We start from the raw sequence: 121,896 nt of genomic DNA on the forward strand, positions 1-121,896 counted from the left end.
ATCTTTGTCATAGAAACTTGAAAAAGAACTCATTCGATTGGAAATTCCAAGGGCTAGTGCCCTTTTGAATAATCGAAAGTGATTTGTGGGCAAATAACCCCCCTCTCACGCCCATCTTTTTCCCACACACCTCCTATTAGTATATTTAAAGAACAATTTAGTTAAACGCAGTTAAAAGTCTTAAACATTAGGTCTAAAATGACGATAACTCCCCCCCCCTCACAACCCTTAGGGCAAGGGTTGTAAGTTATGCCCTGGGGGCATGTAAGGTTTTATAGAAAGCGATGTTGTAAAAACATCTAAAAGGGCTCATTCAATTGGAAATTGAAAGGACTAGTGCCTTTTTAATGGTGGCAGGTATTTGAGGGACAACAAACCCCCCTCTCATGTCCACCATTGCTCCAAAAACATCCCACGAAAATTTTGAGATACTCGTTTTGTTCAACGTAGTCGAAAGTTCTGGAAAATTAGGTCTTTTAGGATGATAACCCACTCACAGCCCTCAGTGCAAGGGTTTTCAGTTATGCCCTCAAACTCAAAACCAGCAGAAACTAACATAAGTTGGGCTTAAAACTCCTATGCCTTCCCAAGGCCAGTACATAATTTGCACTTTACGGAAAAAAATACAAATGAATGTGCATTGTCAGTTTAACATAAATATACTGATATTTAGTAATCAAAATGTTAATATTATTTGATTTATTAAAGTTATAAAGGTAAGAACATTTATATTTTTTTCAGTAAAGTGCAAATTATGTTCTGGCCTTGGGAATGCATAGGGGTTTTTAGCCCAACTTATGTTAATTTTTGCTCGTTTTGAGTATGACTCGGTTATTTATTGTAGTTTCTGTTCGTTTTGGGTTTCATTTATTTATCGATGCTGATTTGCGGTAATTTCACGCTTCGTAGATTATTTGATTTATTTTTGCTCATTTTTTGTTTAATGGAGTTCTTTACTTTTCTTTGAAAAACTTATTTTGTGGAAAAAGTTTTTAAATTAATTGAACTACAAGACCCGCCTAATGCAGATTGCAGTATTTATAGCAAATTTTAGTTAAAAGAGGGAGACACGGCATGAAAGATCTAATTCCCTTACTAGATAAACTAAGATTAACTGGTATAAAAATACATTTGCTAGAGATAGAAGAGCAACCCGTTGGTGGCGCATACAACCCATACAAGCTGCTAAAACGTCTTTTGGAAGTTGAATATGACTACAAAAAATCATGTTCTTTGCATTATCGGCTTCTTTGCTAATCGAAAATTATTTCTAAATTTTCTCGCGGTCGTATATCTTTCTAGCCACACATTTCTCAGTTCTTTATTTTCATTCTGATCCTCCCTGTCGCATGTCTTGTAACCGCATATTTTTGTTTTGGTCTTCACTTTCGTTTTCGAGTCGTTATGATCCTCGCTACCACTTTGCATTTTCTATATTCTTCAATTTCGTTTTCGACTGTTCTAGTTGCTGGTTTCGCTAAGATTTTAACTACATATCTCTTTGATCTTTATTTTCGTTTATCATTGCTTTAGACATTTTCCAGTGGTTTTTGCCTTAGTTGCTTGGATTAGTCTTGTCACTTTTGATGGTATGGGATGTCCATTATCACCCGTTGTACATTTACGTTTCTCAGGTCGTTTTCTTGATCTTGTCTCACTGGATGGTCCATTTTGTTCATTTTGAGCTTACGTTTATGTCCTCTTTTGTACTCATTTTGAGCTAACACTAATTTACGTTAGTGTCCCCTAGATATTATGAAACTGCTGAAAATTCCTTTTGAAATTTATATCATCAAATATGGGCACAAGAGTTTACATAATTCTAAATTTTTGTCTATTTAGTCTATCCTGATTTATTGTTGATATTACATAGTTTTTTTATTGGTTTTAGCCTGGAAAGTGATATCTCTCCAGAAGCAAAGCTTACTGGAATTGTTAAGAGCATATCAAAATTTCGAAAATCAATTGTTCCATTTTGATGGCGGCACGGGGCCAATTCAAACGTGTGGCCCGATTGGGCCCAGTCATTCCAATCGCCCTTTTTCCGGTCCTGCACCTGATGAATCTTTTCGTTACCCAACGTCACCTTTTCACCTTCACTTATTCCTAGCCTTAGTGACTTAGTCTTCTTAATATTTATTTTCAAGCCTATTCTAGCACCTTGAACTCACAAAACCTATAAATGTTCATTCATTTTGCTCACACTTTCATCTAGGATGCTTAAACCGTCAGCATAATCTAAGTCCAGGAGAGTGTTTCCTCTCCATTTGATTCCGTGGTCTCCCATAGCCTTTCCTGTGCTTCTTAAGACAAAATCCATCAAAATGATCCACATAATAGGGGTTAGAACAAAGCCCACCTTAACTCATTATTTAATATGAAACTAGATGCTAGCCTCATTTCCTACCTTAACTGCAGCAGTGTTATTCCCTTACATAGCACTAATCACTTTAAGGTGTTGGTCTGGTATACTATAAAAGGTTAAGACCTTTGCTAAAGCTCTTCTATCAACAGAATCGAACACTTGCTCATAATCTATAAAACTGAGGACCAAAGGTGTTTGATAGCTCAGGCACTTCTCAATTATTAAGCTAAGAGTAAAAATTTTATCGTCACATCATCTACCTTTTCTAAAACCTCTCTGTTCGTTTTTGGAAGGTTTGTCTAAGGCGTCTTTCAATTAATCAAGCGCCTCATTGCTTTAGGATTTGCGACAAGTTGAGAACAAGGAGTAATTTTGGTAATATCCGAGCACCATGCCGTCGCCTTTCTCTAGCTCTGGAATGGCTAGGGCTTTTTTAGCACCATTAGGTACTTCTCCTTTTTCAAAAATCATATTCATTATCTTCAGTAGAGAATTTCTAACCTCAGAGCCGCTATATTTAAGAAACTCATTTACCACGCTATCACCACCTGGAGCCTTATTATTTTTTAATCCTTTTAGTGCTGTCACTAATTCTTCCTCGCAAAACAAATGTTCCTCCACATCTAAGGTATCACAAGCTTTTTCATTTTCCTCTATATCTTTTCCTGCAACTCTATCTCGGTTTAGCATATTCCCAAAATGTTCATTATGCCGTCTAGCTGCATCTTCCAGATCCTCGGTAATTTTATCCATGGCCTCCATCTCATACCTTCTTAGTCCATATTTTAATGCTTTCTCCATTTTCTTTACGTTCCTTTTATTTTCACATGACCAACTCCTAAGGCAGATCCTGTAATAGCCTATTACCCTGACTTTTAAGTATAAAGCTTTTTCATTAATATTGCCTATTGCGGCCTTCACTTTCTTACCTAGGGCATCATCAGCAACTTGACGAATTGTTTTCCATAAATTATTTCATCCATCTTCCAAGTTGTCGAATTTTCAACTCTCCAATTTAGTATTCAAGTTTTCCTGGAAGGTTTCTCTCAAGTTCTCATCCTCGAGTCTACCAACATCAAAACTTCCCGGGAGAGAGTTACCTTTCCGAAATATCCGCTTTAAATTAACCCTAGACACTACCAGATCATAACTTTTAACATCAATAACAGCACTTCTATATACCCTAGTATCTTGTATTGGTCCTGCCACTCTTCGGTTTGCAATAACAAAATCAATAAGGTTTGCTGTTTTATCATCACGTGAATACCATGTTGTTGGTTATAATTAAATTGTTATACTATAAAATTGCAACAGTCTGTAGCCATTACTGTTTTCTTTTCCTACACCAAATTTACCTAGGCTAGGATACCATCTATCCCTATTTCTACTGACCTGGGCGTTAAAATTCCCTAAAAAACACCATATTTCTACATGGGACCCTGTCTATTTGCTTCTGTAACTGTAAGCAAAATTCATCTGTCACTAGTATCTCCGTCAGTCGCTTCTACAGGGGCATATACTACTATAACTGATACCCTGAACTTTTTAGTCATAAAATGATCGATTAGTATTCTATTATCAATACCTTCCCAGCCTAAACAAGACTTAGCAGCTTCCTTATTCATCGTGGGCCCTACTCCCTGTCTATGTACCCCATCCTTCCTGCCTGAGTAAACAAATTCTTTATCACCTAATTTCACGCTTACTACCCCTGGGATATGAGTTTCTGAAACTCCTAACAAGTCCAGTTTGAATCGTCTGAATTCGTCAGTCAAAATGTCAATATGATAGCTATTTTTCAGCGTTACAATATTCCACATTCCAATTTTCATGTTCTTTAAATCATCGAAATTATTTTGGCCTCAGGAAAAGCAAAATCCTGGGTACCAGTACAGGATGGGGACCAACACATCTTCTCAAGTCTACACCGAAGCGCTTAAGCCAGCTTCGAACCGGACAGCAAGAAGTCCCTGGGACCTCCAGAATGAAGGGAGGCTTTGTGCAATCCTAGGTCCATCTTGGTCACAACATGGTTTTCAGTACTTGGCGATGCTCTTCTATCAACAAGAATCGAAATCCTGTACAGACGGTCTCAAGCCTATTACCTCAACCTCATTATATATCCATACCTAAAGATATTATACTACAACGGGGAGGCAACTTATAGTAGATAAATTAGCTAGGAAGAGGTTTTTCAGCCTGAAAACGCCCACCAAAACAGACCAAGCCCAAAAGAATTATCCTTTAATCAGAATCCTGTGCGAATGCTGTGTCGTTTATTAGGCTATAATTCCCTCGAGGGGCGCCAATCCTCAAGAGGGAATAGAGTTGGCGGCAAGGTCCCCAGTCTTGCAGGTATCCTGAAAGGGTCGAGGCAGCCCTTTGCAGAGACCGTTGTCCATAGATCTGGATCTTACGCCCTGCCGCAGTTATCCTCCTATAAAGGATCCTCCCACGAAGGTGTTCTGCATCACCATGCAATTTAACCCATTACTGGGAGAAGGTTTGCAACTCACGAGACGCGAGCAAACGCCGGTGGGCCGCGTTGAGTGTACATAAGAGGGGCCTTCTTCCTCCTCCATCTGTATTTATGGCCAAAAATTTCCTTCCTACAAGAAGGAAAAACAATGGTAATGTTTAAATAAACATAGATTTTCTGAGTATTAATATGAAGGGAAGAGACCTCAAGGGATTGCCACACAGGCATAGGATATTCCAAGAAGTGGAGTACTTTATACAAGACAAGGCAATTCAGACATAGAATAAGGTTTAGTCCAAGGATTCCCTTGAGGTTTTATCAAGTAGCCATGGAGATATGGTGCAAGGAAATTTATTTTAATTCTCAGTTTTGTCGAATATATTAAATTCTCACACTGTTTAAGGTCTCAGTGTCGATCATTCAGATTAAAAGAATAATTTGGAGTAATTAAGCTTGATCCTTATTCTGTGTCATTTTCATTTTGCCGAAGGTTTTTAAAACAGATTTCCGAAGAGAAATCGGCTATTGAATTTCCGGAATGCAAATGCCAATCGATCGACGGCGTGCCACCATTAGTTTTCAACGACGTGCCGCCATAAGATTTTCAGCACAGTGGTGACTTGCTGTCGTTTCTCCTAATTGCGTCCGCCGCAGCCAAATTGAAATTCCGCACAGCTTTGGTGACTAATGTGTAGTTTCATATATGCTACGCTCAGCTCATTCCCCTTCTCTCGGGAGTGGCAATTCCCAAAAGTATGGAGGGTGGGGGCAAAATTCATTTTTCAAATCTAAGACGGGGGGGGGGGGGTTATTTCGTTGCTTTTTGACTTTTTTTTCAGTGAAAATACCAAAGAAAGCTTTTTTCAGTGGAAACGACTAAAATGTATTTTGAAATTCAAGGGAGAGAGAGCTGAGGGGTTCAGATAGGGACTCGCATGCTCCCCTCCCAACTGGTGCTCCTTCCCTTCTCTCTGGACACAATTTAAAGATTTTTTAGGCTGATTAGATAAAATAATGAAAAACGAAAATGAAGGTAAATTTAAAAAAGGTTTTCAGCCAGTGAACAAATGATTAAAGAAAAGAAAATCCAAAGACAAACCTCAGCAGTTGTAATATTTCAACACACTTGGCGTGACTTCTTTGAATAAACGGGGATCCGTTGCCTACATTGTTTTTTAACTAGACAAGTTCTATTAATTTTTTCTTATTATAATTTGTTTACTTTTTGCCTCAAAACAGTGATATTTTGTTTAATTCCTGATATATCAAATAAACCCATACAAGATAAGGTGTGTAAACTTATATCGGGAGGAATTATCTAGCCGTAGAAAGGGGTAACTTTCAATAAAATCAGTAACGAACAATCAGTGTTCTCTTTCAGACAACACTGGAACGCCTCGAATGAACTTATTACTAGTCTATCAAGACCAGACGAAATATTATCTTATTATGGGCAAGAAAATTTGAGCTGTCCAAAATTGCGAAAAAGTAAAAAAGACACCTTTTTTTTTACTTAGATAAACTAAACTAAGACTTTAGCTTGATATTTTCCATAGATGAGGAGCTGAATGGTTAGGTTTTCAGGTGGAATCATTTCCTAATTCAAAATATTCAAGATGGCAGGAGCGTTCAATATTTTCCCATGAGTATTTTTTTCTTTGAGGGATAAAATTGAACATTTGTTCAACGTTACGCTTGCCTTTTTTCACTCTGGATTCCAATGTTCTGTACTGGCCAATTGTTAAAATTTGCACTGAATTCATGTTTGTTATGCTGTTTACTTTAGACCTCTAGGAAACCACTGTGAACCTGTTGATCGCAGGAAGGTGCAAATTAAGCTCATCGGTTTTGCTAAGCTTTTACTACTGTAAGCATTTTAGACCATTTTCCATTTTTTTAGGCCTACTTTTATTTCCTCTTTGGATGGAAGTGACTTAGGACTTAATGGGATAGAAAAAGGATTATAGTCAGATATTAAGGAAAAAACGAAAGAAGAAAACTTCTTTGCTTTTTATTAATTAGTCTAAGATGTTTCTAGGAATATTTATGTAGGTTCTTTTTTATTGGATACCTCTAGGAATGTTTATGTAGTTAATCGCTACGCGCTAGCAAAATTTAAATTTTTCCCTAGCGTGGTGTATAATATCTGTAATAGTTTATATTTGTATTTATTATGTTAATAAAAGTCAAAGTCAAGTCAAAATTTGATTTATTTTATTGAATTTATGCTGGTTTTTATGTAGTAGAAGAAAAAGAACGGAAACAGTAAATATGGATATTCAAAAACTTTCTAGATAAGGAAGTAAAAATTGTGGTGATAAATTTGAGAAACATTTTGAAAAAAATATTTTGAATTGTTGTTCAGCTAATGTCTTTTAATTTTCACATTTTTTTCCTTCAGTGAAAAGAGCATAGTGGAAAATTCACAATAAATACAAAATTGAGAACCGAAAAGAAACCACCCTAGGGAAAGAGTTCCCCAGATCTAAAGCTACTCGTGGGAAGCCTTGCAACAAATAGAAAACAAAATCTCAATAATGGCTTTGTCGAGTGCTTATCATGTTTAGAATCCTCCAAAACCACCCGCTTCCGGGCTAGCAAACTCTGCAAGATGTTGCAGACAGCATCAGTGAATATTTATTGGATGTCAGCAAACCCACAGATTTAACCAATCTGTGAGAAACGTCACATGCTAACGTCTTAGCATCACACAAAGCATTGGAGGTATGGAGGGTTCATGTTTAAAGTCCGACATAAATGAAATATCAGGATGCGAGAATGACTTTGAAATGGATTGATGCAGGTACTATACCACGCACTCTGCCCTTCTAAAGACAACACAGGTGCTATAGAACTTTGAAAGGATAGTTACGTGGAATATTGTCCAAATACATGGATGGAAAACCCGCATAATCATTGGGCTTCTGTAGGACAGAAGCCATTCTGACCACCATCACGTCACAACCTTGACTACAGACAAGTATTAATCGACTATCCTCCTCAGAAGGCTCTGGAAATCTCAATTCCCTTAGCCGTTACTGAGATATCCCATATACATACTCTGACAACCTTGGATGCGCATAGTGCCTTTTGACTCAGTTCAGCATACCCTTTAACATGCCTGATGCCCTTAGGACGTGCCTTCAACTTAATACCCTTAGCCATCTTTAAGATATTGCAGATATACCGTTTTGAGTATGTCTACCATTTTGACAACCTAAATGCGCTTAAAATATTTTGGTTTAGCTCAATAGTAGTAGTAGCAGTAGTACTAGTCACGGTAGCCAGTAGTCGCAGTCGCACATAGTTGCAGTTGCAATCACAAATGGTCTCAATTGCAAGTAGTTGCAGTAACAATCTTAAGTGGTCACATTCGTAATTAGCCACTGTCGTAGTCGAGAGTAATCATAAGCTTAAGTAGTTTCAGCCGCAGTCGCAAGAAGTTGCAGTCATAACTAGTTGCAGTTACAAGTGGTCGCAATCACAAGTGGTTGCATTCACAATAGCAAATAGTCGCAGTCACAAGTGGCAGCAGTCGCAAGTTTTTGTAGTCGCAGTCACAGTCAAAAGTAGTCGCGATCACAGTCACAAGTGGTCGCAATCGTAGTTTGTTGCAGATACAGTCTCAGTCGCAAGTATTAGCAGACACAGTCACAAGTAATCGCAATAGCAAGTGGAAAAGTCACAGTCGCAAGAGTTCACACGCTTAAATAGCTGGAATCACAAGTACTTACAGTTGCAGCCGCAAGTAGTTGGAGTCACAAGCAGTCGCGGTCGCAAGTATTCACAGGCTTAGTTAGTTGCAATTACCATCGCAAGTAGCCGCAGTCATAATGAGTGGTAGTAGCAAGTAGTCAAGGTTGCAGTACACATATTATATTCGGCAGCTAAAGTAGTTGCAGCCGCAGCCGCAAGTGATTGCGCTAGCAGTTTCAAGTAGTCACAGTCACAAGAGGTTGCAGTCACAGTTAGTTACTGTCAGTCACCAGTAGTCGTAGTCGTAAGTAGCTGCAGTTGCAACGAGCTGCAAGTAGTTGCTGTCACAAGTAGTCACCATTGCAAATAGTTATGTTCCCAGTTTGCAGTTGCAGTAGTGGTAGTAATAGTTTTAGCATTAATTACAGTGGAAGTAGTTGTAGTAGCATGCACAGAGTGTCTTTTGATTAGTTCAATATCTCCCTCAACATGCTTTGAAAGTTTGTCAGAGAATCTCTCAAACTTGTCAGCCCCCCCCCCCCACCAACTTTGGTCAACCCAAGATGCGCGCCCCCATCATAAAAATTATTTTTAAAGTCAAAATAGCAAAAACTTAAATATAAACAACAATTACAGGCTAATATCGATATTCACATTACAAATTTATTTTAAAATAAAATATATTTATTATAAAAGCTTTTAATCAATCGGCTACTTTTAATGTGATGGGTGGGCTTACTTTTTTTCATCTCAAAGTTTGGTGAAACGATGAAAGGTATTTGATAAAGCTATGGGCTAATATTGATATTCACATTACAAATTCATTTTAAAATAAATGTATTTATTAAAAAAGGCTTGAATCAATCGTTTGATCAAATCAAACGGTATTTTATCTCGACGTTTGGTGAAACGAAGAAAGATATTTGATAAGGCTACTTTCAATTCTTCGTTGACATCTAGTCGTCCATGATACTTAGACTTCATTGATGCTGGGGCAGAAAATCCTGTTTCACATAAATACGTAGTTACGAATTAGACTAATATTCTCATGTCTTTTTCAAACAATATCGGGCAGAATATTATGGTCTAAGCCGCTCCTGCAATATTGCTGATACAGCCTTTTGACAACTTGCATTTGCAAAATGTATTTTGACTTAGTTCAACACCCCCTCAACATTCCCTTCAAGTCTCACCATTATACACTTAGCCTCTTTGGAGTTCCCAGGTTTGCCTCTCAACATTTGCCTCTCAATTACTTGGACTATCTGTCTTGGCTTTTCTCTGTCTACAATTACCCAGCCCAGTCTTGATGCAACCGATTGCCCAAAATACTTGATAAATTCAATTCAAGGCTCTAGGCAGGCATGCCTTTCCAAAAACTAACCTGACAAGTATGTGTCCAATAAGAGAGTCATTCATACTCCTGCCATTTACCCGTGCCCCAGCCATTTAAACATTTGCCTCTCAATTACTTGGACTATCTGTCTTGGCTTTTCTCTGTCTACAATTTCTCTTTTACAATTTTCTCTGTCCCATTAGCAAAACCTATATGTAAAGAATGGGCAACTTGCATAATTTACAGCCCTGCCCCAAGAGCTATGGGGGAACAAGTCAGCCCCAGAGGCAGCTATCGGACCATTCAACTATTGTGACAAAATGGCTATCACAAAATCTTGATCGGATATCTCTGGGGGGAGGCCAGCAAAAAGGGGTTTGAGAGGGGGGCTAGATGATCTCCGATCACTTTTGAATGTTAAAAAACCCTAGAAATTTCAATTTCAAAAAGAATGAGCCATCCCTGAAGTTTTACGACAACTCTGTCCGTACCAAGTGGCCTGGGAAAAAACAACACTACTACTTTGAAGCCTTGTCACTCTTTACTTAGGCAGCGCTATTGCACCGCCTCTGATACTGTCGTCAAGAAAATTTAAGGTTACATTATGTAGCTTAGCGAGTACCTTACTGTTTCGAAATCTTTTTCTTTCCTTGTTCATCTTGCTGATGCATTTTCTGGGTTTTTTGCTTTGTTCCTAAATTATTGAACACTATAGTATCTTTGCCCGTCTTTTCTTCTCTTCTCTTCTCTTCTCTCTCTCTCTCTCTCTCTCTCTCTCTCTCTCTCTCTCTCTCTCTCTCTCTCTCTCTCTCTCTCTCTCTCTCACTGTCTCACTTGACCCCATACAAGCTTATCTTCTTGGTTTAGTGTTTATACATTGTTGTCTCTTTATTATATTTTTAACAAACAAGTAATTTAATTTAAATAGACAAAAAGGGCTCAAGAGCTTGAAAATAATAAGATAAAGTTAATAAGGGAATATTGGTTAGTCAACTGGATGTTTAGGTCTGGTCCATAAAACAAAATAATCTTCAAAATTTGCTCATTTTCCGAATTGTACTTAAAATAAAATAAATACAAAGAATGACAACGTAACACAAAAAAAGCAACAATAATTATAATAAAAAAAACTTGACCACCGTAAAAGAAACCCTTTGAGAAAGCATAATTAAGGCGATTGAAGAGAAGAAGAGGAACATCTCCGGATTCGTTTGGCGCATTCTCGGCATGTGGGAACAGGAGAAAAGCTGGCGTGACCAGGCAAGGGCATTTTCCCAAATAAACAACGTTGGCAGATCACTTCACCACAGCTCCAGCAATGATGCTAAAATATTATTATTAATCAATAGAATTGCTCAATTAATTTTTTTGACTTTTATTAATTAATTCAATTTTAATTTAATTTGACTTAACTTAATAAAAATGTGATGAACGCTTATATACTGAATTAGTTAGCTCCAACAATTTTAAAAACTTGAACAAATTGAATAGTGGGGGAGGTTGAAATACTGGAAGCGTTTCAGATTCCAGTTATTTTGTAAAATTTACTAAATAAATGTGGTGTCTAACTATACAGAAGCAAATATTAGCTTATTGGGTCACAGGCTATTAATTTAGTGATGATATGGCATACAGTCCATTTAGTAAGCCACAATTAGGGATATTCTGATAGGTTCAGAATTCTTTGATTCAATACAATTAATCCTTTTGTACACTCTTTTAAAAGTTCTTTACTTGAACTGCTGAGATGCCAAATTATAAAATCATGTTTTTTTATTAGTTTTAGCGTCAAAGCTGTAATTTCTTGTATTTGTTTTTTTTTATAAGAAGCCTTTTGAAATAAGAATTTATTCAGAAGCCAGTTTGACCGAAATGTACTAAAGCACATTCTGCATACATAATAGAAATTTGATTGACTATTAACTTGAAACAATAATAAAGGTACTTTCTCAAAATAAAAATAATTTAATCCATCCTAAAACATCCTTAAAACTCATGCCATCGGGAAATTCTAAAATGCTTTTAAAAGCTTCATCCTTGAACCTATAGATTGTTTGACCAAATTCACACTAATACGCTTAACCAACCACATTTTGCATGCTCAAATGCATTAAAACAACAATAAATAAATAATAATAAAAATAGAATTTTTCAGTTGCTTCTTTTATGGGCTTGATCAGGGTCGCAGCACCAGCTGCAATCTAGTAGAGATCGAACTTCAGTCCATAGTAGCCCAAAGTTCTAAAACACGCTTTGAAAAAAAAAAATGTCAAGTGGAAAAAAACATTTAAAGAAAATTTAGGACTGATAACATAGTTTAATCTTAGTTGTAAAAACCTATTGCAAAAACAATCTTCGAAAATTTTGGAAAAGAACCTTTAACTCCTGAAGCTCGTCGATGCCAAGCTGAGTGTCGTGAGCCACTATGAGTCAATCCCTAAGAAGAAGTCGACGGTAGTTAGATTCCTCCATAGGACATTCAAGTTTCTCGATAAAGAAGTATTATGTACGCTGTACAATGCCTTGGTAAGGCCAATCCTGCAGAATGGACATTGTGCGATCCGCCATTTTTGCGATTAAATAAAAAAACAAGTTTTTTCAACTGAAAGTCGGGAGCAACATTAAAACTCAAAACGAACAGAAATTATTTTGTGTATGAAGGGGTTGCCCCCTTCTCGATACTTTTATAAAAGCTTCTTATTCTAATTAAACGGCTCTTGTGTTTCAGGAGTCCTTCTTAAAAAATCGGGACAAACAGCCAAACTTTAGCGCAAAGAGCAAGTTTTTGAAGAGGGCAACCCCTTCACATACCTAATAACTTCTGTTCTTGTGACTTTTAATCTAGCTCCTTACTTCCCGTTGAAAAACTCGTTGTTTTTTTACTGATCATTTTTCAAATAATACCGGTAAATCTAGCTCACCCTCCATGAAAAATTCCCTCCCCTCACAGGAGTCCACCACGGAAAGTTCCCCCCACGTAAAATACACCCCTTGGTTAATACTGGGCCAATTTGCTCCTTACTTACATTCTGTTACCTCGAAATGTTTAAAAAGGCTTGTAACAAAAATAAAACTTTTTTCGACAATATATGCCGAAGGAAACGCCAACAAAAGCGTATTGCAATTACCCATGGTCCAAGATATTTTTGGGGTATTACCATTGAGCCGATTTGCTCCTTACTTACAGTTCGTCACCATGAACTGTTTGTTATGGAGTTTTGCAGAATTTGGAAATGGCTAGTTTAGAGACAAGATACAGTAAACAATTTTGATTTACATGATAATAGAAAAACAGGGAAACCTTAACGAAAAGGGACGAGTTCTCAATAATATTATATAAATTACAAGATGTAAATACAACACGGCCAGGGATACCACGCGTAATCTAGTTAAAAAATGATCTTTGTTTTTACTTTCATCAAAATGAACTAAAAAGTCAATATTTTTGTTCCAAAAGTTACATGCAAATTTCTCCCTGTTTATAGATGAACATCCAAGTTACACAACAATGCATAAATAGAAAGAATCGAATTGACATAGCGGTTGCAAAAGAGAGCAAGAACATGGCGCAAAAGGAGCAATCAAACACACATGGGGGTGCAATAAGAGACATAACTAAAACTTGAGGGAACAATTGCTTCTTCAATTATTTTTGTTTTTTCGCCCTCCAATTCACTAAACTAGCTTTAATTCAGAACTTGACATCCCTGCTCACTCACCAAAAATTGTCCAAGAGCCCCAAGGGAAACAAGACACAAACTCCCGAAAATAGAAAATTCCAACTGTTTTTTTCAAGCATCACGTTAGGCTATATCCTCTCATTATATAGGTTAGGTAATCTTATTAGATTAGGCTAAATCCTCTTTCAGTATCCATATCCTCTCATTAAGCTAGAAACATTTGCGTATCCCCTTCTACCAACTGAAAGTTGGGAGACTTTTTAGCATTTAGGCTCCTCCTCCCCAGACTCAGAGCAGAATTGTGAGCATTTATTAATGCCCCAAAGGATGATTCTTCGAATGGCTGATGAAACATGTAGATATTGCTGAAGCTTTTCAGAATAGATTTCAGAGTCGGAGTTAGGTTTTTTCTCAGGGGGGAGGGGCAAATGTCACCCCCTACCGCACCATCAAGACTGTAAATATTACAGTTTTTGTCAAAAAAAAAAAAAATACAATTTAAGATTGTTTTGCCACCCCTCGGGCGTGCCGCCCAGGGGACTTGCCCCCCCCCAAAGACCCAGCCCTGATATATTTATAAATCAAATTAACAAATAGATAAATAAAAATATAATGAGTACAGAAAAAATATATGTCTATGGATTCAGTAAATTCAAAAGGCGAACTATGAATTTTCGAACAAATGACTCCCATTCCTAACAATTAGTTCAGTAACAGTAAAGCCCCACTTTAAGAATTTTCAGAAGAGCGTCTCCCGTTTCTAAAATTCAAAGTGCTATGTAAATAAATCCCCCTTACTACCAAGCAGTCACCAGGAATAGCCGTGAGCCAACTACAGCCCATGGGCCACTTGCGGTACACCAGTGCAAATTGTGCACCCACTGACAAATATCTATTGTGTGTACCAATTTTATGCTAATCTTTTTTTTGCAATTGGATTGTATTTGTCGATATATTTCTCCCTAATAATTCCGAACTAACTGAATTTTAACTCAACCTGATGCACAAAATAACAAAAAGCTTGGGTTTAGTTTTATAACTAAATAGTTTCATATATAATACAGAAGTGAATCTAGGTAGATGCAGAAATAAGAAGACAGCTCCCAAAGAAAAAGAAAATTAAAGATGAACAACGCGTATTTAATGAGAAATAGACAGCTAAATACTATTTTACTAATGTTGGAGGTAAAGCAGTGTGGTTGTAATTTTTAATTGAAGCATTGGTAATATAGCACCTAGGGACGCTTAGGCTGGCAGCCCTCCTCATAAATTCATTGTAATGGAACTGGGAATATCCCACCTATTATCCCAAAGGCCAAAAATATCCCCTCTATTATCCCCAAGGCCTGCCCATAGACATACCAACGTAGTATCAATGTCACCACCTAGAATTTTAATATACTGAGCGAGCCAGGTTCTAATCTTCTTTTAGCAACACAATTAAACCCTTAAAAACGGCTAGCAACGTACTCGATTGAGGCCACGCACCACATGGGCTGATGCAATGAACCAATGCCCTAAGCCACCATATCAACCTAAGTGAGGCCCCATCCCTAGCCCTTGAAAGCACCAATTGGAGAAGACTATTAGTGCTGTCACCTAGTTCCCTCGTCCCTAGCGACCCCTCTGAACAAGAGCGTTAAGTCAAATAAATCATTAAATGCAGCCCCTGTTACCAATTAAGTTTACGAAGTGAAAACAATAGCACATCCTCGATATATAATATTCTTGCACGTTTTTTGAAGAACTATTCACAGCCGAATAATAAATTGATAGATATAAAATCAATAAAAAAGGAGAGAAAACGAAACAGACATGGAAGCAGAAGCGTTTGAAGAAGTATTACCACTGAAAATATCCATTTCTTAGTCAGTCGAACTCACTTTTGTGACACTTTGACTAAACGGCGTCTGACACGAGGGACATTCCGTCGTCTCGCCAATATTTTTCCACGTAACAGCAACAGAGTTCAATTCAGTTTCCAGTTGAGATTTTGAAAATGGGTCACATTCAGTGTGAAAAACTGAATCAATATCCAATTGTTTTGTGTCTTCTTTGACTGATAGCTTCGATAAACGCATAACTGAAGAGGATACCTGTTGAAAAATAATAGAAAAAATTAAGTTTCATTCACAATAATTTTTCTCTGGGATAGAGCCAATATTCATTATTGGAATCAGCTGAATCCAAACCTCTTCAATGTTCACAGGATCTAGCTAGCAACTAGGGTTAAATTTATCCAGAACCGAAGTTTAACTGGTCTTAACTAAATTAATGCTAGCCAATGAAAACATCATCTGATCATTCCGATCTTTGATATTACAGGGAATATTAAATGAATACTAAATTATGATTATTGGCTTAGATGAAATAGGGTCTTAAACCAAACTGAATCTCAAGTGGCACTGAAATTACATTTTGAATGAACGTTAAGGTCAGCTGGAATAAAACACATAATCTACAAAGAAAAAGAGAAAAAATATCACTATAAAGCAAGGCTGTATCCAGGGAGGTTATGGGGTTTGACGCCCCTCCCTGAAATGTTTGTTCGACTTGTGAAAATGTACAAAAATGAGTATAAACAAATTTTGATGTTTTTGTACCCCCCTCCCCGCCTCCATGAAAAAAATCAGGATACGTTCTTGCAGGGCATTTGATCAAATCTTCGAAAACGTCAGAAAACATAAGAAATTAGATGCAAATTTTAAAGTTCGGAAGAATAAGAAGAAAAGTCTACGAAGTAAGATTAGAATATTGGAAGCAACGGTAACGACGGTGGCACAGCGTGGTTCTAAGATTTGGGTGGTCAACCATGGGCTCCAAAAGGCTGAGGACGATTTACTAAATGTCGTGCCAGGAAACATTTTAATGATAATTTTAGGGTAGTCTGACTAATCGCTTATCAAAAAATAAGCCGTACCGTACGAAGAACGTAGTTTGATCCCACTTTCTAGGGCTAAAGTGATAGGAACTCGAGATGGCTAGCACATGTTTTGCGGATGAAGGATAACAAATTGCCAAAGATTGTGGATTTTGATCATTCATCTAGGGTGAAACAAAAAGCAAATCGCCCCCAAATGGGACTGGAAGGGGTCATAAGAAAGGATTAAAAGGAAGTTGGAGCTTCATGGGGGGAGGTAGAGATTAAAGCTTTGGACAGATTGGGAGGAGGAGCATGGGCGGCTGTGTTGATCTCAGGCGGCTTGGTGCTGCAGTGAGGTGTTACTAGCAGTAGCAGTATAGCAGGGATACAGCAATAACCAAAGACAATAAATATCATAGCCATCGAATACCACTTTCTTAAGGAATTGCCCTTTTTTCTATGAGCAAAGGATGCACTCTATATATCTAGTATCGACTTTATATTTATAAGTTTATTTAGGCTTTGTGAAAAAAAATAAATCAATATTGCGAATCATGTAGATTTTGCCCACGAGAGACTGTTGTTGCAACTAATAAGGAAACAAATAAATTGAATCTTGTTATATTATTAACATAATAAATATCTATTAATTATACTATTAACTGACATTTCTTATTCAATAATTACTTGACAGTAAAACCAATGATAAGCTATTTAAAACGATAAGTAAAGGATCTACCGAAGGCAGAAACATCATCCCTTGCAAAATAGTGATTTAAGAAAATCAATAGAGAAAGTTCAATTGTTCCTAACTTTTTTTTACAACAACGGATAGATTTTCTCACCGGTATTCAAGTCTTATCTAGGATTCAATTAGAACTAAGATTAAAATTTTTTTCAACATGAAAGCAAAGAGCAGCGTTGAAACTTAAATAAAGAGAAACTTTACTACATAGAGTGACAGCAACATACTTCAGAAAACAAAAACTTTTCTACTGAATTTGCAGAGCAAGTTTAATTACAACATAAAGAATGGAATTTCTTTTCTTTGCAACATTTCTTCATGATCTTTATTGGATGTTTCCCGTAATTTCTTTACGAAGTTGTTTAATTGGTCGGGCATGATGAAGGATACATAAGGAAGATCCAAAAAAGAAACATTCAGGAAGATTACAAATAAGATAAGGATAAGAATGCATCTTTATTGAAGGTGCATTTCTAACGGAAAGGGAATGGATTTAATTTTTCTTTTTCAATACTGAAATAAACGATGCAGAAATGAAAAAAAGACAAGAAAAAGGCGAAGAAGGAAAAAATAACACAAAGAGACTTGTACAATTAAAACAAACTCTCTTCATGGAAACCTAGCTAAAAGATCAATATTGCGACTTCAAATTCGGACAAGCGTTAAACTATATACCACTGATACTGATAATTTAAAGTATAGAGAATGGTGCAGCATGTGAGCACTTGAAGATCAAAAACAATACGCTGGCCTTTATTCCATATAAAATCTAACGCTTGCGTGGAAAATATGTCAATGCTGTGAGAACGATTCATTTGTGTCGGATCAACCTCTCAGAATTACTGATCAAGCGCGGGAAATGTGTGAAATACGCTACACAATTCTAAAGTTAAAAACTGATCTTATAATGCCCGAAAATGAAGTTGTTTTGTCACACAAACAAGCTACTTCCGTAAACCTTTAAAAAATCCAGGAAATATTAAGAGAAACACCAATATCCCACCATTTAATTCCATTTTAACTTAGTCACTGTAAGTAACCATGAGTAAGAGGAAGTAGCAGCCGACGAAAACCAAAAACCAACGAAAATAAGTCTGTGACTTTTATTTTCGAAAACCGAAAATAAAATAAAAAAAAACGAGTTTTTTCAACTGAAAGCAAGGAGCAACATCAAAACATAAAACGAACAGAAATTATTACGTATATGAGGGGGTTCGCCCTCTCGTCAATACCTCGCTCTATACGCTAAATTTCAAATTGTGTTCCAATTCTTTAAGAATGACCCCTGAATCACAAAGGCCGTTTAATTAGAATAAATGGCTCTTTTGAAAGTATTAAAAGTTCAGTTAAAGAGCGAGGTATTGACGAGGGGGCGAACCCCCTCATATACGTAATAATTTCTGTTCGTTTTAAGTTTTTATGTTGCTCCTTATTTTCAGTTGAAAAAAAACGATTTTTTAATTTAACTTTTGATTGTTTTTTAAACAACGCTGAAAAATCTGGCATCCCCTTCATGGAAAATTCCTTTCCCCATGACAAATTCCTCCCACATAACCCCCTCTCCCCCCCACCACCAGAAAAAATCTCTCCTGAAAGCGTCTGTATACTTTCCAATAACCAATACTAAATGTAAACAATCGGCAAAGTCCGTAACTTGCAGCCCTTCCCCAGGGAACTGTGGGGGATTGAGTTATCCTCAAAGAAATAGTTATTAGCTTTTTCGACTATGCTGAACAAAAAATGGCTATCTCAAAATTTTGAAAATGTGACTTTGGGAAAAAAATGAGCGTAGGAGAGGGCCTAGTTGCCGTCAAATTTTTTGAGTGACTTAGAGAGGGCACTAGAACTTTTAATTTCCATTTGAATGAGCCATCTCGCGATGTTCTAGGCCCATGGGTCGATACGATCACCCCTTGGAAAAAACAAATAAACACGCATCCGTGAAATTTCTTTTGGCAAAAAAATCAAAATTCCACACTCTTTAAGATATGAGCTTGAAACCTCTACAGTAGGGTTCTCTGGTACGCTAAATCTGATGGTGTGATTTTCATTAAGATTCTATGAATTTTAGGGGATATTTTCCCGTTTGTTCAAAAACAAGGCAAATTTTCTCAGGCTTTTTCCTGGTAACTTTTGATGGGTACAACTAAACTTGATGGGTATGTATGATGACTTATACCGATAGGTATCGAAATTCCGGTTTTTAGAGTTTCGGTTACTATTGATCCAGGTCGCTCCTTACTTAAAGTTCGTTATACCACGAACTGTTTGAAAGACGAAAATTATAACGCAGAATACATTTGATGAATTATGAGAAAAAACGTCTACATTATACTTTTCTTCTTTTAGGACTGTTGACAGTTGAGCGGAGTTGTCGGCCGAATTTATGCATCAATTTTTAGCTTTCTTTGGCTGAAAATCATTCCTCGTTTATCGTTCCTATCTTCTTTTTTTTTTGGGGGGGGGGGGCAAAATAGTTTGATCCAATAAACTTGCGTTAGGAGCAAGTTTAATTAACGCAAACTTGAGTTAATTAAGTAAATTACACTACTTTAGAGTACACTAGGGGGGGGCGTCTCCCTGGATCCGCCACTGCCTCTGATTTCAAAAACATCTTCTATGTGCAAGAATTTATACAAACAAAATTAGCCGAAAAGAGACTGGTCAATGAGCCGGTCTTTGCTAGCTCTACGGTTTATTGAACTTAATCAAAAAAAGCTTATTAAGAATGAAGTACTATCGAAGAATAAATGAAAGCCGAAACGAAAAGGAATTAAAATAAATTATCAAACATAACGATAACAGATAAATCCATTCCTTGATTTATTCAACCTGAAAATCATTCTTTGTTTATATTTTCTTACACAACACATTCCTCTCTTGCACAAGAAAACGAACATGAAGCGTTATTTCTGGAAACGTAATTCCTGGAAAACGTTGAGATTCCAAAAACGTTTTCTTCTTTTCTTTTTCAACGCTAACTTTCGCTACCGATTTGTTCAATAGCTTATTTAAGCGTTAAATAATTGGTAGCAACAGAATGAAGCGGTAAAAGGAGTTCATTATTAGATTTTTTTAACGGTTATTTGAGATAGTCTTGCTTTAGCAGGAAGAAAAACTGAAATGTTGACTTCAGTTGAAGGAGAAAAAATGATTTTAATGGATTCTAATTAATACTGGTATAAATTGGCCGATGCTAATTGGAACGTAAATAGCTAATCATTCTGAACATTTGAGCAATTTATGAATAAGTTATGAATGTTTCAATTTGAAAAAGCTATCAAGAAGTCTCAAAACTGGGCTTTTGCAATATTTAAGCGCAGAATAACTTATAGCAAAAAATAAGCGAGACAAAAATGTCTTGTTTCCAGGTTGTTTTTTTTCTAGCAGTTCCTTGTGACAATGAAATGTCTCCTTAGCACATCATATTAAATGTCTCCTTACTACTTCATATAAACTGATTGATTATAACGATAAAAAATACAACACACTTTAACGATACAAATGAGAATAAGCAAATGAGAGGCTTAAATTAACTCAACTCAATATAAATAGGGTGTTAATTAAGTACAATTTGTTTATATTTCAGCAACTTACGGGTGAATAGGATATAATAAATTAAATCAGATTGCATCTAGTTAATACGTAAAGCTAATTAAAGTGTTCTAACTAAGATCTAATTGAGATTTTGACTAAGGTGCCGATAAGATGTCCATTTATTTATTAGTTACTGTTTTATCTTATTACCAGTCCTGGTACTCTGGCTTTTTTTTGCCTTAAATATTAGTAAACTTAAGGGGATTTGATAGCTTTAAGGACCGACCCATCTCGTCCACTATATACTTTTTTAGCTTGTGTGGCTAAATTATTTAGAACTGATCAACTGACAGGAAACTAAAAGCTGATACCTACTTTACTGAAAATCTTATGAAAATCATTTAGTTCCTCCCGTTTGTACCGAGGATAGAGATTCAGTTTTAATGAAACTTGCATAATTAAAAGGGTGAATTTAGTTTTTTCAATTGGACGGTGCAGAATTGTCTTTTTACAAGTTCAGAAAAGGGCAGTTCCTAAAAATGTTCTAGCATACCTGCTCGGAAAACGTTAATATTATTTGAGCAATTTGGCAGCTTTGGGAGTTGCCTGTAGTACTATCCACTTTGATTGAAAACCTTGCCAACACAGGTGACGTAAATTTTTCATTGTCTTTCAATCTAATTTCATAGCCAAACAGCAGATTCTCAAAAGCTTTCGATGGTGACTAGTCCTTGGGGAGAATTCAATAACGGATGCTTTGTCTTTGAGATGGTTCGCCAATGTTGAGGCTCATAAAACGATTTTAAAGTGTCAAACTCCCTTAACCAGGATTCCAGATGATTTTAATGAATATTTTTGCGGTACGCTTTTTTTGACATCATTACTTGCGAAACTTGTATTTCTTCATTGATCTGAGAACCTTAATTTGAAAACTATTACGATGTTTCAAATTTGAGCTTTTACAAAAATCAACATGATAGATCAGCAAAGTAATTTGAATATTTAACTACATATTTCTGCTCGAAAGAAATTCAATTAGACAGAATTACAAGAAAAGTTTGGAAAGAAATACCAAGATAAACATTTTCTGACTAGACAAACTAAACTCTCATAAATTTAGAAAAATTACTCCATTTTGCTCAGGAACAACGCCCTCTTCCTTTTTGCTTCCAAGCATTCCAGCGAGTGAGATAATCCTCTTCTTCAAGAACTTAACATGGTCTTGTAAAGAAGCAGTTTGATCTTGAAGAGATAACGCTATATCATTCACAGGTTCCATGCCCTCTATCCCACTATCAAAACGACAGTAGAGCCCTCTCCAAAATTGAATATTTGAAGGACTTAAATCTGGTCTAAGGATTTGATTTTCTTTGTCATTCAAATAGAAAGGATTTAAGAAGTCATTAATGTTAGCAGAAACAAATCCCCATAGTGAGTACGTTCTCTCTGATACACGTAAGTCAACCCGGTCTTTTTCACAGTTGCCAATAAAAGTTCCGTACTGGCAGCTATATAAATAATCATGTAGCATAATTAAATATTTTTCACTAAATTGGAATGCAGTTGGAAACTGTCGGGTTAGCTGCCAAATACAATCAAGAAATTGTCCAAATACAGGGGATATTTCTTTACTGTCTGAAGTCTGAAGAAAACCACATCTGTCAGTGAATTTGTGTCCGAACGCAAGCCATTCCTTCTCTATTAAGGCCTGAAAAGAAAGAAAATTAAGATACTAGCAATAAAACAATTTGGTCAAGAACTATTTGGGAAATGGGTGACCCTAAAGTTCTAAGGACAGTGTTGTAACAGGTGTCAATTTTAAACAAAAGAAATGCGAGTGAAAAAACCAGTAAAAACGCTAAAAATATATAGGGCCAAACAGCTTAAGAATGTGCAGCTTCCCTTTGGAGGTCTTTGAGAATCAACATTTGAAAAATGCTTGAATTTTTACGGACGAAGAGCTTTCAAATTTATTAGTTTTACTTGTTCGTTTTCAGGATCCAATGTGGCAACACTGACAAAAGTGTAGTACTGTCCTAAAAACTTTATAAATATGATAACACCGAAGTTCGGTCAATACAAATTATTAAAAGGTAGGGTCAAATTACCAAATAGAGTAGACACCCCGCACTGAGTAATTGAAGAACAAGTTTGCAAGAGGCTGTACATCCACTTGGAGTAGTACCACGAGAGAGTATCCAATAGCTGAGACTTTTAAAGGAAGTTCAAATTGGAAAAAAATTCCGGAAAATTGACAGGGGTTGCTCTTTACTTACGGTTCGTCCTACGAACTGTCTGAAATTATTGCTACCTTCATAATTTTGGTTTTGCTTATGAAGCTCCCTGAGTGCTCCCTTTGAAGCTCCCTGAGTGCTCTTTAAATTTAATTTTCATATAAATTTAACATACTCTGCAAGATACCATTAGTTTACAAAGAGAACTAGGTCTTTGACGAGTTGGAATAGTGAATCCTTGGGAGCAATGAAAAATTAAAACACACAAATGTTAAAATGCATTTGATTTTTTTGCATATTGTTGCTTTTATAGAAAAAATCGTCGACTCATTTTAAAATTATTTTTATACAAGACTTTAGGACTGGGGAAAAGTGCACTGAGTCTGTGGAGCAAGAAAAGTCTTGTATTCAAAACAAGGGAGTAGATTTAATGGTAAGCGCGTTTTACCATTTGACTGCTAAAGTCAGTCGATAAGACAATTTTGGAGAATCAAAACTTAAACAGTCAACTGCTAGCCCTTTCCATCGTATAATTTGGCAAGGGGTAATGAATAAAGCACGTATATGTTCTTCGCGTATACCATTGAAGTATATCCATATATGCATACTAATTTATTAGTTTATTTAACCTGCTTTTAGTTCCTGCTTTTGTAAATAATATTCAATCAAGTGCCCTCTTCTATCTTTGCAGAAACTTTACGCATACATAAATAATAAAGTAACCAGTTAGTCATAAGAAATGAACATACTGGTCAATACTTAACGACTTAAAATCAAAACACATTAAGTAGACTAAGACTTCTCAAGATACTGACATATAAGGAATCCAATTTTTTTCTACCCATTTTTTTTTTCAAACCTTAATAAATATTTTACAACATTACTCAGCTACTAAAGTGCTCTTAGAATTAACACCTTGCGCAGTGAGTAGCAACACCATTCACTAGCAGAGGCGTCACTAGCTAAAGCGTTCGTTGGAGAGGGGAGGGATTGAATGGGTTTAGAGACTGGCTGGTGATTTTATCGACTGATTTGGGTGATATTGCCATTAAAATTACTTCATTTTTTTCTACAATTTGTTTAACCTATTCCATTTAATGTTTAGTATTGATTTAGTACATGATTGTTTGCGGAACAGATTAATAGATGAGAAGAAATCTGATAAAATGACTTATCTCAATAAAATATAAATATATAAAAAATGTAATAATAAAATATAATATTATTAAAAAAATATAATATATATTATAAAAATATAATATAAAGTATAATAAAATATAAATATAAATGTATATATAGGTGCTGAAATAATCACAGTGAAAACATTGAAAAACTTACTGCTGATCAGCAATGTCAATCTGATGAATCTAAATCAATCTGATCGTCAGCAAAGTCAACAAGATGATCCAAACGGTCAACGTTCATTGTTGCACGCAAGTGCATCATGACGAACTTCGGCTTATTAAAAGTTCTTTCTGCCGCGGCTGCAGTTGGCGATGCTATCGCAACCCATCGGTAAACCAACCAGGGAGTTAGAAATACAGAGCTGACAGGACAAATTTCTTTAAATAGAGCCTCAAAGCGGATCAGACACTTTTTTTTTTTTTTTTTTTTTTTTTTTAGTTTCAACCTCTGTTCTGGTCAAACGGAACTTGAAGGTCTTTCGCTTCAACATCAGCTCCATGGGACCTAGACCTCTTTCTAGAAACAGCTTTGTTACTTCAAAAAGAGTTTCAAGGTTTCCAGCCATTTTCCCCACTAGACTTTGGTATCCTGGCTCCAGAAAAGATGAGATGTGTTGGATTACATCAACCACACCGTTCAAAAGGACTCTGCGAAGGGCTCCGAGTCCCTTAACATAAAGTGATTTGCAGTCATCAGATGAGTCTGCTCAGGAATTGATATTGCTTCTGAAAAACGAGGAGGAGGCGGACGCCTAGGATGGTGCTTTAGTCATCACTCATCTTTTGCTACTGTGAATATATTCTGGGACTATAATTGAACATATCTAATTGTGAATATGTGAATATGAAGTTTTTTTTAAGAGAACAGTTGTTGTTGCCGATCGGTAAAAATCAAAGTATTTACTGACCTAGATCGAAATTTCAGCAGATGCTATGGCAGCAAATAAATCTTCTTTAATGAATCATTTTATCTTATTGATTTTATTCATCATTTATATTCAATTGGAAAATAGACTCGATAAAATCATTGTATTTGGCCACCGAGACCGAAATTTCTTCTTCTTCCTTCTTTAGTACCTTTTCGAAATCTTCTTTCTTCCTTAGTACTTTCATCTTCTTTCAATGATTTTTTTTTATTTCATTTGTTTTCTTTAGTTCATCTAATTAATTTGAAAAGAAAGTTGTGTAAATGTTCCATTTTCCGGCTGAGACGGATCTTCTGCCTTTTATTTTACGTCATTTATTTCCATCAGCCTGTTTACCTGATAGAAAAAAAATCGAGCCAGTAAAATAATGCCGCTTCGCGCCACTATTTTACCAACCGGCGGAAAACATTTGGGAGGGGGGGAGACGTTGCAACCTCCCCTTACCCGACGCTCCTGCTCACTAGAAGTGCTTCTACAAAAACTACTAGAATTGTTCGAAACCAAAAGCAGGGATAAACCAGGGATGCAAGAGGGAAGATAAACTAAGAAAAAAAATTTATAAATTTGTGAATTACTGAAAATAAACGAGACTATGGGGATGATCTTCAGATGTTTTGGGAGGTGGGGGGGTGGGGAGACGGAGGGAGGAAGAGGAAGGAAACTGTCAGTTTCAGAAAAACAAAACAAAAGAGGTTCATTAATTTTTCATTTAACTGTATCAGAAATTTATAGTTGAGAGCCAGACATTTATTTTATTTAAAATATTTTTAGTTTGTGTCACATTTTGTATATTTGTATATATACGATACTATACTCGCATATTGTTATGTCTGTCCATCTATTTTTTATTTTTCAGTTCTTCATAGCACTCACCTAGGAGTATTCTTATTTTGAAATTATAAATTCACTGCGATTAGAGCACATTATTTTAACATTAGTTATATAGAAAAAAAAATCAATACATTACTAAAATTAACTAATAAATTTTATGATTACTGAGATAAATGCCGTTGATGAATTTAAACACAATATTATCATTTTTAAAGTGAGATTAAAATAGTCAACTCCGACCATTCTATTACAAATACTATCGCCATCTATTTAGTAATTGATGCATAAAAAAAATTTTATTACAGAAAAAAGGAAAGGATCACGAACAATTAGAATGAAAGAAACACCAAAAAAGGCAATCCATCCAATCCAATCTTTATTGAAAGCGTACTTTTGAACATAATTTCCTGTTCATTGGCTTTCGAAATCTCGTAAACATTTCAAAAATAGAAATTAAGCAATTTTGTAATATGCTAATCTGGGGCGTTTCCTGTGAATTTAGAAAAAACTGTTGTCTCAGAAAGAAATATAGAGAGATTTTTTTTTCAACTTTTCTGCAAGTAAAGGTAGTAAAAATCATTTTCAAATGTATTTTTTTTTTGGGGGGGGGGGAGGGGCTTTTTTTGATATGTCAAAATGAAAATACCCAAAAATATTTTTTTCAAAATTCAAGGGGAGGGAGGAATTCAGTGGCGTCAATTTAGGGGAACAGGAGAGGCATTTTTGGTACTTACGTTGACAAAATTGAAAAAAAAATTACAAATTTGCTCTCCACCTCCAAACTAAAAAAAAACAATTTGATCCCCATGAATTTTCGTGCATTGACACAACTGGGAGAATTATGCCCCTCCCCCTAACTGGTGCCCCTGCTTGAGAAACAAGTATCTTAACCAATGAGAAACAAGTTCGTCGGTTATTGTTTAATTCCATTTTGACCTTAAGTGACAATTAGGAAGGAATTAATAGGCTTTTACATAACCTGAGCTTTGATTATTTAAATACTATGAGGAGACATCATCACCATGGCTTTAGAATTGCAACGTCTCACTTTTTAAAAAGACCGTTAAAAGGTCTAATATGTTGCATACAAAGTATAGTGTTCCTCAAGGATGATATTTCGCAAATAATTCAAGTTTTTATGCACAACTTCTCCAAGATATCGATGATAATATATCATTCGGAATTTTTATCTATACGAAAAAGAGCCGACTAGTGATATGTATTGTCCTATTTTGTAGAATTCTAGAAACTTGCGCTTTATTGAAAACGCAGAACTGACGAAAAAACAGGTTGATCTCATAGGAGCAGAAAATCCTCAAATAACATACAGAAAATAGAACAGGTCTACCGATTTATAAAGCTCTCAATGGTCTTTCACCGGCTATGATATCTATAACTTTCTGTATACAATTTAGTTTCCCTATGAAACTCAAACAAGTTTTTCTGAATTAAGGGGAAACATACATCACGAGTCAGTTTATTTGAGCTGGTTTGTAGGTAAATACTACGTAACCTGTGAAACCTTCATAACCTACATAACCTTCGCTACGTTTCTTGTCAAGCAAGTATATTAGCGACTTCCCAGAGTCTGGTAAAGTACCACGTAGCACACCTACACAGCTTAGGCTTATTTAATTAATTTGTTTCTATATTATGGAAAAATACATTTATTCAAGTTTTATATTTGTCTTCATGCGTTTTCAAATATTATTGAATTTCTTCAAGAATCCTCAAAATTACGAGACTTGACATTTTATTCAGCGTAAACAGTATTAAATACTAAATTAGTCCCCGTCTCGAAAAGTTCTACAATCAACTATACTTAATATTCCCTCTATTCATTCTTAATTTTGTTCTTGAGTCCACAGACCTCTCTTCCTATTCCTAGGGTACCAACTCACAAAATGTAGGGAGGAAGGGTAAAAAGTATTTTTTAGATCTAGGGCGAGGAATATCAAGAAGGGGTACCCCCCCCCCCAGCGGACACCCTTGGGGCCTAATTGAAAATAATGGTAAAACACGTTTACTATTATATCCATTAAGAACATAATGTGCAAATACAAAACAATACTTACAACTTGCAGTAAGCAAAGACAAAAGTGTATGCGCGTAGCTTAACCCCAATTCAACTTAGAAATAAAAAAAAATCCTCTAGGGCCATTGCTGGTACATAAGGTGTCCAACTGACGTTTCAGTTTCTGAGCAATCGACATTTCATTCAAATCAACCCCCATCGAACCCAAACCCATTTAAATCAACTCCCATTCAACTTAACGCCATTCAACTTAACGCTATTCAACCTAACCCACTGGGTAGAATTGAATTGTAGTTGGGTTAAATGAGGGTTTGAATTGCAAGGGGGTTGAGTTCAATGAGGGTTAAGTTGAATGGGGGCTAAGTTAAATAGGAAATGAGTTACATTACAACTAAAAACAAGTAAATGCCTTTTACCATTTTTTTGTTTCTTTTTGTCGTTAATCCCCAAAAGTAAATAATTCAAAATATAGTAACAATACAAATTTTAAATATTAGAAATACATTTGATTTTTGTGTTTGTATGTGTATTTCCTTTTATTATTCGCCAATATTATGAAACCATTTATTTCAAACGCAGCATTTTGCTGTTTTCGCTTTTCATATTTCCTTAAAATATGCCTGAATTAATAAGGTTATTGTTCTCTGTTGTTCCTTCCATTTCCCGGACATATGCTTTTGGACAGCTCAAGAGACGAATAATTATTTCTCCCTTCTTTATTTATGGTCCAGATGCGAGAAATTAAAACGATACAATGCTTTCCTAACGTTGCTTCCCTACGAAAAAAAAATACACTGAATGTAGAAATGGACGAATAGACAATTGGGGCAATAAACCTCGATCATAAAAAAAATGAAGTAGTTGAAGCTGCATTAAACGGTCAATTCTTTTATAAGTAGTGTATACACTTTTATGGGTGTATGGGGTATTAGGGATGGACTAAGCAAGGTGCTCAAACATGGCTGTTTTCTATAGATTCATTTTTGGAGGGGGGGGGGGCTCTTTAACCTGTGTGAAGTTTCTGAAAAACATGAATTTGCCGAGCAAAATTAATTCGTAAAAATTATTTAAATAGTATCCGCTCCCAATCTGAAAATCTGCCGGTCAGATTTTCCTCAAGAGCATTCTGAGGGGCAAATTAATTGAATTGAATTAAACATTAGTTTATATTTTTTTCTTCATCTAATTGTTGAATTAGTTAAGAACCAATTAATTCAGTGAACTTAAGTAAGTATATACTAATTGACTTAATATCTCTTTATCCTTACTCAAACTCTGTTTATGAAATTGAGCATTTATCTGGATCTTAGTGTTTTTAAATTCTTGCAACCATAGCAAAATTCAAGACCTACGCCCATATTTAATCTTAGGACAACAAGGTAAGTGAGGTAAGGTAGGTAAGATAGGTGAGGCTAAGGGTATCAAAGACATGGATTCCATTTTGCATCCACTTTTCCTTGAAAAAGTGAGGTTTTCTCCATCGCATTCTTCGTCGGAACAATTAAATGAAACAAAGCTTTAATCTAAATAGTACTGGATAATACCGAGAATATTACTGATTTGACCTATTTTTCATGAAGATATTAATTCCTTAAATTGGTGATCTAAAACTTTCACTCGTTGGAATGTAGTCGCAGTGACAAATATTGCAAGCTGTCCGAGCAGTTTTACGAGGAGGTCAGGATTTCTGTTCAGGTGGAGCTCGATTTTTAGTATTCAAACTGATATCTGCCAAATTCATGTTGTAACCTTGGAAATGTTCAGCTAAATCGTTAAGTTATTTTAGAAAAAATGTTCCTTCCTCTCTGCCGGTTTTCTGCGGTGTCCCGTAAGGAACAATGGTCGGTTCTTTATGCATCGTACTCATGATCGATGGAATAGCTGCTGCACTGGATGATAGATGGAAGTAGGTAGTAGATCCTTCCCTGGCTAGGGTAGTATCTGGAGCGGGTATAAGTCAAACTTCAAATTACTCTGAACAATGTACCTCTGAAGCAGCAAAACTGAATATGGTCATAAATGAAGATAAATGCGCAACAATGACATTTTCATTTCTTACGAAAAACGCTACCTGAATTCAAACCACCTATAGCCCACAGTAATTTTGAAAAGCTGCTTTTTTAAGCTGTGTCATTTATAAAAAAAAACTTGTTGTACCAATATCAAAATAATGCAAGTTTTCGTGCAATATTCTATATTTTTGAGCGACATTTGATAAAACTGAATTAATTCATTTCAAAATTGGGAAAAAAACTTTCATGCAAAAATGACATACAAAATGAAAAACAACACAAATCACCTGAAGCAAAAGCTTGTAGGTCTCCTGATGGAACTAAAACCAAAACGACATCACATTGAATAATTATTTAGACCTTCCTTCCAAAAAAAAAGAAAAAAAAGAGAAAAGGAAGGCGAGTTGACTCACTTGAAAGCCATGGATAGTTCTATAGAACGGATCAAGTAATAAGGCAGCTATAGCACAAACTTGGGCTGTTCTATCCCATCCATCTGAGCAATGGACCAAAACTGTAAATCCTTCTTCCATACTCGTGGCAACCCAATGGGAGGTATCCAAAATCGCTTTTATGTGACGTAGCCACCCACATGACTGTAGACCATTCAAAAACGTGTTGATACTAGGGTCTTTTAATTCACAAGCTGAAAAAGAATTATAAAATCTAAGGACATATAAAATAATTAATTTTATTGCATGTCAGAGTTAACCACATTAATTTAACAATTTAAAGTCAAGTAATTTAAGCAATTTGAATAATCAAATAGATAAGATATAAAAAATCTTTTTGATATATGTGCGGTTTTACTTATATCAAATAACGCGTAATTCTATTAATCTCATTATGTTTTTTGCATTATATTTTATATTTATTGTTTATATTTGGAATATTAGGCAATATTTCTTATGTTATATTTTATTCTGTCACACCTTTATCATATTATGTCTTAATAATTTTATATAGTTCAATTGGAGGTTATTTTCAATAAATTCCTTTTTCCAGGGGGGGGGGGTATTTTAATTATGTTAAGTTCTAGTTGAATTGAAGCGTTAGCGTCACTATGGGTTATTTTCAGCTACATCGATTGGATGTCTGAATATTGGATTTCTAGGTATCAGTAACATCTAGCGATAACATCACTGATGGTAGAAGTGTCATTTTACATCAAAAACGTTCTGATAATCTGCTATTACTAGAAACTCACCACAGCACCAAGCCACCTGAGGTAAACACAGCCGAGCACGCTCCTCCTCCATCCGAATCTATTCAGAACCTCCCTCTTTACACCTTCCCAGGGAGTTCCCATTTCCCTTAAATATTTCCTTACGACATCCTCCCAACCCAACCGACGACAACCTGCTTTCCGTTTAGCCCTAGACGGTTGGCCAAAATGGAGAATCTTTGGCAATCTGTCATACTTCATCCCCAGAACATGCCCTAGACATCCCATTATAGCCCTAGAAAGAGAGATTGAACCACAATTTTTGTACAATCTATTGTTTGAATTACGGTCAGTCAGTCGGGTACCCAAAACAATCCGTAGGCAGTTTCTCTTGAAAATATCTTGATAATCGGGTCTTTTAATTCACAAGCTGGAAAAAGGGGATAAGAACCTAGAAGATTCAACAACAATAGTTCATTCAATGCCTGCTGTAATTTAAAAACAACAACAAATATTAAAGATAATATAGGAATACTCGCATGATAAAAATTAAGATTAACGGTTTGAAGGTCGAGGCGCAGGCGCACTCTAATCCGGTCTTCAGAATTATAATTCACAGGATTTCGCCAAAGTGACGGATCAGGGGTGAAAAAAACAGTGTCTTCCATGTTCAATCCTTTCTGAGGGAAACCTCTTCGAACTCATGCTGCAGCCCCATCCCAAAAATTGCAACTTTTATATGATTTCTACGACTTTAGCAATAGACAAAAGAAGACATAGCTAGAGTGAATTCCCAGCAAGAAACTGAACTGCAATCCAGTGTTTCATGGGACTATAATATAAGATTGTAGTAGGAAGCGACTCCTCTTTTTAAAAAGTGGGATATTTCTAGACCAAAATATTCAGTTTTTTCAAACTTTAAGAGAATTTTCACTAGACATTCCGGGAGGGTGACCACAAGGAGGGGTCTTCAGATAATCGTTAGGAGGTATAAAATAAAGGGTCGGAGGCAGACTGCAGCATCATGGTAGTAAAGCAAAATTTATAGTCTTAAGTCCAAAAATTTAGGGGGAGTAGCCTTAAACAGCGGATTTCTACCAAAAAAGAAAAATTATTGATGCATTAAATTAAAATTACTCAAAGCCAGAACACAAAACCAGGCCATACGCAATAAAGACACAAATCTAAAATGTATCAGCTTCGGGTATAAAATCATTTTTCAGCAGCCACATCAAAAAGGAGGGAGAGAGAGAGAGAGAGAGACACTTATGAGTCAGTGTTCGAGCAATTTGATTCTACTTAAACTATGCTTACCGCTCACCACAAATCAGGTTGTCATTTTCATACAAAATTAAAGTAAAACTAAAAAGGGATGAAAAAAAGAAACGAAAATTTAAACAGCTAAAATTCATACCCTAAGCCCAGGCATAGTGTCAAATTTTTTTAGCCTTATTTCCCCCCCCCCCCTATACATTGAGGACAGTTCTATCAGTGACTCTATAATTTATTTGTACAAGTGTTTGCCATTTTTATATATTGAAAACTTTTTTTAACGTCTCATCAAAAATTAAAAAGCTTTTTAGCGAGCAATACACGCTATAGCACACCTTGGTATAAGTTTTTATTTTTATTTTTACACAGACATAGCCCTGAAGAGAAAAAAACTATTTATGTTAAATTAGAAAGGTGTTTTTGCAGCAAAAGCATCGGGGAGGAGGTAAGTGATATTCATTCAATCCACTAATGAATTTATCGCGTAGAATCGAAAAATTAAATAGCACAACAAAAATTTGCGCCCCAAAATCAAGCTGCCGCAGGGCAAAGTAGGCATAAACAAACAAATCAAGGATTTAAATTTAAAAACAAGAAGAAAAGAAGCTCCTGCAGTTCTAGCGTGCTGAAGAATAGCAGGGCCACTTAGCCTGTCCTTCTAGGCATAAAATTCACATGCCAATACATACCTGCCTTTCTATGCAACAAGTATTTCAATGAAGTCATTAGTTTATTAGTTATTTAGAATATATACAGCTATTTTAGGATAGAGGTTCCACGGGGACATGCCTGTGCAATATTTTTAAGAAGGCGGGGGGGGGGGAGATGGTTAGAAAAAAAGGAGTTCTTTGCCTGAGAACAGAACCATCTTTTAAGCGAAAAGGGGATCCACAAGGAACAGAAAAATCGATATATACCAATTATTTTTTGGTTTTCTAATGGGTTTTCTGGAAAGTGTTGTTGTAGTTGTTTTTTAGGGGTTAGGCCAGCCAAAATTCTTTTTTTTTAATTTTCTCCTTATGAGTGATAAAAGAACTTTTCTTGCTGATTCCGAGTACGAAAATTGTAGTTTCAAAATTATTCAGCAAAAATAATATAATAATACACAAACGCGTCTGAGTCTGCCTTATGGAAAACTGACACTCGGTCTTATTTTTGGTTTTCCAACAACTTTTTGCCTACTCAGTATAAACGTAACCTAGCAGTTATTTAAAAGATTGTCAATATTTTAAAAATATAGCTCCATTTTCCCGATAAAATGAGGAAAAACACGGCTTCACAACTTCACACGGCTTCACAAGCCCACACATAGATTTAAGAGTCATAAAAAGAGATAAATCAAAATAAGGGAACAGGTGCTCACTTTCAGAAAGCTTATTCAAACTGCTCCTCATCACGTGAATGTTTTCTATTCCAAAAAACATAAATTTGATATCACTGTAATGAGCTTCATTTTCATATCCTTTTCCAGCAGCTCTGTTTGCCATTGCATTAATCTAGATAAAGGAAAACACTTGTCTGAGAATTAAAAAGTATTTCCTGATTGAGAATTGTATAGCAGGATAATATCTGTTTATCAACAATGTCTATTCAACTTTTGACAGGTTTAAGCTGCTACGTTAAAATGAAATTTGATTGTATGAATTGGTTAAGTGGAGACTTACACAGCCATGTAGCTTGATTAGGAAAAATCGGGAATTCGAGTTTCAATAAGAATACTTCCGTAAGCAGTTAACCATTTTTCGGTAGTAGCGAGTGCCAAATAATAATATTAAAAAAAATAATAAGAAAATCAGCAACAAATATAAACAACAAATAACAATTAGAATAATAGAGAATTTTTTTCGTAAGGCTGCGGATTTCCAAACTTTTAATGAATACTTCGAGCCTATGTCCAGGTCCTCAGCTTACCACAAATGAAAATACAAAAGAAAAACTTACATTAAAATACGACTTTTAAAAATAAAAAAGTCGTTTTTTGATGTTAATTTCTTCTTTACATTTTCATTTGTTTTGTGCTGAGGACGGCCCATGGACATAGGGTCTAAATATTAATTTAAATTTTGGTTGCATTTAAGCATTTTTTGGTAGCAGGGGGTGCCAAATAAAAAAAAAAAAAAAAAAAAAATCAACAACAAATAACAAGTAGAATAATAGGGATTTTTTTTTTCATAAGCCAGCATAATTCCAAACTTTAAATGAATATTTCAACCCTATGTCCATGGGTTTTCCTCAGCATAACACAAATGAAAATATAAAACAAAAACTTACATTAAAATACGACTTTTAAAACTAAAAAATAATAAAAAGTCGTTTAGTGTTGTAACAAAATGTAGTTTTGTTCTGCAAATTGCATAGTTTTGAAACAATCAAAAGAAAAATGTAAAGATGTTTGTTGTTTCCGGGTATTAATAGACCTAAAATGGGTCCAGGGACAATTTTTTTTTTGGTCTCATTGGTAATTGGTACATAACTTTACAGCTTAAACATGCAACTCAATAGAGATTTCAGGAAGTGATATAGCTCAGACTTTTAAACAGCTGTTTTTTTCAAATTTTTTTTTTGGCGTGTTATGTTAGATTGGAAACGTTTTCTTGTCATAACAGTTACGTCTAAAATGGATAAAAAGTGATAGGCAAGCCTTATCTTTAAATACCACACCCGATGGGACACCTATAGCCAATGTCATATCCGCAGGGAGTACAGGGTTTGAACCCTTCCCCGCCCAAACCTTTTTGTCCGACTTGTAAAAACGCAACAAAAATACACATAAATAAATTTTTATGTGCTTTTTAAAGTTTTTGTAAAAGCCCCAGAAAAATTACCCCCCCCCCCCAACAAAAATCCTGGATATGCCCTTGCCTCCAAGGGCTATATTATTATCTTCCTCATTTTTGGTGTGGAAGTAACAGACCTTCGTGGCCTAAGCCTCGACTCAGGTTTGCGAGATTACCCATAATTATAATAAAAATAACAATAATAATAATGCTTTCCAGCACATGGCAGAAGATATCATTGCGCACAAGAGTTTTTTTTGTGAAGACTACGTAGCATCCATTCAGAAAAGCGCTCAGATAACAAATAAAACAGTAACAGATAGCTGAATCTGTTTTGCTAATAAACTATTGCAAGAAAAGCCATGAATAATCAGCAAAAACTAGAATCGGAAAGAGAACAAGAACCCAAACTAATAAAAATCTGGAACAAAATTTAAGTAATGCGTAACGCTACGTGACTATCGATAGAGTTGGCGTTAGACACGACTAGCATCGACGATTACTGACTGTCGGACGCAGCGACAAAAGAACAAGTAAGAATTGCATCGAAAAGAAGAAAGCCAGAATGATCTGAAGCCCAACCCAAAATGTAGACGTTTTGGACTAGACGATAAAAATCAAACTACGTAATGCTCGGTACCCATGCAATGTATGGTTTTTTGAAGAGCTATATCAACCAAAATACTATTATGCGTTTTTTATTCGACTTTTCATGGTTTAAGATTATAAAATAAATCAATAATAATAATTATAAACACAAAAATAGTAAAATTTATGCAATTTTTTTTATCTTATAAAGGAGCAAATTTATGGCTCCATTAACACGTTTTTGCTTTGCATGGCCAAGATGTTGAGACATGTCTTACATACCCTTGGCCTAGTGTCCACTACATACATGAATCTTGTTCTAGGATTGGCTTGGAGAATAGACGCCATAAGCTGTTCATCTTCTAGGCATCTGGCACTAAAGCCTGACAATGGTTGACTGCAACGACAAAGCGCAGCCTAGAAAATTAATAGAATTTATTCATTAAAAGAAAGAATAGAATTTATTCAAGAAAAGAAGAAAAAAAGTGAAAATAAAAGTAGAATATGAGGATCGTAGAAACGACAAGCAAACAAAAACTAAATCGTAAATCAAATACCTTGACCATGTGTTCTTTGAAACGCGGAGACACACGGACCTCCTTGAACACGGACTGCCTTCCTTCCTTTACAAAAAAAGGTGAAGAATAACACTTACAATGGAAGGTCTCCTTGAAAGTGCTAAATAAATAGATTTGAACACAGAGAAACAGAGAACTCACTTGTAAAGTTTTTTTTACTTATTCCTTTATTTTAAATGTAAGTAGTCGAATAGAACAAAAACTTTTTTGGGCATGCCCAAAAAAGATAGAGTAAAAACAAGAAAAACAAAAAGAAACATCAAAAAGAAAAATTCACTTCGACAGCTATGAACAGAGGACAAACAAAAATAACCACAGATGGGAAGACTCTTGGTATTCCGCAGAAAAATCACGAGTACGCTTCTCAATAATTCCAGGTGAGGGTACTTACCAATACTTTCTCTGCAGGGAGGAGTTACTTGTCCATGTTGGGAGTTCCATGAAATACTCTGTAAATTTAAAATAAAGGCGACAAACTTGTTTCCTCTTACCACAATTAAATAAACCAGACAAGAGCAAGAGCGAGTCGGTGAGCAACTGCTGGGCTATTAAAACGTTAAAAACGTAAAAACGTTGTTTTTTTCTTACTGGAAGAAGTTTCACAGAGGGGAATTAATGAGATGAAAGTTTATTTTCCGTATATTTTACTGGCTCAAAATTTAACCAAGGCTCCAATCTGGCTTTCAAAAGACAGGGTTATTGGCTTTCTCCTCTGGCATACGTCCAGAGAGCAATATTATATGCCTATATAAACAGACCGCAGGCGTAAACCAATGAAAATAAGACACACTTTCTACCACGGTATAACTGGGAAGTAATGTCTCTTTTTCTCTTTGGTTTGAGGTTCAATTCAGCTGCTTGTCGAACCACTTATGAATGTTAAAAAAATATTTGCAGGAGAGAGGGTGCAATTTGAAATGCTGGTTCACAAAAGTGGAAGGGAACTTTTACCATTAGCACTAGGACAAAATTTATACAAGAGAATGACGTAAAAATACGTAAATAAATACGCTAAATAGGATGATAAGTCCACAAAAATTGAAAGGTTGGCAACTTTTAAAATTAATTTCGAGTCTAAAAAAGTTTGGCGGAAAATTCCAGGTTCTTTCATACATTTTAGGTAAAAATATAATTCATACTTTAGTGAAAAAAAATTCTTTTAAGCGTTTTTTCTCTTACAACTTTAAGAAATTACAAATTGATTAATATTTTAAGGACCAAATTTCAGTGCATACGCATTAATCTAATAATACAGATTTTTTTTCTGTAAATTCATTCGAATTTTTTTTCAATAAAGTACAAATTATATTCTGGCTTTTAGAGCACGGGGGTTTAGAACCCTACTCATATTAATTTCTGCTCGTTTTGAGTTTGACTCTGTTATTTATTTTAATTTCTGTTGGTTTGGGATTTCATTTATTTATTGATACCGATTTGTGGTAGTTGTACGCTTGGTTGATTTTTTGATTCTATTTTTGTTCATTTTTAGTTTAATGGAGTTTTTTAATTTTTTTTTAACAATTATTTGTGTGGAAAAAGTTTTTTTTTAATTAATTACAACTAAGCAGGGACAGATAATAGATATAAAATTATGGTTATTTACTTCTTTAAGGAATACATTTAATTATATCATATTTATCCTATTGTTTGTGTTTCACTATGATTAATATATATCTTTGTAAATCCTAACATGTACAATAGGGTTCAAGAAAACTCTTAAGATTCCAGGTAACAGATTTTATTGGTAGCACAGTAAACATTAAAATTTAGATTATACACAACAAAGCCAAAATTTACATCATACACCAACATCTCTGAACAAATCAAGGTAAGCTTTTTTGGTCTGATGAAAAACGTTCTTGAGCCCCGCAATTTCGTCCTCTGTACTTGATTCCTTCGATAAAGTTAATTTCTAGATTGAGATGAAAACTTTTTACAAGCATTATCTCTTCGTTGAGGATGCGATGCTTGAGGTAGGCTTAAAGGTGAACCTTCCTTTGGTGAAACCCAGATTTTATAAACTAATAAAAAGAACAAGGAGTCTAATATTTGTCACATTTATAACTAGACACACAGGGACCTTAATCATCTAATAATGCTGAGAATCTTCCACCACGTATTTGTACTGCCGCTAGAGCCAAGCCCGTCCTTTTACTCCACCGATTGGCTGGTCCCATTTCCTTTACTTGCGGTTCCTTAGTCGTCCTTGGAGCAGGACGGTAAAAAGAAGACTGATCCTGGCCAGTACGTAGGCCTTTCTTCCCTTGGTAAATTTGCCAACCTTCGTCATCAACAGCTGACATAGATTTTTTTCTTTCATCGCCCTGTCCGCCATCTCGTCTTTGCGATGAATAGCCCATCTGACGCTGTTTGATAATACCTTCTTGCAAAAGGACTTCTTTTTCGGGCCTTTCTTTTTGTTCTTTTTTTAATCGTTCTTTTGGCACTTCCCCACGAATTTCAGCCATTGTTTTTGGTCCTTCTTCTTGTCTTCGTGGCACCCATCGATTCCTCTTTAGATCTAAAACGTTCATAATGAGGAATCGAATACACGGTGACAAACCTTCGTTTAGTCTCAAATTTCTCATTTCGTCAAGACATTCATCGAGTTTTGTCTGCTGTATCTGCAATTGCTTTCTCCTACATTTTGATTCAGCCATTGCTCTTTTTTCTTCATATTTTTTACCTATCGTAGAAATCAATTTGCAAAGGCAATTCAGTCCTTCCTCATCACGAGATTTAAGGAGCTTAGAAATACATTCATTCAAGGTTTTTTCGCTCACCATCTCACGAATGAATAATTCACCAATAAATTCGCAATTTCCTCTCACAAAATCTTTTGCTTTAAATTCTTTATCGATCAGGTCTGATTGTAATTTTTTCTTTTTTTCTTCGGTACCAGCTTCTTGAATGGCTTTTTCTATAGAAAGAATTGCTTGTTCTTCCTTCTTCGCCTTTTCTAAATTCTCCAGACATCTGTCGAGAAGAAGCTTCCGAAAACCGATTTTTGCTGTTCCACTGGCCGAGGGCACTTCCTTCTCTACCATCCCTTTACAAAGCTCAGCGTATATGGGAGCATACTTTTGGTCACGAACTACCTTGTCAAAGAAGATTTCAATTATAGCCCTTAATCGTTCCTCTGTATCAACCTCTATAGCCCAAATGTCTTGGGAAACTTTTTCAAAATTTTCAGGCGTCAATCTATTCAGTTTACCTTTCATTGACTTCTTTATATCAATTGTCTTCTGCTCTTCAAGATCAGTGACTTTCTTTTGTTCTTCAAGATCAGTGACTTTCCTCTTGGCAATGCTGCGAGGAACCCAGACTTTATCAAGTTTTTGAGTTGCAGCAACACCGAACTTCAAAGTGGAACAAGACTGAGCAACAGGAATATTTATCACCATAGGGGTTCTACCTTCTTGCATGGGAGAGCAAAGATCTACTCCTGCGGGGTCATGACGATTATGCATCGGATTCTGTCCTTGATTCCGATTACCACGGTCTTTCACGATCTCAGCTGGGATATCAGGAGATATTTTGGCCAACGGGGAATCTTGTATCTTTTTCAAAAATTCTCTATCGTATCTCCTCTTGCCTCCGGGATTTAAAGGACTCCACTGACCTTCTTCATAAGGATACATTAACCTTACAGATAGAGTTTCCTGCTTTTTGATTTCAGGAAGTGGAAGTTTCAGCATGAAGTCATCGGAAAACTTAGATTCTTTCTCTTTTCCTATATCTGGTTCAAGATTCGTATTTTTTGATGCTTCAGGGACTTGAAAGGGCTCAGCGACAACAGTAGGGACTAATATATCAACACTCACGACGCTCACCACCAGATTAGACGAAATTGTTGAGTTTAATACTGGGCTAGAAGGTCCTTCAGTCTCTTCATTTTCTGCTATAGGTGATTTAATATCTTCGACAGACATTGGACAGGGCTCTTCTATATCAATCTCTGAGGCTGGTTCTTCTTTCTTTTCTTCTATATGTGGTTCATCATTAAAACTATGGAGCTTTGAAACTGACTCCTCTGATGCAGCCACAAATATTTCAGGAGCTCGAAAGGGCTCAATCACAACAGCAGGGACAATGTCGACGGGCGTAACTGGATTCGATGGAATATGTGAGATTAATGCTGAGCGAAAAGATACTTCAGCCTCTTCATTTTCTGAAGGTAATGGAACAGTAACATCATTGGCACTGAATCGTCTACATTTTCTGACAGCGAACCAAATTGAGATTCCAGTACACGCAATAGAAGCAGAAATTGCAAAACTTCTAAAAATCATCTTTACTTTTTGAACACTTGTTTTCAACTAACTGATTTCATGGGGAACCACAAGCTTTATTTCTTTGGAAAGTGACGTCATTTTTTTGCTGACGTCACACGCTGCTATGATGTTCATGGAATTTGAAATGTCTTCAAAACTAAAATGACGTCACATTAACACTACTGCCATGCTGTATGCAAACTAAGAATATAATTTGAAAATGCCAAGGTATACCTAAGAGCTACGTCTACGGTTCTCTAATGAAGCTTTTACAAATAATCTAATATTTAAAAAGAGAGAGCCGTGATAATGACTGAAAAAACATTGTTTAAATTTTATAACTTATTTACTTTCAGAAAGACAAATATAGACATTAAATTACGTTACTAGATCTTACTCTCTTATTATGATATGATCTGTTATCCGAATTTTCTCATAAAATACCCAGGCCAGATTTACCAATCGACCCACCAGGCTCAGGCCTAGGGGCACACAATGCCAGGGGGCGCAGTAACTTATCACTGAGGAATTTTTTTCTTAAGGAAAACTGGACTGATGTGATTTATCGTCAAAGTGTCAGTTGCACTCCCCCACCGCGCTGCCTATTTACAAAAAAATAGTATTAAAACAACAAGAGGTCCGTGGTCATTTACAAACTGTCAGATGTCTCCTAGAATGGCAGAGAGTTTTGTATCACCTCTCTCTTTCATTACATTTGACTCATCAGTTGCGGTCTGTTCAGTGTTTCTACTATTTTCAAATTTTCGGAGATTTCACTGAAAATCTCGCAAAAACTGAACGGCAAAAACACTTGGGCCTAGAACCGCCAAAGCTTTAAATCCGGCCCTGACCTTACCCTTCTTTTTTCTACCAAATCTCAATCCTTTTCTTTAATATTTCCATTACTCCTCTAAATTTCCTTTCTAGAGCAAAAATTAAAGAAAACAAGAAAAAAAAAACGAATTCGCTGTTCATGTTTGTTCTAAACTGGACTAGGACTGAGGTTAGGACATACACCAATCAATATTGTCTTATTATTTTCTATCACATCTCCTTTTCCTCAAGTGATCTCTCAAAAAAGCCTTTTTAATTAAGCACTATTTGTCCAATTAAATATTTATCTCTCAAATATCAAGGAGCTACTAGCGAGCACAACTTCTATACTTAAACTTTGTTGGTTCAGTCGTTAATGCGTGGGACCACTATTCGAAGAGTAAGGGTTCAAGTCTTATTAAGCGCGTATTTTTTTAATCAAAGCTGCAATTTAGATAAATCAGGGCTTTTTAAACTTTTCTCATTCACGACCCCATTCATGATGGCGTGTTTCCTGGCATATAAATACAAAAGAAGGAAAAATAAACGTTTTTGATGATTTATTTATTAGGTAACAATATGCATAACAATATGCATATGAAAATATATAGCTTTAGAATTCGTTTAGAAACATACAAAAATCTAAAATAAAAATTCCACAGTTGAAGAATTGTCTTTATTATACTTATAACAATTATATACCCATTTTTCATCAAAATTCCGTTTTTTGCAATAACATAAATAAAAAAGAATCCTGACTGTTTTAGTTCGATCGAATATATTCGAACGCAGTCGTTGGGTGGTAAATATTAAATTAAAACGAAAGGAAAAATATTAGTGAGATGGATGTGCCTGTTTTTTATTGCATAATAAATTAAATCTTGATGGAATGTTTGACAATACTGGACGTAAGACCTCTTTAAAGAAGTCAAGTAAAGTCAAGTAAGTCAAAAGTTATAAAAGCGATAACATTTAAAAGAATTTTTTGAGTAAAGTACAAATTATTTTCTGGCTTTTAGAAAGCATAGGGTTTAGAACCCAACTCATATTAATTTCTGCTCGTTTTGAGTTTGAATCTGTTATTTATTTTAATTTCTGTTCGTTTTGGGTTGCATTTATTTATTGATACTGATTTATGGTAGTTGTATGCTTGATAGATTATTTGATTCTATTTTTGTTCATTTTTGGTTTGATGGAGTTTTTTATTTTTTTTCAAAAAACTTAAATGTCCCCAGGGCATAACTCTCAACCCTTGCCCTGAGGGCTAGGAGGATTTTTTATCCTCAATAACATAATTTCCAGACCTTTCTGATACGCTGGACAAAATGGCTATCTCAAAATTTTGATTGTAAGTGTTTGGGGAAAATGATGGGCTCAAAGTGGGGGGGGGGGGCGGGGGCATTTGATCTCTGATCACTTTCTACTAATAAAAAAGGCACTAGTCCTCTCAATTTCCAATCGAATGAGCTCTTTTTGAAGCTTCTATGACAAAACTTTCTATAAAGACCTCATATGCCCCAAGGGCACAACTTAGGACCCTTGTCAGGAGGGCTATAGGGGAGGGTTGCCATCCTCAAAGAAATCATTTCCAGAACTTTCAACAACGTTGAAAGTTCAACAAACTTTCAACGAACTTTCCTGGGGACAACGAACTTGTCCCCAGGGCATAACTTACAAAACCTTGCCCTGAGGGCTGGGGGGATTTTTTATCCTCAAAAACATAATTTACAGACCTTTCTGATACACTCAACAAAATGACCATCTCAAAATTTTCATTGTAAGTGTTTGGGAAAATGATGGGCATGAAGCGGGGGGGGGGGCATTTGACCTATAATCACTTTCGACTAATAAAAAAAGCACTAGTCCTCTCAATTTCCAATCAAATGACCCCTTTTTGAAGCTTCTGCGAAAAACTTTCTATAAAGACCTCATATGCCCCATGGGCAAAACTCAGGACCCTTGTCCTGAGGGCGATAGGGGAGGGTTGCCATCCTCAAAGACATAATTTCCAGATTTTTCAACTACGTTGAACAGAATGGCCATATCAAAATGTTTGGGAAAATGATGGGCATGGGAGGGGGTGATTCTCCCTCCGATTACTTTCGACTATTAAAAAGGACAATAGCCCTCTCAATTTCCAATCCAATGACCCCTTTTTGAGGTTTTTACGACAACGCTTTCTATAAAAACATTATATGCCCCCAGGGCATAACTTACAATCATAGCCCTTAGGGCTGTGGGGGGATTGTCATACTCAAAAACATAATTTCCGGACCCTTCAACTACGTTAAAAGTGGCTATATTAAAATTTTGATCGGAAGTGTTTAGGGAAATGATGGGCGTGGGGTAGGCATTCACCCTCCGATCGCTTTTGACTAATAATAAAGGCAACAGGTTTCTCAATTCCCAATTGAATGAGCCCTTTTTGAAGTTTCTACGACAACGCATGCTATAAAAACCTTATATGCCCACGGGGCATAACTTACAACCTTAGCCCTGAGCGCTGGGGGGGGGTTGCCATACTCAAAAATATAATTTCCAAAAATTATGTTTTCCATTTTTGGGAAAGTGTTGTTTCTAAGACAACACTGTCTATAAAAACCTCATATGCCCCCAGGGCATAACTTACAATCCTTCCCCTGAGGGCTGTGGGGGAGGTGTTGTCATCCTCAACGACCTAATTTCCAGAACTTTAAACTATATTGAACAAAATGATTATCTCGAAACTTTGATTGGATATGTTTGCGGAAATGGTGGAAGTGAGAATGGGGTTTGTTGCCCTCCAATCACTTTCGACTATTAAAATGAGCACTAGCTCTCTCAATTTCCAATCGAATGAGCCCTTTTTCAAGTTTCAACACCGCTTTCTGTAAAAACGTTATATGCCTCCAGGGGATAATTTACAACCTTTGCCTTAAGGGCTGTGGGGGCGGGGGGGGGGGGTGTCATCCTTAAAGATCTAATTTCTTTAACTCTCAACTACATTGAAAAAATAGTAAAGAGGTAAAGAATATAGCATTGGACTTTACAGTCCCTACCGGCGGTGCTGATCTCCGTTTTTTGGCCCTTCAGTCAGGAAGTGCAATGGGGGGCTGGGGGCCAACCATCCTGTACTTTCACACACCCTTCTTGTTTACATTCCCCAGATTTCTCCAGGATATCTCAATATTTTGATTGGATGTGTTTGGGGAAATGGTGGGCGTGAGAGAAGGGTTTGTTGCCCTCCAATCACTTTCTACTATTAAAAAGGGCACTAGCGCTTTTAGCTTCCAATCTAATGAGCCTTTTTTGAAGTTTCTATGACAACTCTATCTATAAAAACCTCATATGCCCCAAGGGCATAACTTACAACCCTTTCCCTGAGGGGTGTGAGGGGGGGGGGTATCATCCTCAAAGACCTAATTTCCAAAACTTTCAACTGCACTGAACAAAATAGATATTTCAAAATTTTTATTGCATGCATTTGGGGAAAGGGTGGGCGTGAGAGGGGGGTTAGTTGCTCTCCAATCACTTTCGACTATTAAAAAGGGCGCTAGCCCTTTCATTTTTCAATTGAATGAGCCTTTTTTGGAGATTGTACGACAACACTTTCTATAAAAACCTTATATGCCTCAAGGGCATAACTTACAACCCTTGCCCTGAGGGGTGTGGAGGGTTTGTCATCCCCAAAGACATAATTTCCAGGACTTTCAACTACGTTGAACAAAATAGCTGTCTCAAAATTATGATTGGATGTGTTTGGGAACATGGTAGGCGTGGGAGGGGGTTAGCTGCCCTCCAATCACTTTCGACTATTAAAAAGGGCCCTAGCCCTTCCAATTTTCAATCAAATACGTAAGCCCTTTTTGAAGTTTCTACGACAACACTTTCTATAAACACCTTATATCTCTTCAGGGCATAGCTTACAACCCTTCCCCTGAGGGCTCTGAGGGGGTTATAATCCTCAAAGACCTAATTTCCAAAACATTCAACTGCGTTGAACAAAATAGGTATCTCAAAATTTTGATAGCATCTGTTTAGGGAAATGACGAGCGTGAGAGGAGAGCTAGTTGCCCTCCAATCACTTTCAACTATTAAAAAGAGCACTAGTAATTTCAATTTCCAATTGAATGAGCCTTTTTTGAAGTTTTTACGACAACACTTTCTATAAAAACCTTATATGCCCCCAGGATATAGCTTACAACCCTTGCCCTGAGGGCTGTGGGGGTTTGTCATCCTTAATGAATTAATTTCCAGAACTTTCAACCTTGTTGAACAAAATGGCTATCTCAAAATTTTGATTGGATGTGTTTTGGGAAATAGTGGGCGTGAGAGGGGCTTTTTAATAGTCAATCACTTTTGACTATTAAAAAGGACACTAGCCCTTTGAATTTCCAATTAAATGAACCCTTTTTGAAGTTTCTACGACAATGCTTTCAGCAAAAACCTTATATGGCCCCAGGGCATAAACTACAACCCTTGCCCTGAGGATTATGGGGGAAGGGTCATCCTGAAAGACATAATTTCTAGATCTTTCAACTACGTAAAACAAAATGACTATCTCAAAATTTTGATTGGATGTGTTTGGGTAAATGGTGGGCGTGGAATGGGTGTTAGTTGCCCTCCAATCACTTTCGACTATTAAAAAGGGCACAAACCCTCAAATTTCCAATTGAATGAGCTCTTTTTGAAGTTTCTACGACAACACTTTCAGTAAAAAGCTTATAGGCCCCAGGGAATAAACTACAACCCTTACCCTGAGGATTGTGGGGGGAGTGTCCTCCTCAAAGACACAATTTCTAAATCTTTCAACTACGTTGAACAAAATGGCTATCTCAAAATTTTGATTGGATATGTTTGGGTAAATTGTGGGCGTGGAAGGGGTGTTAGTTTCCTTCCAATCCCTTTCGACTGTTAAAAAGTGCACAAGCCCTTCAAATTTCCAATTGAATTAGCTCTTTTTGAAGTTTCTACGACAACACTTTCAGTAAAAACCTTATAGGCCCCAGGGCATAAACTACAACCCTTGCCCAGAGGATTGTGGGGGGAGTGTCCTCCTCAAAGACATAATTTCCAGATCTTTCAACTACGTTAAACAAAATGGCTATCTCAAAATTTTGATTGGATATGTTTGGGGAAATTGTGGGCGTGGAAGGGGTGCTAGTCGCCTTCCAATCACTTCAACTATTAAAAAGGGCACAAGTCATTCCTATTTCCAATCGAATGAGCCCTTTTCGAAGTTTCTACGACAACTACTTCAATACGAAGTACCCTGGTCTAAGAAAAACCGAAAAAAAACATTGTGCCATCATAGCTCTTTACTTATGCAGCGCTATTGCACTTCCTATGATAACACGAAGCTAATTGACAAATTAAAAAGCAAGGAAACTGTCTTTTCAACAATACAATACTTTGACCCCGTCAAATTAGTCTATTCAGAAAAGATTTTGAAAATAACCTTTTTTGGTATTTCCAATGAAAGATGCCTTTTTCATTCAAATAGTTTAGGAAAAAAAATTTACACCGACTCATGATTTTGAGAACATATATTTTATCCTCTCGCTAATTTCGTGAATTGACACCACTGACGGAGCTTGTTCCAAATTAGGATCGACAGTCCTAAAATTGGCTCCGTTTGTCTCATATAGGCTAACCTGTTGATGGAACAGAGAATTTGTGTGTTTGATTCATATTTATAGATACAATATTTAATATATGGAGACAATGAATCAAACGCTTTACCGTCGACAAAAAAAAATTATCAAATAATAAATTTCCTGTTCTATCAACAGTTTACATGAAATTATTGAGATTCTGACGCAAGGAATCACCAACGCAGAGAACCATAAGAAGCTAGATAGATATGATTGAAAGTTGGGGGACAAATTTGAAGAGGGACAGCATAGAAAAAACGGCTATCAATATAACAGGGTGTGACACAGAATTAAAATATACGGAAAAAACACCCACGCACAAAAAAAAAAAAAACGAAATAAATCAAACTTGCCTATCCTAAATAAAATATAATTTTTTTATTTAGACCAAGAAAAACAATGAGTAATCATAATTATAATAATCTTATAGCCAGTAATTATAAATACAATAAACGACAGCACCTATCCCTAATAAGCTGATAAGGAGTTCCAGGAAGCACATGCAAATAATATTAAAGAGATGAAGCAACAACAAAAAAGAACGTTCCTTGTTGCAACAACTTAAGTCCAGCAGTGTCATTTAAGGAGGGGGCATTTGCCCCCATAATTTTGAAAATAGGGTTTTTTGGGGTATTTCCATTGGAAACATCGAGAAAAGCAACAAAAATTTCCCACTAGATTTAAAAAAATATGTTTTGCTTTTCCAATCAAGTTTCGTGAATTGACGAGACTTCGTAACTCTAGTGTTTCTTTCCATTTTTGTTCCAAACTTTAACTATATTAGTTTATTAACTTGTATGTTTAAATTGAACCCCTATCTTATTGAAAAGTAACTTAAAATAGAAAACACAAACGAAATATCGGAACACTATTATGTGTGATAGCAGTTGGTCATCGTAACTTCACAACGAACTTATCGATAGTTAATTACAGTCGAAAGGACCCATCGCTCCGATACCTGGTAAGTCATCTTAGTAGTACTCCCCCCGCAAAAAAAAAAACACCTGAAGTTTCTAAATTTCTTGGTGCATCTTATCCAGATTATCAAAAAATCTTTTTTACCCCCCCCCCCCAAAAAAAACCCCTAAAGATTGCAAATATCTGGGCGCTTCTTATCCAGGTTATCAAATAATCTTATTTATCCCCCCCCCCAAAAAAAAAGAAAACTTAAAGTTTCCAAATTTTTTGGCGGTTCTTATTCAGATTATTAAATAATCTTCTTTACCCCCCCCCCCCCCAAGGAAAAAAACACCCTGTGTACATGCCCGCTCACAACGTATTGCTGCTAAATCAAGGAAAGAAAACTCATTCAGAATGTTCTACAAAGATCTGAAAAACTCAGAAATATCGGATGTATGCTAAGCATACTTCCATGAGCCGCGTGATTTATCTTGAAATAAAATCCGTGTGCCCTGTGATCTACTTTGTAAGTCTGCTCGTGCAGACTCAGTTAATACGCGAGTGAAGCTAAATATATATTATGGCGAATTGATCCATTCTTTGTATATTGCCGAACTTGCGGCTGTTCCTATTAAAGTGTATTAAAAGTTCGCAAACTTGTAATTATTGTGAATAAAATTAACTTCTTCACCTTATGTGGGGATAAAATGGAATGCTAAAATTGTGCACGCTTGAGCTTCGACTTGAAACACTTCTGCAGCCACCCGCGTATTTAAATTAAATTATGCAATTACTGATATTGAAATTTAAAAGACACGAAAAAAACGTTACCTGCTACAGCAACGTAGGTTGCTGTAACAGGTAGGATTTTTTATTTGTTTTTCTTCCAAACCGCTTTTCAGTTGGGTACCTTATCTGCCTTAAAGAAGCGACCCTTAGTAAAGTTGCCACATACAACACTCCTGTAAAGACCCGGCCACAGGGCGGTGTCCTAAAACAGCAACGGCCCCATGGTGGTGTCCTAAAACAGCACCGGCCCCAGGGCGATGTCCTAAAACAGCAATGCAGTTCTTTCTTAGTTAGCTTTCACAGTGGTTCAAAGTGATTTGTTTTGTCTTACATTTATTCGAATATTAGAAGAATGTTGAGTTAAGTTTGTCATTTATTGTTTGTTTGTTTTTTGTTCATTCTATCAGTTCTGGTTGGTGAATCATTCTATCAGTTCTGGTTGGTGAAAAGCATTCATTCATTTCTTGAATATCCAGAACTCGTTTCTAACGAAAAAAAGGAGAGAAGAATAGAAATAGAAAAATAAAGTTTAATTAACAGAAAAATATAAAAAAGACTCTGATATTTTCCTTTTTTTTAACATCTTACTACAATCTTAAACGACTAGTTTACTCTTTTAGTTTCTTTTTTTTGGATTTCATTTCAAAAGAATTCCTGATTTGAATTCAAAATATTTAGCATGCATCTGCAACATAGTTTCCCCTGTCTTTATTAGAAGTTATTTCCCCGTTTTTCCTTTCTTTTGTTTCCATGATAGAAAGTTTTCATTGAATAAGAGAAAGGATGTGCAAGTGGAAATATTATTGAAGGGATTCCAAGCAAAGTTTGAGAGTCAAATGATTTGACTTTGACTTTTAAAGCTGTCAAGTTTGCTTTCGCTGTTCTCAGACATACAAAACAGCGTGAAGATAAGAAAAAGTTCCATGTAAAATATGTCATATGTTATTTCACTATGTCACAAAATCCTAATATCGTAAATATGTTATTTTTGTATACGACTAAACAACTATGGCCCTTGATAACGCTACAGGCTTATAAGGCTATAATAAATATGAATGAAGCAACATAATAATCATTTATTAAAAAAATTAAAAAAAATCAGTTTGCATGAAAACATAGGCTACTAATGACTTCGGCACAAAGAAATTTGAAATATAACAGAACATTCTTACAGTAGTCAATGAAAGTAAATAATAAAAATTTTGAACAAATAGTGCTTCTATTTAGATTAATTAAATCTAAATTAATAAAACGCAGTTAATTGAAATACAAATGAATTTGAATTAATTAAATTAATACTATAAGCTGGATAATATTCATAATTTAACTAGCTTCAGCTTAAAAAACAGAACACCACAGGCGAAGTCCCTAATAAAATATGACACATAAACGTATCCATTCATTTAAGTCTACAGATAGCATGTGTTTTGACGAGTTCCTGGCACCTTTTCTCCCATTTCATTAGAAAGGTATTCGAAAGCGTTTGAAGCAGGCAAAACCGGTTATTTGGGTTTGCTTCTCTATTAACATTTTTGATTTTCAGCATTCCCCTTAGATGACTGGTGGCTGCAAATTGGCTCGCAGAATGAAACGCTTTTTCTATATAATCTGGTAACTATTCATTTAAACTACAAAGGATAGTGTAAATTACAAATGATTCTTTGAGTTAAGCAGAAACTTCAAAAAACACATGCAATGTTGAGAAATTAGGAAAAATTGAGGATTCAATTTTTTCCGAAAAAGACGTTCATATGTAGTTATGAAAAAAAAAAAAAAAACAATGTGAGCGCAAAGTTTGCACAAAATGAGCTAAAAATATTTAGCACCAATAACCTTAAGAAGGCGTAGCTCTCCTTTGAGGGCGTAGTTGTCTTAAGGAACCAATAGAATGTTAATGTCTGATTTTTTTAAATTAAAGCTGTCAAATTCAAGTAACTGGCCTGGCTAATTCATCTTAACGGTTCAACGTAACAACACTGACTAAAATGTGGCACTGCCCTAAAAACGTTATAATCTTGAAACAGCCAAAGGATTTCTTAAGAAATCCCGGTTTTCAGATAAAAGACCTAAGATAGGCCCATAGGGGAAAATATACTTGCATTTCGGGGTCCTTAGCATTTAATAAATCTATGGAAACACCTGGGAACTAAATTGTTGAACAACTTATAACAAATCAATATTGTTAGTCAATCAATTTTGTAGCTCCACCAACTACTTTTCTTAAAAATATTTCCAAGGCAACGTCCCACCTATTTTAGTCCACATTTGGAGAAAGACCTTGTCATAGTTTCGCTTAGGTTTTTTAACTCCTAGCAATTCCCTCTTCAGAATTTAAACAAGGAACTCTGAAGAATGATTTCACGCGTTGAACAAGAAGCTCTAAAGAATCATCTTAACAGCTCTCCAATCCATTCTTTCAAACAAATTGGGCTGGGCCTCTGCTAGAATACGAAACAGAACGAAGGTATTGAATGGATTTATTAAACCATACCAAGAATTTAAGTAAGAGTCTCCCTTGTTTTAGCAAGATGCATGCGTCAGATTTAAATTCAATTTCAGTTAATACATTTGGAACAAATTGTTGAAGAACTAGTAACAATCGAATTGACTGTTGATTTATCAATTTCCTTTTTTGCAAGTAGTTTTTCAAAGTAGTTTTCAGGAAGTTTCTCGAGCTTACTCCATTAGCTTGGTTCTAGACGTATTCCACCGCCCAGCGCAAATTCCCCCCCCCCAAAAAAAAATATCTCCGTGTAAAATTCTCCCCGCATGCAAAATTAAGTGGCCAAAGAGAAAGTATGACTAATTAAAAAAATTAAGAAAAGAAGAAATTTTAGAATATTCTACCTATATTCAAAAACATAGGCAGAATATATGGTGTAGAATTTCATTTTTTTTTTTTTTTTTTTTTTTTTTTTTTTTTTTTTTTTTTTTTTTACAGGTTCATTTATTTTACACTTTTTCCGTGTTTTTGTGGGGTTGACTCTCATAGCAGGGTAAGGTACCACACAAGCAGGGCAAATGTTTTCAAAAATAGTTTGGAAATATAAAATTGATGGCACTTCTAGAATAGTTGCTCTATGATGTAAGTGCTCAGAGATAACAGACTGGGATTATGGAGTACGACTACTTACTACGCGTGGACTTGCTCTGGTACCGACCAGAGGCATTACAAACAAAAATTTTGTGGGAGGGAGAGGGCAATGAAATTGACAGACTCACTGGTCAATTTTTACCGACTGATTTGGGTGATATTGCTATTAAAATTACTTCATATTTTGTTTTTGCCGACTGAGGCTGATCCTCTTTCATTTTCGGAGGGAAAATTTTCGGAGAAGTTGAATTTTTCCCATGGGAGATAAGCCGGACCCCCATAGGCTTAGTCAAATGTATGAGTTTGTATAAAGAATTGTATATGGTTCAACAACAAACACACAAGAACTTCCTTCCAAACCAGAGGTTAAACAAGGGTAGACAATTTGTACTGGATAATTTGGGAATGCATTTACTGATGCATCCATCTTTAGAGAGCAAGAGAGAGAGAGCGAGAGAGAGAGAGAGAGAGAGAGAGAGAGAGAGAGAGAGAGAGAGAGAGAGAGAGAGAGAGAGAGACAGAGAGAGAGAGAGATAGAGAGAGAGAAAGAGAGAGAGCGAAAGAAAACCTAATCAGTTTAGCACTTACTCCATTACTATGAAGATATGACAGGACAGGGAAGCGTCCTTTGCTTCTAAACTTAGATGAACCAATGATCACAGCACTAGAGGCACCGCTGGGAGCATAGAGGTACTTTGGATAAGTGTCACACAACTAGAAACAACAAAGGTTTAAATACATTTTTCAACACATGTTCGCATTTTTGTTAGGCCTATGTAAATCCCCCGAGTCATTTACCTGAAATCCGTTAAGAAAGTTCAGCCCAGTGTTCCTGAACTGGTGGTTTATTCCTAGTTGAGCATTCATTTTTTTCTCACCGACGACGGCTATTGCATATACCTATATTTTAAGGGTCTGTTTTACCAGGCTTGTCGTTTTAATTTACAAGGTCCGGCAATTTTGGTACCTTGTACAAACAGGCGACACATTTTATTATAAAAGCGAGACCATCATAGGGAGGGGAATATGATTTTCCATTATTTCATTAAGTGTAATAAGTCTTTTAAAAGGGATGTTTTCACAAAAAGTAGGGAATTCTACATTATGTCTCACATTACTCCTCCCTTTCCCGGAGATGGGATGTTCATCAGCTTACAACACAAACATGCTTGTTTGAATCTACAAGCGTCTACTTTTCATTAACTGCAAGATAATCGACTCCAATTCTTACTGATATTCTACTATTCTTTTTCAAATTTAGGGGGCAAAGGCCAGAAGGCTCTCTACTTATCACCTATATACCTACACTAAAGCATTTACTGTCTGTTCCAAGTAGCAGAGTAACTTTTAATAAGAGAGGGCATCGGCAAAATATGGGATAATCACCAAATATATTAGAAAAAACATTGTCTATTGTCTTCATTCTATTGTCTTCAGCATTACCATTTTGTCCGAGATGAGTAAAAGGACCCAAAAAGACAGCTGATTCCAAGTCTTTCAAGTTCGTCTTTTATAGTTTGATACTACTCAAAAAGTAATCTTCTTGGAAAAGGGCTTTTGGGATCCTAGGAATACTAAACAACAGAAAGAAACTGTCTCCCGAAAGATAATGGACGCCTCGATCTTGGCATATTGCAAAGGCTTCTCAGTCAGCTTAAATGAAAAGACAGAGTAGACTAACTTCAATAAATCTGATGAACACCATTCTTGTTGGAGAAAAAATACTAAACGTAGCAATTCCAATGAGAAAGCAACGTTAATTTCTCTTCAAGATCCGGTTATATTTACTGGGGTCAAATAGTGTAAAACTATTACACAAGTAATCTCTTCGAAAACTCGTCATTCTTACATTTACTAATAATCAAACCCTCTCTTTAAATTTATACAATAAATAATCTTGGAAAAAAGCTTTCGAGCTCAATGGACTATTAAGCAACAAAGAAAATGGCGTGCCGAAAAGGAAGCCTCAATTCAAGAAACACTTCCTATTTCACAAGAAAAACAAAGCAAAACATTCACGATCAAACAAAAGATAGCTCTGGCCGAGGTCTAGTGATCACCGTTTTTGTCAATTAGGGTATATGACCTGAAAAAACTGTGCTACGGAGTTCTTTAATCAATATTCATTAAGTACCATCAAAGATTCATTCTTTTTCGAAGTTCTCTCATCATACTAGAGTTGGCGAAAATGGGTCTAGAAATTGCTGATTGCCCATCTTTCCGAAAAAGGATAAGGGCTCCAAAGACCAGTCTAAAACTAAAACTGCAATATTAAGTACAAAATCCAATTCCATAGCGGGTAATACTTTTGTCAAGGGTGTAGAGCCAAGGCACTTACTCAGGCGTGAGGCTACTCTAAAACCATCAAAATATGCCACAAACACTTTTAATTGAAAACAAAATTAAGCCCAAAGAATTACTAAAGAATAACAAAGGTAAGAGAGTGTCCAAAGATAATAGACGCATCGACTTGGAAAACTAGAAAGCGTTTCCAAAATAGCATAAAAATGAAATTCAAACTTTAGTGAAAGGTTAAATTAAAAGACATAGTTCTTTATTTTAGTACTTGTTCAATGTTATATATCCCCACCGCTCATAACAAAGAACGATAATTAAGGTCATCCGTTGTCAACCGTAACTGAAAATTTAAAACTAGAAGTTTGTAAATACACGTAGTGGCTGTCTTCCGATCACACATACACTATAAGCAGAGACATGTCCAAAGATCAATTTGTAAGCAGGGGAAATATTCTTTGGAGAAACAGTTTTTTACCTGTATTTTTAAGTCCAATTTACAAGTCAGAGAAATATTTCGGGGGGTGGGGGGGGAGGTGGGGTGAAATCCCATGACCAGCCCCCCCCCGGGATATGAACCTATAAGGATAAACAATATTTTGATATCGTAAACGACGAAGATCGTAATAATACTAGTATTCGCATAGTATCAAAATCAACTTTAATGAACCGATTGGAGAAATAAAAAACAAATCTTTTGTTAAAAGTATGAAAAGCTGACGGCATCAAAAAAGTGAAAATTTGCATGCATGGAATGCAATTTTCCAAGAAGTTCAGTGACAAAACAGTATATTATTTTCTATCGGAAATGCAACTTAAGGTTTATGTTCTCTGTAGTAGAGCTTATTATGACAGAGTAAGTTCTTTTGGCTCCTGCCCCAAGACTACTCGGGGGAAAATGAACTCTTACTTGGCCCATATTAGTTGCATAACGGGCTGCGTTGAGCTGAATTATTGAAGGCCACCACTTGCACACGTATTTAACCGGTTTATTCTGAACTGTGAGATAATAGGTTTCATGTCAACGAATTTTGGCTTTAAAAGCGAGGATTCCTCGTCCACACATACGTTTTTAACCGGTTAATCACGTGTATATGCGGTGACTTTCAATATTTTAGCTCAATGCAACCCGTTATACAACTAATATGGGCCAAGTAAGAGTTCGTTGCTCCCTGAGTGGCCTCGGAGGAGGAGCCAAAGGAACATGCTCTGGCATAAACCATTATAAGCTCTCTGCTCTCTGTCAAACGTGCGACTTTGCGACAATCCTACAGCTATAGCCTGTAGTGACAAGACTCTTGTATAATTGGATTAATTAGTTTTACACATATCTATTTACCTAGCGAGAATAAAGATGATACAGAGACTTTTTTTTATGAGAATGGTCTAAACTTGATTAAAAAATGAGAAATTTTTCCTATCTTCGATTTTTTTGCAGCCTTCTCAACGTATTTTTCAACCTTAAAATGAAATTGAATTAAAAAAATATAATCCGGCAGACGTTGTCAAAATTGTGTAAAATTTCAAAATTGTTGCCTTACTGTAACACATTAATATGTAGAACTGGGGGAAAATAACATACGACAAACTTGCATAAGAAAAATAAACTTTTTCAATATAAGCATAACTGATTCATGTTAACTTAAAAAAGTTTGATCGACTTTTATTAATAAATAACGAAGCTGAGTTGTTTTTTCTTCTTCAACTCCACAGCGAAAAACAGAAATTTTTACCTAAAACAGGTTCTTTGTCTTCGACTCCAGTTTTTTCCCACCCCCTAGCTTTAAAAATGGTTCTATCAAAAGTGTTCAGACATAAGTTTCAGTCAAATCTCTATAATTTTTCAATATATTTGGTAATATAAATTTGGTAATACGTTTATCATAGAACAGTCCACTCAAGATCGTCCCGATCTCATTACTCGAATTACAAAACTGAAATTTGACGACATAATCAATTAATCAATTACTGATAAGGGATAGATATTTGGAAAGGTGGCAGCATATGTGCATACGATTGAATTTCAAAAACGTGGACTACCACATATGCATTTGCTATTGATCATGGGTCCTCAGCATCAAATCCATACTCCAGTTGAAATTGATGATCTTATTTCAGCTGAAATCCAACCTTCCGACGATCCATTATTAAGAGAATTAGTCTTTGTGGATGATTCATAATCGGCGTGGGGATTTAAATTCAAATGCGAGTTGCATGATCAATAAAAATGGAAAATTCTAGTGCCGCTTCGGTTTTCCAAAGTAATAAAATCCAGTCACATCTCTAGCGGATGCTAAAAAACCACAGTATTGGCGTCATTATGATCCCAAATTAGACGAAATGAATAGAGAAGAATTCTCACACGACCGTGCTGTTTATCGAAAAGATTTTAATAATCACTGAATTACTCGTGATATTCGTCATGTCACCACATATAATCCTTATATGCACAAAAACTTTCATTGTCACATAAATGTCGAATATGATGAAGATATAGGTCCTGTCAAGTACTTATATAAATATATCTACAAGGGACATGATTATGCTTCAATTAAGTTTGTCGAAAATAAACGGTGCATGGTTTACAATGAAGCAGAAACCTATGTAGAAGGACGCTGCATTACACCAACTGAAGCATGCTGGTAACTATTTAGCTATGATATCCAAAAAAGAGCCATGTCGTTCAACGTTTGGTAGATATTGGACAACAAGGTTCCATATTGGAAGTGAATTTTCTACACAACAAGGCGTTAAAACAAATGAAAAACCAAGAATTTCACCATTATTGGGAAATGCCTGAACACTATAAATGAAATGGAAAAACAAGTACATGGGAACAAAGAATCCGTCGATTGCGTGTCATTGGACGAATTCACAACGTAAATTTTGTAGCTCATCTCGAGTGCTTCTATTTGCGAGTACTTCTATATCATGAGAAGAATGGAACGATTTTTGAAGATCTGAAACAGTTGAAAACATTGTTTATTCCACATACAAAAAAGCATGCCCGGCTCATGGCCTTGAATTTGACGATAAACAGCGGTTTGATGCCCTAGAAGAATTGGCACTGTCCAAAATGCCTTCTGTAATGCGAATACTCTTTGCAAAGATTCTTGTTTTTGGTAATCCTGCAGATCCAAAAGGTCTTTGGGAAAAATTCCAAAAATCAGTTGGCAGAAGATTTCATTCGGCATGCGCGACGAATTAATTTATGTGAAGATCTTGCAGTAAAGTGTGCTTATTGCATTACTGCATCCAAGCTAAATACGACGGCAATTTCGAGTTTCGACGGCAATCGACGGCAAATTCGAGTAATTCACTTATTTCTATATTAAAAGTCCATAATAAAATATTGTAAACTCATTTTTCTTCCGTATATTTCCTTTCATTAGCACAAATTTTAATTCGTTCAAACAATATTAGTTTAGCCACTTCAATTTGATCTGAGAGATAAGGTGTCCTTCAGTACCTTAAGAGTCATATTTGACTCTTAAAATGGAAAACTAGAACTTTCAATTCCCGATCAAATGATCCTCCTTAAATGTTTATGCGACCATCCCCTTCCATCAAACCTTGTTTGCCTACAATAGGGTGCTACTAGTGGTTTTTCATATCTAAGCCTCAATTTAAGTAAGATTTGTCAATTTCTCGGAGCTTTTGTTCTAAAATTGGTGGATAAGGGTTTTTAGAGGCCGTATAATTTTAAAAGGGTAATAATTTTAAGGTGATAATTTTTTACTTGTTAAAGTTAGAAAATTGAAAACATTTAAAATGTATTTTTTAGAGACATAGATATCCAATATCCCTAGAGACATAGTTACTGGACCGTTCAACTGTGCTGAATCAAATGGCTATCTTCAAATTTTGATTGGATGTGTCCGGAGAATTAATAAGCTTGGAAAGAGGTCTGCTTGCCCTCCAATCACTTTTTGGCTCTTAAAAAAGGGGAAAAAACTTAATTTCTAATCCAATGATCTCCTTTAGAAGTGTCTATGATATTGCTATCTATGATAGCGCTGCGCATATATTGCTTATATGCTCTTTTGAAAACCTATATGCATATTTTTTTTTTCGTTTAACTGAAACTCCCTCTAAACGTTCCCTATTTTCCCATTTAAGCATTCTCTGAAAGCTCCAACTTAATATCCAAATCCATTCTTGAGATACACCCTCTTGACGATCTGAATGCATATAGCGTTTTGATTTAGTCCAATTTTCCTCTTAATACTTCTCTAAAATTTTCACCTTCATACGCTTAGCCTTAATAGTAATAGTAATATAGTTGTAGCGGTAGCCGTAGGAGCAGTAGTAGCAGTAACAGTATTGTATTAATAGTAGTAGTAACAGTGGTAACAGCAGTAGCATGTGCATGTTGTCTTTTGGTCAGTTGAACATCCCTCTCATGATACCCACGAAGTTTCATCTTGATACAGTAAGCCGTTCCAAAAATATTGCCAACCCGCCCTTTTGACAATCCGTATGCCCACAATATGTTTTGATTTAGTTCCAATTTCCCCTCAACATTTCCTCAGATGTCCATTTCAATATCTTCAGCCTTGGTAGCAGTATCTACAGAAGCAGTAGTTTTAGTGATAGTAGTAGTAGTAGTAGTTGCAGTAGTAGTAGTAGCGAACAAATATTACCTTTTTGGTCAATTGATTATCTCCCTTATTATTTATTGATAGTTCCAAAAAATATGCTCAGGCATTCCCGAGCCACACCCCTTTGACAACCCGTATGCAGAAAGCGTATTTAGATTTAGTTCAACACTCCCCTCAACATTCTCTGAAAGGCTCACCTGAATGCCCTTCGTCTCTTTGGAAAGAAGAGGTCAAACGTGCTCGCCTTTCTCAATAACATATACTATACATAAATAATGAACGAATTGCCTAACTTGTATCCCTTGCCCTGATGGGCTCTGGGAGGTGAGGGTTAACATCCCCAAAGACATAATTACTGGACTTTTCAACACTGCTAAACAAAATGGCTATCTCAAAATTTTGATAGGATGTTTTTGGGGAAATGAAAGAGGGGGGGAGGCTGGTTGCCTTCAAATCGCTTTTAAATCTTAAAAATGGAACTGGAACTTTCGATTCCCAATAGAATGAGCTCCTTTCGAAGTTTCTACACGAAGTGCCTTGGTCAGAAAAAAAAGCAAAAAAAAAAAAAAAAAAAAAAAAAACAATTATAAATTGTGTGGTTTGTTTAATAAATTTTACTAATTTCATTGGTTTTTAGTTTTTTTTACATATTAGATTTAAGTTTTTTTTTTTTTTTTTAGCAACCTTGCCAAACAATGATTTGGCCTAATATCAAATTAATCATAATTCATTCGGTGTTGTTGTGCGCCATCATATTTTTTTAATCCAATTTTATACGATTTTCGTTTTAAACCACTTTATATTTTTAATGTTAATTTTCTTCTCCCTTCTTTTAGCTTATAGGCCTGTTTTTGTTGTTGTTGTTTCTTCTCTTGTTTTATATATATATTTTTCCCTAAATGCGAAAACTCTTAAACTCCTAAATGCGAATTCGACCCTACTGGGCTTGCAATCGACATTTCTTTGGTTTTGATTATTTTCTTTTGCGCTTCTCGTCAAGAAATACCAAGCAACAAGACTTGGTCGCCATAGTCAAGATCCATAACTTTACAGTCCAAGTAGATGATTGCTCCACGTTAACCTTGCAATTGCTCTTTTTATAACCCGGTCTACGAAACAAAAACTTCTTTTGTGACGAGATTTTGGAGAACCCAAGGGCTCCTAAAAATCCCATTCCCTGGGGAAACTAGAAACCACTTTCACCAGAAATAAATACAGATTGTTTCTGTTTAGGTTAGAATTACTCTACACAATCATGGTAATAGCTAATTGTATTAAGTTGAAACTTCCAGAACTTGATGAGAGGGATGTTCTATTGACCAAAAGGCAATACTTTAATACTTCTGCGAGTACTAGTACTACTGCTATCTCTATTAATACTATAACTAGAACTACTATTACTAACACTACTACTGTGACTGCTATTACAACTATGCCTAAGGGTATGAAGGTGGAATTTTTATGGGAGAAGGTGAACTGAATCACAAAACACCGTCTGTATGCAGGTTGTCAAAAGAGCATATCAGCAATATCTTAGGAACAGTTTGGTTTGTGAAGTTGAAACTTACAGGGTTTGTTATGGGGAATGTTTAACTAATCAAAAGACAATATTTGCATTTTAATGCTACTGCTTCTACTCATAATACTACTAATACTAATGCTACTAAAGCTAAAGGTATTAAGGCGAACATTTTGGGCAATACTGAAACTGTATTGAACGAAATTGAAACACACAAAACACATTAAATAAAGAAAAATTAAAAAAGTGGGGCTGACAACCAACATGCCTTCTCAAGACCAGAACATAATTTGCACTTTACTGAAAAAAATAACAAACAAGAACATCAAATGAAAGTGCATTGTCAGTTTAATATACATATGCTGATATTTATTCCTTAAAGTCTTAATAATTTTTGATTTACCAAAGTTAAAAAAGTAAAACTATTTAAAATATTTTTTTCAGTAAAGTGAAAAATCATGTTCTGGTCTTGAGAAGGCATGAGGATTGTCAGCCCTACGCATGTTAATTTCTGCTCGTTTTGAGTTTGACTGACTTGTTTATTGTTATTTCTGTTCGTTTTGGGTTTCATTTATTTATTGATCGTAATTTCAAATATTTAAAATATTTCAAATATTAGATCGTAAAAAAATATTTAAAATATTTTTTTCAGTAAAGTGAAAAATCATGTTCTGGTCTTGAGAAGGCATGAGGATTGTCAGCCCTAATTTCTGCTCGTTTTGAGTTTGACTGACTTGTTTATTGTTATTTCTGTTCGTTTTGGATTTCATTTATTTATTGATCGTAATTTCAAATATTTAAAATATTTCAAATATTAGATCGTAAAAAAATATTTAAAATATTTTTTTCAGTAAAGTGAAAAATCATGTTCTGGTCTTGAGAAGGCATGAGGATTGTCAACCCTAATTTCTGCTCGTTTTGAGTTTGACTGACTTGTTTATTGTTATTTCTGTTCGTTTTGGATTTCATTTATTTATTGATCGTAATTTTGTGGTAGTTTTACGCTTGGTAGATTATTCGATTTTATTTCTGCTCATTTTTTGGTTTAATGGAGTTTTTTACGTTTCTTTGAAAAATTTATTTTGTGGAAAAAGATTTTAAATTGGACTCTTTAAAGAGGGGTTTTTTCCTACAAGACTAGCACAGTCTAAGGCTTTCACTATACAGAACATAAGGATCCCACTTTTCCGGAACATAATGATTCCACTTTTTCGGAACATACGGAACATAAGGATTCCACAAAACATTTACCTCATAGTCCTTGTTGAGATTGGTTAATGACCAATACTGGTTTGGGACACCGAATCGCTGGTACTCAGCCTGAATGTCGAATTGATACCATCCAAGCGATCGACGAATTAAACTACGACTGGGCGTGTAATGGAAGCAGTATAAGCCTTCTATATGAACTGAAATTGAATATAAAGCAATTATATTGCACAAGTCTTTTGTGGGGGGGGGATGTATATTCCTCACTATGCGATATAACCATAATAAAAGCACTTATTCGAGTCTAAGAGCTTCAGGTGCGTAGTTATATCCTGTTCAATATTGCAAATGGGAAAACTTTCAAATACAAAAATATGTATTTATAGAGGTGTCTATTATATAGCTGCAGGCCAAGTACAGTGGTTGCAGAATATTGCAAAAGGCTGCAAACAAGAATAATGCAAACATCTTATATCTCCAGTTTCTTTCCTTTTTATAGCAAGAGACGCGCGTCAGCATCAAAGATGATATCATCGCTGTCGTGCCATTAGGCCGTATCTGATATTTTCTCACTTCTAAGATGATCACCAAAAACTGTTCACCAAGTCATCCTCAAATGATGGATCAGGATGGCAATGTTATATTCCATCACGCTTTGATCCAACACTTCTTTGCTGATCCTTTCCAGATAAAAAAAACACATTTTCTGAAAAAGGTCATATAGTGGCTTGCCACTGGTCTTATAGTCAACGTCATGGACGCAATTATAACGCCAGATTCCAAGGATCAGTACGGTGAATCATCAAGGAAAGGTCGACTGTGGTAGCTCGAAAGCTAATATGTAGCATAATGTCATTTTAGGGGGAGTCTTATTAGTGGCTTGCCACTGGTCTTATAGTCAACGTTTATAGTATAGTTATAGTACAGAATAGTACAGTCAACGTATAGAATGAACTTAGCTAGCAAAAGTTTCAGACCTTGATATTTTATTTTATAGCTTGATTCACCGTGCTATATTATCTTTTGAAATCGTATAAATTTCAAAATATTCTTTTGAAATTGGTATATTTCCTCTTATTACTTTTTTTTTAAATGTTTTTTTGTCAATTATTTCATAAATGCGAAAATGTCAGGTACAGTCGTGTCAGTGACAAAAGTCCAAGCTTAATGCTAAACAAGTGTCCAAGCTTAATGCTAAACAAGATCATTTATAAGGAAATATTCATGTCCCCTTTTCTCCCCCATTTTAGGCAGTAGAAGAACAGCTGGCAGGGATTGGCGTTGATGCCAGCAAGAATATCTCTCTCAGGCCAAGAAAATGAACACAGCTGAGAGCGACATTGATTAAATTCTGAATAAGGCAATTCTGAAGGCTATATTCGTTTCCCTATTTTCCCAACTCAGATGTGATAGCAGAACTGCTGACACAGAATTTTGCTCCAGGGAGACTATTTTTTATATTAATACGCTTACTAACATATTAAAAAGCACATATTTATATTCTAATTTCCCATATGCTATAAGATAAATGAATAACCAATTCTCTTTTCTTTTTTTTGCTGTTTCCGCCTGAGGTAGCTACATTTTTTCCCCCTTAATGCACTATTCATAAATAAATGTGTCGGTACTTATTAATTATACGGAACACACCAAAGAAGTAAATTTAGGTTCATGCTAATGAAATATACCAAAATATGATGAAGATATAATACTTTAGAAACAAATTTATGGAAACAACGACAAAGAATTAAGGAAAGCAGGCCGCGCAGAATGCATCATATTAAATACCTAACCTAATCTAACCCCTAACCATCTCTATAGATTAAATATTTAACTAAAATATATCCATCGTAGTTTTTTTCACTCAAAATAAGCAAATCATAGCCGATTGCAGAGAGGCTGACCGGTTTTTGTCAGATCTTACAGAGCGAAATTCTTGATTGCGCCCCGTATAATTAACAAGTGTTTATTTTCCCTGGTGCTCAACAATCGTTCAAATGTAGGCCATCATTCAAGCACATGTTTGTTGCAGTATCAATAAAGGAAACAGTCTTTTCCTGTTTTGGATTCCTCTTGGCAATATAAATGTCCCTACTTTTTTTTCTCAAATCATTGCAATCTCTTTCTAATAACAATCTGGATGGGAATTCATTTAAAGTTAGACTTTTGACCGAGAAAAGGGTTATAGCATATGATATTTTACAAAAAAGGCTAATAATTTAAAATATTGCTTCTACCAGCATTTTCATTCATATTAAAAAGAGCTATCGTTCAGGAAACAAAACCCATCAAACTGTAAAAGTACAAGCATAAAGAATATAAGGAACTCATAATATTGGAAACCGGCGCAAGTGTTGAAAAAATTACAACCAACGTGAGTATGTAACGTCGGGCGTTTTCTGCAAATATCATCATTCCTTTCAACTAGCAAACACCTTCCCAGCTCATAATTTTGGCTTTAGATCCATGCCTGAAAATACCATTTCCTAACTCGATTACCTTCCAAAATATTGAAAAGTCCCGGATCTGCAGTCCCGTCCCGTCAAATAAATCAAATATTCCATAAGGTCGAATGCCAAAATCACTTGTAGACGACTTGAGTACCAGCCGGAGTGTTGTAAACGGTAGAGCAGTAATTTACACTGCGATCTGCTGAGACTTACCTACGACCGGGAGATTTGTCTTGCTCGCAGCCAAGTCCCCAAACTTCAATTGAATCAATTCAGTGTTGGTCGTGAGGAGTGTGTGTAGAGAGTAAAGAAAGAGAAAAAGGATTGAGAAATGAAGGGCGTCAACTAGGCAGAAAAGTTTCTACCCATTGTATGGGTAGCGGAACTTAAGTTGACTCGGCGAGAGTGTCAAGACAAGTGCCTTGACACGGGCAGTGAACGGGAATACAAACACACATTATCCCGTTCTCTGTAAATGTGTTTAAATAAAGCACAGACTTTAATTTGAATTGCGGGTGCCCCTCGGGAACCCGAAATTTAAACTGAATCAGGCGAATCGTATAAAGTGAAGTCATTGGTTGAAGAGTTCACGCGTGTCTCCCCATGTCTTCCTGATCTGCAGAAAAATACTAGAACAATCGACGCATTCTATGCGAAAAATAATTTGCGTCTTTCATTTCAAATCAAATATCTCACGACAGCTATCAAACTGATACACATTGAGTCTAGCTGAAAATCAACTTAAAACAAAGATCATCACACTGCAGATCAAAACTTCTATCATTTGACCTTTTAAATAGTTATTTACCTTAAACGCCTGCAGACCTGCCTTCTCAGACGCTTTGAAGTTTAAAAAGAATAAAGAGCCCGAATTATGTCACCAAATACTAGCTTAAAAGCAGATAGTCCAAATAACCTGCTGAGATTCCCCCAAGCTCTTTACCTTTGAGCAGACTGGATTTTGAGTTGAAGCGATTCTTCAGTCTTGAAAATGGAAAAAATCAAATGAACGACAGCTTTCAGAGGAATTTCAACTTCAATCACACTAAGATGCAGATTAATAATCTTGATTACTGAATTGCCTTCAAAATTTTCTACTTTTAAATGAAGTCGCTAGAAGCTGCTGCTAATGTCACCCAGCAGTTGCTTTCCTATCTTCCCGAGTAAAGTGGCCAAAGATCCGACTTAAGTCAATAATTATAATTAAATAAGAAATTTAATGGCTTTGCAAGTTCACATTCAATGCTTTTTAATCCAATTAGAAAGCACAGATTCACGTTGCTTTCCCATTTTTCTGTGACAAAATAAATACACTATCAGGTCGCCTCACAAGAAAAAACTGATTACAGCTTATGATTAATTCTCCGTGGTGCTTCAAATGATAGGTTGGTTCCTCAGATACAATTCGCCTATTTTTTCATTATCCAAAATACTGAAATACGGTTTTCTTCGAAAAGATTATTCTTCCCTGTCTCAGAGGAAAACTAAATCGAGCATGTTGCTTTAATACAAAAAAAAGACATGATTCCCAGTGATTAAGAGATAGTACAAAGTGAAAAGGAAACTGGCCTCTTACAAATGATTTCAGAACAAATTTATAACTATAATATCAAGAACGTTGAGATTGATGTGTACTAATATAAATTCCAATGTCAGTTAATATTCACTATACTATGTTTATGGTTAATGCGTTTTACACAAGTTGCAAATGTAAACTCTCTGTGTTCACTTCTCTGTGAATTATCTACTTCTCTGTGAAGTAAGACTTCTTCTCTTTGGAGTCTTATGGTAGCGTTGGTCTATTATCTGGGTTCTACCGGTGGAGGATGTCTAGAGTCTCTAACCATCATATAGTTTATGTTTAGAGTATAAAATGTTTATTTGTACATATAATACAGTGAATGTACATATGGCGAGGACAGATACAGAATTCGAACTAGCTCAAATAATCTAAATTGGTAACTTATATTCAGCACAATATGCAGATACACATCCGGACATTTGACAGAACTGCTCTAGTTATAATCTGCCAACTTCTAGGAATTACAGCAAATATTCAGAATTAATTTAGTAATCAAGGAAATGGGATTTTAACTAGGAAATGAACCTTTCGACATATACTTAGAATTTTCATTATTGGTTTTAACCAAGAAAAACCTACTTCCAAAGTTTACCCAAACAAATTTTAATCCAGTAATTGCTTCGAAAAATAGGTGATTTACTATGCTACTCATAATGGCAGGTCAGTTTTTCGTGGTACACAAAATGCTTCTTAGACAATTATCGAAGGTACAGGTGTGCGGTTTTCCAAGTAAAAACCAGTCTCCCTATCCCAGCGGATAACTAAATCAAGAGTTTTCTTGGGAATAAGAAAAAAACTATACCTAAGGTTAGTGGTTCCCCAACTACTGGTCGCGACCCAACAGTGGATCGTGAGCAAATATTAAGTGGGTCGCGGTCGCGAGCATTAATATTTGTAATGCTCAGATTCTGTAGTGGCGAGTAATGGAACTAATTTGTTCTAATTGAAATGAAAAAAAAAACATTTTTTTTTTACAAAAGTTACCAATACGAATGAAAGACTGTTAAAATAAGAAACAAGACTTGGTTTTTTTTTTTATAATTTACAACATTTTAATACTGTAAATTTAAAAATAATATTTAAATAGTTCTTAGAAATATTTCTAATATTTAAAAATAGATTACAATAATTAAAAATAATTTACCATTTTCACAGCTGTATCAAGCACTGTTTTGAAATCGTTGGGCAATGCTTTGGAAACCAGTGCAATTTTCAAAAATAGTTTGAGGTTAGTTAAGATTTATATTTAGTATTTCAAAAAGAATATAAATAAAAATTAAGTATGTAAAGAAAATATAGTTCAAGTTGTGATATAACTATTTTGAATTTTTCTGAATAACCGTTAGAGATAGGATAAAAGTTATAAGAACTAAAAAGTTGTATTTTTTTGTGTTATTTAACTTTTGATGGATGAAACTCACCGCCACCACGGAATCTGAGCATTATTAATATCAATGCCCAACTTTTTCTAAGACAGCAAAAAGGTGGGTCCCAAAATTGGAAATTTTTGTCAAATCGGTCGAAACCCAGTCAACTTTGAGAACCACAGTCTAAGGTGATTCCTAAGAACTAGCAGACTATAAAGTAAGTAAACAAGACTGTATTATGGCTTTCCATGGGTGGCGGTCTCTTTAGAATAATTTCAGAACAAGCACAAAATTATAATATCAAACATGTTGATATCATTTTCAACTAACATCAATTACAATGTCAGCTAATATCAAACATACTAATTTGCATGTTTGGCAAATTTTTACATAAGTTGTAGAACATAAACATATTTTAATGCGGTTATTGCGTCGAAAACTAGGTGATTTCCCATGGCGCTCCTATTGACAGGTCAGTTTTTCAAGACACATAATATGCTTCATACACGATTATCGAAGTTACTGATATACGGTTTTCAAACAGTTCGTGGTAACGAACTGCAAGTAAGGAGCGACCCGGCTCAATAGTAACCGGAACTCTAAAAACAGAATTGGAATTTTGTATTTTATTGCCAGAAGAAAGATCATGGATGAGTGTTTATTTGTTTGTTTTTTTTTTGTTCCCCAGGGGTGATTGTATCGATCCAGTGGTCCTAGAAAATCGTGAGAGGGATCATTCAAACGGAAATTAGAAGTTCTAGTGCCTTTTTTAAGTGACCATAAAATTGGGGGCAACTAGGCCCCCTCCCATGCCCCTTTTTTTCTCAAATCGTCCGATCAAAATTTTGAAATATCTATTTTGTTTATCATAGTAGAAAGGTCTAATAACTATGCCTTTGGATATAACATGACCCCCTACAGCCCCAGGGGAAAGGTCTTCAAGTTACAAAATTTGCCCATTGTTTACGCATAGTATTTGTTATTGGGAAGTATGTATACTTTTTCGGGGTGGGGGGGGCAAATTTTCTGCTGGCGATTTTCCATAGGAAAATTTCCATGGCGAGGTAAGTTTCCAGGAGGTGAGCTTGTTAGGGGAAATTAAACACTAGAGGAATTCGCCAGAATTCCTATGCAATTTTTGTTTTATTTCTTACTTTCTCTTTTTCGTCGCAATTTTATGCGTAGAGTTGTTAAGGGTAATTGTCCAGGTAAATTTTCACCGGGATCAAATTGTCTAAAGAATATTTCCGTGGGAAGGGGGATTTCTCCGTTTAGGTGGGGCCAGATTTACTGGCATTATTTAAAAAACGATCAAAATTAAATTAAAAAAAACACATTTTTCCCTTGAAAGTAAGAAGCAACACTAAAACTTAAAATAAACAGAAATTATTACATATATAAAGGGGATTGCCCCCTCCTCAACACCTAACTCTTTACGGCAAAGTTTGAATTTTGTCCCAATTCTTTAAGGACAACTCCTGAAACACAAGGGTCGTTTAATTAGAACATAAGAAGCTTATTTAAAAGTACTAAAAACCACTTCAGCGTAAAGAACGAGGTGTTAAGGAGGGGGCAATCCACTTCATATACGTAATAATTTCTGTTCTATTTAAGTTTTAATGTTGCTCCATACTTTCAGTCGAAAAAACCTGTTATTTTACATATTTAATTCGCGCAAAGACCAGCTTTGCCTTTCTGAGATGATAACTAAATCGAGCGTCTTGCTTCAGAAAAAAAAAAAAAAAAAAAAAAAAAAAAAAAAAAAAAAAAAAATATCTAAGGTGATTCCTAGATTCTCCGAGTCTCGAAGAGACTGTAAAATGAGAAAAGGAGACTGGATTATAGTTTCCCGTGGGTTCACTTCTTCAGAAAGACCTCGTGGATTTTCCTTCTCTAAAACATAAGATATAGGAGCAAAAGGAAAATTACCTACGAGCTGATCTTGAAGAATACGAGGGTTGTGCAAGGGTATATGCTCCCATTTACTATTTTATGTTATGTATGAGTCAGGAAAGGGCAAATTTATAGTCGGGTCAAAGAGACTTGGGAAGATTCTATTCTTGTTATTATGGGTTTAAAAGTTGACGTTTGAATCTGGATTATTGAATAACAGACTGATTTTTTCCCTCTCAAGAAAACAACGGAATATACTGGGAATGATAGGAAAAAAAGCTCTGACCTGTATTTATGCTCAATGAGTAGGTTTATGAATGGAAGTGTATTTCACTTGATGTGGTAGTGTGAAATATTGAAGGGTTTAAGAGAAATAATCTTTAGACACATGGGGTATGATGAAGAGTGACTGACTGATAGGTGTTTGGGCAAATGTTACGATACTAATGGTCGATCTAGGATTTGAGGAGGGGGAGAGGGCAGACTGGCTGGAGTTTAGATGAATTGTTTTCTAGGTACAATTAGATTTCAATAAAATCCTTTCTGGCAGATTCACATTACAAGTGGAAAACTGCAGCCAATCCACGGCACTCTCTTGACATCCAAAAATATGTATTTATAGCAGACAGCACCTCTCATCCTTTGAATTTGACACGTCTACTTGTGCCTGGTCTTTAGCTGCAATTCCTCCACCGTATACGTCCTATACCTTCGTACGGTGAGGGTGCTGAGTTTGGATAAATGCCAAATACTGGTCGAAGATCATTGAAAAGCTGCTTCCTATCTTCACTGCAAGTCTTCCCCATCTAACATGTAAAGTTGGGTCTGTTACTTCTTGCTGATTGTAGAAAAGCTTATCTACGTCTCTACAACTCTCTAACAAAACTTTCGCAAAATCAGGCTTTTCTGATCTTCTTATGAGTCAGCAAAAAGAAATAAAGTGAAAGCATATACTTTGTGTCACTCTATTCAACCACAAACCTCTGGAGGATTTACGTGCTTAATGCCCGGGGAGCTTCTTTTGGCTTTGTGTAGGTCACTTGTGATTTCTTTCTGAAAACATAATCCTTTATTGACCAGTCGACCATATCATCAACAATTACTTCCCATTTTAAGAGCTTCTTCTATGTTTGATTCCATTAGCTATATTTCTCTCTTCTTCAAAATCTCCAAATAAATGTAAATTTTAGAGCATTTCTATGGCAAGCAATGTCCCTTTCATGGTCCTTTTTTTTTACCTAGAAAACCCCATCCTCTTGCGCAATTTGATTGTTCAGCATTTTTTGTTTCTCATAAGTTCCTGCATGAGATAGTTTATTACCATGCACACAGGACGCAACGTGACCAAAAGATATATCGAGTAAATTCATGAGTTAGGTTTTCTTTTTGAAAACTAGAAGGCACTAAACATTTTTTTAAGCTGTTCTTATCAAACAGTTCATGATAACGAACAGTAAGTAAGGAGCGACGACTCGGCTCCTGTAGTAACTGAAACTCTAAAAAACGGAATTTTGCAATCAATAGATACATCAAAAGAATCAGCTTATAATGCTGATTTCAAATATATAAGTAACATCTAGTTTATTGCTACCCATAAGAAATTACGAGTCTGAGAAAATATGGCTGATTTTCGAAAAAGGGCGGAAACACTCAAGGAATTTAAATGAAAATCACACCATCAGATTTACGGTATCAGAGAACCCTCAGAGAACCCTACTGTAGAAGTATCAAGAACCCTCCTATATACAAAAACGTGGAATATTACATTTTTTTCCAGAAGAAAGATCACGAATGTGTGTTTATTTGTTGTTGTTTTTTTTCCAGAGGTGATAGTATCGAGATAATAGTTCAAGAAGATCGGGTGAGGATACATTCGAACGGAAATTAAAAGTTCTAGTCCTTTCTCAACAACCAAATAGATTAGAGAGCACCTAGCCCCCTCCCACACCCCTTTCTCCCCAGAGTTGTCTGATCAAAATTCTGAGATAGTCGTTTTGTTCAGCATAGTTGAAAAACCAAAAATTATGTCTTTAGGGGTATCATGACTCCCCAAAGGTCATGGAGAGAGGCCTGTAAGTTATGAAATTTGCCCGTTGTTGACGTATAGTGTTTGTTTTAGGATGTATACAGATATTTTTCGGGGGGAGGGGGACTTTTGCGCCATGGGTAGGTTTCCATAAGTAAAATTTTTGGGGGGATGAACTTTCCAGGGGAAATTTTACACTGGGGGAATTTGACAGAATTCCTGTGCGGATCTCTCTTTGATTGTGTGACTTTCTTTATGCCGACTCAAATTTGTACGTGGAGATGTTCTCAGTGAATTATCCGGGGGCTTTTTTCAGGGTGATTGGATTTTTGGGGAAAAAATTTACATGGAAGGAGGGATATTCGGAGTGATTGAGAAAACGATTATGATTTGAAGTCTTTTTTCAAATGAAAGTATGCTAAGGAGACTTTTCAGGTTGAATCGTCCGCAAGAAATTTTACGGGGGAGGGATATTTTCAGCCAGGATGGAACTGCCCGGAGGAAATTTTAAGGTGTGTGTATTTTACGCGGGAGGAAATTTCAACGGAAGAATTTCCCGACGGGGGGGGGGCATTTTTTATATAGGAAGAGGTAGCTTTCCCGGTACTACTTGAAAAACGATCAGAAATTAAATGAAAGTGAGGAGCAACAGAAATTATTCCGTATATGAAGAGGTTGCCCTCCTCCTCAATACCCTGCTCTTTGCGCTAAAGTTTGACTGTTTGTCACATTTTTTAAGAACGACTCCTGAAACACAACGGTAGTTTAGTTAGAATAGAAAGCTTTTTAAAAGTGCTAAACGCTTTAGCGTAAAGAGCGAGGTATTGAGGAGGGGGCAACCCCTTCATATACGGAATAATTTCTGTTCGTTTTGAGTTTTAATGGGTTTTTTAACTTTCAGTTTGAAAAACTTGTTGTTGTTTTCCATTTAATTATAAATAAGCATGCATCTCTTTTGAATAACATTCGGGAGACTAACAAACAAAAATCAGTATTATCAGATGGCGTGATTCTGTTAAATTGACTACTGATGTTGGGGAACATCAGGCCGGTAAGACGTTAAATTTACCGAAGAGTATTTTTTCCCTTCTCCACTTTTGTTTTTTAAGACCCGAAAAAACCATAAAAATCGTTTCCTTCAACAAATTTTCACGCTTTAAATTCACGCATTTTGAGGGCAGGTTTGACAACAAGATATGCTAGCTGTTACAATCCAAATAATCGCTAAAAGGCATTTTTATTTTTAATTATTACGATTTACACAATTTTTGTTTTTAATCCTTTCGTAACAGAAGTGCTACGGAGATCCACATCCCCAATTTCCTTACAGAATACACACTTTTATAGGTATAATCACGAAACCCCCCTTCTTTCACACTTTAAGAGTGAATTTAACATATTCCACCTAGGGGTATCGAATATCGACTTTTTGCTTCGGCACTGGCGTTGGCAACTTTTCCTGCACAGCTTTTATTGGTGAATACTGTAAAATCTCACTTCTAGATCCTCTCAGGGTTGTCTCTCCGTAATGCACGTGTTATGGAAGGCCTTTTCTTTCCTTTTTTGTCAAAAAAAAATCTCGGAAAGAACACATTTTTCTCTTTCGGATAACAGAAAAATCCTTTAGACAGAAATCAAGATGAATAACATATTTTCAAAGTTCACAAGGTCTCTGATGAAGAGAGTTGACCTAAAGTCAACTCAACTCAAATTAGAGAGTTGAGAACAATTCAAAGAAACTTAATATCGGAATGGACTTGGGGAAAGAAATATTCTTGTAGTTTCATTACTTCTTTCTAGTTGATTCTACGTCAGCCATTATAGGGCGACACCTTTTTTTTCCTACCACGACAAATGGAACTGCCTCAATAAAAAGTAAATAAATGAATAAACAAAGGAATAAAAACTTTTGCAGCTCAGCAGAAACTTTGGACAATTGCTGCTTTGAATTGACATTGCGTCCTTTACTTTCAGTTTTAGATTTCAGCTTTGTGTGATTATTTTCAGGGTATACAATATAAATGTATAAGAACCTGACAGGGCCTACGGGGTTCTTTCAAAATAACAAAAATTAGCACGACAGTACGCAACAAAGGATGACAAATATCCAACGATATCAGTCGAGTAAGACCCGCCACTCGCTGTTTTGGACCTCAAGCCCCAAAATATGGCACCAGAGGCCGGTAAGCTAATTTTTAAGCTGGCGTCAGTTTCAGAAACTTGACCGGCGAGACTCATTGATTTTTGCGCTTTAGGACAAAATCCTAATTTGTCTTGCTTTTCTTTGCCACTTCTTTATATTTTTGAATGAGGCCTTGCTTTCAAATATAGCCCAACGAAAGCGTGGGTCTTTATAGATATTAAATAAAAAAAAAACAAGTTTTTTCAACTGAAAGTAAGGAGCAACATTAAAACTTAAAACAAACAACAATTATTACGTATATGAGGGGGGTCGCCCCCTATTCAATACCTCGTTCCTTACGCTAAAGTTCGAATCACAAATTCCTGAATCAAAAAGGCCGTTAATTAGAATAAAGAGTTCTTTTGAAAGCACTAAAAAAAAATTAGCGTAATGAGGAAGGTATTGACGAGGGAAAACACCCCCATATTCACAAAGTAATTTTCGTTCGTTTTAAATTTTATTGTTACTCCTTACTTTCAGTTGAAAAAACTTGTTTTTTTATTTATTGATCGTTTTAAATAAAGCTGGGAAATCCAGCGCCCTCTTTTTAGAAATGTCCCTTCCCCCAAGGAAAGATCCTCCGACATAACACCCTCCTCCGAGCCCCCCATCAGAAAAAATCCCTCCTGAAAACTTCTGTATACTTCCCAACCAATACCAATAACCAATACTATATGTAAAGAATGGGCAAAGTTCATAAATTGCAGCCCTTCCCCCGGGAACTGTGGGGGACTAAGTCATCCTCAAAGACATATTTATTAAATTTTCGACTATGCTGAACAAAATGCCTATATCAAAATTTTGATTGGGTGACTTTGAGAAAAAAAATGAGCGTGGGAGGGGGCCAAGTTGTCCTCCAATTTTTTTGATCACTTAAAAAAGGAACTAAAACTTTTAATTTCCCTTCGAACGAGCCCTCTCATGATATTCTAGGACTACTGGATCGATACGATTACCCGTGGAAAAAAAAAACAAATAAAACACGCATCCGTGATCTTTCTTCTGGCAAAAAATACAAAATTCCACATTGTTGTAGATAGGAGCTTGAAACTTCTACAGTAGGGTTTTCTATTACGCTCAATTTGATGGTTTAAGATTCTATCACTTTTACGGGGTGTTTCCTCCTTTTTCGAAAATAAGGCAAATTTTTTCAGGCTCGTAACTTTTGATGGGGATGAGGACTAAATTTGATGAAACTTATATATTTGAAATCAGCATAAAAATCTAATTCTTTTGATGTATCTACTGGTATCAAAGTTCTGTTTTTTAGAGTTTCGGTTACTATTGAGCCGGGTCGCTCCTTACTGACAGTTCGTTACCATGAACTGTTTGACACTAATTTGGGCTACAGGTTTAGCCATTTGAAATTCAGAGTGCTCTGAATAGGTAGGCATAGGCATATAGAGGCAGGAGACGGAATATCTATTTGCATGTTTCGTTGTTTTGATTGGAATGGGCTTTGTTGTTTGTTGTCGGAAATACCATGAAAATCTTCAAAGAACATCCTAGTAAATCAGCACTACTTTACGAAACTGCCATACTTGAAGCTATCTAATAATTTGTTTCGTCCAACAAAATTGATGTTAGTCCATAGGAGAGACGTTGGTCAACATGCACTATATTAAAGCCAAAAAGTTTGGGAAAAGGCATACGCAAGATGGAAGCACACTGCTAAAATTCATGAGAACCAGAGATTATTTACCATAGCGCATAAATATTCTCTGTGAGTGGTCTATTTAGCAATGGTACTAAATAAAAAGAATTCTAATTTAAACATAAAAGCGCATCTGCAAAGCGGGAGTGGTTGTCAAAAAGACTCTTCGTTTCTCTTAAGTTTAGTACTATTTTGCCATATGTAGTACGTCGTAAGAATGTACACACTTGTCAGCAAAACATTGAAGCTCAGCATGACCAAAATAAAGCTCCAGGTTTACCACCACCTTACGCACGACTACTACGCACTTACAACTTGGGCATGACTTACGACTTACACCCATTCTTACATGCAACTATTTTTCTCCAACAGTTAAATATAGCTTGCACAAAAGTAGATAAGGCCAGGGCTAACCTAGATGCCACTAAAACCTCTAGAGCTGTGAAATCTAAAATTTAGTCATCAAAGAGCGTGCTCATGATGTTGGTCTTGCAACTCTGTTTTAAAAACAGCTTAACCACAAGCTTTTCTATAACACTTAAGAAGTTGCCTGGGACGTCCCCGCCCTGAGAGCAGTGACAGGCCGAACTGATAGTGTCTGATTTCGACCCATCGGCCTTTTTCCCGCATAGGGAAGTATTTGAAAGTGTTGTAAAGAAGCGATTTAGCAGATTCTAAGAATCCAACAATCTATTATCAGATATGACAGATATGACATTAGGAGAAAATACTCAACGTTATACTGTCTGATAGTAAATGCCAGGAATAGATAATGCATATTTTCTATATAAGGGATGTTATGTTTTTATTCTCCCTGTCATATTGCAAAAGGCTCATGACCAAGTTTGGGTCAAAGGTCTTCTGAGTAAGCTGGTCAGTTGTTTTACTAAGAGAATGTATCATCGTTGCCAGAGAGTTGTCGTTGACGTTGTCATATCAAACGAGTACCCAGTGACCGCACGAGTGACTTGACGAAGTGTTCTCACGGCAACTATTTGTATCATATGTATAAACGTTTTAGACAGCAATCTAGCAAATAAATTAATTTTTTCGTTAACGACCTACATCAAACTTCGTAAAATAGAAACCCCAGCAAAATCCGTTCGGAGCTTAAAGGCTAACTATTTGAGGAAGAAGGCTTTGGCAAATGCAAAGTAGGTTAATTTCAACGCAAAAAAAGCACATCGCCTCTTAAAGTTAGAGGAAAGGAAAGGGTGGCTACCTATATTCCATTTTCAAAGCTTAACCTATTATTATGGTTGAGTCAGGGTGACGTAATGATAACAGGTTTTCTATGCATTACGAAAACTTTCTTCGAGGTTACTTTTTTCCCTCCCACCAAAATGAGTTTTTATGCTAACTGATAAACGGACGTGAGAATCTTGTAATATGTTTACATTAATCCATGACCATCCCAATTGCGTATTACTACGTCAAGGTATAAATCTTAGAAACATGATAAATAGTTTTGTTTTGATTGGACATCCTAGGTCAACTTAATTAATTTTCCCAAATCAACTGGGTAATGGGATTGGGATGTTTCCAACTAATTCCCCAGAGGAACTCACCTACTAGAAACTGGAAACCTCTTGAGCCGTACATGGGAAAAACAGCAGATACGAAATAATTAACGATTGTGGTATTACAGGTTTATGTATATTTAGCGCAAAAACTGTCATATACGCTATATTTTTCCTAACCAAAATTTGAACGAAGAAGCGGTCAAAAGCCTTGTTATACTTATTTCATTATTAATCTTCAGTTTCATCATTAATCTCCTAGAAAAACCTACTAAGTAAGAGCCGATGAGCAGAAGGTCGAACATTTTTTCATGGCTGCAAAGATAGATGTGGCATAGTAAAGAGCAAACCACGGCCCATAGTAACCTAGTTTATAGGCGAGTTTCGAACAAAGAAAAATTCAAGTGGGAAAAAATTGCCATTTTTAGATGGTTAAAAATCGTAACTATTATTTTGATTTATCTCATATGTAAGATTTAATACAAAAACTAAACTATAAGAATTTCAAATAAGAACCTGAAACTCCTCGACAATGGCGTCAGATCGAAATGAAAAATTAATCATTAGAACCACCATGACCTAACACCTTTTAATAAGGAATGACAGCCCCTACCCCACACCTTGAAAAACAAGGAAAACCCCTATTTTGCGTGGGTGGCATTGATGTGTCTCTTTTTTCAGGAGTAATCGAATCGAATAAACCGTCAAAAAATGCTAGGAGAGGCTCATTTGAAAGGCAGTCACCATATCCAGAGCCCTTTACAAGTATCAAAGGAGATCATGCCACAGCATAGTGGCATTTCTTGTCACTTGTGCCACAAAACATCTATTTTTGCCCAAAGAGCTGCTGTAAGAATGGGGTGTCTAAGATAGCAATCTAACATTTCATGCTCTAAAGCCCTTTATACAGGGTATTGAGCCCCCTATCTTGATAAATCACAGCAAAATGGCGTTTTCCGTCACTTTGAGCCACAAAACCTCAATTTTTCCACAAAGAGGGTCAAAATACCGGGGACTGCAAGTTCTGAAAGAGCCAATCAATTTTTAATGGTTTAAAACCATAGAGAGATCTTCAGCGCCCTATCTTGAAAAACGAGGAAATGGTTTTTTCTTCGCTGTATCAAGTTACCATGAATTTAAAACTAGATATCCCTGAAAGTTGAAAGCCTTGCTCATGGCCGGGCAGAGATTACAAACGCATAAGTATGGGTGTTTTTGCCAGTTTTAGATGAAGTAAAGTATCAACGCGAGTCCCAAACAGATCGTGGCAATGAACCGTAAGAAAAGAACAAAATTTGCTATAATTCTTAGAATTATATACTTTGTTACTTTTGAAGTTTTAATACCAGGACTAGCAGGCTAAAAACAGGGGTGGATCTAGAGCAAAATCTTGGAGGGGGCAATGAGACAAGGGCACCGATGAGCAAAATCTTGGGGGAGGGGGGACAATGTGACAAGGGCACCAATTATTGACGTGAAAAAAAAGGAAAAGACAAGGAATGAGGGCACCAGAAAAATACCTGGGGGCCAGGGTCCTCCCGACCACCTGGTTCCGCCACTGGCTAATACTAGATCGCAGAGAAATATTTAATGGCTTAAGTAAAAGCTATTGAAACTTATAAATTCATCTTCACAAATCCTTCGTAAAGAACCATGTGGCGCTTTTTGGTGCCATTTCTGTAGTGGAAGGGGTGGGAAGCATAATGAAAGTAATATTGTAATTTCTATGGTCAAAGATTCCTGGCCAAAGATTTACAACCCCCCCCTTTTATACTCCCTCTCCTACTCCCTTAATAAATGAAAACTAAAGACACATATAGAAAAAAACTACATAAATAATAAATAACATAATTAATAAAACTTATATCAATTTCTCTTAAAATAATTGATGTTTTACGTGCATTTTCTCGAAGATAGCAATAATAAAATATCATCAGACTTTTTATTAACGTGACAAGGTTGCAAATATCTTGTGTGAGAATTCAAGGAATGTCAGAAGCAAAATATATATTCAATACCCTCAAAAATCCTTTTGACAGTTTCATGGTCAAAGTTAAACGAAGTCCATTTTAAATTTATTTGGTATATTTTTAAAAAATAAGGAAAAATTAATATAAAAACCGAGTTTTTCTTGTAGTCCAGGACTTTTAGCTCAAAAAAGTGTCGAACCCGGACAAAATTGCAATATAAACGAAAATGGTACCAAAATGATCAGAAAAAAATTCTGTACAACATACTAAAAGTCCCCATAAATCCGAATGGGGCGAGTACCCGAAAAACAGGGGAACGGGGGGAAATGTGGGGGAAAATGGGAAAAATACCGAACATGCCCAGAAAATAGTTTAAAGTGAGTTTTCTGAGGTTTTCACATACGCTGATTACGAAATTGACATCTAAAATTCAGTATAGAAAAAGAGTACTACGGAAAACGGGGGAACAGGGGAAAGAGGGGAGAAAAGAGAAGAATACAGGGTAGGGGTAGAAAGCGGTTTGAAAGATATTTTCTGGGGTATTCCTATCTGGTGATTACGAAATTGAAAACTAAAATGATATAAAAAATTGATTAACATAAAACGGGGAAATGGGGGGGGAGGGAGGGGGAAAAGGGAAATATACAGGGTAGGGGTAGAAAGCATGTGGAAATGTTTACAAATGTTAATACAGGAGATCTATAGAGGTTCGGCTACCCCATAGGTTCGGAAAAGGCAAAAAAAAACTCGAGAAATAAACACGGAAAGATACTGAAATTACTTTATTCCGTATTCTTCGCCGTTATCAACAAGCGCGTGGGTTCGTCAACATAATCCTGTTCTAATTCGACATTCAGTAAAAGAAGCAAGGTATACTAGTCACCGCGGAGTTCCAGTGCCGACGACAAAACCTATCCTGACGGAATGACAACTAGCGGATCCAATAGTCCCCAGTCTGCGTGGATGCTTACACATGTGACATGGTAGCAGGATAAATCAAGGTACGAGATTTTTTTGTTAAGTCAAGCATAATTTTGCATATCGACCCTGCACTGCTTTTTCAACGTCTTTCCACTGCTGCCCATACATCTGAAAATGACATGGCAGAAACTCTACGTTACGAACTGTGTAGTTATCCGCCCACTTTGTTTGAGAATTCTGGCATAATGCGTCAGCCAGCCAGAAAAACCTGCACTAGCAAAAGCAATATGAAAAGAAGCGAAAACGGACTCGATTCACCACCTACCAGTGTCAGATCATGTCACTGTAGTTGACGGAGGTTGGCTGCTTCAGCAAGTACCTTGGAAGATTGGTGATACTTATGATTCAATCTGTGACAGCTATGTTAGTTTCGCTACTCGACGCTGTACCTCTCCTACTGTTTTATTCTATAGATACTGCGCTGTTCAAACCACTAAATATGCTACACACAAACGGCGGTGTAAGGGAAGCCAGCATCAAGTTATCGATTTCAGTTTAAGGATGAAGCTCCAGAAAAAGAAGGAAGAGTTTTTTAGCAACTCTCAGAACAAATAGCGAATTATAAGCTACATCGGCGGAAAACTCAGAGCCAAAGGATTTGAAGTCGTCCATGCGAAGGACGATGCTGACTATCTAATCGTGAAGACTGCCGTAACGAAAGCAGAAAACTCTGAAACAATAGTACTTGGCAACGACACTGATCTTCTGATTCTACTATTGTATCATCACCCGCCTAATCCAGAACCCCTTTACTTCGAATAGTCAACGAACGCAAAAGAAGCACTAACGCGGTTCTGGTGTCTCAGCTAAGTTAAAAAAAAAAATGGGGGAGGCATCTAGGCTACTTCTGGTAGGGTATGCACTCTTCAGATGTGACACGACCTCAAGAGTTTTCGGACTTGCAAAGCAAGCTGTGCTACCTCTTTTGAAGAAGAGCGAAGTGTTCAGAAAAAAATGCGAAGTGTTTCTGGATGAATCATCGTCTAAAGATGAAATTGTGAAAGCGGGTGAATATCTTCTCCTCAGCTTGTATAAAGCATGACCAAACGAAGATCTCACTAAACTGCGACATCGAATTTTCTTGGAAAAAGTTTCTTTGTCAAATACTACGGCGTTTGTTAAGCCTGAAAGGCTTCCGCCAACCAAAGCTGCAGCTTCATTCCACTCCCAGCGAGTGCGCCTCCAGGTATCCCGTTGGAAAGGGGAACCAGCTGACCTCGACCCGGCTGACTGGGGTTGGGTCCTCAGAGACCATAAATACTCACCTGTGATGACCGATTTGTTGCCCGCACCTCAGACTCTTTTGAGTGTCGTGAGATGCAACTGTAAGACAGGCTGCGAGAACTCGCGATGCAGCTGCAAGAAAAACGGATTAGCGTGTACGTTCGCGTGCGGAGAATGTCAGGGTATCAACTGTTTGAACAGGGACAACGAGCTTGTCGAAGACGAGGAGCTCGACTAGTGACATCAATGCTGTGTTTTTCAAGTCAACTCTACTGCCTTAAAAAGTGCAGATTTTACCTATAGTTACTGAAGTTCTTTTTTTAGTTTTTTATTCAACGATATTGCCTTCAAAAGTCCAAATTTTACCTATAATATCTGAAGTTTTATACTGTGATCACTGCCAAGCGGTTGTTTTCTTTATGTTTAGTAATTCAAATGGTTGTAAGAAATGTCTGTGATTCAAGAAAGTAAAAGTTTGATACTTAAGCGAGTTATTTTATCCATAGGCCTACTTATTAGCCATTAGCATAATAATTTACCCAATTTTACGAGCTTTGCTCTCTGTTGGGGGTATATGTTTTTTGTTATGTTGAATTGAATTAATCAAAAATTAGCAGCTGGCTCAGGAGTCAGGCTTCCCTTCCCCTTTTCCGTTATTTCCTCCAGTTTTGTTCGGTTTTCATAGTTCTCGTTTTCTTTCCTTCATTTTAGGTGTCAGTTTCGTGATCAGCAGATAGGAAAACCCCAGAAAACACATTTCAAACTGATTTCTACCCCTGACTTCAATTGTCTCTTTTCTTCCCCTCTTCCCCCCGTTTCCCCCGGTATGGTGGGGCGCCGGGTCGTGTTTTCAGTGTAGTTGTCAGGGTCGGGCTCAGCCGAAAGAAAGACCCCAGAAAACATATTTCAAAGTGCTTTCTACCCCTACCCTGTATTTTTAATTTTTTCCCCTCTTCCCCCTGTTCCCCCCGTTTTCCGTAGTACTTTTATTCTATACTGAATTTTAGATGTCAGTTTCGTGATCAGCGTATGGGAAAGCCCCAGAAAACTCACTTTGAACTATTTTCTGGGCATGCTCGGCATTTTTCCCAATTTCCCCCGCATTTCCCCTGTTTTTCGGGTACTCGCCCCACTCGGATTTATGGGGACTTTTAGTATGTTGTACAGAATTTTTTTCTGATCATTTTGGTACCATTTTCGTTTATATTGCAATTTTGTCCGGGTCAAACCCTAAAAGTCCTGGACTATTGCTTAAAAACTTAAAACGAACAAAAATGATTGCTTCGCCAACAATACAAAATATATCTACAAAGACATACTCAAATATAGTGACTCGTAATATTTTCCAATATCAGTAGAATTCTAAAAGCGCTTTACTGAAAACTGACCTTGCTCGAGTTCTTTTAACAAAATCATAGTTGTATAAAAAAAAAAGTCGATATCATATTCACTGATTGACTGTTGAGAGACTTAGAAATTGGTCTTTATTTTGTAAAGGCCTTGTTTTTGTAAATACTATCATGCACAACACAGCGTCACCTACTGAGTTTCCAATGCTCAAAATCATCATCACATAATCACGATTTTTTTGTCACAAAAAAAAACCCAGCTAGGGCCACATATAGCACAAGAAGTGAAGGTATTTCGTAATTGTTTTGGTTTTAGTCTCCTTTTTTAGTTTATTTTTGATTTTACTTTGTTTCCTTATTTTATGTTGATGTTGCAAATTATTTTAAACATTGTACTTCTTTTTTTCTCTGTTTACGGCAAAAGGGAAAACCTGTGAAAATAGGTAAAAAAAAACATTTCCATGTTTTTGCTACTATAGACCTGATCTCGGCTTCTGTGATTTAAAATCTGATCTTCTTCTTATTCGTAAGTATCGACCAAACCATATAAAGGACGCACCCGGGCCTATATTAGCCAAAAAAAATTAAGTGTTTAAAAAACGGCAAGTTTGAAAAAATGGCCATTTCTATCTGATTCAGGAATGGTAACAACAATCTAAATTAGTATTAATTGTAAAATGTTATTTTGAAAATAAATTTAAGGGAATTTCGAAAAACAGCCTGAAAACCCTAAAAACCGGCGCAGATCAAAACAAAAAACATGCCCAAAACCTTATTCAGAAAACTTACAGTTTCCTTGCAAAAACACTTTTTTGCATGGATAGCACTGTAACATCATAGAGAGCTGTTTAATGGCTCATTTTAGAGAAAATTACAACATCTATGTCCTTTGTAATTAAAAAAACATAATGTTAAAATAAGATCCATCTTTTGAGGAAAAACTGCATCTTCGTCTACAATATGATGAATGATACTATAATCGTATTACACCACAGAAATTGAAATTATATGGTTTTCCCAAGGGCTAGGGGCACCTGACCTTAAAAATAACACAGCAACAGATCGCTATAAAAAAAAAGTTCATAAATGTTTGTTCTATAGGGTAAAGACATTATTGTAGATCTTTTCTCCTGGACTCAATGTGCAGCGCTGGGTCTCAACATTTGTCTACTGTCTTCCATATATTACTAAAGTTCCTATAGGTTAAATTTATTGCAATTTATAAAAGCCTAAAACATCTAAAGAAAACTTTAGATTATATTTTTACTTCATGATAAAAATCGAATTTGTAAAATTTCAAGAGCATCTACTTTTCTTATTAATTCCAGAATCCTTAAATCTAGAAAAAAAAGCCAAAGCACTTTACATGGTTTAGCTTCCCTGATTCCTGATTTAGACTCAGCATTCCTAATTTTCTAATAGGTAAAATGAGAGCCAATGGAGAGAATTTGTCACAAATTAAACCGCTAATGTGAATGACGAGTAGGTCAATAGGTAGCATCCTAATTTTACTCCTAGTGATGCTTAGTAGCCTTGGCATCGAAAATTTCGAAAAGATGAGCATTTACTAATGTCCAACAATCCAGTTCATTAAGCATCTTAAAAAGAACTTTTCAATGATATCGACGGTTCAAGATACGATCTATATATACAAGCTTAATTACTTTTCTTAAACCAACCAGATCAAAGGATTAGGTGGTTTCTAATCACATTTCTAACCTGACCTATAGCCTACTCTTTGCTGCTTTGACATTGCATCTATAACATCAAAGTCTAAACTAGTTGAACTGTCAAGGGATAAACAAACCATATGAATTCCTCGATGAGCTATGTCTTAAAACAGAGCTGCATTTTCTGGCGCTAACGAAAACTTGGCTTAGGGATCACAGTTCTGCTTTATTAGAAATAGAAAGTTATATTCTGTATATATAAAATAGGGTACTTCACCAACGTGGTGGTTTAGCTGTATATGTAAAAAGTGAATTTGGGGTACAGATTAGGTCGCATTTAGCGGTTAATTAGAAATGAAATTTGAGTCTATGGTTCTTGATGTCAATAATGCAATTAATAAGTTTATGGTTGTCGTAATTTATAGACTACCTTCAGGTAATGTTGAGGAGTTTATCGAACGGATTGATGAATTTTTGGGAAAGTTGCCAAGTTCAAGAATGCCATGTTTTTTTATTTTTGGAGATTTTAATATTGATTTAAATATGGTTTAAAAATTAATATTGATTTGAAATTTTTGGAAACGCCGGTTCCAATTTCTAGCAGATCGAAGTTTTCTATTAGTTATATTGGCCTTAAAGTCTAGAACTGGCTTCCGGCGGAAGTAAAAGGTAGGAAGGCCCTTGAGGAATTCCGTGCTTCTTTGCGATGTAGTTGTTTTAACCAGTATTGTAGAAATGAACTCAATGATTGATTTGGGAGTGAGTATATGCTTGTGAGTGTTAAATTAGAAATTGATTCTTGTGTTGATTGAGGTGAGTGTCGCTATGTGTAAGGAAGCAGGATGAATAATAGAGCAGGCTATGTGTGTGGGATTCCTTTAAGTTCCCTATAAATATATTATTTTTAGAATTGTTGATTAAATGTTTAGTAGGGGTGGGAGAGGGAAGGAGGAGAGTTTTTGTTGTTCTTGTTTGCTTGTTTTATTTTTCCGAAGAAATGTATTAGTAGTTGAAGTGTCCTTTTTTTGGGAACCCCAAACACGTTAATATGCGTCGGGACCTATTTTGATAGTATGGAGATGTATTATTTCAATGTTGTTGATTTTTTGTGTGTGACCCATTTGTTAATTATAAAAAAAGAAAAAAAAAGTATTACGTCAGAGTATAAATCTTAAAAAAGTGGTAAACCATACTGTCTTTATTGGAAACCATAGATAAGCTTAAAATACTTCCTCAAAAATGCCGGGATAATGAAGGGGATGGTTTCTAACCATATTCTCAAAAGGACTTGAACCCTAAAAGCTAAAGTCACCGCTTCGACTCTAGAGGGCAGTTCCATACCTCCTTTACCTTCCCCCTCTTTCAATTAGCTTCATAGCAGAAGAGGGGGTACGTTACATTTTTGCTCAACCAGAATAACACAAGAATCTTCAATCTGGATGATTAAAGAGCCAAAATGGGCTAGTTGCTCCTCTAACACCATGGTGGATCCACTAGGTTTATTCAAAGGCCAACAATCCTGAAAACTGATTTTATATAACCCGTTAAAGAATAGTTCCTTTTCTAATTAATTCTTTATAAATTAATACCAACATTGTAATCATACCCGCCCACTGGGAAAAATAGGAAAACGCCCAACTCCGACGAAGCGTCTGATACCCAATATCCTACAATTTATGGGAAAGAGTCCCTTCTCTCCCCCTTGACAGTTCCAAAATGAGAAAATTAAAATTCATATCGAAATTTTTAACTGACCGACCTTTCAACTAAGATATCACGACAGTAAAATCAGATTCAGGCCAAAGATCCTCGAAAACACATCTGAAAACTACTGACTTGGTTCAGGACACTCTCCTTGAAGACTTTCGGGATTAAATATATAATTTGATTTTATGTTAATTTTAGTGAACTGTCATAACATATTGAAGAAATATCAACATTTAGGCATAAAAAGGTACCGTTTTTAGAATGAGGCCCACCCCCATCCCAATTAAAAAAAAATCCACTTGATTTCCCCAAAGTTGTAAGCTGCACTCAATCGAGCCTTCAATTTAAAAAGAAAAAAGCTTTCCTCCTTTTTATCTAGTACAAGGACAAATAATGTTCATCTCAACACTGACATCCTAAACAAACATGTCAAGCAATGAGCAGTATGTAAACGGTGACTTTTGTCCATAGCAAACATCTCTTAAAACGGATAGTTAGAAAGTAATACATCAAACAGTTCGTGGGAACGAACTGTTTGACGCCTGTTATAATGAACTCAGTCCAGTAAGGACAAGGACCTGACCTCTAAAAGCTAAAGTCATCACTTGGACTGTAGAGGGGAGTTCTATGCCTCCTTTGCCTTTCCCCTCCCTCAATTAGCTTCACAGCAGAAAGGCGGGCAAGTAACATTTTTGCCCAACCAGAATAACTCAAGACTCTTCAATCTGGATGATTAAGAGACAAAGTGGGCTAGTGGCTCCTCTAACACTATAGTGGATCCACTAGGTTTATTCAAAGGCTAATAATCCTGAATGCTGATTTTATATAACTTGCTAAAGAATAGTTCCTTTTCCATTTAATGCCTTATAAATTAATATGAACATTGTCTTCATACCCGCCCAGAGGAAAAAATAGGAAAACACCCCAACTGTAACGAAGCGTCTGATACGCAATATAGATCTATAGATGTACCCATTGTTATCAAAGTTCCGGTTTTTAGAGTTTCGGTTACTATTGGGCCGAGTTCGTTACAACAGGTTTTTTAAACAGTTCTATCTACATCTAGGAACAAATTTCCTAGATATTTTGTATATCTAGGAAAGCTTGGATTTTTGAAGTACAATTCCTGTTTGCCACATTTTTAACATTTTTGCCACTTCTAGTTGAAATATATTAAAAACTTAATAAAAAATCATTGTAATCACATTGTATTTGCTTGAAAATGACAAGTTTAATTGCTGAATTGACTGATTCAAGTAACCCTTCACTTGAGCATCCCTGTTTACAACATATGACGAAAAGAGTTTCGATATCAAAGGGTTCACTTTTTTTGTGAAAGAAGGCCAAAAAAAGTGTTTGAAAAAAAAACAACTTCCAAATATCTTGAGAACCAAATAAGATACAAGGACACGGATAGAACTAACCAATCAAACGTGCTACATTTAAGGCCTGGGCTATAGATCTCAAGTTGACGAAACATATTACTATAGCAACTACAAAAAAAGAGGTTCCTTTCACTTGACAGTCTGGATCGAAGTCGGAAGATGGTCCAAATTTTGAAAATGATCGTTCAGATCATAACTGTTAAATTTTCAAAGTTGAGAAGGGGTTCTTTGGGCAAATTCAGATTCTGGAAACAGGGGCCCGGGCTGAGACCTGGTAAGTTTTTTGAACTAGTTCTTTCGGTCAAGTCGGTTACTTAAACCATCTAAGAAGATTTGTTTTTGTTGTTTTTTTTTACATCGCGGAAAGGGATTACTAAACACACTTCCAGGCATAGACATAAGGGGAAAGACATCTTTGTCTAGTAGAAAGAGCGTGGAAGGATAGGGCAGTGCATGATAATTTCTGCTACTTTTAAGCTTTAATGTTACTATTTACTTTCATTTGAGAAATGTTTGTTTATATTTAAATAAAAGTTTTTTTTTATAATAACTGTTACACCCGGGTAATAAATCATGAGTTGATAACATATAACGTAACGCCTTTTCAACTAAGGCAGCCTTGATAAAAAAAAAAAACAAAAAAAAAAAACGAAGCCTTCGCATCGTTTTCTCTAGTCAATTATATTTTAATTTTTTATATCTATACAGTTAATGAAATTACTTATTCACCAACATATCATAGAAATCTTGCCTACTAGGCAAAATCTACTAATACACATTTTGTTTTTTTTTTCGTTAAAAGAAAAAGGGAACGATTCCAAGCCCTGTTCTAAGATCATAAATGCGTACAGATAAAAAAAGTGAAAATAAATTGGTTCTAAAATAACCTATCAAGGAAGCTATTTGAGTTTCCGCTCTTATTGTGTTTCAGAGAACAATTACATCCCTATGTAAAAGCATCAAAATACATAGGAAACATCAAAAGCTAGGAAATATATTGTTAAAAGATTTTAACGAAGGAGAATACGAGTATTGATTGACAAGAGATAAAGCTCTTTCCCAGAGATTCGTAAAAGTAGTTTATATAACCGTGCTTTCACGCTACACCACATAACCTATCACACTAGCATAATTTAAGACTTTACGATAGGTTACGCATTCTTACAGAGCAAAGGTAGGCAGTCTGTAACATAGGTAGTCCGTAACTAGACTTTTATGTTACGTTATGGAAAAGCCAACATAGTAGCAGTAAAACTGAATTACTGGATGAACAATTAATCGGCTTAAAAAAAAAAAAAAATAAAAAAAGAAATCCTAGTAAGGCTTTGACGCCGCCTTTTAATCACAAGCCATAATCGTGCCATAATGATTCGTTAGATTGCCACATCTCTGCCTTGAATCTCTATCTCCATGCCACATTTTGGATTTTTGAATAATTCGTTTATAATAATTGTGATGATTCGTGATGATGGCTAACGTAACATAACTTAACCACTTAACAATAGAAAATTATGTATGCAGTGTGAAGTACGCTTAATACAGTAAGAAGTCGAAATGTACTGCATCAGCAATTAGTGGAATGCAACCCCTCCCCCTAAGCATTAGCCCCAAGCAGGGGCTTCCCAAAGGGGCCCCCCCCCAACTTTTTTGGCATTCGGTAAAATTTTCACCGAAGGCGAAAATTTCGGCAGAAATCAGGTAGCAATTGGGTAAAATCTAAAAAGATCACCCCCCCCCCCCAATAAAATGAGCCTCAGGACGCCCCTGGCCCCAAGGACAGTACCAGAAAAAATATAATGAGTTAGCTCTAGATATAAAATACAAAAGATTTAGTAAAATTAAAAGACTATATCACACTAACCTTTTAAGATAGACTTAAGATACCTAAGGCCGTATTAAGCAATGGAAGTTTCAATTTTGACTGGCTATTTCAAGGGCATTTCATAGTTCAAAAGTCTATTTCAATATTCCAGCAATCATAAATTTATTCAATTTCCTACTAAATGGTCTCATTCCAATTCAGTATCAGTAATATCGTAATTCAGTTTAATGCATCATGTGAACATGTTATGTTAAGGGTATCTCAACGCATACAGGCTACATTAAATTTATAGCAACTTTGAATTTATTTAATTTCCTTCCAGAGTATTTTAACGTTCATAACCTATTCCAACATTTCTATAATAACAACCTTACTCAACATTCTATTAAAAAATCTCATTCAAATTCAAATCCACCATGCTTATTGATAAGCTAGATTACTTTCGCTGAACGAAATGGACTTGTAATGTAATCCCAATAAAGTAGTCAAAAAGTGATTTAAGATAAATTTGATCGGCGGGGATCCCATCAAAAATATTAGTTCCTTCAAATACCTAAGCTCGCTGATGAATACTTATGGGTATCGCCACGAATGAAAGTAAGCTCCTATTTCTTTGGGTCGGACTGTTTGTGTCTGTCTGAGAAAAACCATCCGTAGTAGAGCTGGTAAATGGACAAACGTGTCAAACGTCATCAATAACATAACAGACGCAACCGGTGATTCAGCCACAGAATAAGGCACACTATTGAAGCAATACCTAAGTATCTCCTGCTGGCATCGTGAAGGAAGCCGGCCGGTGGTCAAAGACAATGACGGGTTCAATAATATGTTAAACGTTGGGAATGAGAGCAGCTGTAGACGGCCGAGTCATCAACTGCAGACAGAACTTCCTGCGGGCAAACACGTCACCAGATCTTGAACGCTGCAATGACTTGCAGCGTGAGACAAGTAAGCGTTTTACGGAAATGCTCTTAAAGATCTCAATTTTGACATCCCATGTTTGTTTTGCTTCTACACAAATTGCCAAAATCTCAACAGAATCTCTTCCTCGTCCATAAGTCAAAAGTAAATAGACTCAGCAACTCTATCTTTCCTCCCTTCACCGAAAATAAAAAGACATAGTTCACACTCAAGTTCAGAATCCTTTAGCAAATAAAGACAAACTGTGAATTCTAATAGATTGGTAAAAAGCAATCAAGGATGTTGCGAGAGTTTCTGTTTTTGTCGCATTTAACAGATAGATTCCATTACTAAGTGGAAGTATCAAAATACACAAGAAACATAACGGCCAGGAAACTTGTAGCAAAATGCGGAAACAATAGAGAATGGAAAATATCGATTTCAGAAGGATCTCTAGCTTTTGAACCACAACAAGAAATATTATTATCTCTAAACATACAAGGCCACAGAAAATTAAAACTAGACAAGTCGGTAATTATTTAATAGCCGATGAACACGCGAGAAGAACCAAATATAGAATGTCAATGAGGCTAATGAAAAACAAGTTTCCTCTGCATAGTGAGGTAGTGCTCACTCTGTGAAAGATATTTAAACTTTGGTTTTCTAGGGCTAAAGGGGCACAAAAAGGGACCTATGCTAGGTTAGATTAGGTATTTACAGTTTTATAGTATAATTCCTTCAAATTGCTAGACAAATTGTATTTATGCTTGCGGTTCTTTTTTCGTTTGTGTTTTTCTTTTAAGTTCACGTTTTTGTCACTTTACAGTTCATACTGAGAAATTCAAAGGTGTTGTGCGCTGCGTCGTTTTCTGCACATAAAGGAAAAAACAAAGAGGCATTAAGGACTCCTACACTATTTATTGAAGGCTCTGAGGTACCATCATGTAGTTGATGATATGCCACTTGTCGTAAAAATTCTAATTGTTATGTGTGTAATTGCTACTATCAGGCTTCTTCAGGAGACCTGAGGCGAAATATTTATTACACAGCTTCATTTAGTAAAAATAAGTGGTGCGTGGGATACAGGTTGAGAAATGCAGAAGTACAAGCACATTAATTTGTTTTGATTATTTTGTAAATTTCTATTTTTAGATTATACAGAGCCAGGCAACGTAATAGTAAACAAAATGACACAACATGAGTTAAGAAAATTCTGGGACGATGAAAAAGGGTGTATCTATATGAAAAAGTAATTTCCATGAAAGAATTTCGTCCCAACCATCAATGTTGGGATAAAGAGGCATTTAGTGTTCCTACACTTCTTAATTAGAGACTATGAGGTATCATCAAGTTGTTGATAATGTGCTAGTTATCGGACGAATTATAATTATTATTATGTTTATCTGTTATTGCCCAGATTCACCACGAGAAGTAACTTCACTCCCAGCAGAAGTTAGCTTCACTCCCAGAAGAAGCAACTCCAAAAATACCATATTTAAACTCCTCTTAGAAGAATTTGAAAAGTTTCATGATATTTGCGGATTCTAGTGGCATATTAGCGTCACTACCGGCACCAGACACATTACTGTTTAAATCAAGAACTTCTGAGTTGGGGCAGGGTCATTTGAATTCTCCACTAATCTTCAAGTATAATAAAGGACATCCAAAATTTTAAAAAGGTAATAAAAACAGAAAGTGTAATATAAAAAAGTAAAAAACTAAGTCACAGATTTTAATAATATGATTACAGGTTACAAGCTTTGGTAATATGATGGTAACTAGGCTATGTATTAATATGTTTATTACTAAAATTATTCAAAATTAAGCACTTCAAATTATTAGTTAATTGATTTACCTACCCGAAGATATTTTTTAGAAAAACCGACTGTCCTACTTTGTTATATTTACCTCTTTAGTGTTTAGACCTTAATCATATATCAACAGAATCCTTATTTTATTCTGATTCCGTAAATATTACTTTTATTACTTAAAACTTTGTATCATGTAGAACACAAAGATTATATTCAATTTAAGACCTCAGACATCGGGAGAAAAAAATTCGATCAGATGTGAGGCATCCAAATGCTATTGTCTATTGAAAGATCAAATGATTGCTTTATGGATGAACCACCTCGTTGGGCGTTAGACTACCCTGTTGCGTAAACGGGAAAAACATTGTTAAATTACTGAATTGGTTTTCGACTTATTTTCTTTTCACAAGTATGGCAACAATGTGAAAAATCTTCATAATTTTTTAACAACCAAACATAATAGTAGAAAATCCCGTGTATAAGGAATGAATAGACCAAAGATTGAGCCACGGGGCCCGAAAAATGTTTTCATTTTGATATATTATCTACTCTAAGGAAAAGTACAAGGGAATTCTAAGTAAAGTAATCAGATTAAAGACGCTCCTTGACTACTAAGGTTCGTGTGTCGGCCCTGCAGTGTGTAGCTACTGGGTTCGATCTTTGAGTCCCGTATTACCAAGCTACACCAGCTGCACCAGACCCACTGCACCACCACAGGACCAAGGAAATTCTTTGGTTGCAAATATGAAAAATTCAAAGAGTATAATTAGGAGTGTCTATTCTATGATTTTTTACTTAGGAATTTTACCCTAAAAATGAAAAAGTGCTATGTGGGAAAGAAACTATAGGAAAGGGATTAGATACCGCAGAACTAAAACAAAACGGGCTTTCTTTTTCCTTATAAACAATATTTAAAACATTAGACATATTAAAACAAAGAGCGACACTAAACCATTAGAACAGACAGAAGTCTTAACGTTTTAAGTTTTAACACCATTCTTAGCAAGTTGAATCTTGCAAAACTTAAATAATAAACATGTTAATGCATAGTCTTTCGGTATTCAATGATGTATTTACGTTTTTTCCAATTCCTATTTGATAACAAAATGTTAGGGTTATATTCTTAAATAAATTTAATCACTCGATCACCTTTTTTTACCCACTTTGCTGCCAATTAACAACAGTGTTTGTCTTTCACTAGAGTAATCCTGAAAGTTAAACCTTTGGTTCAGGAAAGTTAAGCCCCATGATGAAATATTTTTTTCGCTTATTTTCTGCTAATCTTAGCACACGTTCCTTATTTTCGAACTTGGTACTTGCTAAGTTTCAAAACTACATAACTGTATATGGAGGTCTTTTCTTCTTAAGAAGACCGCCATCTTCTTCCACCAACTGACTGAAAGTAACTACAGAGATGACAGAAGATTTATCAATTATAAAAAGTAGGGTCTATAAAAAGCCCTGTAAAAAGTGATCGTAGGGAAACTTCCTCCCGCCCCTCCCCTTTCACACCTGGAACTTCCCATGACACGGGATCAAAAATTCGAGATACCGATTCGAAAGTTCCAAAATATTTACCTACAGGGGGGAGGGAGGGGACAACGCCTTCAAGAGAAATATACGATTTTTTTTTTATTTAGATGGATAGGTTGCTCAACCTCCTACTCAGAGCCATAAAACATGTTGAGTTTCATTGTGTGGGTTTCATATATGCTACTAGCCTCCTAGGAGATGTCTATCCCTTTTCAAAAATTATGCAAATTTTAACACAACTTCATTTTTTGTAGCTAAGAAAACAAGAAAAAAAAAACAAAAAAGACGATTTATAAAAAGTCTTGAAAGCTTATTATGTCAGATCTCAATGAACTATTTTTCTTCTTCTTATCCTTACTGATTGAAAATAACTACAGAAATGACAGACAATTTATCACTTTTGCTCCCTGTAAAAAGCGGTCTCTTTCTCTATCCCATTCACATATATTATTCCCATTCATTACATTAAAGAATAATACCACAGTTCAGATTCAGTCCCGGAAGAAGATTGATAACAATAGACCAATCAAACAACAAACGTTACAAGCAGACAAAATGAAATTAAACTGAAAATCCATTAATCGCATTTTTGGTAGCAGAAATTTGGTCATTCTACTGAAATTAAAAGTTGTTTTGCCCTTTTTAAGGAAAAAGTGGCCGTAAGTCAACTGCCTCCCTGTTCTCCTGGGAACCTCTTATGACACCGGATAAAAATTTGAGATAGCCATTTCATTCAAAATGATCAAAAGGTCCAATTTATGTGCCTCCAGGGGGGAGGGGCCAAAACCGTCAAAACAAAAATACGATACTTGTTATTTTATTAGATAGGCCGCTCAAGCTTCTGTTCAGAGTCATAAGACAAATAAAGTGTCACTAGGCAACTTTCATCGATATAACAACCGTCTTTGGGATTCTTTCCCCTATTTAAAAATTATTTAGGTTTTCCCACATTTCCCTTTTTTGGTTGAAAAAATAAATAAAAATTCACCTGTGCCCTAAAGAAATATCTACAAAAAGTATTAATCGAATAGCAAACACTACAATGGTGGTCTAATGACGTTCAGAATGATGTTAAGTCTCAGCGAATCGGTTGATGTATGAAGGATTTTGTCTTTTTCATAATGCCTGAATGAATTATAAAATAAAAAAGTTTCTACAGGATCTCCCTGAGATTAAAAAACAAACAAAAAAAAACAAGTTTTTTTTTAACTGAAAGTAAGGAGCGACATTAAAATTTAAAACGAACAGAAATTATTCCGTACATGAAAGGGGCTGTTTCTCCTCAACATCCCGCTCTTTATGCTAAAGTTTGATTCTTTCTCACAACTCTACTTTTTAAAACAATCACTCACTGCCTGTTTACCATTTCACTCACTGAACATTGTTTTCCCAATCAGTTTATCCCTCTATCTATCTGCAGTGTCACGGATATCGATAAAAAGAAGATGGATGAAAACATATTAATCGAATAACAAACATTACCAGGTTGACATAATGACGTTAAACTGACGTATAAATCGTGACAATCCCTCTCCTTAACAATGATGAATGTGACGGAAAGAAACGTTTTGCATCTGATTTGTAATGGTGCACCCACAGTAGAGAGTGGCAGTTTTATCACTTGACCAATGTGCGGCAGAGTAATCTAAAAAGAAAACAATTTGTTTAAAGAAAATAGGAAAACAAAAGCAATGTCAACTACCAACTTATTTATGAATATCCCCCTTGAGACTGAACTCGTGCAACAAGTTGCCGATGCAAATACAATGCGAGCACAGTCAGATCCAGCGTAAATTCCGAGAAAAGCCTGAAAACTACAAGAATCCTGGCAAGTTCAGCATTCGTACGACTAGACTGGCAGAGTTTAGTCTGGAGGTCAACCAATACTCACTCCAGCCGAAACTACGTTTATTCTGTATCCATGTTCTGTCTGGTTCTAACACAAGCGAAGACCTAGTGCCTAAAACATATTAGTGGGCACGAAAAACTTCTTCCTGCATTTGTATGAGACTGCCTGCCAAGGATACTTGACAGAAAGAATAACTAACATAAAAATTTTTCTACACACAACAGGAGGATTTAAGGCCTAATGCCAACTTTAAACAATAACACTTTACTTGACTTAGGTTACCTGTCGGGCACTGCTCGGCGTAGAGAGACGGTTGCCTCCTCCATCTGCTTTGGTCCAATGCCAGCGTTTGCACTTCGCTCGGTCTGATGTTTGCTATCGCCAGGAACTTGAACAGACTGTCGGACCATCGTTTCTTCAGTCGGCCGCGAGGTCGCTTCAGATAGGCTTTCATAGGGTCAAAGTCAAGGATCGTCTTTGCGGGTAAGTGCAGGGGCGTTCGAAGTAGGTGTCCGAACCATCGTAAGGTACGCTCCGATGCTTGGGTAGAAAACCAAGACTGCTTGGTGAGCTGCAGCAGCTTCTCATTACTCATGAAATCAAACCACCTTAGACCTTCGGTCCTTCTCAGGCTCTTTGTCTGGAATACATCGATGGTCTTTAGGGTTACGGTTGATGCTTACCATTTCTCAACTCCGTAAAGCATTACAGAACCGACGAGGTTTGAAATACGCAGTTTTGTTGAACGACTGGTGTTCGGTGTTTGGCAAAGGTAATGGTTCAGCCTGCCCATGTCAGAAGACGCTTTGGATATCCTTGCTTCAGCTCGGGGAAAAGTAAGCCATCTGAAGAAATTGTGGAGCCCAGATAGGTGAACCTTTGGACAACTTCAATTCTAGATGTCTTGTCTAGGCTAAAAGGAGAATTGACAGCAGGAGAAGACGGGTATATGGCCATAATTTTCGTTTCATCCCAGCTTATCTACAGTCCCACATTTGCGGTCTTTTAAGCAATAACATGTTTAATCCAAATGTTTTGAAAGCTAATCGGCGAATAGATACATTTAATCCCAAATTGGTTATATTTTTGGAGCACTAAAATACTTTAAGTTCTTAACTAAGTAAGCTTTAACATAAAAAGTGTCCTCTCCCCAACGTGTGTCCCAAAACCAAACCATGTATCAAAATCCTGCAGACAATAAAAGATCCCAGCAGTGTTACAATAGTTTTGAACTGAAATGTGGACAGCTATTTGTCAGCAACAACAATGGTAGACAGAAATATCGTTAACATAATATTTGGTGAAGTAAATACAAACGCAAAGTAGATTATTCATTACAAATTGAAAATAATGAATCGGAAGAGTAAGAAGGAGAGAGGGAGAGCCACAGCACCAAGTAGGAAATAGATAATAAAGATGGTAGTGTAGGGCTGAAAAATATACTATTTTATTTTTATCCAAATAGTATAGAATTAAAAAAGATAAACAATAAATAAGGACTAGTCATCCTCAGTCCCTGACTGAATTTAGAATAATTTTTAGACAGCATCAAGATGGACAAGAACATAAATAATACTATAATTCAATATTGAGAAGGTCATATTTTCTTTTTCTTAATAAATTCAATTCAAATGCAATAAAATTCAATTCAATATTACTTAGATTTTAAGGCAAATCTTAGGTTTATATATATTTTCGGGTTATATGTATATTGATGTAATTTTTTTTCATATAGAATTTTCATTAACATCACAGAAACTTCACAACGTAAGGCGATATTTCTCCCATCTAGAAATGTCAGTTATAAATGCCACTGTATTTAGCTTGGCTCTTTTCATCGATTCATTCTCTCTCTCTTCATTAACATAATCATCAAAATCTCTAAATTCTCTGCTTGAAGCCATACTTTACAACAAGTTGGAGTCTTATTAGTATCAACTATGAAAATGTCCATTTTGAATTATGCTGGGGCGACCACAAAATTTGAACTCATATTCTGACGCTAAATCTTAACAGGTGTTTTACGTATTTCTTAACTCAAGCAACTGTCTGTTATTGGTACATGTTGCTTAGATAAAGTGTTAAAGTGGCCCTCACAACTTTTCGGCTTGGGCTCAGGCCTTTGGCCTAACACATGGGCCCTTGCTTCGCTCTGGGGCTATTGACCCTCCTGCTCAAGTTTTTGGATGTTCGCAAATAAGACTTGGCAGGGTCTATTTTGCCTCCCTCAAAAACGGCAGTCGAAATCGGAATAATGCCTTTTTTTTAAAAAGCATTGGGCTTACAGCTGTTTTGACGCTAGTGTCGAATGATGCAAATAAGCGGTGTTAGCTGTTAGAGTAGGAAAAATATAGATAGCGCTTTAAAACATAGGCATGCCGTAAAAGAAAAAGCATGTCTTAAATGTCATAGTGTAACAGGAGACTAAAAACGCTGTTCCTGGGAATTTTTTTTGCAAATTTAAAGCTAGAAAATCGACAAAAGCAACATCATATAGCTGAATAATTTGGCTTCATTGTGGTATATAGTGGAAGCATAGTCTATTAGCTGCGCTAGGGTTACCTATCACTTCTCGGCCGCCTTTGCAAGAGAGTAAAACACAGTGATTTTAACGGCAGGAGGATTTGTGTTTGCCACACACATTTACAGCGAGCATTTTCTAGAGAAGAAGAGATTTTGATATGCTCTCCATTAAAAGAAAAGATTAAATGGTATTTAACTACAGTCCTGGAAGTTAGTTTAAAAAAAAATTGTTTCAATGAATAGCTGACAGACTGGCACGGACGCAGGGGGTTGGCTATCACGTGCGAGAGCACCCCCCCCCCCCAAAAAAAAAACAACTTCGAGATTCATACGATTTTCTAAATATTTTTAATATCCCCAACCCCCAACGTAAAACAAATCTTCCGTGTTTTGCAAAAGTAAGAAGCCAAAATACACTTTTTCAAAGAGCAACAAGCAACTAGGATCTGAGATGAAAATATACCGAAGAAATGCTACACATTCGGGAAAAGTATGAGAAACACATAAAAAAATCTAACTAAATTAGTGGAATGGTAGCTTTCTTGAAACATGAAAATACGAATCAAGAAACGAGCAACTGGGCAAGTTGACGAGAATCTCCATTTTTCTTTTCAGATAGCAAAGGATTTTGGCAACCAATAATAACTTTTATGGTCAGAAAAGAATAAATCGAACTCCAAAGCTCGCTAATGAGAAAAAACAAGCATTGCCATCTACATAAATTTAGTACGACCATACTAGAGACTGACAATGTCATCCGTATTGGCGATTAATATTTCAGACTAAACGACATCTTTTCATCCAGGACATAAATTTTAACGTTCTTTGCTCTGATTAGAAGTAATTTCGAAATAAAAAATATTGGCCCAAACCAAGGCACAAACCAAAAAATGTTTTTTTGACTCGTAAAAACGTAACAAAAATGGATATAAAGAAATTTTGTTTGCATTTTTTTATTTTTTGTGTGTGTGTACCCCCCCCCCTCCGAAAAAAAATCTTTGAGCAAACCCCCCCCCCCAAAAAAAAAAAAATTTCTGGGTACGGCCTTGGCACTAACAATGTGAATATGCCTGCTGCTTGTCAGTACACTGATCACAAACTTTTCAAAAACATAGTTTTTTCTTAAAAACGAAGACTTATTCTATATAGAAAAGCACCGTTTATATAAATACTATTCTCTTTTCCTAAACAACGTAGCACATTAACTGAGTAAAAAAAAATATGTATTTTTTTTCCTCGGTGCAAGTATGAATCAGAAAGAATTTTGAAATACGACTTAGTACTGACTTAAACCGGTACTGGTTCAAATCAGGTTTTTTTTTTCATAACTTTTGCTTCCAAAATATTGTTGAAAGAGCTACCTGTTCATAAAACAATGAACAACGAACGGCAAAATGAGATATATCTTTCTTCCATATATCCGAGCTCAGCGACAAAATGCCATCGATCGAAACAATGAGCATTTTTACGGTGAAAAATTCAGCTCGATAGCTTAGCAGAACACCTTATTAACAAAAACAAATCTTTATTTTATTTTCTACGGCTTCAATCCCTCGTAATGCAAAATTACGTATCTTTACGCTTCTTACTTGACAAAAAGCCTCCAGAAATAATAGACGTTAAATTTCACTAAAAATGTTTTATTTTGGCATATAACAGAAATAGTTAAAAGTATTTCTACAAAAAATGTTTTTATCCCGTTTTCTACAGCTTCAACACATCGGAATGTAAAAACAAAATACTTGTAACATGTTTATTTAGATATTTAAAGTGATGCACTAAAAGAATGTGGCCCAAGTTTCAAATAAAGTGCTTAATTTTGGCGAATAAATCTCAACAAAGCTCTCTAAAACAATATATTTATATTTATTAAAAATATATAGCCTTCAGTTGAAGTGACAACACTATTGAAAACCAAATTCAGCTAAATTTTTCATTGCAATGTCCTTTCGTCTCGCCCACCTTTTCTTCACTAAGAACATATTTGGAAATAATTGCTACGATCCATATTGACTAAACTGCGTCAAAATAAAATTTCTCCGCTAAATTAAAGATTTCTTCCTGAGAGCAAAATGATCCTTCTTGACGGAAATTATTCTATGAGGAAAATTGCCCTACGTGCGTCACAAGTTTTAACAGAGTTTGAAAAGTTGATATGTATTGCGTGGGCATAAAAATAATTATTCCTATGAGAAATTTTTAATTTTTCGCCAGCCTGCTTCACCCAATTTATCCCATATTTTGTAAATATGCTTAAATCTTGTTGCAATAAAATACTATGAAAAAAAATAACAGAACACGTTTGAGGGATTAAGCAACAACCAAAAGCAATGCACGCTAACAGAGCGGAATTCAAAATTCACAATTCACAGCATAAATTTTAGGCTCCAACTCAAAATTCTTTTTGCTACCCGAAGGCAGATATGCCAGAGGAAGACCTTAAAACAGATTTTGTCAACGCCCAGCAACAACTTACGACACTCCCATACCTCCTTACAACCGAAGCGGGAAGACATAGTCACGGTTGAAAGCTTCAGAGATGACAAGAGATTCGCCAGTGGAGACTCTACGTAGACACACTGGGTGTCTCAGGAAGTACACGAGGATCTAAGGTCTAAGATAATTGCATAAGTTATATCTCTTATTAATATATATCAAAGTTTCGAGCCTTTAGAAAACCAGTTAGCAGCAAAAAAAGTAGTTTAATTTAGGCTTTTCAACTTGTAAATACATTTTTGGGTATGGTAAAGTAAAACCTAAGGCACACAAAGAAGTTACAAGAAATTCTTGAGCAAAAAAAGTTTAGATTATATATTAAATAAAAAATACTTAAACTCGAACATACATTTCTGTATTACAAAAAATGAAGCTAGTATTGGTATCATTCGGGAAATTTTATCGCTTATTACTAAAGATCAATGTCTATGCCTTCAGAAAAGAGAAGAAGTATTTCGTTCTTTTTTTCTTTTTCTATTCACATTGATAAAAAACAACTATGGAATTAAGTGCATAATTGTAAATAGGTGCCCATTAAGCTCTAAGGAGCCCGTGCAGCTACATTAGACAAAAAATTATACTATAAAATGCACAACAAACAAGAATAAAGATAAAGCGAGAGACGATACACAGAGTTATTCAACTGTTACAATCTTATCTTGGCATAATCATTCTCCAAACTCAAAAAAGGAGATGTCGCAACACACATACATAAAACTATAACTTAACAAAAGTAATCGATAAAAAAGAAAGGGAGAGCAGGGGCAACGTCCACCCTCCCCCACCCCAGACCCTCTATTTTCTTGTATTTCTAGGCACTTCTTATTCAAACTATTAAATTGAACTTCTTTTTTTTTTAATACTGCTGCCTCTGGAATTTTTAGTTTTTGCCCCACTCCCCGCCCCCGAAAAGATTCCTGTTTTCATGGCTGTTGGAGAGCAAGTAATAACTATAGTTAGAACAACACATATTTCTTAGATTCTTTTTGAAAATAAAAAGGAATTTATTTCTTCCACCCTCATCCCTGGAATTTTTTTTTTGGGGGGGGGGGAGGGCTATTGTAAAACATTGTAACAGAATAAATGGGATATAATGTAGTAAATTAGGTGTCTGGCAACGATGTAGCAATCTGGACAATGTTAACACAAAGCAGACTAACCTAAAAGTAGAAGAACCTAAAAAATATTCTTAATTAGTTACTTACCCATGTTTCTTTCCTTGATTCAGCATCAACAAATATCAAATGCGTGGTTGTCAAATACAGAGTCCCAACCGGCGGTTTCTTTTTACCATTTCTAAGAACCAGTCGAACATTTTCTATCTAAAAAGGAGAAAACAGCCAATTAAAGGGACAGCCATTTTCTTCAAAGCTGTCAGAGACACATAGAGCAAATTAATTAATATAATGAGCAAAAAATACAATGACACAGTCTATGTTATTGTACATTTAAAAATGTGAATAGTATTTCGCGCCAAGTAATTATTTTTACCAAAACAAGCTCTCCATTCAACAGAGCCGTTCAGAGGCGAATCTGGCCAAGTTCGTAAGACAAACAGCGGAGAAAATTGTAAAAGAAGAGTCATTACTGATTTGATTTTAACACATCCATCATCTAAGGGTAGATTTTCTAATAGTGTGTTGGAATCAGGGAGTGTTCTAAAGTACATTTTAGAATGGAATTACTCAAAATGGATTCTCAAAAGACATTTAGTGTCTGATGGCAGCATAATGATTTTAAGCCGTTTCTAGGGGGTAATCCTCATTTTTTAGGGAGTTTAGTAGTGATTATACGAGTTAAGAGTCCATCAAGTCACTAATTGTGAACTTTTGGTTAAGCTCACGTGCAAAACCTCTAAAATTTAAAAATTTAGACTTGGTCGGGCTGGGTTATGAAATGCTCATAGATGCACATGCTCAAGCAAACAACGAATCGGTATCAATACGAGTCAGTCTTTTTTGTCAAAAAAGAATTAATCCCAGCCAAACCAACCCTTTATTAAAAATAAATAAATGAATAGCCACTGTAGGGATTTAATTAACAAAAAATGCATCAAAAAATCCCTTTAAGAATTTAAGCTAGTTGTAGTTACTCAACTAAGAGAGCTTTATATTAAAAGAAGAAAAAAAAATTGACGTTGTTTCCTGTAGAATTGAATCCTCTCATAGCAGGAGGATTTCAAACTCTCTTTACAATGGTAATACCCTAATTTTACTTATAGCCGGCTAACATGGCGTTCGAAAAGTTTTCCATATTTTGCATGCCACAAGAGTTGTGAAAGCTCAGACGAGAACTTTATTTTATAAACTACAAAAATTTCTTATGGCAAACAATTTAAATTCTTTTTGCAATCATTTGACTAATATTTTATGTTCTTCTGGCAATCATGTACATTCAGCTGACAAAATAGTTATCTTTTTCAAAAATGGTTTTGCTTCAAAATGTCACATTTTTTCTATTGAAAATTTTGCCTCGTTCTCTTCTGCTACAAGTCAACTTTGATGACTTTTTGAAGGTTAAGAAAAGTTTTAACTTTTTCGATTGTCAGAAAGTACTTTACAAGCCAATCGACAAAAATTTACTAATTTTATGAAGCACTTTAAGCACTCGATGGCGCCGTCTGAGCGGCCGATACTACTACCGTTGAGGGATGATTCCAGCAAAAATCTAGAATAGAGCGAATACAATGAGAGATTACCTTAGTTTTGCAGGTTTGTATGCACGCCAAGAACGTGTCCAGGATTTTTTTCAGGGGAGGGGGGTTACAAAAAAATTAAAACGAATAAAAATTTGTTTATATTCACCTTTGTTATGTTTTTACAAGTCGGACAAACATTTCGGGGGAGTGGTTCAAACCTCCTAGCCCCCCCCCCTGGATACGGCCTTGATGCACGCGTTTGTTTCTCTCCTTAGACATTATTTGTTGTTTTGTCAGTTCTAAAGAGTATCTCTGGGTTCGCACAGATACAATTTCACGCAAAAAAGCATACAGCAAGGAGTATAGTTAAAAAAAAATTATTAAAGATGGTTTGTACTATGAAATTATCTTTAGTTGTAAGATGTAATGCAATTATGCATGATAAGCATCCTGCTCACTGCAAACACCACTTGTGGTGTGGTGTGGATTTTTTTTTCCTGATCGTCTCAAAACTTACATCCTTGGGCTAAGAAGACTCCAATGCAGAAGGAAAAATACTGTCCCCCCAAAATGGGCACGACAAAGGGCCAAAAAACCTTTTCCTCGGTCGCTTCTCCTGGAAGGATTACCATAGAAACTAAGGAGGGCGCTCATTCAGTTTTAAATCAGAATTTTTAGTGACCTTTTTGAGAGCCAAAAGTGGTTTGAGGACAACTAGCGTCCCTCAGATGTCTTTTTCTGCCACCTTCCCCGTACGCTCCATGTAACTGGATCCAAATTTTAAGATAGTCATTTGGTCAAAAACACTGAAAGGGCTAATATGTATGCTTCCAGGGTCAACACAACTCCCACAGCCCCAGGAGCAATTGACATAAGTTATGTAAATTAGCATCTGTTCACATATGGAGTTCAGCAGAAAGCACTTAGTGACCGCTCACTAGGCCGAGAATCCCTACGTCTTTGAAGAAATATAAGGAATATATTTAAACATAAAGCCATTTAATTGCTACATTTTTATACCCTGTTGTTTTGACAGATTTAAAACTTTTTGTTTTTATATGGTTTGTGGTCACTTTTCTTATTTTATTTTTTTATATAAACACGATGTCCTCCCAAATGTCTAATTAGTATGACTAGAATATTTTCTATGTTTTGTAAGTTTGTTTAGTTTTGTTTTTTAGCAATTACCGCGAGTCATGGGGCTCAAACGCAGACAGTAGGCATATATATTGTTCAGATTTTTTTAGTTTCGATTACTACTGGCCCGAGTCGCTCTTTACTTACAGGTCGTTAGCACGAATTATTTGAAAAATAAAACAGTTTCTATAGAGATTATTATTTATTTATTTTTATTTGTGAATAACAAAATTAGATGTTAAAATGTAATCGGATATAAAATATTAGTATTTGATTATTACCAAGAAGGCAAGAAGCACTTACAAACCAGCACAAAAAATCCAACTTGATTGCGTGACCTTGCTTTTCCAATCCCTTCTTTCAAAGGACTTTCCAGTCAACAAATCTCAGGTTAGATTAAGAGAGAAACTTGGAGCTTTCAAAAGTTCCAACAGATACCTGTTGTCAGAAAATAAATCAAACAAAATTCGAATCAAGTTGTTGAAAGGCAATGTATTATCAAGGTTTCCTTCCCTTTCTAAACCAATACTGTTATAACAAGCGAGAGAATGAATAAATTGCAGGAAAGTTAAAATAAAAGAACTTTCTACAGGAACAATTTTAAGCGAAAAAAGATTATATTCACTTTCCCTTGAAAAGAAAAAAAAAACAGTTTACTTTCCAGCCTTTGCAAGTTAGACATTATTTTATATTCCTCATGCATTAGTGTTGGTATTTTGAAGCCCTGTATATATCCTAACTGCATCCAAATGGCAAATGACAACTATCAAATCGAAAAATCAAAAAGAACAAAATTGCCTCACCTAGGAAAATACCAATAAGTGCGAAAACCTGGAAACATGAGCCTCACAATGCATTTTTCTAAATATATGAAAATTGATTGATTTCAATTAACCTTTGCCAACTGTTTCTCAAATTTTAAGTGATTTAATCTCTTTACCTTATCCATTATTATAAAGTTTACGAGATCCAATACAATTTTTTTTTAATGAAATTCGAATCTAGAAAAAGAGTTAATAAATTTAAAAAGTAACAGACAAAAACACTGACGAAAAAGTGTGCCCTAAGAATTTTGCAATTTTGGAACAGCCAAAAAATAAACAAAAAAAACACAAAAAGTCGCGGTTTTGAGGGTTTCGGTCAGTATCAACCCAAGAGATCCTAAGTTGCATATTCAAAATTTAATAGGCTCAAGTCAGTATTTTCAAATATTAGTTCAATGAAGATCAAACAGTTTGTGCTACCGGACTGTAAGTAAAGAGCAGCCCCTGCCATAGTAGCAGTAACTCTAAAAAAAGGAATTTATAAATACCTAAAGGTACGCTCGTACCTACCGTATTGTATTTGAAAGATATGACCCTTTTAAATAATGGTTTATTCTAGCCATGAGGATTAGCTCTGTTGTACAAAATTCAGGTATATAGGCGGTTCCAGTCGGTACCAAGCCTAAGGGTCATTCAAAGTTTGATAATCATAATATCCACGCCTTTAAATATTAGTCCAATGAAGCTCTGTGAGCTATTTGCTTTACAAATTTTCAATAGAACTTCATGTTTTTTCAACTCAGCAAATTTCAATGATAGTCGATCAATTAAAAAAATGGGGATTGATTCCTTATAGTTTGTGCTTTCTCATGCATAAACTTCATTCGCAGCTGAAATTTATAGCCTTTATTATATTCTTTTTTTTGTTTTTGTAGCAACTGCTGCAATTGATTTTTTGTCAGAATTAGAAAAAAAGGTAAAAAAAAGTGAAAAGCATAATAAATCGAATTTACCTTCATTTCTTTGAACGTATGTATCTCTTCGAATGTCTTATCAACACTCTCATTAATCCAACTCATAACCCGACCATACATTGACGCCCTTAATGCCCTAAAATCAATACCGTCACTAGAGCTCATTTTACATTTACTAGGGCTATCGCCGTTAAGTAATGGTAATGACGCCCTTCTTTGAGTTAAGCCACTTGGTTCACTCTTGTCAATTATAGGTTCTAGAGCCGTATTTTCTAGCAGCTCCATCGCCTTTTTCACAGCGTCCCACATGACTGATTCACCAGACATTATATTTCAAATATACAAAACTAACTGATAGTTGAAAGCAGATGAATACAGTTTGTTTGACGAACAGATGCATATCCTTAACAATAACTTTTCATTTAGAAAGTTACCTTCGTTGGTTTGATAAAATAACTAAGTCACTTAAGTTTTATCAATAAATTAAACCATGCAAATGAAACAGAAGTATCCATTGCAGGAGAAACAACAAATACAACTGGTCTTGGAGAAGTTGAAAATCTACTTCTGTCTCTCTCCATTAATTCCCCTATTCGACTGGTTATCGACCTAGCAAGCGCAGCAACACTTGCTTGAGTAGCTTAGGGTTAGAATCTCCTGTGCAAGTCAGTTATGCCCTTTCAAATAAGGACTAGTGTTAGAGCTCTTGCAGTACGGTATATTGAAATAAAAGCAGAAACATCCATTGCAAGAGAAGAAGCACAACTGGCTCAGAAGAAACAGGGAATCTGCTTCTATATCTCTCCTCTGAATCCCCTAATCGATGAGAATTATCGACCTAGGAGACGTTGTAACGCTAGTTTAACTAAACGAGGGTGAAAACGTAACATAGAGTACTATATAAAATTCTAAAAGGTCTAGAATAAAAACAATGAATTGTGTCGACTTTATGCCATAATTTTCTCTGGTAGGGGTACTTCGTACATTTCAGGAAGGAGGATCTTAGGGACTCTACTAGGGTTGCTGTTCTCTAAACATTATCAGTTTCGTTGAAAAAAAAATCACACAAAGACAGTGATCTGCTTAGCGCGGGTACCAATCTCCTGATTCTCTGCTTTCGGCTGAGAGGGCTATAGCCTACGTGGTTGGCGATAAATAAATTGGCGGTAAAAAAAATACATCAGTGGTAAATAAATTAAAAAAAAACGGAAAAAGAGACGAATTAAACACCAAAAACTAAAAGATAAATATTGAAACAAAATAACGTCATTTAAAGAAAAGAAAAAAACTCTTTCCTTCATACAGATTCAACCGTCTATTGGAATTGAGGAATTATAGCTCACAATGTAAGCTTTTTTTCAATAAAATACTAAGCTATCTCTGTTTCCTAAATATAGAGCTTTGAGTACAAGCAATATGTCCACAGTGAACTTACAAAAATTTTAAATATCTCAAAGCGTTGAAAAGACTTATTTTGATGTACAAAAATGAAAAAAGGAATGAATCAATTTGACAACTAGGCTATATAATTTACCAAAAAGGTTTCAAGAAATCTTACAAGAGAGAAAACTTTAAAAAATACAGTAAAAAAAAGTAATTCCTGATTGTAATTCCTGCCAAAAGCAAAAACAGACGATTTGTACAAAACTTATAGAGAGAACTACTAAAAAATCATACAATTCCAGTAAGCATGCCCGGTTTCATGTCTAGAAACGCCTACATACATTTTGTGAGAACTTTAGCAGTTAAGTTTATTTAAAGGTACAATATAGCCTCGTTTATTACTGAATGCTTATCACTATTGAAGCAATGCCTCAGATCAACGGCTCCTTGAAAAATTATATTTGTTTTCAGTAAGTTCTTAGGCTGACTTCCGACCAAGCACACGGCCATGCAAAAGATGTCTAGTTTCCGAAAAGGGTGGATTATACGACAAATTATTGGATATTATGCAGAAAGTTCGTAAAAATCATATGATTTTCAGGATCATGTCTGGAACAGCATCCTTCATACATAACTGTGAGACAAGCCCTATTGGACAATGAAAATTATTTTTTACGCATATTTTTACTGTAAAACTTAAATGATTGGTATGTTCACGGTTTCTTTTAATAAATCCTAGCGGTATTGCTCTTTCCAATTTCTAAGGCAGTAATAGGGGGAATCCGTTTATAAGAAACCACGTAGTCCATGCACATGATTAACACTGTCAATTATGACTATTTGTTAGAGTAATGTAATCGTTTATTAAAAACACTCACGTAATTCATACAAAATAAGCAGTTAACCGTAAAAATAAGCAGTAAAATAATGTTACCAGCGAATATTTGCTTTAATTTCCTTCATTGTTTTTTAGCAATTTTTGTTAAAATTCATCATTATGAAACTTAAAACTTTAATTTTAAGATAGAGCCCAAGAAAGTAAACAAAATGTGTTTTGGCTCTCAAAAATATTCTAAAAACTGATTTTACAATGTAAATTTTCAGGTGATTTTATATTCAATCAATTTAGGATATTTTCAAAGAATCTGCAAATTTTTATTGGAAAGACTAACCTAAGATAAATACTGGTGTGAAAAGAGCTGTGGGGTCAGCATAACCTATTACATCAGATGGTTAGCTGTTCTACTACTACTTATGAAGCTTTAAAAAAATACATTTTTTTTAAAGCTTCATTAACTAAATTGAATCACTTTATGTTTGGTAAACAATAAAAACAATGTTATGTATAATTAATAATAAGTTAGTATAAAAGAGATTGGTTTGTCATTGTTTTTGCTAATGCAGGGGTGCCAGATGACTAAAAAAGTATATTATGATACCCTAATTTTCTAACTATCTGTGAGCCTTTGGATGTATATAGAGGGATGGTCAAGAAGAAGAAAGGAGGCGAAGCGGTAAAATTCTCTAGCCTTTAGTGATGGATTTCAGGTTAGGGTTTTTCTACAGCATTTTATCAAAACCCCACATTCACCACTCCACATTGGCAAAAACCCGAAAAGGAGCAACGGCCACCTAGCAGCTCCATGTACTAATTTACTCAACTATATTCTTCCTAACCTCACGACCTAGGATTGGTGCACCAAACAGTTCATCAATAGGGTTAATTTTTAAATTTACATCTAAGATTACATCTAGGGTTAGCATTTAAGTTTATTTACTTACTTACTTACTTACTCAAGCGCGATCTTGGGTAGGCGTTCGGGATTCATTCGTTTTACGTGGCCGAACCAGCACAGCTGCTGTTTTCGAATTTTGTTCCGGATAGTGTCTTGTGACTTCACCCTTCTTCGTTTCTGATATGGTCAGTATATTTGATCTTGGCTATCCAGCGCAGACATCTCATTTCGAACGCATGGAGGTTGCGCTCGTTTTCATCTTTTAATGTCCGGGTTTCACACCCATATAGAGCAATGGGTATGATCAGACCGTTGAATAGATGCACTTTCAGATGGCTCGAAAGGTGGTTAGATTTCCAGATTTTTGATAGTCTTTTGAAGCTGGAGCTAGCAAGACCGAGGCGGCGTTTATTGTCAACTGTGTGGCAGTTGTCAGCTGTTAAGAGACTGCCGTGGTAAAGACATTTATTGATTCTTTCCACTTGTTCACCGTCTATTACTATCGAGGGGGGGTTTGTTATCTCCTGTCGTGATGTGACTATGATTTTGGTCTTGTTTGCGTTAATCTGCATACCAGATGGCTTTGTTGCTTGGGAGACACAGTCAGCCTGTCTCTGGAGTTCTTGGGCGGTAGTGGACATCTGAACAATATCATCCGCATATGCTAGTTTGTCAATTAAGATTCCTCCTATTCTGACTCCATATTTCGACGGGTATCAGGGAGAGGATGGCATGCAGAAACAGGTTAAACAATTGCGGCGAGAGGATGCATCCTTGCAGGACCCTGGAAGTCGTTGGGAATTCATCAGTGGTCAGTATTTGACTTTTAAATTGGTTGTGACTTTAAATTTAAGTTTATTTGACCATACAATATACAGGTAGCCTCGTTCATTAGGCTTACCTCAGACCAAGCACATGGCCATGCACAGATATCTAGTTTCTGAAAAGGGTGATTATAGAAAAAATTATTCGACATTATGCAGGAAGTTCATAAAAATCATATTATCTCTAGGATCCACATGTAGAACAACGTCCTGCATACATAACTGCTTGAGACAAGTTCTCTTAGACATTGAAAATAATTTTGTATGTATATTTGTTACAGGATAATCTCAATGATAGGTATGTTCACGTTTTTCTTTTCTTATAAATCCTTGAATTTACCACATCAATGAGGTAAAATTATCTAACCTTTAGTTATGGATTACATTTTACGGTTTTGCCACAGCATTTTATCAAAAAACCACACTTACCACTCCACATTGGCAAAAACCCAAAAGGAACAACGGTTTTATTGGTACACGTACCAGCTCGACATACCAATTTACTCAAATATATCCTTCCTAGCTTCACCTAGGATTGGTGCACCAAACAGTTAATCACATCTAGGGTGGCTACCCTTACAAGCTACCAAATATCATTGTTAACCGAAATGGTGACATAAATGAAGGTCAACACGGAACCACTTACTAGTTTGCCTGGGGTTTCTTTGTTCGAGTGTTTACCCTTGTAATTTAGGTGAATTTATCAATTGAACATAGGATCCATCGTCTCTAGGCGTTTAGAGTAACATATTAAATATGCCATTATTTACCAAATCAATGTTAGAAAACTGTTTCAGTGGAATACCCTTTTAGGCAAAATTAGCCAATTTATAAATAGTTAACAAAATTATCAGTAAAAATAAGTAAAATAAAATATCTATATACGTATCCATAAAGGGGGTTGTGGGTAACCTCTCTAAGGTTGATATCAAGGATCAGAGGGAGAGGGGTAGCCCATAACCATCTTTACAGGCTTATTTATGCAAATTGAGGATCCCCACTTCACCATGCTATTTAGCATTATATCCACCATAGGAATCTGACTCCTTGTAGGGTGCATAGGCTTTCACAGCCCATACATTAGGGGATGTATCAGAGCTATTTCCTTAAGATAAAGAAATTAAAACATTAAAAAGAAAATTTGTATACTGAAATATTTTCAGGAGGGGGGGCTTCAGAGGATCTTTCTTCCTTCTATGTGCAATTATTCCGAGGGTGGTGCATACTTTAGAAACCTAAGGTTTAACCTTTTCTTTTACACTACCAACTTGTTAAAAGACACAGCAAAAAGCTGCATCTAGACTTGAACAAAGCCTAAGTGGATAATTTGGGAACCAACTAGACTTCTAAATTACTTCAATTTACAGGTTCTGAGCATTGCTTAGAATTCAATCTGTTTTGCATATTTGTAGGTTTTAGACATTCCTTCTGAAATACCCTATACAATCCTACCTCCCCTTAGCTTTTCCACTTCAGTTTCGTACTCCAGAACCTAACTTTATTATAATAGATAATAGAAAAGTGAAATTATTTACCTTTGGCGTTTTGATTAGTTCCATTCTACAACACTAATTAATAGAAACTTCTATGGAAATTCAAGCTTCAGCAGACATCAAAGAACTTTCTTCCAAAATGTTTCCTAGAAAAAAAAGAGTTCTATTGTTAAAACATGAAATTATTTCCAAATTTATTTTCATTCCTGGGAAAAGGCTAATATGCAAACAAAGGCTAAAATGCAACATCTAAGAAATAATATTTGCTCAAAGAAGGGTTTCTCCTCCTTGGAAGTAATCTGAGCAAACCCCTTCCTCCCCCCTCATTAGCAATATTTATAGGAAAACGTATCACTTCAGACTTTTGGATGTTTGTGCTTAAAACTCATCTGTAAGCCTTCAGATTTTTTTGTTGTTGTTGTTTTCTGTCCCCCAAAAAGCTGGGTGTATATGCAAATTGAACCCTGTAATCATACCCCTAATTAAAAAGCCTGTCCCATATCGTCATGATTTCACAAAGGAGCAAGATGTTCTGCTGATTAGTCTTTTTTTTCAATAATTCAGAAAAAAAAACCGGAAATAAATGTGAAACTGAATAGTGTAGTTTCAATTTAGTATACTGATGTGATGCACCATGTATGAGGAGACCCAACTCAGCCAATTGCAAACAAATACTAAAGTAGTTAGAACGGTAAAACGAAATGATACAATTTATCTTACTGATACAATTTTCAAACTAGAAAAATATTTTTCAAATTAGAATATGAAAAAAATATTCGAGGTAACGAAACTGTAAGTAAGGAGCTATGTCCAATAGAAACCAAAACTCTAAAAAAGGAATTTTTTAACACGTGATACATCAAAAGAATTTTCTTTTTATGCCTATTCCAAATATATAAAATTCATTTAGTTTAAGACTTTTAGAGGTTTGCAAGTTCAAGGTGCAGGAATAGGTTTGAAAATTAATGTTAAGAAGACTAAGTTGCTAAGGCTAAGAAAAAGTGATGAAAATGTAATGTTGAATAACGAGAAGATCGATCAAGTGGACAGCTTCACTTACCTAGGTACTATTGTTAATAAAGACGGTGGGAGCAGTGAAGATGTTAAAAGTAAAATAGTCAAGGTGCAGGGTGTTTTTCACAGTTTAAAAAAAGTTTGGAAGAAAAGGAAGATAAGTCTGCAAACCAAGATTAGAACATTGAAAGCTACAGTGATAACAGTGGTCAAATGTGTTCTGAAGCATGGGCACTCCAAGCTATAAGTCTGAGAAAATTTGCCTGGTTTTTGAAAAAGGGGAGAAGCACCTCCAAAAAGTCAAGAGATCTTAATGAAAATTACACCATCAGATTCAGTATATTTTAGAACCCTACTGAGAGGTTTTAAGCTCTTATCTACAAAAATAAAAAAAATACTTTTTTTTCTGCCAGAAGAAAGATGATGTATGAGTGTTTATTTGCTTTTTTTTTTTCCAAGGGTGATTGTATTGAACCGAAGCTTCTAGAAGATCAGGAGAGGCTCATTCAAATGGAACAAAAATTTCTAGTGCCCTTTTTAAGTTATCAAAAAGATTGGAGGGCAACTCGCCCCCCTCCACGCCCCTTTTTCCCTCAAATACATCTAACAAGATTTTAAGATAGTCATTAAGTTCAGCATAGTTGAAAGGTCCAATAACTGTGCCTTTTGGGATAACAAGACTCAGCATAGCCCCTGGGAAAATTACTGTAAGTTATACAACTTGTCCACTATTCACATATAATATTACTTATTGGAAAATGTACAGAATTTTTTCGGGGGGAGGGGGGAAGGCAAATATTCCGTGGGGAGGAAAATTTCCAAGAGAAATTTTACATGGAAGGGGGGGGTTCTTGGCATGATTTGAAAAATGACCAGAAAGTAAACAAAAGAAAAAAAGCTTTTTCAACTGAAAGTAAGGAGCAACATTAAAAGTTAAAACGAAAAGATATTATTAGGTATAGGAGGAGGGGGCTGCACCTTCCTCAACTGTCACTTGCTACATTAAAGCTTTTAGTGTTTTAAAAAAGCACTAAAAACATGTTCCAATTAAACAGCCCTTGTGTTACAGGGGTTAATCTTAAAGGATTGGGTCAAAAAGTCAAACTTTAGCACATAAAGCAAGGATTAAGGAAGGGGCAGCCCCCTCACATACGGAATCACTTCTGTTAGTTTTATGTTTTAATGTTACTCCTTACTTTCAGAAGAAAAAACTTATTTATTTAATTAATAACATAAATGGATTTCTTCAAAGAAGGTCAAAATAATGATAAAATCTGCTAAATCTTGTTCTGGAAATGTAAAGATTCTGCTGAATAGATTTAATTAGATGCTACATTAATTATTGACAAAAATTTTTTAAAACAACCAGTCATTCTATCTAATCAATTGGTCAAATCAAAGCAAAACAATGTTTTTTATTAGACCATTCTCTAAAAAAAACATCAAAGCAGTGTTACAATTTGGGCTTGGCTGGGTGAATAGATGTTACAATAACTACTACTAATGCTAACAGCTCCCAGAAACACCAACCCAACTAATACCAACACAGCTGCACATGTCACTCCTCCACTCCTATCTATTCTAAGTTTTGCCCTTCACCCCTCCTATGAAGTTTCAGTTTCCTGTAAATCCTTTTACTTGACCTCTTCTTAAACAATTTGGGTATGACCTGCTTTTGTTTTTCCCCAGATGAATGGTTAAATCACAATCTTTCATTCACCATCAACATTGCAATTACATATTATTCAGTTTCTAAAAAATCAGGCGAAGGCACAATATGTCATCCTTTATTCAAAAAATACAGCTTGGTCATCAAAATCTTTCTTTCATTATAGCAATAGAAATTGGAATCAAATCACATTTTTTGCAGAGCTTATTGTCTAATATATGGTTAGTTCCCGTCCGGAGATAGTTCCCATGCAATTTGGCGCATGATGAACGACCCTCCACGTGCTTCTGAATATCCGGCTAGCCACCGGGGAACCAAATGCACCTAGGGACGGTTGGATTGGCAGCCCTCCTCCCAAAACCCTTATCGCTACGAATGGAATCAGATATAATTCAGCCTTGGATATGTCTTCTCAAATCTCGCCTCGACCCCGGACCGCCCAAGGACAATCCCCTCTGAACATTGTTGACCAAGGTGGCACCAATGTGGCCACCTGGAACGTGCTGACGCTGAACCAACCCGGTTCGAAGCTTCTTTTAGCAAAAGAACTAAAAAAATATAAACTCACAATAGCTGGAGTCACCAAAACACACCTCCATGGACATTGTGAAGAGGACATAGGTGAAGTACGCACATTGCTGTGGTCTGGCGGTAGCCAAAGAAGAGGAGGCGTTGGCCTAGTACTGAACAGTGCTGCACGTAGGGCCCTCCTGTCATTCAAACCAGTATCGCCTAGACTCCTGACTACAAGACTGGATGGGAAGCATGGCAAAATAACTGTCATTACGTGCTATGCCCCCACAAACGACGCCGATGAAGAAGACAAAGACGATTTTATAACCTGCTTAGTTCTGAACTATCTTCTGCACCTCCCCATGACTACCTCCTCCTCCTAGGAGACTTGAATGCAAGTGTTTCAAACGAATCAGGCCTGTGGGATCTCGCTGTTGGACCTGTTACAGTGGATAGCCTAAACGATAATGGAGAGAGGCTGCTGAATTGTTGTCTGCCCACAATCTAACGATTGCGAACACATGGTTCCAGACACCAAATATAGCCAAGTACACCTGGTATAGCAATGATGGATCAACAAAGAAGATGCTCGACTACATCATCGTACGTCGACGATGGCTGTCGTCTGTCCAGAATTGCCGCACCTACCGTGGCGCTGAGCTCGGGAACACCGACCACCAGCTGGTAGCAGCCAAAATTAAGCTCCGCCTCAAAGCTATGAAGAACAGCCAGTCTTCTCGGAAAATTGATGCCGATCGCATCTAACAGGACCCCACTCTGGCTGAGCGGTACCATGTGGAGATATCCAACAGATTTGAGGTCCTCAGCCAATGCGATGCTAGTGAAGTTGCATGGAAGTCCTTCAAAGAGAACACTCTTGCGGCAGCAACTGATGTTGTTGGAATGAGGCAACGGAAGAAAAAGGACTGGATCAGTAATCACTCCCTTGCCATCATAGAGCTCAGGCAAGAAGCACGTCTTGGCGGGGACATGGCTACATACAGACTGCTAAACAAAGAGTGCAATTCCATGCTGCATAGAGACCACAAGGCTTTTATTGACAGCAAGGCATCCGAACTACAAGAGGCCACCAAGAAAAAGGACAGTGGAGCCACCTACAAGATTCTCCGTGCGCTGTCAGGTCAGCTCACTCAAACTACGTCATACCTTCGAAGCGCTAGCGGTGAGAATATCTACGACCAATCACAATGCCTCCGCCAGTGGGAGGACCACTTTGAGAAACTGCTCAACTCAGATCCACCAGATCAGACGGACCACGAGCTAGCGGCTGCTGCGGCTTCTACCATACCTGCTCCTGATGGTCCTGAATTTACAGTGGAGGAGATAAAAGCTGCCACCCGCAAGCTAAAGAATAACAAAGCGCCAGGAATATGTGGCCTAACATCAGAATTCCTTAAAAATGGGGATCCAGCCATGATCCTCTGGCTACAAATGCTGTTTAACCTTGTGTGGCACTCTGAAAAAATCCCCTCAGACTGAAAGAAGGGCCTACTTGTACCAATCTACAAGAGGAAGGGGAGCAAAGCAGAATGTAGCAATTATCGTGGCATAACTTTACTCTCAGTTCCTGGAAAGCTCTTTGCTATGCTGCTTCTCAAACAGGCAACAAGCAACCTCCATGCCCTCCCTCGCCCCCAGCAAGCTGGCTTCATGCCAGGCAGGTCCACCACCGAGCAAATCCATACGATTAGACAGCTAGTAGAGAAAACTCTTGAATATAAGAGGAAGGCGTACATTGCCTTTGTCGATTTTCGATCTGCCTTTGACACTGTCAATAGGCAGTCACTATGGCTAATCCTCCAGTCTGCTGGCGTACCCACGAAAATCGTCCGTCTCCTCAAAGAGCTGTATAATAACACTGAAAGTGCGGTGATTGTAAATGGACGGCCTTCCAGATATTTCAAAATTAAAAACGGTGTCCGGCAAGGATGTGCTGCTGCACCTGAGCTCTTTAACTGTGTAATAGACCACATCCTGAATAAAACACAGCAGGTGCAGCCGTTTGGCATAGGCTTTGCTGGAAGAGTTCTTTCAGATGTCGACTTTGCTGACAACATGGCGCTAATATGTGAAAACATTAGTGACTTCAAAACTACACTGGAAACACTGGCCTCTGCCACTGAGAAACTTGGTCTGAAAATAAATTGGTCAAAGACCAAGATAATGCCCGTTGAGAAAACGCCATCCAACCTCCTGTCATCTGTGGAAATTTGTGGCCAAACTGTAGAGGTAGTCAAGCAGTTTACCTACCTTGGTTCAATTGTCTGCTCAAACGGAAGCCTAGATGCCGAAATATCAGCAAGAGCAGCAAAAGCAAACTCTGTCTTTGGTCGCCTTCTAAAAACAGTCTTCCATAAACCCCAGATCAGCCGCCTCACCAAAGCACGAATATATTCTGCTTCCGTTGCCAGCGTTATGCTCTATTCTACCGAGACTTGGTCGCTGACTCAGACACAGATGCTGAAGGTAGATGCCATCCAGACAAAACACCTCCAAAAAATCGAATGCTCCTGATGGTCTGACAGGGAACGAAATTCGGAAATCCTCAGGTCCTTCAAACTCCCACCTCTGTCCAAGCAGCTTGAGTCTCGCTCGCTGCGTTAGTATGGTCATCTGCTCTGTCTACCTGCCCAAACACCCGCCCAGCTCATCTTCGATTTCGACTTAGCTGCAAACGGCTGGAGGCGTCCTAGGGGAAGACCACGCACCAGATGGGAGAACGTCATACATGATCGGTTCGCCTCCAGAAACATCAACCCGGCTGAAGCAACAACCCTCGCCCTGAACCGACCACTCTGGAGAAGACTGATGGCACTGATGACTGGTTCCCTCTATGCTGGCAATGCTGCTGAGCAAGAGCTTTAAGTAAGTAAGTAAGTTCTGATGTTCTAATCTTAGTTTGCAATCTTATCTTCCTATCCTTCCAAACTTTTTTCTCAACAGAAAAAAAAAAAAAAATACCTGGCACCTGTGGTATTCTACTTTTACAATCTTCATTTGCATTAATGATTTAGAGCTTATACAACTTGATTGATTTTCCTATTACCAAGCATTGCCTCTTTACCCTTGTTTATGCCTAGTCTAAACATGCATGTCTTCTTGACATCAATTTTCTAACCTATTCTTGCAACCTGAACTTTCAGAAGCTTGAGAGGGCCCTTACTAAAATGCCAGTTTCATTTCATCACATCATCCAAGATGATGGGTCTCTAAACAGATTGTATATCTTTCTAAGGCCAAAAGAAAGTATGCAAAATTCCCAAAAGGTGAAACCATTAGTGCACACAAGAAGGGTAGGGGGTTCTGGGACTGACCCTTCTGAATCCTCTAAATTAGTAATACTGTTGCAGGTGCATTAGAGGTGTGGGGAAATCTCTCCAAGACTGGTCAGTATGAACTCCAAGGAACTTACCAATATCTAAGCTTAAAAATGCAACTTGGTCTCATCTACAGTCATATCTACCCAAGAGGAGGTATATATAGACTGGCTAAGATGGTTACAAACACATCTTAATTTGGGACTAAAAAAACACAACTTACAAACTAATCTACCCATTTTCTTCCTTCTAGGGGAGGGCATTTGCCACACTCTTCTACTATCTTAACTTTAACTTTGAAAACAATCAATTAGTGCTTGAAATTGGTTAGTTGTTGACCAAAAAAAAAGAAAATGTAAATTGATAACATAGCCAGGAGGCACAGCACATTTCAGCACAAACAAAAACAAGGAAATTTAATAAATACCAAAAATATGGTTTTTAGAGGGGTTACAGTCCTTTTTATGGTCTTTGTAGCTTTAGTACTGACAATAAAAACATTCGCCTTCCAGAAATTCAATTATGTTTTGAGAATATTTTTTGTCATTAGTTTCTAAGCATGAAACTTTTAAAAGAGCAGATCATTGATAGTCAACTGTCACATCAAAAACATTTCTAATCCCAACTTGACTATGTAATATGGCTAAATATGTCTTATAATTGTTACCAGCACCACAAAAAAAGATCAACATTCTTGGAATCAAAAATGAAGATAATTTCAGAATCATGATATTGAGGTGGAGTTAGGACTAGAATAAAAATCGAAATTCTGACATTGACCAATCACTAGTTTTTTTTCTGTCTTTTTTTACAACATGAGTGTTTTATTTTTTCAATTATGATGGGTAATACTACATGTTCATATATACACACTGCATACTGCAATTTGTTTTATAATGTTAATGTAAAACAAATTTGTGATTAGTGATTTCAAAAACTCTTAAATACCAACTTAAGAAAAAATATAAAAAAAATTAATTGTATAGGAGGAAAACTGCCCCTTCCTTATCCCCATCTCCACCTCAGGGTCACAGAAACTTTGGGTGGTGCTCATTCAATCAGAAAATGAGAGTTCTTGTATTATAAGTGGAAAGTGATTGGAGACCAACCAGAGGCAGGGAGTATTTTTGGTGAGGGGAAGGGGGTAAACGCTGGTTCCCACCTATTTTGTACTTTCTTTTTGATTGCTCAATTTTGCGTCTTTTAAGAAATTATCAGTACTCCTGTACTAAACGCACTCTTTTATATACTGCAATGCAAACCAGTCACGAAATAGACTGGTACACATGATGAAAAACAGGTTTATGCTGCCTTGAGGGATATAAACAAAGGCAAGAACTATATTTAAACTGTTGTTTTTTGGGGTTTAGGGGGGGGGGGGGAAGGTACCTAGGTTAGGTATTTAATATATGGTATGCTTTATTAATTCACTACAGTCACAAAATGGTTTTTATTGGATTTTCAGAGTTGCTTCCAGTTTAATTTCCCGGCCCAAAATGCCCACATGTAATCCTGGGCTAAACACCAAATTTGCTGATTTTATTGGTTTTTCAATTATCATATTCCCTTTCAACTTTCTTTTCAAATATAAAAATTATCACTGCAATTATGAAGCCCCCTCCCCTCCTGAATGTTCAAACACAACCCTAACCTATCTTTTTCTTCAACTTACAATTAACTCATTTAGTTCTTCTTTAAACTAAATTTACAATTGGTATACATAATCAATCCCTATGAGAGTGTCACCAGTTTATGGAAATTTAGGGAGGGGGCTAAACTTGTGTTTCAAATCCAGAGGGACTTGTGGGGATGGAGGTTAAAGCATAGCACATATTAAATAAATAACCTTACCTAACCTAAGCACCTTTTTCCCCCCTCAACCCCCAAAAAACAAAAGTTTACATATTGGAAATGCAATGACAAACCACAGTTAACAATCTACTTCTCCATTCAAATACTTGTTTGACTAGTTTCTTAAGCAACTTCCCTATAAAATATATTGCATGGGTTCCAGCCAATTGACAAATGCCTTTTTATATAAAAATGGACTATAACATTTGTTTTGAACTTGCTATTTGGTTATAAATCCATTTTGTAAAAGTTGTATAATTCATAAACATTGATTTATCAACATTAAGTCAAATAAAAAAAAAGTTCAGAACAGATCTACCATGTTTTCTTCTTATTCTGTTAGCCCACGTAAAAACTGCTGTTTTACCTGTATGTTGAAAAATATCAAAGCAGACAGAAGAAACATGGAGAATGGGAAAATGGAGAAATTGTTTTGAATTTTTTATCCAGCTTAATTGTGACAAAACAATGCTTTGTGCAAGGTATATAACTTAAATAAAATAGATTTTATAGAGAAATTGTAAGTTTTCAACCAATGTTTTAACCCTTTTTGTACCAAAAAACATAGAAAGAAACTATATTTTTCAAGGGCCAAAAAAAGGTTTAAAACTGAGTTTGCAAGAAAGGTGATTATTATATTTGGACAAACCATAAGAAATGGCATCTAGTGGTATTTGTCATATGGATTATCAAGAAAATGGCAAATTCATAATCTAGACTGTAATTATACAACTTGTTTTGAGAGTGGAGGCCTTTATTGAGCTCTGAAGCAAAATAACCAAATGACCAATTTAGTAGGTTTCAATGAACGCCTTTAAAAACAATTCAATAATTGTAATTGTTTATTGAATGTCAAACATGAACATAAATTTCTAGGTGGCACAGTAATTTAGCTAAGATGAAACTGAAAACATCATTTGATGCCTTTTTTTATGTTCTCTTGTAATTCAATAATTAGTTCTGGGGCTAACTGCATCTTGAGCCCTTAAGTGAGCCCCTCAGGTATTTTACATGAATTATGAAAGAGCAAAAAAAAAGCATCAAATGATGTTCTCACTTTCATTATAGCTAAATTATATGGCCCACTGCAAATTTACCATGAACTTTACCCCCCTACTGACCTAATGTGCAAATATATACTTTGAATTGGAATAAACCTTGAATTGTCAACAGCAAAGTTTTGAATTGCAAAATTCAGCACTCTTTTTGTCAATAGCATTTGAAAGATTGAAATGGTAGGAAAATGGTTTGAATTGAGAATGAAGTATTTTGCAGGTTAGGTTATAACTTCTTTGTGAGGTTATGAAAATGAAAAACCCTTGGGGCCCCTTTAAGGGCTCACAATGCATTAGGCTAGCCCCAGAAGCAATTACTGAATTATGAAAGAGCATAAAAAAGGGGTAAATATTTACCAAATCATATTATTGAGTTACAACTAAAGTGAATACACCAGTTGATGCCTTTTTTTATGCTGATTATAAGTATAACAATCATTTCTTTTGGAAATGAATTTTAGCCCCCCCCCCTATATATGTCAATTCAGGATATGTATTTGCACTTATGTGGGTGGGGGTTCGGTTTGGGGAGGGGGGGCTGAAATTCATTTCCAATAGAAATGATTATTATATTTGTAATCAGCATAAAAAAAGGCATCAAACAGTGTATTCACTTTATTCTAAACTCAATAATATGATTTGGTAAATATTTACCAAAAAAGGCATCACATGATGTTTTCACTTTCATCCTAGCTAAATTATTGCCCCACCTAGAAATTTAGCAACAAGAAAGGCAATAAGCTTATTAAGTGCAGGGTTAGGCTAGGAGTTGTTCTAGGTTGAGATCTAGCCAAGTAGCCTAGCACTTTAGAGCAGTGGCAGATCCAGGGGAGAGGCAAGGGGGGCGTGTGCCCTCCTAATACAGTCTAAAGTAGTGTAATATACTTAATTAACACATGTTTCCATTAATTAAACTTGCTCCTATTGCAAGTTTATCAGATCAACTTATTTTGCCCCCCCCCCCCCAAAGAAAAAATTCCTGGATCTGCCACTGCTTTAAAGCCTCATAACCTGGGAGAAGGCAAGGTTTATCTAGGTATACCAGTAAATATAGCCTATACCAAATCATATTATTGAGTTAGGAATAAAGTGAATATAGCCTATCATTCAATACCTTTTTTATGCTGATTATGATTATAATAATCATTTCTATCGGAAATGAATTTCAGCCCCCCCTATAAATGCCAATTCAGGGTATATATTTCTACATTAAGGGGGGTGGGGCAACTTTTGTTTCTGATGTAAATGGGAGGTAAGTTTAAACTTTACCCCCACCCCTTCTAATGTAGAAATATATACCCTGAATTGGCATATATATGGTGGGGGGCTAAAATTCATTTCTGATAGAAATGATTATTATATAATAGGCCTATTTGTAATCAGCATAAAAAAGGCATCAAATGGTGTAGGCTATTTACTTTATTCCTAACTCAATAATATGATTTGGTATATATTTACCAGTATACCAAGGTACATATAATAAAAGGATTTTCATGGCAGATGTCAGAAAAAATGGGAGGGGGCAGCTGCCCCCCTGCCCAGAACCACCACTGGCTATTGCATTGCCTAAAATGGCCCTTGAGCCAATTAGGCCCTTTTGTAACTTACCCGAAACTGAGAATAGCTGCTTAGTAAGCAACAATCAAAACTCGTCCACTACAAGATGCTCTTATCTTTTCTTCTTTTTTAGATAGGTTCTATGAAATTTATTCCCCTGTCAATAGATCATTTTTTCATCTTTCTATTCTTTTAAACCTCAGAAATTGGAACAGTTTTGAGATTGAGATAGATGACGTCTTGATAGATTTGCTATTAAAATTTCATAAGCAAAATAATTTATAGTTCGGGAGCCACTAAAGCGTATCTTGTTTCTAATCCTTCTAATCAAAGCGTATCGAATCTTTGTCAAAGAACTATTCAACGTGAAGCGGAAAAATTTCACGATGAATTGTGTTTCCCCAGATCATGCACTGGAATCCACACTCAACCTTGAATCAAAACAAAAGGAATCAAAACTGAACTCAATGGCAGTTGCCAAGTGGACTACCACCATACCATTCTGTGCTGAGGTTTCCTCTGCCCTTTATTGACTTGCTGGAATTGAGAACATGAGTGAATTTGATGGTGAAGGAAGCAAAAATGGAACCTCTGAGAAGCGCCGAGAAAGCTTTGTCAGTAATATG

At 36.0% G+C, this 121,896-nt stretch overlaps 2 protein-coding genes across 5 annotated transcripts; both read right to left on the minus strand.

Annotated features, from left to right (window-relative positions):
• Positions 1-10,886: 10,886 nt before the first annotated feature.
• Mtmr6 (Myotubularin related protein 6) lies at positions 10,887-121,447 on the minus strand. Of its 4 annotated transcripts, none has more exons than XM_089099245.1 (13): positions 121,322-121,371; positions 110,316-110,419; positions 104,877-104,973; positions 100,530-100,646; positions 93,939-94,101; positions 61,473-61,630; positions 52,395-52,520; positions 36,008-36,142; positions 33,724-33,856; positions 30,337-30,569; positions 21,831-22,409; positions 15,440-15,652; positions 10,889-11,200 (listed from the first exon to the last, which is right to left on the minus strand). In XM_089099245.1, the coding sequence occupies exons 3-13, from the start codon at positions 104,955-104,957 to the stop codon at positions 11,045-11,047; spliced, it is 2,094 nt and encodes a 697-aa protein (XP_088955371.1). In that variant the 5' UTR covers positions 104,958-104,973; positions 110,316-110,419; positions 121,322-121,371; the 3' UTR covers positions 10,889-11,044. The 4 variants fall into 4 exon arrangements, with proteins under 4 accessions (XP_088955363.1, XP_088955371.1, XP_088955379.1 ...); XM_089099260.1 differs by having other exon boundaries at positions 11,063-11,200; positions 15,403-15,652; positions 121,322-121,366; XM_089099253.1 differs by lacking the exon at positions 104,877-104,973 and having other exon boundaries at positions 121,322-121,447.
• LOC148954947 (eukaryotic translation initiation factor 4 gamma 1-like) lies at positions 38,385-40,595 on the minus strand. The gene has a single exon (XM_089099270.1). The coding sequence runs from the start codon at positions 40,593-40,595 to the stop codon at positions 38,385-38,387; it is 2,211 nt and encodes a 736-aa protein (XP_088955396.1).
• Positions 121,448-121,896: the final 449 nt, after the last annotated feature.

The sequence above is a fragment of the Artemia sp. Qi Xiang Cuo genome, chromosome 2 (assembly GCF_049724085.1).
Source record: "Artemia sp. Qi Xiang Cuo chromosome 2, ASM4972408v1, whole genome shotgun sequence".
NCBI lineage: Eukaryota > Metazoa > Arthropoda > Branchiopoda > Anostraca > Artemiidae > Artemia > Artemia sp. Qi Xiang Cuo.

Bases quoted from the DNA above. Each gene is read 5' to 3' on its own strand.
- LOC148954947 (XM_089099270.1), bottom strand. From the start codon at position 40,595: ATGATTTTTAGAAGTTTTGCAATTTCTGCTTCTATTGCGTGTACTGGA.
- Mtmr6 (XM_089099237.1), bottom strand. From the start codon at position 105,164: ATGTCTGGTGAATCAGTCATGTGGGACGCTGTGAAAAAGGCGATGGAG. The intron at 94,102-100,529 runs GTAAGTAACTAA...TTTTCTTTTTAG, and splicing joins AATCAAGGAAAGAAACATGG to ATTACTCTGCCGCACATTGG. The intron at 61,631-93,938 runs GTAATGTTTGTT...ATTCAATTTCAG, and splicing joins AACGTCATTATGTCAACCTG to TTCATATAGAAGGCTTATAC.